The 129624-nt window shown below is 39.1% G+C and overlaps 7 protein-coding genes across 9 annotated transcripts; 3 read left to right on the plus strand and 4 right to left on the minus strand.

The window, feature by feature from the left end:
* Nucleotides 1-20044: 20044 nt before the first annotated feature.
* On the plus strand, nucleotides 20045-21647 carry gsx1 (GS homeobox 1). The gene is made up of 2 exons (XM_020633391.2): nucleotides 20045-20693; nucleotides 20803-21647. The coding sequence occupies exons 1-2, from the start codon at nucleotides 20318-20320 to the stop codon at nucleotides 21153-21155; spliced, it is 729 nt and encodes a 242-aa protein (XP_020489047.1). The 5' UTR covers nucleotides 20045-20317; the 3' UTR covers nucleotides 21156-21647.
* Nucleotides 21648-26927: 5280 nt separating this feature from the next.
* On the minus strand, nucleotides 26928-42289 carry arhgap31 (Rho GTPase activating protein 31). The gene is made up of 12 exons (XM_020633421.3): nucleotides 41738-42289; nucleotides 38490-38592; nucleotides 37289-37439; nucleotides 34708-34790; nucleotides 34474-34581; nucleotides 33616-33758; nucleotides 33319-33520; nucleotides 33039-33160; nucleotides 32158-32214; nucleotides 31386-32027; nucleotides 31132-31280; nucleotides 26928-30799 (listed from the first exon to the last, which is right to left on the minus strand). Exons 1-12 carry the CDS (start codon nucleotides 41835-41837, stop codon nucleotides 28790-28792), a joined length of 3870 nt encoding a protein of 1289 aa, XP_020489077.2. The 5' UTR covers nucleotides 41838-42289; the 3' UTR covers nucleotides 26928-28789.
* A 5024-nt stretch (nucleotides 42290-47313) lies between these two features.
* Nucleotides 47314-55542, minus strand: b4galt4 (UDP-Gal:betaGlcNAc beta 1,4- galactosyltransferase, polypeptide 4). 2 transcript variants are annotated; one of them, XM_065962769.1, is made up of 8 exons: nucleotides 55419-55472; nucleotides 55016-55087; nucleotides 53684-54221; nucleotides 53074-53306; nucleotides 51656-51843; nucleotides 51016-51138; nucleotides 50793-50897; nucleotides 47314-50680 (listed from the first exon to the last, which is right to left on the minus strand). In XM_065962769.1, exons 3-8 carry the CDS (start codon nucleotides 53943-53945, stop codon nucleotides 50545-50547), a joined length of 1047 nt encoding a protein of 348 aa, XP_065818841.1. In that variant the 5' UTR covers nucleotides 53946-54221; nucleotides 55016-55087; nucleotides 55419-55472; the 3' UTR covers nucleotides 47314-50544. The 2 variants fall into 2 exon arrangements, with proteins under 2 accessions (XP_065818841.1, XP_029133064.1); XM_029277231.2 differs by lacking the exon at nucleotides 55016-55087 and having other exon boundaries at nucleotides 55419-55542.
* Nucleotides 55543-58432: 2890 nt separating this feature from the next.
* casr (calcium-sensing receptor) lies at nucleotides 58433-64900 on the minus strand. Its single transcript, XM_020633247.3, has 7 exons — nucleotides 64776-64900; nucleotides 62674-62997; nucleotides 62278-62584; nucleotides 60973-61812; nucleotides 60656-60886; nucleotides 59912-60035; nucleotides 58433-59825 (listed from the first exon to the last, which is right to left on the minus strand). The coding sequence occupies exons 2-7, from the start codon at nucleotides 62856-62858 to the stop codon at nucleotides 58696-58698; spliced, it is 2817 nt and encodes a 938-aa protein (XP_020488903.1). The 5' UTR covers nucleotides 62859-62997; nucleotides 64776-64900; the 3' UTR covers nucleotides 58433-58695.
* Nucleotides 64901-67241: 2341 nt separating this feature from the next.
* On the plus strand, nucleotides 67242-71913 carry zgc:175280 (cationic amino acid transporter 2 family protein). Its single transcript, XM_020633414.3, has 12 exons — nucleotides 67242-67351; nucleotides 68094-68464; nucleotides 68637-68792; nucleotides 68956-69112; nucleotides 69255-69388; nucleotides 69484-69706; nucleotides 69846-69982; nucleotides 70070-70172; nucleotides 70413-70546; nucleotides 70643-70809; nucleotides 71057-71165; nucleotides 71273-71913. The coding sequence occupies exons 2-12, from the start codon at nucleotides 68095-68097 to the stop codon at nucleotides 71410-71412; spliced, it is 1830 nt and encodes a 609-aa protein (XP_020489070.3). The 5' UTR covers nucleotides 67242-67351; nucleotide 68094; the 3' UTR covers nucleotides 71413-71913.
* A 650-nt stretch (nucleotides 71914-72563) lies between these two features.
* On the plus strand, nucleotides 72564-81623 carry kif20a (kinesin family member 20A). Of its 2 annotated transcripts, none has more exons than XM_065963103.1 (19): nucleotides 72564-72747; nucleotides 74433-74606; nucleotides 74889-75014; nucleotides 75141-75260; nucleotides 75471-75609; nucleotides 75744-75919; nucleotides 76393-76492; nucleotides 76619-76831; nucleotides 77360-77471; nucleotides 77570-77644; nucleotides 77745-77888; nucleotides 78012-78180; nucleotides 78272-78424; nucleotides 79133-79272; nucleotides 79412-79514; nucleotides 79701-79896; nucleotides 79992-80083; nucleotides 80176-80313; nucleotides 80712-80738. In XM_065963103.1, exons 2-19 carry the CDS (start codon nucleotides 74439-74441, stop codon nucleotides 80721-80723), a joined length of 2376 nt encoding a protein of 791 aa, XP_065819175.1. In that variant the 5' UTR covers nucleotides 72564-72747; nucleotides 74433-74438; the 3' UTR covers nucleotides 80724-80738. The 2 variants fall into 2 exon arrangements, with proteins under 2 accessions (XP_065819175.1, XP_020489003.2); XM_020633347.3 differs by lacking the exon at nucleotides 80712-80738 and adding an exon at nucleotides 80903-81623 and having other exon boundaries at nucleotides 72565-72747.
* A 126-nt stretch (nucleotides 81624-81749) lies between these two features.
* Nucleotides 81750-90500, minus strand: cdc23 (CDC23 (cell division cycle 23, yeast, homolog)). The gene is made up of 16 exons (XM_020633348.3): nucleotides 90349-90500; nucleotides 89755-89827; nucleotides 88058-88195; nucleotides 87930-87972; nucleotides 87709-87814; nucleotides 87479-87611; nucleotides 85846-86023; nucleotides 85666-85763; nucleotides 85068-85149; nucleotides 84727-84880; nucleotides 84439-84558; nucleotides 84231-84306; nucleotides 84071-84132; nucleotides 83804-83882; nucleotides 82487-82606; nucleotides 81750-82403 (listed from the first exon to the last, which is right to left on the minus strand). Exons 1-16 carry the CDS (start codon nucleotides 90459-90461, stop codon nucleotides 82251-82253), a joined length of 1728 nt encoding a protein of 575 aa, XP_020489004.1. The 5' UTR covers nucleotides 90462-90500; the 3' UTR covers nucleotides 81750-82250.
* Nucleotides 90501-129624: the final 39124 nt, after the last annotated feature.

Here is a 129624-nt window from a genome sequence, read left to right on the forward strand (position 1 = left end):
ACACAAGCTACATGATCCAGGGAGCGCGTGACAGAATGTTAAAGTGAGGGGGAGAGCACGCAGCGCAGGGATAATATGAAAATTAGTGAGGAGGAGGGTAAGGTGGGGAGAGAAGAGGGGGAGGGGGGGGGGGGGTGCCAACTTTTGTTTCATAGGTTTAAAGTCGAGAATTAGCTCCTGTGTTTTTGTTTTTTTTTGCACATTACAACAGCGTGTGTCACAAACATGATCCGCATCTGTATCAACAGATCTGAAACAAGTCCACAGTACGAGGCCAGAAAGAGCCAGTAGTTACATTTGTTACACCACATGTTCATCCTTCATACAGTATCTGAGTTTTTTTATGTATTTTGAATACCAGACAAAAGGTTATGAATGCATTTGCACAAAATGTGATTACCTGTTAATGAGACGTGACAAGTTTTCTGTTTCACTTCATCTTTCAGTCAGACAGACAGACAGGCAGTGTCACTGTTTTAATCCTGATTTAACTTAAAATGAGAGTTTTTACTTATGCAAGTTCAATAATAACAACTTGCACAGTAGCAGCTGCTTTTGGATATTAATATGTCCCTTATTTTGTTGTAGCTCAGGAAGAAACCATAGACTGTGAATACAAAGCAGAATCCTTTACTTTGTTTAAGATCTGTAAAGACTGCAACATATTATCCACATCAATTATTCACTAAATGATGAATGGATGAATAAATTAAAGATTAAGAACAACATCAAGTAAACAAGAACCACATCCAACAAATAACACTCCAGGAGGTAAGATACAACAAATGTACTGCCAAAAAAGCGAACACATACCAACACAGCCCCCTAAACACACGGCCATTCAGTGACTCCACGTACTCTTGGATAGAGGATCCTACATTTTCTATTTTGTGTTAATTCTGCTTTTTCCTTTAATTTGCCCCCGTCTGTATTTCTTGAGGTGTCAGTAAAGTGTAGGACGGCATGGTGACAGAAGAATCCATCACAAACTTCCTCCACTTTATGTCTACAGTTGAAATGACTTCAAAATGCAAACGCATTGCTGCAACCTGACTGTTGAGCCCTGAAATGAAGCCTGTAGTTTTCCAGCTTTCTGACGATGCACAACACTTTTAAGTGGTACCTACTGTTGACCCTGCAGTCTCTATAACTGCAACCCCGCTACCTAAGCCCCCCCCCTCCCAAAATGCAGGGGGGTTATACAGTAAGCACTCTCAGCTTTTTATAGCTGCTGGTGGCTCAGATGAGTAAAGAGTGTTGTTTAAAGGGAAACATTGAGGAATGCATATGTACATGAGAAAGCGTACCCGACAGTGTGACATAATCACATGTTTGAAAAGTTGCAGATAATTCAGTGTTGCACCTGCATTATGTGTCCCTGAAAGGATCCCGTCCTTTTTTTTTTTTTTCATTTTTTTTTTTCATGTGTTTAGTGTTTGTTGCACGAGCTGCACTAAAGCTGCAGCGTATACATCTGTGTGTTATGTGTATAGAGGACGTGAGGTTTTTGTTTTTGTTTAAACAGTGTATATGTGTGGTTTTGTGCATGTAAGGTCCTCATGGTTTTACACACCGCGGTCTCCCTCCACTCTCCACTGGAGCTAAAAGCCCCGAAACAGAACGGTAATTGCCCAATTAGGGCCCTCGCTCTGTGGGCCGCAGAGCACTATGCGCCTCCACATGCTCACAGAGTCAGATAATTGAGCTGAAAGCAAATGAACGGATGGCAGACAAACAAGCTACTAGAAAATAATTACTTGGAGTGTTTCTTTTCAGTACCTGTACAGCGAATTTCATTATTGTCAATAGCCTCTAAAGCTGCTCGAAACGGTGGTATTTGTCATTTTCATAGAGACTTGATAATGACATTAATTTGTCTTAATGGGTTGGTTCTATTGTTAAAAATAGTAAAATGAGCTGAAATTGTCTTTCCTCAGCAGGTAGAGAGGACTTCACCACACTCCCGTCAGGCATGAGGAGATAATTTGGTGTGCTTGTCAAATTTCCAATAATTTGTTATATGGAACATGAGTAATGCTAATACCATTAATGTCCATTTTCCTCTAAATTCATTACTGCCCTTTTTCCCTTTTATGTTTTTAATGCCGCTGCCGTTTTTCTGTGTGCTTTAAGAGGTTATACCAGGACTGATTAAAAACATGCACATTTAGACTCACACACACATCAACACGTGCACATCAGTTAAAACATCTGTAAGGTACGACGGCCATCAGTCATCTGTTTCTAAACAGCTGCTGAAATATTATCAGTTTGTGGGCCAGAGAGGTGACATTAAACAATATTCTGATTAAAATTCTCTGATAATATCAGAATTAATGACAAAATCATAAATCATCTGAAAATCTAATTCTCTGTTTATTTGATATCTGATCACCTGTGGATCACTTTCACACCATCACTTGTTTTAATTCATTCATGAATTTAAATGAGTGAGTAAGGTGACACTATACTGTACACCTGACTTATTAAATAGTATTTTTTTTTTTTTTTTTGCATTTCAATATTTCTCTTTCTTCTGTGGTATAATTGTGAATCATTAGACTATTACTTTTGAAACTCCTCACTGTGACATCTTAAAATGAAACATTTAACTAAAAACTGTCAATAACCACACTGAGTAGAATTTATTTGAACTTTTAAAAAATAATTTTGTGATTATTCTGTGAGTTAAAATATTGCAATAAATCAAAATATTTAATCTTAGACTAAAGATTATTTATTCACAAATTAAAATGACATACACTACCAGTCCAAAGTGTGGACACAAAACATTAACACTATTATCAATAATACAGTGAACTATATTATTATATATACACTGTATAAATGATAATACAGTATACTATATTATTATATATACACTGTATTAATGATAATACAGTATACTATATTATTATATATACACTGTATTAATGATAATACTGTATACTTTATTATAATGATATAGTATACTGTATTAATGATAATGCTATCTATTATTATAATATAACTACTGTAAGCTGTATCGAGGGCACACCTACTTATAGTTAATAATCATTTTTATTTATTTTGACTATTTTCTAAATTTTAGAATAATATCAGATATTAAAACAATAAAAATAAAACATTTAATTTCATTTTTGTTTTGGAAAGAAATGCATACATACGTAGGCATCAACTTCACTATTTATATTTATATAAGAAAAACATGTCGAACGTTTAAGCCTTTAGATGAAAATGTCTTTAATTCAATCAGCTATGTCCAAACATTTGACCAGTAATGTAAATTAAATAACTTTAGAATAACAATGTAATAATGTTCTCCTTAGGCTTGCATTTAGACGGGTTAAGTCCATCGATCTATTTAAGGTCAGTCCATTTTTATAAAAACTCTGATCCAGTTCATGATTTATTTTCACTTTTTATTTTTTCATTTTTGATAGTTTCAGGGGAGAATTTTTTAAACATTGGTGAGAACAGGGGGGAAATAATGCTGAAAGTGGGGGTAAAAAAATCAGAATTATAATTAGAAGTGCATGTTGTTTGTAAAATAAGACAAATATGATGTACTGCAAAAATGTCCTTATTTAAAAAAAATAAAAATTTTAACTGAGAATTATTTTGACATTCTGCCAAACATGAATTCAAATGTCAAAGAAGAGACGTGTAACAGGGGAGAAGCCGTTACAGCTGCAGGCAGCAGACACAGCTGCAGGGAGTCGATACTAAATCTGCCTCTGTTGGCGGCTCCCTGCCTCCATGTGACCCTCCATCATCATGCTGACAAAACAACAAGTAATGTAGTGAACTCGTGCACAGTTAATGTCTTCTGCGCCTGCAGCAGTGGCGTTGCTCTTAATGTTCCTCCATGGTACCGTCAGCAGTCAGCAAACTGGTGTGACGTGGAAGGAAGAGGAGAATGATAATGGACAATCAAAGCAGAACTAACAAGAGTCCGGCATGCAGGTGTTATCCTATTGAATGTTTATAACTACCATAAAAGAAAAGATGTAGAGAAGCAGGTACAATGCTGACATTGTAATGAAGTTCCTGTTATCACAAAGACGTAATGCTGCATGTAGAAATCTTTAAGAATGAGATCATTCTCTTTAGTCTGACATTTTATTTTAACAGTATTTCTTCTATTGGAGGTTGTTTAAAAAATTCTCCTCTATAACTGAAGATTTAAGATAATCGTCAGAGTTCGCCCAATAATGCTCGTCTTGATTGTCGGATAAATAATCCTTCCTTCAAATTGATTTAATGAATTTTCATCCTTTATATTTCTGGACAAAATCAAAAACTCTTGATATTGAATTTGATCTCTTAAGTAAATTTTTGTTACAAAAGTTTAGCAAAGAGTCACATTTGCTTGGATTGATCTTACAGGTTTTGTTGAGTGCATTAAGTATACTGTACAATGTAATTTAAAAAAAGTAGGAGCAGGAATTTATCCATTTTCTTGTTATAATTTTTTTATCAGCAGCGAATACATAAAATACATAAAATACATATTTTATACCAATAAAATTTTGATTGATTAATTAATTAATAAATAGATAAAGAACTATGCAAGGCAAGGCCGCTTTATTTGTTTAGTAAATTCCTCCGACTGAGAAAATACATAGAATAAAATAAATTCAATTAAAGCGTCAACGAGTCAAAGATTTCAAATGAATAAAATAATCATTTAAATTCATTTGAATAGCTAACGTGCAGACAAGGTGCTTAACTTATATTAAAAAATATATTTTTTTATAAATAAATAAAAGAAGCAAATATCCCGTCACATGTATCTGCACACACATTCACTTACAGTTATAACAATACAGAAATGTCTTATTGGAGTTTGTGTTGTAAGCTAACACCGGAACAGACAACATTAAACTTCACTCTCCTTCCTGTAAACTCTGTGATGTTAAATCTTTTGTTGTTGATTTCTGTGTTTGCAGCATCAGCACCTTGATCACACATGGTCGTGGTTTTTGAACCCATTCATGATTTCCTCCTGACTTTTCAGGTTATCTCTCTATTCACAATCTACCCCGGAACACATTACCTCTCACATTAAATGACGTTCTTCTTATTTTGTCTCCAACAACACTTCTTAGTTTTCTTACTGCTGTTGCTTTTTCAGTAACTCCGTGGTTATATTTAATCTGTCAACACTGACTTATTTAAGGGCAGGGATTGGATCAATTTACTTTGTGCTCTGTCACCAGGACAACTTTTATTAAGGTAAAATGTGTGATTGATCTCCATCCCAACTTACCAACAAACACAAATAAACAACAAACAACAGAGTATAAAGTCGGCACTGAAGCAGGCAGATACATCGTTAACACTGTAGCTTAAGAAATGGCCAAAGTTTGTATTTTCCCAAAGGCTTTTAGACTCTTAAGTTTCTTTTTATGATGGTGTTGTGCTCTAAGAGACATCCAACATCCTGACTCATATAGCCTGAGTCAAGACGGCCCTGCTGCTGTCCTGATCAAATGACAGACGGTTCAGGTTTAAAGGACAGTGGCAGGTGCTTTTAATACAGGATTTTCTTGGTCAATTTTAAAAGATGATAAAAAGTTCAGTAATCCAAAGTTGAAACTGCTGTGCAGCGTTTTACAGATAGATGTATTGGATGGAAACAGTCAGCAGGCTGGATGCAAAGTTTCCAGTCATGAACAGTTTTCCGAAAAAAGTCAAGCTCTGTCACCATTTATTAAAGTGCTTAAATCCCTGCTCATGATCAACGTACCCTGACTGAATCTAAACCTGATGGACTTTTCCTACAGCAGCGGAGCACTGCATGTCACTGCTGTGCGTATTGACATCTCTGTGTTGGTACATAAAGCAGAAAGTAAAATGTGTTCCTCTTCCTTTAAGTGATACTCCTGCCTGTATTTATGTGTGTTTGAGTCTTTTTAGATTGTGTAAAATGTCATGAAGTGCTGCGAGTGCCACAGGATCATTGTTCGACATGATGACTGAGCTGATGAGTCATTTGCGAGGCCTGACTCCTGTTTGGAGCTTCTTATGTAACGCTGGGTTGAATAATACTTTTTAAATAGAGACACTTTTGCTTTCCATGAGGGAAATTATGTCTGAGTGTGAGGAATCTTGGGACTGCCAAAGGGAGAAAAAGAGACAAATAATGGATGTGAAAACTTGAACTTACACACCGTAGAATGAAGTTATATAATGTTCATGTTTATTACAAAACCTTTGCACCTCTGACTTTAAGGTGTTTGACAGAAAATAGAACATAGACTCTGAAGCAGATAAGCATGGCTTCTATTTTTGCTGGATGCCTGAGCAGGGTGCATCAATTTGCCACAGAGCAGCTCGAGCGGGACAGGAAGTCAGACGCTGAAACAACATTAAAACATCCAGTTTATTTTCAGAATAAAACACTACATTTGATGCTTGATAACAATGACCTTGTGTGGGTTCGTTGAATAGCTTTTCTCTCTAAAATATATCAGAGCTATTTCATCGTTTGGTCCATCAAAGGCAGGATAGTCCATGTTATGAGGCATTGATTATTATTTATAATGTATGGCCTTGAGGTCTGATAAGTTAATTTACAGGTATGTTCAAACAAACAGGACCAACAGGATGTCCAGTTATCTCCAGCACTGTAACTTCATTTCATTCCTGTAAAGTAGTACTGCAGTTATTGGGTCTTTGTTTTAAAGAAAGTGGGGTATCAAATATTGATAAAGGTAATGTTTTCAACTAGTGGATATGTTAGTGCTCCTTTGCTTGTTTTAACAGACTCTAAAAATGAGTGTGAAGAATTTTCACTTTGACATCTTTAACATTTCTAGCTCTGTAAAAATAAACAGTCTGGTGAACGTTCAGCGTCTTTGAAATCAAGAAGGAAAGCTTCTTTTTTTTAGGTATATTTAAAAATGTAAGATGAGGAATTACAAAATATCCCCGCAGGAATAAAACCAGGGATGTTATTCCTCGTCAGCACCTTTCATAAAGACCTCTGCATTTAATTTATATTCATTATTTAAGATGTTACACTCAAATTAGTAAAAAAAAGGGTGGCACAGTGGTTTCTAATCTTGAAATTATAAAATGCAACAACAACGATTGATACCTTAATTTAATCTATTTAGCTGTTATGTTTAAAATGGTGTTATTTTATTGTGTGTGATTTATTATTTCAATTAGTAGTAGTAGTAGAAGTATTTGCATTTTCTTTTACCCGTTCTACTATTACAACGTGTTGGAGCTAAAACAGTATATCACCCTTGCGCATTGGCAATAGAGACCCAGCAAACAACATTAACCCAGAATTTAAATTAAATTTAAAGGATATGCCAGTGTCTCATTTGCCTAATTCATTGATGGTGTATCTCCACCTGCTTCTGCCTCTGTGCCAGTGTCTGAATTTGTGTGACGGAGGGGCTGAATGGTGATGTGTGACACACTCCTGATGAAAAATAACAGCGGCCCTCAGATCTGCACAACGGCTGATGAAGAATCACTGACTTTTATTGGTGCCGAATAAAAGGATGTGATGAAAGAGTCAAAGGCTGAGGGAGAGAAAGAGGGATTCAGAGGGAGGGGCGGAGGAGTGCAAAACAAGGCCCCATCCATCACAAGGGTTGAGAAGACACATTCCAGTGCCCTTAGCAAGAGGATACATTCACTCAAAGCCACAATAGAGGGGGAATCTGGGAGAATCTGGGAGGGGCACCCATCAATACACAACCTCACCCTTGGGCTCTCTCTGCGCACAAACTCAAAGCTCATTGCAGCCCACTTCAGTTCCCTCTATAAGCATGACAAATGTAAATTTCGCTGCCCATGAATGTGTTCATACTCAAAACAACAGATACAAAAAAAAATAAAAAATCTCTGCATGGGTGCTAATAGTCAAAATTCCTTATTCCCCTTCTCTTAATTTCTCAGTCTGTCTCTTTTGCTCTCTCGCTAATCAGAGGTGGAGAAGTCTGAGCCGGAGTTGGAGGGTATCTCTGTCTGGCAGAGTTAGTGGGGACTTTAGGGTGGAGGGAGCAGGTGATGGCTTTCTGGAGAGCACTCATTTACACTCCTCCCTTTCTCTCGCTGAGCAGCGTGAAGAGGTGGGAGAGATGAGGGGCCGCCTCCTCTCCCTCCTGTGAGCTGCACCTGCCATGGGTGAGAGGATGGTGAACTCTGACCTTGTACCTTCAATGATGCACAATTATTATGTATACCATGTAATATATACGTCATACATCAGGGCTGAGGGACAAACACATAGTTGTGCGACTTCACAGATGAGTTTCACAAGCGAAGAGGACAAAAGGAGAGATGACAAACTGTCAAACATCTAAAACAAGGTTCACAAGAATACTGTTGTTTATGTCTTGATCCTCGTATTTGACAACATTAAACCTAAACTTCTGTAGACTTACCTACTGATTATCTCCGCATCAGTTTTTGATTTTTTTTTTTCAGGGCACTTTTAAATTGTAGCTTTCACAATGCACAGTTATTATGAATCAATCAATTAATCTTTTTTTTTTTCTGCCAATTCATACCAAATGTTATCTCAAGACATCTACAACATGAATTCAAAATGCAATATTTTCTTTTCGGGCATCAAACACACGTACTTGTGTCCATTTATTTTACACAGGAAGAAAGAAGAGATGTAAACCATAACTCTGATTTGCATGGAAAGAAACTAAGCTGACTACAACTACATGTTTTGGTGAAATTGACAAAAACACATCAATATAGATATTGTCTTCATGGTACAAAAGAAGCTCTTGTCAGCAGTGAGTAGCTTACCTGGAGACCTTTGGAAACATTTAGAACAATAGCCAACTCTGCCATGTATGTAGTATAACAAACAAAACAAAATGAAGCACTTACTAAATAAAAAACTGAATACCTGAATGGAACACAGAGTTCTTTTGTCCAGATTTGCTAAAAGACATGTACCTTTATTTTTTTAAACTTTAGATCGAGTAAGGCAAGCTATCCAATCCCTTATGCTAAGATAAACTTACTAGCTGTTTGCTGCATCTGAATATTTATCATACACATGTGAGAGCATTATACATGTTCATCTATTTCAAAGACAGGTGCATATGAAAGGAATGAGTCTATCCAAAAGTTGTAAGCAAACTTCCGAACATAGCTTAACTTGCAAAAGACGATATTGGCAGTGTTTCAGTACCGTTTTTTTGTTTTCTTTGTTAGTTTTTGGTGCCAAAATGTCAAACCATTCCTCTCAGGCTGGACACAAAGTTATTTCTGGAATAATGAGAGAAGCTATATAAATAGCCATCACAGATAGATCTATAAAACCCTATCATTTCTCATTAAAAGAAAATAATTAATCTGACCTGTTGCTTGCATTTTGAGATGTAAACTAAACTTGATGGCTTCACAGCTCACCAGTGTTTTCCCATCTTGTGTTCATTATGAAAGTATCAAAAAAGGAGGCCTCTTTATTTTTTTGGTGTCTTAGCATACAAATGGGTATTATTCAGTGTGCTGAGATTCATTTGGGGGTTTTGTTAGGACTTAGAGTAGTCTGAATGTTGGTGTCAGTGGACCCCTAGCCCAGACCAGCTGAAAGCCAGTGTGTAAGTTTCTATGGTAATGGAGAAATAGTAACTACCTCCCAGCAGCGTCCCGCCGCGTGTCGCCTCCTGAATAGAGCGCATCTGCAGAAAACTGAAGACCCTGTGAGATGGGCAGTGACCCGTCATCACACTGACTCTCACATATATGGTCATATGGACATTGAATTAGCCTAAACCTCTTTTTCACACTGCTTACGTCATAACTCTTGAGAGAAAGTTGAAACCGAGCCATATATTCCCAGTTTGGTCAAAAGCAGCGCGTGAGACGAAGTAAAAAGCCGTCACAGAGGTCATCAGACTGAGGGGGGGGGGGGGGGGAGAGAAGTAAAAAGCAACAAGCACAAAGTGGGGGGGAAAAAATCAAACAAAAGCAGACTCCAAATCACAATGCTTGCAATAGAAATTTGAGAAGAAAAGAGGATATTGGGTTATGAAAATCATACAGAGGGTCCACTCTTGCTTATGCAAATTAGCCTAAATTTCACATTCATTGCCCTAAAAGTGGTGCTCTCACCCAGGAAACAGACTCAACTCCATCCTTTCCCAGAATTGTTTAATGTTTTGAAACGTCTCCCACACTAACATTTAAACTTACCAATATTTCTTTTTTATTTTGAATAATTTTTTCATCAAAATTAATTTGTAGATTTTTCTACATCTTGTGATGAAAAAGTCAACACAATGACCCATCATCAGTTTAGGTTTAAAAGCAAATATGTTAGGAAGTTTGAGTTGACACATTTGTATACCCTAAGAAAATGAAAACAATCCTGAAACAATGGGGACTTCTGAATGGAGGCTAATGTGACATGAATGGAGAGGAAATGGGCCAAACTGCAGGAGGTCATTAATGAGAAAACCATAAACCTAAAGGAATCACAGTGCTTTCAGAGTCTGCTTCCTTCAAGACTTTTTCCCTGGAGCTCATCCTCATCCTGTTGTTTAGACAAACACGCTGAGAGTGATGTTTTAATGAAGTGCTGAACTGAAGAGTCGTAAGTAAAGATTAAATTAGTAGTTTTGGGAGTGCCCCCCTCCCCTCTCTCACTCTCCAGTTCCAGCTCTAACTCTCTGACCTCCCTCCTCCCTAACCCTTACCCCCCTTGGTGGTTTCCCATGGGCCTCCAATTGATTCAATTAAGTGAACACACAAATACCATATGCTCAAAGATGTTTTTTTTCTCATCCAAGCACAAAACAACTTGGCAGCTGAGTGGAGAAACTATACTTTTATGATGATCATTTAGGAAAACAATTAAAAATCACAACTCTCCTTCATTTTCTGCTCCGTTATAGTTTCATTTTCAATTCGCCGTTTCGAGAAAACCTACTGGAAACATCAGCGCTTTGAAAATGAAACCTCAAAGAGAAGAAAGTGACAATCAACGAATGGTAAAGTGAATGAGGGGAGTGAAAGAGGGGAGGATCTGAAAAGTAAAGCGGTGAAAAGGAGGGAGGAGTAGCGATTCACCATCAGAAGTTGTTCTTCGCCTTAATTCGGCTTTGTTTTCTCTACAATAAAGTCTCCTTCTTGTTGGCCTGCAGCGCAACATTCGGCAAGAGAGAAATGAGGCAAACAGAACATCGCAAAAAGACGCTTTGCATTCTTTCGCTTTTGTACTTGTGGGACTGTTCATGAAAGAGCAACAGACACAAAATGGAGAACAAAGAGGGCAGTGTGGACGAAGGCACTATCGCTGACATCCCCAGCACTTTGAACAACTTGTCAGCGCGGACACTGAAGCATCTGCATTCTGTCACATTTGTGTACAAACCCCTTGAAAGGGCTTGCTGACCTGCCCATATCCCTTTATTGGGGTTCAAATGGCAAGAGGCATTCATTGTGTCTGGGAGAGTTCATTAAATTCATTGGTTTGACCTGTTATTTCTAGGCCAAAAGTCTGCTGATTTGGAAAAATGTGAGTCAGCCATACTTAATAGCCTACTGACCTCCGCAGGGTAACAAACCCTTTTGAAGAGCATTTCAAGGCTTTTATATGAATAGGGTCAAAGGGGAAGTTTGAGACATATCTATGGCAGAACCAATGGATTTACATCAAAAGGGAATTTGAAATCATCCAAAGATATTTAGACTCTAATGGCTCTTTGGAGTTTTTCCTACCGATATTTTTTGAGCAAAAAACATTTTCCTTTATTTTCATTTGTGAGGATTAATGAAACTTGTTTGTTAGAAGACAGAGTTGTGAAATTCATCCGTTCAAAGCTTTGTGTGTTAGTATGAAGGACATTGGACAGCAAATGGTATTGCTTTGTCTTATTTGTCCTATTCTGAAGTTGAAAAAGTTCAAAGAAGACAAACTTGACCATTTTAGTTCCCATAACATCATCACATTTAGATGTAAATGAGCTCATTAGGAAGGCCAGACTGTCAGGTTAGCATCTTTTTCTCATTCATTCTTGTCAAGCACAAGCCACGTCCACAGCAACCATTGCTCTGCTGATGTCTGATTATCAAATGAAGACTTTCTATTAGTTCAATTGCATTCACCCTGTGAGTATGTAAATTAAATAACTAATGGTGAGATTCCAATATGGCATGACCAGCGATGTCTACTGTGTTTTTGAATTCACAACTTATCAGAGATGTTAGTTGGTGACTCAAGAGGTTAAAAAAAAAGTGTGCTCAAGGTGAAGAGGCTTTTAGTAGAAAAAATTGCAAGCGATCTTACACAAAATGTACAATTAGAGTTTTCAAGGGCTCTTTGAAAGCAGCTGCTTGTATTTAAAACCACATTTTGCAACATCAAAAAACAAGTTGTAGACACAGACAAGACTTGAAAGGCACTTGGACGGCACAGACCTCCACCAAGGTGAATAATTTAGTATTTAATGATGTTGAAATTTGCTAATGTCTGGATATTAAAGTCCAAGCTGCTGCAATCCCTTTTTCTTTTGAATGATCTGTTCCAAATGGCTCATATATAAATTGGATTCCGATCAGTTCAAAACAATTGAAGATTCTTCATTTGATTATGCAACACCTTCCCGTAAAGTTCATGAAGCTATGGAGAAGGTTATGTCTGTGTTTGGTTCTAAGTGGTGGGGATAGGTTGGCATTCAACAGGGGCTACGAGAGGGAGTGTGACGATGGAGGAGGTCATTAGGGTAGGAGGGGGGCCTGTTTATTGAGGGCTTTATGAGGGACGAGAAGGGTATGGGACAGGGAGCCAGTGGAGATTTTGAAGGACAGGGTTGCATGTGGTCAAAAAGGTGGGTGTGGGTGAGCAGGCGTGCAAAAGAGTTCTGGGTGCATTGAAGTTTATTTAGGACTTTCGATGATGTGCCAAAAAAGGTGCTATTGCAGTAGTCGTGTCTTGATGTAATAAAGCCATGGAGAGTAAAGGGGAGAGAGGGGCTATGTTTTTAAGGTGGAAGAAGGCGTTTCTTGTCAACTGGGTGACGTGTTGATGAAGGAAACAAAATAGCCAAGACTTAATATATTACCAATAGAAATACATACATGTATTGGCAACAGCTGATTCTGCAGCCACACTGTCAAAAAATGAATCCAAGGTTGGAGTTTTGGAGTTTAGTTTGACGAAATTGGCATGCATTCATTATTTAATATCAATGAGGCAGTTGGTTAGAATTGAGTGAATTTGGTTGGTGGTAGATTTGGTATAGATGTAAAGCTGGAAGTTATCGGTATAACTGTGGAAAAACAGGCTATGATGATGTACGATGTTACTGTAGGGGAGCAAGTATGTGATGAACAAGGGAGGACCAAGCACTTAACCTTGGGGGACGCCTCCACAGGAGCTATGGAGAAGGTGCAGTTGTTGATGTTGATGAACTGTTGTCTGTCAGTGAAGTAGGATTTGAACCAGGAGAGAGCTGTGCCGGTGATGTTAAGGAAGTGTTCCAGGTAGGAGAGAAGAAATGTAGGCTGATTGCGTCTAAGGCTGCAGTGAGGTCAGGGAGAATGAAATTGCAGAGGTGGCCAGAATCTGAGGAGAGGAGGTCATTGGTGACTTTGAGGACAGCTGTTTCTGGGCTGTGCTGAGAATGGAAGCCAGACCAAACTGGTCCAAACAGGATATTATCTGTAGAAGTATTTCTCATGCTGTAAAAATTCAGTCCAGGTTATTGTTTTTTGTTTCACACAGATATCAATCTCTGGTATTCTTGCTGTTATTCCTTTTTTTTTTTTTTTAAACAGCCCCGACTGCAACCCTGAAAAGCCTTTTAAAGTGTAGCCAGTTATCATCTGAAAGAAACTATAATCTTTTGGACAGGCGATTTATGTAGTACAACACAAAATAAACATGTTTCATTTGCTTTGGGTAGCTCATTCAGTTCGGAGCAGCTTTCATGGATGTGGGACGAGGAGACAGGCAGTTAAAGCACAGACCAGACAAACAACTGTGGCTCAGGGTGGTTCTTCTTCTATTCAGAAGGTTTATTCCATCACAGCTACTGATGGCCACATGCTAAAGTGTCCTTCGGGCAGACACAGCGCTTAATTGCCTTCAAATGCATTGCTATAGGCGTGTAACTGTATGTGAATGTGTTTTAGTTTGTTCTGATGGGCAGCCTGGTATTTTGCATAGCAGCCTCTGACATTAGAGGAATGAGTTAATTTGACACGTTGAGTTAAAGTACTTTAAGTGGTTGGAAGACCAGAAAAGAGTGACATTAGTCCAGTGTGTTTTAAACATCCTTCTTTCTGAACATCCTTATATCCATGTCAAACCACCTAACTGCATGAAGTTTCAGATCACTACAATTGCTCCAAACATTTTCTATTTCTGAAAAACAAGCCTTCTTTGTAACTTTTCATGACTGTATGAGATGTTGCAGAGTAACAACCAGCACCAAAAAGCTTTTCACTTTTATGAACACAAAATTAATATTCCCTTTAAGGGGATTCACACCTAACAATACTCAGTGGACCTTAATCCTCTGCATATTTTTATAATTAGTAATTTATTTACTGTTTGGATAGCAGTCGTTTTCAGCAGCCTCACTGAGACTCACAGTGTTGAGACTGTTACTGTTTGCGGCTGTGTAGAGGCAGCCATATCTGACAGGAAGCACCTAGCAACCGCACTTGACCTCGACTCAACCACATCAGAGAGACACTACATGGCCAACTGTGGCATAAATGTAGCCATCAGAGGAGAAATCATGAGAAGACAAAGTAAAAAGCAAATCCAAAGGGTGAAGAATCTGAATGAGCCGCGTTTTAGCTAAATAATAAATCAGTTTTATGTCTTTTTAGTCATGAAATAAATCTACTTTCTTTTAAAGAATACATTTAATAATGTGCAGACTTTAATTAAGGCCTTAATATGATGCCGTCTGTATGTGCCAACCTTCTTTTCAAGCAGTTTAAGTCTAAAGGCTTTTTTTTTTCAATTTGCATGAAAATCTGAAAACAGAACAATGTTTGAAATATTTTTAATTGAACTATTCACAATTTAAGCCTTTGAACTGAGAGTGTTTACGATTCATTTAAAACAACTGGCTGCAAAGGAAACTTCATTAACAACATATATGATGACAATATGATCCTTCCACACTGTGACACTTTCTCTCCAGTGGACCCCTACCATTGGGGGTTGCTAGGAGACTCTTACAACACGCCTCAATAGACTGCAGCTCAGACTTGTGTCAGCATGACGTATGATCCATCATTTGTCATATATTATCACGCAGAGATTTTTTGGTGTGTGGTATGGCCTTTGGCCTTTCAGATGCAGTGCCTATGTGCTGAGTGAGAATCAAATCTTAGTTAACAATCACGGCAAGATTAATCCTTCAAATTAAGTTAACTGAAGTTTATGTGGGAATAAATAAATAAGACACAACGCAGCAGAGAACAACTCACTGGTTCAGTGTTTAGCTTTCAATCATATTTTTGACCATTTTTCATATATTTATCTATAATGTTTACAATGATAGTTCAAGGGTTTTCTATGCTTTGAATTACTTTAACACTTGTTGAAGACACAGTGTGGGGTGTGTGTTTAAGATGTGCTGTCTGAAATATGAAAACGCCCTCAGTTATAGTTCATATCAAATGTCTGCTCTTTGCTAAATCATCACAAATCATGAACTAGACTGAATAAAACGTTTAGTCAAAGATATACATGTCAAAGGGTTTTAGAAATGACATCTCTAGTCACTATTGGACACTTGTGTCTTCTGTGCAATTATTGTCACAAATGAAATAACATTTAAAAAAAGTGTTCCCAGTTGTTTTCCCCAGGCTTATTGGTGGGAAAGAGACAGGAAACTAATCTTTCCTTTTTGTAGATTTGAAAGAAAGTCACTCCTATTATTTGTCACATTTTTCACAGGTCAGATTAAATCTATAAGGCATTTAAAAAAAAAAAATCATAACGACACAAAAAAAGAGAAAACTTTCGGCTTTTCACTATTGGTTACAGTATCAAGTAATAAACAAACTAAATAAGTTAACTGAGTTATTGCACTTCATTATACATTTTGGATTCTTGTACTATTTGCTTAAGTTTTTTTATTTTCCTGTTTTTTTATAATCCTACTTCAAACATCTACATTCATACATCTCAGACCTTTTTGCTGCACCTCATTTATTCAATACATTTACTCACTCCTACTTTGCAAATTCAGATTAGTGACATGAATAAAAAATGAACGAATAAATTGTGGCGTGATACGATTGGTTAAGATGTGACTTATTGTTTTATTGGCGAGGTTTTTATGCTTTTACAGGTGACACAAGAAAAACCCTCCACCTTTTACCTTAGGAAGCATTCTGAACATATGCATTCATAATTATTATACAGTTGTGTAGACTAGTTTATATCAATCCTGAACAGGTTCTGTCTGCAGAATGAGTACATTCAATTTAATTTGATTCATGAATATCAAGTTTGCAATTTGGTAAACATTGTAACGTTAAAGCTTTTATTGATAGTGTCCCTTACCTTAAAGATCAAGGTACTTTTTCCCCTACACATTACAGTTAAATAAATAAGTACCTGATAAGGCTGCAAAGTTTCAGTGAAAACAAGTCAATAGCCCCACAGTGATGAGGCTTTGTGCTTCACCAACCATCTGTTTATTAAAGTACAATGAGAATCAACCACTGATGAACCAGCTCATGAACTAATCCCTCTACAGGCCTGCATACACATATTAAGTCTAACACCTAATCTCTGAAGAAAGGAAGCATGATTGCAAACATTCTGATTTTCATTTCTGAACAAACGTTCATCTATACAGTACTTGAAATAACATTGTGCAAATCTTTAAATTTGTTCTTGTAAGTTGTAAATTGCTCCTATAGCTTTCTTCTATCTGTATGTAATGTGAAAAGGCTTTTTAATCTCTTTAATTGTAGGGCCATGCCGAGTGCAAGCAGCACTTCATGTAATTATCTTGAAATGGTCTCTTAAATGTCTCCTCATCCCAAAATAAACACTGGAAATCCTCCATTTTGTAGATATTATCAGCTTCTATACACCATTTCAGCATTAAGATTCCTCTGGTTCAGTCTAGTCCACATTCACCTGTGGAGCCTTATATCTGTCACATCATGGCACCTCAAGCGACTGCATCTCTTTGTCAGTCCGCCTCGCTCTTAAGGATTCATTAGACTCCAGCAGCCTCAACATATTGCACCATTCAGCCGGTACTTATATGTCATCTGTTATCTATTGGACTGGTGTTTGTGCTGAGCATATGAATGATAATCAGGCCTTTGTGTGTCCATAGAGGTGCAGCAGGATCTGCGGTCTGTGATGTTGCCTCAGGGGGAGATTAGGAGGGGCAGCCGGCCCTCTGTGTCACGTCGACAGTCACAGCGCCCATCCGCGGCCGGGCCAAACCCCACTGGGACCTTAAATCCTGTTACACTGTCAGCTAAAACCATCATTTGTATTAGAGATGTGTGGGTGTTTAAGTGTGTGTACATATTAAGTGCGGGGGGATAGTGTCTTAAACTATGAATTATTCATACCAAAAAGAAAAGGAGATATTGACTACATCTCCATAAACAGACTGCTCTCTTTATGTCATCAGGCACGAGATCTTTGGGTATAATTGCGTAAAAGCCCCTGAAAATGTGCTTCTGCGGCAGCACAGCAGGCACTGGTCAGCGTTATCATCAGGGATGAACTTTGAGTGATGGCAATTGTTCCAACTTAATATCTTATAAATAATTTACTTTTTCAGGGGTATTGCTTCCCCCCTATCAAACATTAACGTTAAGAAGCTTTGCTAACTCCCAGCTGTATGCTGAACAAAAACTGAATGTGTCTGTGAGGGGAACAAAAAAAACACAGATATGGATGTGATGATGCATGAACCTTATCACAAGAGGCTATAAATGTATATTTTTTTTAGCTTGAGAGTAGTCCAAAAACTGTAATAGAGCTGTTGTAATGTGAGTGGGCTATTTCCCTCCATTATTTATCTCAGTAACAAGTGATTATGGAGAATGAGATTCTTTGCACTTCTGGCCCGCGCCTCCAGAGGGAGGTCAAAACTATTTGTCAGTCTCCAGTTGGGATTGCAAATTAGGATGAGCCTCCCTGCGTGACGACCCATGAAACCTCTATTCCTATCCACGGGGTGACTGCTGTACATAATTCGAAAATTAGGGCCTTTGATAACATCTTTATGTTAAGCAATACGTCAATCTGCCAACAGCATGCAGTCTATCTGCCGCTGTAAAAAAAAATACAAAAAAAAACAACAGAAAACCATACGTTAGAGACACAAGTCAGACATGCAGTGTTCAGAACCAGGGCTGAAAAAAGATTTATTTTTATTAAAGACTTCATTGCACGAGCTGATGAGAACAAAACGTCAAACATGCCATTAAATTATTACCTTATTACGAATGGAAAGAACAGATTTGTATATACAGAAATTCATTTAATCCTAACAAGATTGACAGACTAGTTAATTGCAAATTCCCGACAGGAAATGAAAGGACATACTAATGCAACAAATGAAAATTACCCTCTTGGATACTGCAGTCATTCAGGTGGATATATATTTTTTTTTTTTTTGTGTGTGGTTAAACTGCTCCTAATTTCTGTCGACTTTAATGGTGCAGGCTAATTACAGGTCAGGCCTTTTATGGAAGATTAGCGGTGTGAAGCTGAGCACATTAGGGCCTCTTTTATGAGGAGAAAAACAGATAACATCAGAACCAACTTGTGGAGCCAAAGAGCTCAGTTAAGGCGTGATTATTACGGGAAATAATGCATAAAAGCTAATGATATGAAAGCTATGAATAAAAAACAGACGACAAGAGAGCAGTAGCCAGAACATGACAAAAGGCAGAACCACACACTGCGCAGTTAACTTAGTTGAGACTGTTAGCATTGGCTTCTTGAGTGTTTATGAGATATTGATCCCCAATTTGAAGATTTAAACTGACTTGTGTTTTTACGTTTCCTTCTCACAGAGGGTGTAATAAAAACTGGGAGAAGGTGAAATCAAGCTCCACTATCAACTCACACTTTACGGCTCCGTCTCTTTGAAGGTCTTGTTCAGAGAGCCTTAAAGTGAAAGAAAATGTTTTCCTATTACTTAATTCAATCAGAGAGTGAGGCGGGGGCTTCGTGCGCCGCGCATTGGGCTCCTCTATGACAGAGTCGCCTTTGTTGCGTCTATCCGCCGCTGTCACACACTTTAATTCGACTCTCTTTCTCTCTCATTGAAATCCCTCCACAATGACATTCAATAAGGGCCGCAGAGTGAAAACCTGGTTATTTTTACATATTCTTTCCCTCGACTCGGCAGGGGCCCGAGCAAAGGAATTAATCACTGCTCTTTAACAGCACTGCCTCGAGGCGATGACTTGTCCCTTTTTTTCTTGTGTGCCCAGAAATGACACATTAACCTTAAAATGGATATGCATAAACTTTACATTCAGCTGGTGCGTTTGTGTGCGCACTCGACAGTCAGTAAAGTAGCCACACAAGTGCAGCAGACCTGTCACACTAATAATGCCACCTCAATATCATAGAAAAAAAAAAATGTTAAAGCATTTAGAGGTTTGTTTATTCGGAGAGATTCAATTCGTGGGCACATGCAGATGAAAATACATTTGACTGATGCAAACTTTTCAAAACAGACAAAGTCATAGCCTAATTACATTTTAATTTTTTAAAGAACTTCTATGAATTATTATCTAATTAACACGTAGTTGTTAATAATGGATGCACATTAATGGCTAGAAATGCAAGTGTTTACGCCTGTGCCGCAACTCGCCTTGGGTAAAAAGTCATATTTCAGACTAGCTCTCACTGATACACACCTGATGGCTATTTAGTATCTAAGACAAAACTTGAATAGTTGCTGTCTGAATGTGACAGAAACGTTTTCTCGCGCACATTGAAGCTCAGCTCTATGATAAAATGAGAGTGATGATAAAAGGGAGAATGGGCAGTGCCGCCTCTTGCGGCGTGGGTGGGGCTGACAAGAATAGACTACATTATGCAGTTCATTTAGTTAACAAGTGAAATAATGGGGAAGCGTGCAGTGGGAATGCCGAGAGAAAGGCACAAAACCCTATTGAGAGCTCTTGGCCGCTTACAGCGTAACCGTCACATGGCCGAACCGAGTCCACGGCGGCTATTTAAGGAGCGGCGCTGCGCCTTCAGCACCACTTCGCTGTCCACAGTCTCGAGGAGAGCACGCTGACACCACCACGCGCCGGATTCAACTTCAGCCACACTGAGCAACAAGTTTTTGCAAACATGCCGAGGTCTTTTCTGGTGGATTCCTTGATTTTAAGGGAGGCCAACGACAAGGGGAACGAGAACAACCCACCTTTATTCCCGTATGCCGTTCACTCACCGCATCACCCGCACGGGCTGACGGGCTCGTGCCACTCCAGGAAAGCGGGGCTGCTGTGCTTCTGTCCGCTGTGCATGACCGCGTCCCAGCTCCACCCGTCTCCACCGACTCTGCCGCTTCTCAAGGCTTCGTTTCCTCCCTTCAGCGCGCAGTACTGTCACTCAGCTCTGTCCAGGCAACACACCTCCAACAGCGTCAACCTCAGCCACGGTCCCGGGATATACCAGGCTGCGTACTCAGTCCCGGACCCAAGACAGTTCCACTGCATCTCTATCGGTAAGAACGGGCTTATTTTACCTGTGGGCGAGGGCGCATGAAACAATATTTCACTTTTTTGTTTGTAATATCACAGTTGCTGACAGTCTCTCTTTTTTTTTTCCTACAGAAAACAGTAACAGCAAACTTCAGAGCAGCAAGCGCATGCGCACGGCCTTCACCAGCACACAACTTTTGGAGCTGGAGCGCGAGTTCACCTCCAACATGTACCTCTCCAGACTGAGGCGCATCGAGATCGCCACGTACCTGAACTTGTCCGAAAAGCAGGTTAAAATCTGGTTCCAGAACCGCAGAGTGAAGCACAAGAAAGAGGGCAAGAGCAGCGGCCAAAGGACTGGATCACATAACTGCAAATGCTCGTCCCTGTCCACCGCGAGATGCTCGGAGGAAGACGAGGATGACATGCCCATCTCTCCATCCTCGTCCGAAAAGGAGGACGTGGACCTGTCTGTCTCCCCCTGAACTCTCTCCCCTGCCCTCCCAATGAAAGATTTTGGTCCTCATGATTTTGAAAACTGCCAAAAAAAAGACTGAACCACTTGTGTTCAGTCGTCTGTACATAGAAAGAGAATATTTAATCAGGGATTTGCCCTGAATTATTGTATAGCTGTATACATGTTGTACGTTTTGTATGTAGTTTTTTTCTGAAAACGGTATAATTGTTTTTGCCAATCCCATGAGTATGGTAGGCATATTTGTAAAGACAAACCCGAATGACAAAAAGGAGAAACAACAATAACAACATCGTTTATTAGTGTTTTGGGGAAGACAGTATTTTGTATACATGGTTACCATACTGGTTAGACCCATTCTATGTGAATGGAGCTGTCAATTCAATTGTGGAAAGCTGGAGGGGCATTGCTGAGATCACTCTGAAATTATATCTTCAGTGTAATTGAAAAATATTTATTTATTTAAAAATGTTGATAAATAAAAATATTTCTGAGCGACAAACTTTGTTTTCGTGTGACTTGAACATTCTGGTTGTTGCGCGCCACTTTGTGCGCACTGTGGCGCGCGTCACTCCGGGTAAATCTTTTAGGTTAGGGCATTGAAAGTCTTCATACAGACGGGTGAGAAGAGAGGAGAATAAAGACTAACATCATGTGATATTATTTGGTCAAAATGTTAGCGTGAAATACGTTTTTTAATTCATGCATTTACATTTTCTCTGGCTCTATTTGTGGCATCATTTTGCTGCGCGTAATTCCAGACGTTAGACTATGAATTGTATTCTGTATGTTAAAAAAATATGTTTTAATATTCTACAGAGACGTAGAACATCTTGGATGTGTTCATATTCAGTGAAAAATACTTTGAAAAAGTATTGACAAGGTTCATAATCTTTGCTTAAAGAGTCCATAAGAAATGTAGTAAGAAAGAAAAACTCCCAGCCGGCACTCCACTCCACACACACACACATCAAATATGAGCTCGTATCTTGAAGGACATCAGGCTTTATGAAGTGAACTCAATCCTGGACGAGTAAATGAAATGCTCGATAATCTTTATCACTCAGAGGTGTTAAAAGACGTTGTTATGGGGGTTCTTTTATGTGCCTTCCCAGGGGGACACTAACAACAGATATCAGTGAGTAGCCCTTTGGAGCTCTTTTCAAGGTTCACCCCAGCTGCAATGATCCGTCTCGTGTGACTGAGTTAATAACCACTGAGGGTGTATAATGGTGCACCAGGAGTGTGCATATCTTAAGATATCGATCTAACATGAAAATAAACGAGGAAAAGACTCAGTTTGGTGTCCATGACCTATATTGTTGTTATTGTTCAAGCACCAGGGTGATCAAGTTTATTGTCGTTTTTATGAGCTGCAGGTGGGTTTCAGAATTCATACTAGCCACTTGACCTGGACAATATTAATCTTATTTTTAAATAAAGAATATAATAAATTAGCATAGATTTAAAATGTGTAGCAAATAAATACAAACTGAATCCACAAAGTAAAATAATATGCTGAGCCAGAAAATACCCAACAAGCTCAAACATATATTTGTTATTTTAGAGAGGGGAAAAACTCCAGTAGAAAATATCAAATTATATTTAAAAAACAAAATGTGATATATTTTTCCTGAAGATGTTAGTAAGTCTCCTGGTCTCTTCAATATCTTCAAAAAGACACACAAAGAGTTCAGCGTCTATCGTTCCAGATATTCGCCTACTTTACGCACCGCTACAGCTGCTTTTGAGTGAAGCCCTGATTTTTTAAAACTACATATATGAAGTTGAATAGGCTTTAAATGATATCTGCTTCTATACAAATGTGCCATAAAGCATTTTAAAAGGAGGAAAAACTTCTCAAATGCGTACAGCACGTTATCTACATCAGTGTGCCTTTTTTGGATGTGGAGTTTTACTCGTAAACGTTCCTTTAATTGTTCACTTAACCATTTTAACACAACTCTAATATTTGCATTTGTTAAGATATGGGATTAGACTATTTTGTTAATTGCACCATAGAGCTCCATTTTGCTCACAACGTCCTCTGCAAAGCACCCTTTATCCATTCAATAGCCCGAGGGTATGCGCCCTGGGGGAGCTTATGCTCGCTGCTCCAAATGCTCGATTTATTTATTCTTAATTTTGTGCCGATCAATTCATTGAAGCAAAAAGGACTACGGTGTCTTTTTAAAAAGAAGAAAAGGGAATTGTGGACGTAACCTTGACGGAGCTGAGTAGAGGGCTCCCCTGACGCTGGAGAGCCGCTTGAGTCAACAGGCGCCCATCTAGCAGACTCGCCCTTGTCTTTATTCCGGCTAATTTTTTATTTACGGCTTTTCTTTGACATGTCTCTTATCTATCAGATTAAAAGAACAGCTTGTAACAAATCAGTCTGCACGATTTACAACAGCATTAAAAGGGGACAAAGGGAGCAGGCAGTCAGTACCTGAGAGTCTGGTAGACGGCGCGGCGCTGCAGCTGATTCGATGGTTTGAAAATACGCACGAAACAAAATACTTGAATCCTGAAAAAGAGCCTTTGTACGTTTCTTTAGAAATCAAGCAATTCTGCATGACAAAGGACAATTAATAAGCCGTCTTTTCACGACCAGCAGCTGGTTTCCCCGTCAAGGAAAGTTGGAAAAAATTCAGACTGAATGCGCGCAAAAGCCCTTTGCGCGCAGACAGCAACCCAAGGTGACCCATTTGGCACAGTTAAAATAACCAAGCCGAGGTAAAAGCGAGGGAACTGTCAAAAACATTTAAGCTGAAATATCTTGAAATTGCAAATCCCTTTATGTGGAGGGACGCTGCCGATGTGGGTTAGTCGTACAAAGGAGGTGGTTAAGTTGGAGAGGCTTTGGAAACGGACACGTGGCTTCTCAATGAGAACTCTTTTGGACCCGCGTGGCTTGCTGTGGCACTGCACATTCAACTACTTTAAACTTATACAGCTTAGTGAATACAAGGAGTAAACCAAATATGTTAACTTGCTAACTTTAACAACATACTTTATAAACTTTTAAACACTTTAGCTCATTTTTAACAAGTTTATTTACTCGGTTTTTTAAGCCTCTCCTGGCTCCCAGCCTCGCCTGTGAATGCAAAGTACTGAGTTATTGTTGGAACAGATTGGAAAACGAGAATTCTTTAAACACGAGTTTAATGGTTTAATGCAGTGTTATCTTCACATTTCTTTACTTTATGATGTTTAATGCTTTCTATATTGCAAGATATTTTTCACCAACAAGTAGTTTACTGAAATATAACAGACGTAAATATGGAAATGTTTTGATTTTAAAATTGGAAATAGTTTTGCAGTTACGTAGGAAAAATCTGGTTCAATGTATTCTTTATTGTCTGTGTAAAGTGTTTCCTCCCATGTTTTGTGGACTGCATCCCACCGGGTAAACTTTCACTTACTGTATGCCTTTAAAATATTTGGACAAGTAACATTTTGGCATTAGCGGAGCTGTTACTGTTGACAAAATGTGTTCAGCCTGCTGAAGTGGCTCCGAATGAAACAGCTCAGCATCGCCTTGAACTCTGAGTGTTGAGTGGTGCAACATTTGAAGCCATTCAGCTGTGTATAATCTGTTTAACAGCTAATCAGTAATGTAAGATGAAGGACTGGCACGCAGCTTCACTCTTCCTCTCTTCTCTCCCCCCCCCCCTCTAATTGAATATTCAGCGCGCGCACCGTGCCCTGCATGCCTTTTTCAGCGTGCTGCAGGGAATAGCCTTTTTAATTCTCGGCCCAAACACACACAAGCAGTGTCAAAGGTCGGCAAATAATGAACTGCACAGACATGGAAGTGACCTCTGCAAGCGCGAGCGCAGCTCCGAAAATAAATGCTTCTGAAAGGGTTTTTTGTTCCATATAGTACATGTTAAATTTGGATGAAATGACAATAACATTTTCTATCGTCGTTTGATTGGTGTCACTTTCACACAGCTCACGTGTGGACGTAAACATAGACCGGAAAACCTGGACTGACAGGTCTACAGCTACCTGGTCAACAAGGTAAAAAATAAAACCTTAGATTTTCTTGCAAATAAACCTTTTTAGAAAACTGTTATAAAAACAACAACATCATTGTATCTCCCCATAGAGTAAACCATGCACATTTTTCACGGTGTATAAACTCTGTTTTATGTTTTAAACCAACACTTATTACGCACCTCGACTTTTGTGTTGCTTAATGTTTTGAAGATTCAGCCCAAATCTGATTCATGCAGCTGAATGTCCCTGTAGTGTGCAAGTTATTGGACTTTTCACATAATGACACAAGTATAAAGTAGGCGTTTATTTGTAATTTATTTATAACGATATGAGACACATGCACATTTTTTTTTTTTTTTTGTCAAAGCAGACTGTACACTTGCAGACACATGGAGCAACAACATTTTTTTTTTTTAGAAGCATGGTTCTCATAATCATAGTGTTCTGTTTGCATATAAAAACATGGTCCAAAGCGAGTGTGGAGCACCGTGAGCACATTTTGTACCTGAGCGTCTGTTTATGTCACGAAGTGGAGCTGTAGCGACATCTGGTGGCCGAGACCAGCAATAGTTAGAAACATCAAGAAACTGCAGGTGCACACTGTAAAACTTTTAAACCATTTAAGAAAAGCAGAGGATGTTTTTCACAGTAGCCTGAAGTGTTCTTTTTTTTTTGGGGGGGGGGGGGGGGTGTCAAATATCCCAAGTCTGAACAAATAAGCAAGCTGCAGAATCACAGATGACCCCCAAAAAAAGGCCTCAACAGTCCGAGGGGGCCCCTTGAATGCCCGTCATTCACACAGCAGCAGCACAGCCTCTTTTATACCAGCCCCCTCAGAGAGCTGCTCACTGAAACAGTTTAGAGAAGTTATGAAATTCTCAGGAAACTTAGGAGGACAAAGAGTGGCATTTCCATCGAAAATAAATCCATGGATTTTTGCATATATCATGTAACACCTTCGGCAGTAGTATCATGAGGTCTGAAAACATTTGTGACAAATATATGTTAGGTAAAGTACTTAAAGGATTCAAAGCAGGGCTCAAAATCAGCCGGAATGTAGCAATCGTAAATATATGAGGAAGGTGTTCGGATTAAACGTATAAACTGAGTTCTTTCTAGTTTAACTAAAGTAAAGTGTCTGCCAAACCTCCACAAACCCTGCAGCTAAAATCAGCCCAAAACTGTAATCACTAATGTTTGCCCTGCACATCATGCTGATCTACTTTTTATACCAATGGACATTTTTAAAACAGTGTTTTATGCAGTGTTTGTTTATATTTATGTGTAATGTTACACAAATTGACTTTCTTTTTTTTTCATATTCTGTTATTTTAGATGATGTACTTCCTGCTTTATATTATTTGTTTACCTGCCCAGGGACAACAGATGCCAATTAGCTATTATCTAACGCTGGTGCTATTATATTTAGTTGTGCGCTGCCCCTGTAAAAAATTATCAATAAATAAAAAATAAAATAATAACAAATCTTCAACAATAGTGAGTGATGAATCTCTGTAGTAGTATTATATTTACTCGCTTTGTTGTAAACTACCAAATCATTTTGAGATCCCAAAGGTTTTATTTGAAATCTGAGTCCAGTTTCTCGAATAGCTTCTGGATAACATTGTTTTTGTAACATCCCTTCAGTTGATGATGTTAAACCCCTGGAAAACAAATCAATCGACAGGATACTTTAAAATGATCAAACAGCTGCAGGGAAAAGCGTCAAGTGATATAAAAAAAAAAATACAATAATAATATTTACAAGACTGTCTGATGGGATTTTCAAAACATTTTATTATCATAACTTTATGTTGTAGCAAAAGTCATCAAGTGTCTTATGTACATAACTCCAGAAGAGAAGACTCAAATTTCTCATTTCATTTATCCTTCATATTAATACACTTTACAAGTTTACAACAGTAATCAAAGCAAATAAAAAACACACTTCTCATCCTGTTTCTCATTGACTCACTCATCATTCACCCAGCCCATCCAGACTACAGTATAAAAAAAACACTGTGAGGAAATACACTGTAACTTCTTTGACATCCCAACTGTGTTATGTTCCCTGGAGCTCGCCCACAAATAGCACAACTTTACATCGTCATATCCTGTGTTTTTAAAATGTCTAGAAAAGGTCCAAAGACCTGGAGAAACCACCATCTGACTTTACCTCAACCACATTGAATACAGTCAGCGCGCACACACTCAGACTCCACTTTACTTTACTTTGTTTCAAAATCCAGACGAATAAAAAAAGATGACAAACGACACGCACAATAAAGACAGAAAACAAGATACACATGAAATAAAGTCCTTCTGTGGGTAAATACTATGTCTAATGTTTGAGATATATTTAAATCAGAAAAGGGAATTTCCTTTTTAAATATTAGTTTTAAAAATCACATTGACTTAAGTCTGTCACAGAGCCAACATATAGAATATTTATTGGTATCAAGTTTACTTCATAACATGTGTTACTAAAGGAATAAATAAAAAAACACGTCTTCTGTTCCACTGTTGCACAGTTTGTCCGTTATCAAGTTCATCTTCTGTTCACCTTCCCTGTGTGCTTTCTGTCTGTGCAGACTTCTTTAGATCAGTTCAAACTTCAATATGAATGTGATTTCATTTGTTCTCCAGGGTTTTGTTTGCCCCTGCAGACTCATCATGTACATTTCACTTTTCATAAAACCATGAACAAAATGAAGCCCCTCACTGGATATAAAACAGTATTTTGTCCATACTTCTGGTGACTCGCTGGAAACCTTTTTTCCTTTTTGCTTTAGTGAAAAGTATTTTTTTAAGAAAGGGATGATCCAAAGGGGAACTATTCAAACATGTGAGCCCGAATAAGAATTTGAATTCAACACAAAAGCCTGAGATTTTAGTTTTCTTGTTTTTGATCGAAATGTGTAACAATCAATCGATCAATCAAATATTTGTACAGCACCAATTCATAACAAATGTTATCTCAAGACACTTAACAAAAGAGCAGGCCTTACTCAATGTTATCTACAGAGACCCAACATAAATGTGTAACCAAATCAATTCTTTAGTTAGAGGCAATTTTTGGATATCAAGCAACGAGGGGGGGGGGGGGGGGGGGGGGATTAAAGAGCTGTCTTTTTACGACCAGCAGCAGCAGTTTCCTCGTCAAGGGGAAGTTGGAAAAAATTCAGACTGCGTGACTCAACGGTCTTGAGTGTTAAACTAAACGTCCATCATTCTGACAGCAAATCATCCAGGAAGTAAATGTAGCATTAAGCTCAAAATTTCAACTGTTGGTTTAGCCCGTTTGCAATGGGAAACTGATGAGACTTTTTCATCATCTTATATTTTTATAGACCAAATAATAATTTTAAAACTGATCAGGAAAATAATGCAAAAAGAGAAACACTACAAAGTGTAGCCCCTACATCAAGCTTTAATGGCACATGAATATTTACTTCACTCTTTATCTAATACTTCACTGGTTGAAATAATCCTGAATATGTCAGAAAATTCTGGAATCATAGCAAAATAAATTCTTTGATCCCCATTAGGGTTTTCATATCCTTCAGTTTCTAAAATACGTTTTTTAATACTCGTCTATTTACATACACACATTCTCAGAGTTTGTGACTCTAGCTCCAGTCACTCGTTCTGTCGGTGGCTCCTGCTGTCGAATATCATGGACCTCCTCTGTGGCTGGTAGAAGCAGCTGGTCGATGTTTCTAGTCTCTGCCCACTTTTTGGAATCGTCATTTTACTTTGAAGAGGGATCCCCTCCGGCATCTCTTTGGTGAACACATTCTCCGCTGACGCATCATTCAGACTCTTGATGGACGAGAGGAGCCTGCTGTCGTCCCCTGACGGCGGGTAGTCCATGATGGGGAAAGGAGGGCTGAACAGGATTAGACTCTGAGGTCTCTGACGGTTCCTGAAGGACGGTCTTTGTAAAACGTTCCCTCTGGCAGGTCTGGGACAATCTACAAACACCTCCAGACTGGGCGCGTGTCTCCTCCTTATGACCGGCTGATCTGCAGCGGACGGTGTCTTTACAGAGTCGGTGCTACTCCCCAAATTCGCGTGTTTTTGATGTTTGAGGAGAGGCTTTTTATTCTCCAGCTCCTCCCTCAGGTCGGACATCCCGGGAGCAGGCAGGCTGATGCTCTTCTCTGCGTTCATTTTCGGACGCTCCTTTTCTTGCTCCTTCACTGCATGAAAGTCACTCTCATGTCTGGAGTGAGGTATCTGACTGTACTGCACCTTGGGAGGGACGACGGGCACGGCTTTGGCCTGGCATGTTTTTATCATGAAGGCTGTCCTCACTGACGACACGCTGACCGGGGCTGAGTTCCGGCGCAGAGGTGCCTGACGGTCACTCAGGAACAACTCCAGCTCCGAGGGCAGCCCGTTGTTGACAGTCCCAGAAGAAGTCTGCAACCCCTTCTTGCCGTAGGAAAACTCTGATGAGTTTCGGTTCTGCTGATTAGAAATGTCCCTGATGCACCGCTGCCCAAGATCTAAATTGAGCGAGTATGGCCGGTGTTTAGAGAAGCAGTTGTCCTCCCTTCTCTCTGAAGCGGCTGCCTCGTGCGACATCTGTCTGTAAAACCTCTGAGATGATGCTGTGTTCTTCTGTTTTGTCGAGCTACATTTTCCTGCGTGAAGTTGACTTTCATTGCTGCTGTTCGCACGAACCCGTGTCGGCACCGACGGAAAATACATCCAGTGAGTCTCTGGTTTGGAGCTGGTGGTCTGAGGAGGGTTTCCTGAGACGTTCTCACTGCTCTTAATGACAGATTGTTTGTTCCCATCAGACGAAGGAGAGGAAATCTCCCCTTCCTCTGAGCTCAGAGTTTCCAGGTGAGAACTGAAGGGGGAGAGCTGGTTAAACAGCTTCTCTATGTCTGGTGAATGGAGCGGACTAGTGACCCACTGCTTGGTGGAACTAAGATCATCCCAGGGCTCCTCCAAGTCCAGCTCCTCTGAGTGTCCTCCGCTTCCATCGTCCTTGTCGAGGATCGGCAGCTCCAGGGTCTTACGTCTCTCTTCCAAACACACTGAGAGCCTCTGAATGACTTCCAGCTCTGGAATCCCACTCTTCTTTGCTCCATGACAGGAAAAGATTTTGTCTTTAGAAGTTTCATGTTTCTCAGTTTTATCTGCTGCTGAGGAGCCTTCGACCGTTGAGGTTTCCTCTATCGTCAAAGGACTTAGAAACGTTTCCAAAGAGGTTTCCTTTAAAGGAGGCTGGCTCTGTTTGGTGTCAGCTGTGTCTTCTTTGTTTGAGGGGGCAAGTTTTGGTTGCGGTTTCTCTTGCGCCGTGTGAGCAGTGCAGACATTTAACTGAATTGTTTTGGGAGAAAACGAGATGTCAGACTCCGAGGGCTGTTTCTTCGCAGGGTTTGATCCGCCTGCAGCCGCGAGATCACTCAAAGAGGTATTTGAAGACTGCTCCCTAAATAACAGAGACAGTGAAGGGGAGCTGCGACTTCGCTTTGACTTTACGTCCGCTGTTAACTTTGTTCCCTCACAGGTGCTCTTGAAGCCAAAAACAGGTTTGAAGGTCTTATCAAGCAGGTCAATCTCAGGTTCAATTATTTTCAGCTCCTTCTTGAGGTCAGGCCAAGGCTCTGTCCCAGAAGAATATCTTTTGTCCTAGAAAAAGTAAGGATGAGAAACAGGAGTGAATACATAGTGAGTTTTTTGCACATAGACAGACCTTTGACTTCTTACAGCTTAGGATAACTCAAACAATATCAGAGCAGTATTCACTCATGTAACCTCACCAGAAGTGTTGATACTGGAGGGGTAAGAAAACTATTTCACTAAAAAGTTACAGCTCGAAATAACAAACAAATACTTTCTCTATTTTTTTTAATGAATGTTTACGCGATAATAAAACCAACAGACCAGAAAACATAGGCTCTGACGAAAGATACAACTATAACTCTGCCCTATTTGAAGCATAACAAAGCAACATGCTTTACCAGTTTCCCAGATACAGGCTGGATTTGCGGTTCTGCACCAGGAGATGGCGCTGTTTCTCTTCCTTGTGATGCATTTTCAAGGGAGTGTGGTTCCAGTTCAGAAATGTTCATCCCTTCTTGGCCTTCTTGCACCACTTCTTTGCTTTTATCTGTTAAAAAAAAAAAAGAAAGTGTGTTGGGTTTATTACATCCTGTAACTGTTGCATGACTACAACAAGCCATTTTAAAAATGAGTTAAAGTGAGATATCCTCACCCTGTGGCGTGACTCCAGAGGTCTCCTCCTCTGTGTTTTTCTTCTCTGTTCCTTCCTGCTTCTTTGCTTCCAGTTGGGGGAAAGTGTTGCTCTTTCCACTGCTGCCGCTCTGCTCGGAGCTCTCTTTGGGTTTCAGAGTGGACGCTTTGTCCTTGGCCGGCCCCCTGCATGGCGTGCTGTTGGTGCTGATAACGGCTGACACTCGCAGCGGCACGGACACCGCGAAAGGCTCAGATATGTTGATGGCTCGACGCTGATGCCTGGGAGAGGACTCAAGTGGAAAGAAACTACCAGGAAAGGAGGGTCGAGAGGAGCTGTTGTGAGAGGAGCCCGAGTACAACATCCTTCTATTTTTAGGAGAGGTGGGCCGGTAGCCGCTGAGGTCGTCACCTTTGAACACCTTCAGTTGCTCTGGTAGTGTTTTCTGAGGGGCTGCAGAGGCACCTTGTGACCCCTTGTCATTCATGGAAGAGGTCCATCCCCCAGTGGCCCCGCCCGCTTTGTTCCCTTTAAACTCCCAGGTTTGGTCGTGTTCACTGAGGTCATAGAGCGAGTCAGAACCCAGAGTTCGGGATTTAACATCTGGAACAAAATTGCTGCCGGCTCCACCAGCTGGACTGTTGCTTCCTGCTCTGTCATCATCTGATTAGAAATAAAATAACACATGCATAAGAAATCATCAGTTCACAGTAATCGATCAACAACCACCATTTTATCATGGGGCCAAGACAAGCTTGCAATTTTGTAATGAATATATCTGTTGTATTCCGACCTGTTGGTAAGGAGCACAAGGACTCCATGCTTCTGGACGGACGAAGAGCTGCCTTTTCTGTAGAAAAACAAACATGATTGAATTCAGTTCTGTAGAAAAAAACAACACATCTCAAATTTGAAATACGCTGTGGATTAACTTCAAAACAATTAGAATCTTCTGTGACAAACTTCTGTCTGCTTATAATCAAATCCAGCAGCAGTGTGGAGCATTTAAAATAACTCATTGGACAAATCTTCTCCCCTTAAGGTCTTGTTTACTTTTGTCGGTCATAAAGAGGCAACAATATCTGTTTCAGTCTGTTTCTTTTTTAGTTTTTTTGGGGGGGCTTTTAATGCCTTAATTTAGAGATAGGACAGTGGATAGAGTCAGAAGGAAGAGAGAGAGAGAGGGTGGGAACGACATGCGGGAAAGGAGCCACATGTGGGATTAAAACCCAGGCCGCCCGCTCTGAGGACCACAGCCTCCTCACATGGGGCGCGTGCAATAACCACTAAGCTACTGGTGCCCCTTCAGTCTATTTCATAACCAACCAAAAACTCCTTGCAAGAGCTTTTAAAAGGAGCAGAGCCGTCAACAGCCAGGGTTAGAGTGCTGGGAAAAACCTTACAAAAACTATATCTGCAAGGCTGGATTATTTTTCCTTCTCAAGGAATCATTTTATCACCACATACGTTTAGCTTGCAACACTTTGTTGATTAGTTGCCACTCCTAATTGTTCTTAAACGATTATCTTCCATAAGATCATTCCCTTTCTTTTCCTGGGTTTGGTTTGAGAAGTGTGTTCATAGTGGACCGTCTAAGACTGCAGAAATAGCAACATGTAATACATTTAGCTATCTGTCCTGTCGTGTATTGTACTGTGCATTGATCATTGTTACCTTTCATCCCCTGGCCTCTTATGAACACACTGCCATTCCGGCTCAGTTTCCCCTTGGTGTCCACAGAGCGTCCCAGGTTGAAAATGGACTTCCACTTCTTTGATTTCCCAGAAAACTTTCTCCTAACAGATAAAAAGAGAATGTGAGGTTCAGTGCTCTCTCGCTGCTCGCTCTCACACACTGTAAATACACTCATTGTACATGCATCAAACTTTACACATACTGTTTGTGAGTGTGACTTATAATGGCACAGTAGACTGAACTCAATCTGTACTCATACTTGCTGTCAGACATGTCTATGACGGTGTGGTAGAGCATGGCGGTGCTGGTATCAGGCAGGCTGTTCTCCCGCTGGCGTTCTCTATGTACAGGATGGTTTGGACCTAAAGAACGGGCCTGAGCTTCCTCCAGGCTCATCAGTTTCATCGGCCCACCCTGAGTACTGATCGGGAGTGTGGCATACTTCTCCCCACACATCAGACCTGGAGGGACACAATTAGCCAGTTCATACAGTGAGGGGATATCACATTTGAAAAAAATATGATCTCCCGTAAAAAGCTTGCATATTTTTCAATACCTTCTTTGGGTTTGATTTGCACAGAATTGCTGCTGAAGATCTGCTCTGTGTGATTCAGAATGAACTCAACCACCGACTGTTGGATTCGCACCTCCTGGAAAGCCATGTCGCCATTCGCTGATGACGTCTCTATGTCTTTAGATCTGTGAGAACCAAGTGGAAATAAGAAGATGAGAAATCTTTTTTTAAGAACTTTCGGTTAATGTCTAATGTTGGTGCCCTAGTGTGGACGACGCAGTACGTCTCGTCTCTTTGCTGATTTAGTCGTGCACGTGTGTAAACAGTAGTGTTATTTAACCAAATATCTCACCCTGTTCTTTTCTTTAAGCAGTCAAATGTACAGTCTGTTTCATAACCAGCTACAAACTTCTCATGGTAGCTTTAGATATGAGAACTATTTAATATTTTCCAAAAAATTGCTTCAGAAATGAAAGTTTCTCCCTCTGCATTAATAGCGAAAAGCTATTGCAATTTTATTTATAAAGGCCATTTCAGAGATAAGCTCAAAATGCTTTACATTTAGGGTAAAAATTGAGAGGAATATGAGAATAAACAATTGTTTCCACAGTCATGATAAAGATATTGAAATAAAAACGTAAAAATCAGACACAACACCTAGTGATCAAACACCACAAGAGTAACTACTCATATGCTGGGAGAATAGATAGGCTTTGAGGTTATGTTTAACAGTAGAGGTTAGTTGTACAGTGATGGACCTGAGGTCAGCAGGTAGGTTGTTCCCGAGAGAAGGACCACAGAAACTAAAGGCCTCCTCTCCCGGCTTCCATCACATAACAATAATTACAGTGTATTGTTTATAGATCAAATGTTTCAAGCACATTTTTTAACATCACTCACCTTAACAGATTTGGAGCCCAAACCAGAGCCAGGTTACGTGTATGCATGTTAGTCTGGGTGCTTAAGGTGGCGAGGTGGGTCAAGTGCTTAGTGAGGTACTCCAGAGTCCTAAAGACAGTGGAAAAAAACACATTTAATACGACGGCGACATGTGTAAAATGTAGCCAACCAGACTTTATAAATTAGAGGTTTTTACTACTGAGTGTTAAAAAAGGCTCAAGGGCTTAAGTTCACCTGAAATGAGGAGTGGGCAGTTCTTTGATGACCCTCTGAATGTGTAATAGCCTCTCATGATCCCCCTTGACCGAGGCCGCGTCCTGCATGTGTAACAGAAATAATAATTCATATCCAGATGCTGGTTAACACTCATCACTGTGTTTAACCAGCATTGTGTGAATTATTTATTGTCAGGTCATGATCATGACTGTCTGGTCCTTAAGTCATTGCACTTATTTAAAGCCCCTCGTGTAAGGTTTGAGGAACCCCTTTGGACCAAGCTGTGCATCTTATCTCTTTTCTGAGCTTGTCATGCATATGCCTAGGTAGCGTTTCATGAAAAAATAAATCCGTTTAACAGTCAAATGCATCACATAGTATGAATATTTGCTGTAGAAACTGTGAAAAAAAAAAAAATGCAGTTTCTGCAGCGTGCTATAAATCGTCTGACACCTACCCCTTCACAGTTTTATAGACGTTAAAAAGGATCATACAGAAATAGTCCTTTTTGTAGATGATGGTCTCGTTTGCTTTTGTGCTTTATGTAGAGCAGTTTCAGTCTGTCTCATAAACACTTAAAAACTCCTCACAGGAACTTTAAACCCATTATATGAATTGTGTGTGGTTTCTGCAGATGTTCTGAAACACTCTCTAAAAAGGATTCCTCTGTTTGTTGATGAATTGTGCACACACCCTTACACAAACACAACTTCAAAAAAAACATAATTATTCCTCCTAATGACAATGTAAACAGGATCAATGTGTTAATGAACAGGACACTGTATGATCGAGCATGCATCCCTGCTGAACACGTGTAAGCAGACACGCTAGCCTGCGTGCAGTCAAACTCATGTGATTCAGGCCCAAACAGCTGAGCAGGTCAGCTCTATTTACTAGTCACAAAAACAGGTCTTTGTTAAAAAATGCTTGTGCCAGTTTAGGTAATGTCCAGAGCACAAAGACTAACCTTTCAAGGAGATACTCAACAACAGATGTGTAACTTTAAATTGTTCACTGTACAACACTCAAATTTCTACAACAGGGTAACTTTGCATTGTTCTTTTTTTTCCACAACATCACAGCATGAGAGTAAGTAATTGTTCCTAAAACAGTGGAGCCCTTGAGTTTTCATGCACACACAGTACGACATCTATAAATGCCAAGGTATGCAAATGACTCAGTTTGTACACAGAGAGCTCCACAGAAATCAGGAACCAGGGCCCGGATTCATGAACATTCTCTAAAGACAAAACTTAGGAAGTTCTCAAGAATGTTCTCAAGTGCAATTCTTGATTGTTTTCTTAAGAAAAGTGTCATTTCTTAAGAAATGCTGTTGGGCAGGCATATAGCCCTGTATAATGAGTCTATTCCTATTCATTGGGGGAACATAATTGACTTAAGGACTGAAATGTTATATATTAATACATTGTAATAAGCATGTTTGTCAACATTATAGCTGTAGAAAACAGATGGGGATTTTTTTTATTGACAACCATGTTTATGATTTACTTAAATAAATAACTTAAAGTAAAGGGAAATATTTTAACATTAGTTAGTTACTTTGGGTGAAGGCAAATTCGATTAGAATTATACCAGTCAAATGTGCTATCTTATTTTCAGGAGTACCAGAGACATGAGACTTAAACCAAGAACAACAGGGTCAAGCTAAAATTAACGACATATGTAAAAGACAAATTTAGTAAAACTGAAAATCAACTGAAATGTGTTCAAATTTAAGAATTTAGAGGCTTACCTTGCCTCTCTAACAGTTTTAGGACAAGTGTAGTGTGAATTTAAAGTGTAGAAGAAAATTTAGGATGAAATTAAAGAATTTGAAATCTTCTTTTGTCTTAAGACGAAAGTTAAGAAGAAATCAGACGTATTTTTTTTCTTAAGAAGGTTTTGTGAATCAGGCCCCAGGTCTCAAAGTTTGCTTCTCCTGTTTCATAACCCCTGCTATTTTCTAAAGTGACATTCAGACAGAACATGCAGCTGCAGAGTTTCTCTCTGGTCCGCATTATGAAGATGATGTCATTCATTGTAAATTGGGGGATTTTGCTTCATTCAAATCTTTGAAACTTTTCAGTGCATCAGGATACTTTTTTATTTGATAGAAGGGGCCAGGCAGTAAGACAGCCAACAAAAACCCAGAACATAAATAATACAGATCAGTCTTATACAGTAAATGCAGCGCCATATTTTTCTGCTTACGAGGCAGCAGTATTACTACTTTTAAAAACAAAGATGACAAAGATGATAGACGACTTAGATTAAATTCATGTTGTTTTGTCATACATGCTGGAAGTTGAGTTGACATCTTTTAATGGCTCTTTATTCTCCAGAGAGGAGATGAAGACATCTGATTAATAGTGAGCTAGAGCCTGAGGTCACACACATGAAAATGATAGTAAAGATGTTTTATAGACTGCTGACATAAATATACAGAGAGGCCATCTGGTATGAATGCTGCTTATTGACATCTACAGTCAGAGTTGCCATTCTGTTTATTGCATGAATTTCCAGATGATCTGCCGTCAGACCGCTGCTTTGATTCTTTTTTTTTTTTTTTTTCTAGTAAATGTAACATGAATGTACTCACAGTGAACTTGCTGTAAAGCTCGTATGTGAGCAGAGGATTGGGAAGCTCCCTGAAGTACAGCTTACATAAGGAACCCACACAGTGGATGTCCTGGAGGTACACTTCCTTTGTAAGGTCAGGGCACGCCTCGGAGCCGGAGCTGAATTCCTGCCTGCACACACACACACACACACACACACACACACACACACACACACACACACACACACACACACACACACACACACACACACACACACACACACACACACACACACACACACAGTTAGCTGAATACTTTGATTGTTTAACACACTGTTGCTTTTGACGCCATGTTTGATTGAAGTTTTTCCGGATGACTAATGATATAAAAGCAACATATAAACAGCGACAAAGATGCTCAACAAGCTAAATAAAACAAGTATTCAATATTTAAAATACACTGGCTCTTAAAAAGGATAGTTTAGCTACCACTTCCTTACTTTTTGTTTAAATTGATTCTGAATAGGGCTGCACACTTCAGTGTAATTTCATAGCTGTTGCAATATGAGCATTTGTAGTGAACACATCTCAAGAGTCTGAACTAGTTGCAATGAATGGGAAAAAATCTTAAATGTAAAACAAGCAATGCTTTTTCACTTATCACTTTCCCTCTTTGATGGAGGTCTGGCTATAATCATCATGCTTTCACATGATATAAATACTGTCAGTTAAAAGTTAAAGTAGCTGTCTGTGACCGTCTGATGAATTGGTGCCAATGCAGTGGTGATTTATCTTATTTATTTATTTATTTATTTTGGAGTTGGGAGGATCATGTTGCAGACACAGGTATTGTGTGACTCATAAAGAAATATGCACTCTGTAATATTTATCCCACTTTATCACATAGTTTTCTCAGCAGGCCTAAATCAGAGCAGCGTCAATTCTACTCTTTATATTATAGCTGTTATAAATAGAGAATATGCAAACTTAACTAAACATCACTTGACATATATTATCTTAAATACAACATCACTAATAAAAAGAAAAAAAATTGACAACATTAGCGTAAAGAACTGCCAAAGTTAAAAGTCAATGTGCTCACTCTGCTATAGATTAGGGCCGTTAAAAGAATGGATTTTAACTGGTTAAGAAGTGTTCCTTTTTAAATTCTCATGCTATATATCACGTTTCATGTTTGAGGTTTTCTATGACTGGAGGTTTTTTGGTGTTGCGTTAGTACCTGAGGCGCTGGATATTTGAGGTGACCCCCGACAGTCTGTAGATCCCGTCCACCACCCCATGCTCCTCGATGAACTCTGCACATTTAATCAGAACCTGAGGAACTGAAGTGTAGAAATCATGTTAGTCATAAAGTGTGACAAAGGAACACATTTTATGAAGTCCACATTTTCACACACTACACTTGGTGAGCACATTAAACCCTAACAGAAGAGGAAGGAAGCTGCAGTCAATGCAGTGTCTCAGCAGTAACAAAGCACATACTGTAAGGCTGGCTTCATGGTATGGGGTTTGTTCCACCATGTCTGTTTTGTATTCCTTAGGGCCGCTGATTGTAGGTGGACTGTGTCAGGAAGTTAAAAATGGTTTGTTTGTTTCAGAGGAAGGTTGACACACCCAGTCCTTGTAGCTGGTATTACTTACGACATTTCCTCTAATAGAAAACTGCTTTTGAAATGTTACCAGTCACCGACAGTACACAGCTTTGTGCATGGCAGTTCATCACCTTCTGTACACAACTGTGCTAGGCAGCACTTTAAAAAAAAAAAAACAGTTTAACCGAGGCGCTGGAGCTTCATCACATGCTCTACCTCTGTGTGTGAACACAACGACCCTTCAGATAATACTGAGAATCACTCTTGATTGCTAAAGCAAATGTACTTGGAAAAAGCGGATTATGAAACTGAATGTGTCTTTGATTTGGTTTTGGATTAAAAGGCAGACAATCCAATGTTTCTCTCATCTCAGACTAAACAAGTTCCATTCATTTGATGCAGAAGCTTTTCTTTGCATTTCACATAATCTGAGCAACATTTGGAGAAACACTCCAAGATGTGCTTTATATAAAGCAGTAATGAGTTATTACTGTATGTGTCAGTGCATGTTGAAAGAGGGACCTCGGTATTCACTCGTGAAAAAAGTCAATAATATAATGTCTGTATTGCAAAACATTACTTTTAACATGTTTTTTTGGGCTTCAAAATCTGATTATATCGGAGCTGCATTGAAGAATTGAAAATAACTTGAATGAATCCATTGATTGATTTCAGTATTTATTTTACTTCTTTATGAGGGGTGGATTTCTTGGAGTCATACATGTAGCTCTCATACTTTCTCTTACTCATACTTCGTCTTTCGTTATTTCTCTTCATCAGTTTACTAAATATAAATATTTTCTGAAGCAAGATTTGAGATGAGATCATCTTGGGCTTGTGGAAACCCACACATCGACATTTTTCTGCTTATTCTGGCATTTTACAGACCAAACAACAAACAGTTTTTTTTAAGAAGATAGTACAATAGACATACTCAAGTGTAATCTCTTAATGATTATTCTATCGTTTTTACTTCTGCAGACTTTATCACCTGGACTGAAATCCTGTTATTTTGTCTCTTGGTGTGACGTATAGAAATTCTCATCTTGCAAACAAATTGAAGAGTCATTTCAGCGATGCTTAATTTCTTTTGAACCACCCCAGACACCAAGAATCTGCTATTTACATTCTCGTCTCTTTGATTGAATTGGTTTTTAAGTGACATGCCTGTGGTCAAATGCTGGAGGGAAACGAAAAAAAACTCTGGAGCCTTCCTCTCGTGCCTCTCAGACTCTGCAGCGAGGGAAAATCCCTGCTCCTTTTTGGAAGTGACTTTATGATAACACATGAAATGATAAAAGCGTGCGACATGTTGTGAAGTCAAAGTTGGAGTCCGTGAAAAAGTCGACTGATGGAAGTTGTTACTTCAATAATCTTACATGCTCCATTAACCCGGTGATGAGCTTCATATAAACTTTTAAAAGGCCAACAATCGTTTGACTTTAGAGGTTTAGGGCCAAATCCACATTGCCTCATTTGGAAATGTAAGAAGATAAAGTTAGTGTGTTTCCCTCCTTCAGACAACTCATTTTAGCTTGTTTGCTGATTTGCAGAGTTGTCATAAACAACTTACACAATAACTTAATCATGACTCTTTTGTCTCTCTGAGGCAGGAGGTGTTAGTTTCACATCCTTCCACATCCAACCAAGGCTGTGACGCAGGATTTCTATTGCTCAATCTTAATTGCTCACTATTGTTTGACACTTTGCTTTAATCGCACTGAAGTGAAGGATCTGGAGTTTCTGCTTTTGAATGGTGGTTTGACGAGCACTGTGCGATCTTAGTGTGTTGATGTACAACTCATGGAGGGTTCAAAATAACTGAATGCGTTGTCAATATATTTTCTTTGCAACATTAATGATAAAACATGATACGTTTCCTCTCCTGACACACTAAAGTAGAGTTTAGATCTTGTGGATACATACTCACTGTTAGGATTTGGGAAAATAAAGTTTTCTTTTATTGTCACTAGATATATTTTTCATCAAGTTTTTCACTACATTCTCGTGTTGTGCAGTTGATTTCTTTTAAAGAGCAGTAACAGTGTAATGCACCTACTATTTAAAAAACACAATATGTCTGCTGGACATCCATGATGGAGGGGTACACCCTAAACCTCCTCCCTCACTTCCTGCACCAAACGCTCCGCCTTACAGAGCAGCAACTTGTAGCAGGTCTTCCTCAAAGTTATCCTCAACACAAGGATTCATATCTCTCGGCACGTGGGGGATTTATGGTCACCCTTTTTTTTTTTTTTTTTTTTACGACTTATCAGGGTACTCCCTTCCCAACGTATGAGATAAAGATGGCAAGAAAAGAACAAGGCATACAATAAGAGGAAAGAAAAAAGGGAATAGAGGCAGACAAAAAAAAAAACCCTTTCAAACCAACCTGACTACTCATCTGAATATTCAATGACACATTTTGTCTCCGGGCTTTCTATTCTTGGCTCATGAATCTTCTCACATCCATCAGCAGCAACTCCGCCCGACTCTTACTACTCATAGAAGCTAAAGTCAGTTTAGGAAATTGAAAAAAGAGCCACACCCAAAGTCACAAATGACCATTTAATGCAGCCAATGGGAGAATGAATGGCCTTTCTAAATGTAAAACACATGTGTACGTTTTACTTTATTGGGTATCAGACTTTGAATATGTCCTAAATGTATTCTTAAAGACACTGTTTGTCTTTTCTGTCTTAATTTCACATATTTATGTTTATTTAAATGTTATTATAGCATCAACAATTAGGGGAATAATTAAGTTTCAGCCTCAGTCTGAATGTTATTCAAATAAGTGTTCTTGTAAAGTCAAAGTGTGTAGCCTATTGTGAAGGAGTTTAAGGTTTCAAAGAAAGCAAAATCCAAAGTTTACCATCTTGTCCGGAGTTCTGGAGATGTTCTGTCAGGTCACAGCCGAACGCATTTTCACTCCCTTTCTTTTTGGACTTGAGCTTATTCCCTTTATTCTTCATGTGGCTCCAGTTAGTGGTCCAGATGATTAAAACAAACAGATCCCTGGAAGCTCGCCGATCGATCCATATGACCCTGAGAAAGGTTGAGTTTGTGGGTCAAAAAAGCAGCCGCATAGAAAATCCCAGCAATCAGCTCCCAAATGTCTGCATCCGCTCACATTCTGACTAACCACAGCACGGTCGGAGGCTGAGAGCAGAAGTGACGTCACATTTTCAGCTTTAAGTCCTTTAGGTTGTCATGAGTTCAAGACAACATTTTGAGGAGAACATACGTGCTGTTTTGCTTGGACGTGGCAGACTGCTGCTTTATCTGTGAAGGATTTGCAGAAACAGCATTAGAACCGGTCAGTTTCCTGTTGTTTTTTCACCCCCAGCCAGTCTCTGCTCCTTTATCTCCTCCTCTTTTCCTTCATTCCACTCACAGTCTCCCCTTTACACTGGCTTCTCTGTAGCTGAGGAAGCGTGCCTGTATGTTTGAGTGGCAAATTCCCTCAGGAATCATCTGGGTTCTGTTTGTTTTTTACACATATTTCCACTTTGAGATTTTTCAAATACTCTACGTTCAGAGATGGACTCGTGGCAGGGATTTTTTGAAATGTTGAGACTTTGTAAAGGGGAGGGGAAGTGAAGCGAGGGGAGGAGAACAGCTGACTTCTGTTCCTCTCCTGGTTTAGGAATTACTGACCTCTTTTATTCATTTATTTTCATGTGCCCAAAGTGGGAGCTGACGGGAAAGCTGCTCTCTGCCTTCCTGAATGCTCCCAATGTATACAATTTCCTGTGCAAAGAGCCCGGGCTGGAAAACAAAAACAGACGGGTTCTGAAGGAAGAGGGAAGTGGGAGGTGACTAAAGTGAGGGCCTGAAGGGCACAGATGGGAAATGGGGGGGGGGGGGGGGGGGGGGGGAGAGAGATGGACGACACACATGGTTCTTGTTACTGCCGCGCATTTTATGCATTTCTGTTTTAGGCTGGACTACAACTTCATTATAAAGAAATAATTTGCAATAAGTTACATTACTACTTTTTGTCTGGACTAAATGTAATTAATATGTAACCCTGCATTCTCAACATTTAAAAATAATATCAAATCAACTTAAAACCACAAAAAAACAAAGACAATCTAGTCTAGTCAATGCAGTGAACAAACAGAATGTTCAACTAGTTTTACATTTGGCATTTTTTAAATTTAGTGTCTGAAAAAAAAGACACAACAGTGTCTGACTTAAAAGGACCTAAACTAACCTACACTAGGTAGATATAAAGACCAAAACATTTTGTCACCACGAGAAAAGCAGGAGCTGAATGATTTTGGTGTTTCCGATCTCATACCTCCGATGCATCATAAAAGTGTTAAACAAGTTTTCAAGTACTATAAGACCTAAAGGTGTGGAATGTGATGTGGAAAACCACTAAAATCTAACAAGTCTAACAAATAACAACTAAGTTAAATGGGCGCAGCAGCTCAGTCTATACAGGGACTTGGATTGGGAACCGAAGGGTTGCTGGTGGGCCAAAGTATGGAAATTGGTCTGGTAGCTGAAGAGATGCAAGCTCGCTTTCCGAGCACTGCTGAGGGCCCCTTGAGCAAGGCAACTAGCATAGTGACAATTTCATGTGCACTTTATAATTTGCTGAGGACATAATGACGTAACAATGATCAATGAAAACTAAAATCATCAACCCACTGAGGACTGGCAAAATCACACCGAAAATCACCGTAAAAACAAATTAAAATCACAAGCTGATCCAACCTGCATGAATTTTATCACAGCATTACTTCATGAGTCATAGTAGTGTGTATGGCCCCAACAAGCCTGTATGCACTCCTAACAACGTCTGGGCATGCTTCTCATTGGATGGTTTCCTGGGGGTTCTCCTCTCAGACCTCGATCAGGGCATCAGTGAGCTCCTGGACAGTCTGTGGAAGTAACTGGCAGCGTTGGATGCACCAATAAATAAAATCCCATAGGTGTTCAATTGGACTTAGGTCAAGGGAATGAGAGGGCCAGGCAATTGCATCAATACCGTCATCATCCAGGAACTGCCTACACACTCTGGCCAGATGTCCTGCACTGAGGATTTCATCCCAGCACCTAACGGCAGTCAGGGTACCTTTGCCTATGACATGGAGGTCTGTGCAACCTTTCAAGGATATGCCTCTCCAGACCATCATTGACCCAAGGCCGAACCGGTCATGCTGGATGATGTTACAGGCAGCATCATTTTTAACCACTTCGTCTCCAGATTCTTTCACGCCTGTCACATTTGTTGAGTGGGAACCTGCTTTCATCTGTGAATGAGATCCCCCCCCCCCCCTGCGGGAGACAGCAAACCTTGTGATCGCATGTATGGATATGCTATCCTGGAGGAGCTGGACTCCCTATGCAACCTGACTGGGCTGCAGGTACCACCTCATGCTACTAGTAGTGACAAGGAAACTAGCAGAACATACAACTAGAGAAGAATCAGTCAGGAAGGATAAGGAGGCAGGAGGCAGGACATGACGTTAAAAGGACAATAGGACAACAGCAGAGGAAGCACATGTATGTATTCACAGTACCAATGAACGAGTAGTAGAGAACATACAAGCAGGAAAGAACATTAAGCAGCTTCACTTTGTACACGTTGATCGCAAAGGTCACATCATCCCAAATCAACTCTTTTCTTAGCTTGCAATTCATTTCTTGAACAATTTGTGGTGCGAGCCGTTTACCCTGACTTCATGATTCAGCTGACCCGGAAAAGGAGATATCAGGAGTTTTGTGCATCATGTGAAAAGAACAAAGTACTCACTTCTGCAATCTCTGCAGAGTTTTCAGTCTACCTGACCTGCACGACTCTGACCAGTGGAGAAAAAGTAGAGGAAACTTACTGCTGTATGGAAAGTCACCGCTGGGCTGCGGGACTGCTCTCAAATAAAAAAAAATATATATAATTTTGTTGCATTTTGCATTTTGATGATGAAAAAGCCAAGTTTATATCAAATATTTTTCAGGAAGTTCAAACTTGTAAAACTGGGGGGAAAAAGGGTTAGTATATTTACAAGCAGTAACAATATGGTAAACAACGTAGGGCATCATCACTATTATTTAACGCATCTCAATGGGCTGGTTTGTTGGGTAGATCAGAGTGTTCTGACTTGCAGAGTTCATATTTTGGTGCCCAGTGTTTTGTGAATGTCACATGCGAGCTACATGACCAGGCCAGGCCTCCACAAGACAAAGCTTTCTTTCTGCACCATAGGAAGAGGAGATGACATCATTCTGTCCATACAAAGCCTAAGGCATCCCGCTGCACTTGTTTAAAAAAAAAGAAAAAAGAAAAGGAGTCTACACTGAGAAGTCATTTCATTGTTTTGGAATAATACTTTTTGAGCATGGCCTTTTTCCCCTTGCATGATGCAATGTCTTGGTAGATATGAAGCATAATTTGGCTTCTGCTAAATGCCAGAGGGCGGAAATGATGCAATCAGGGAAACAGAAAAGATGTTCCTTTTCTACACAATGTTTTTGATTTGGTCAGGGCTTTCAATATTAACAGTAATATGCTCTCTGTCCTAAATGCTCAAACAGAAACTGGGAAAAGGGCTTTTGGGTATTCTGCACCCGCAGCCTTGAATCTGTTGCAGAATGACTTAAAACTCAAGGAGCTGGTGTCCTTAAATGTTTTTAGATCTAAAATGAAAAACCTGGACGCAGGATGTTGATGCTTTTAGCTTGACTTCTGACTCTCAGATTTGACTCATATGGTTCTCTTTCAAAGCAAATTTAAGTGTTTTTGTAAATTGTACTGTCTCTCTTTGTTTCTCTGTCTGTAACTTTGTGTTTTTGCTGCTGCTTGTCTTGGCCAGGTCTCCCTTGGAAAAAAAGGTTCTTAATCTCAATGGTACTAACCTGGTTAAACAAAGGTTAAATAAAATAAATACAAATATGCAAGACATTTCTCAGAATTAGTATTTTTCAGACTATCATTGCGGATGTACAAAGATTGTGTCATAACTTGCTAAAAATATGTCAACAAACCACTTTTGTGTTAATCTGTTTAAGAATCAAAAGCCTAAATTTGACATTTATTTGGTTAGGCTTCGTGACACCACACAACACTATGACTACAAATTAATAAAACAGAACCATGATGTGTTAAAAACATGAAGAAAATCAAACCGTCACAGAAATTATTACACATGCCTCCAGTGGAGTATTTGGTGAATTGTATCTGCCAAATGAAGCCGAGTGTAAGTTTATGCTCTGTAACACGTTCACTCTTTTTCCTTTATTCAATTTAGCCACTACCTCTCTTCCACTCTCTCCGTCTCCCTGCTCAGGTAATCAGCTGATGGGTGTTTACTCTTTAAGTAATTAACCAACCAGATTCTTCCGCAACCTCTCTCTACCAATCATCCTGCTGCTGTCAAGATTTTAGTCGGTTCTCCCTGACAGATTGAAAAGACAGTCTGTTTTATTGCGCTCTCTGTGACTTTCTTACAGAACAAAAACATACTGAAAACAGTGATTGAGATTGATTATGAAGTAATAGCCTACTTCATTTTGGTCAGCAGAACTAGTCTATCTCTTTTATTTACAGTACAACCAATTACCATTTTATGCAGTTACCTGGCTAATCAACAAAGGTCATACAAGTCAAAACCAGATCTATCTTATCCAAAGTAATCCCATACTGACCGTCATATCAGTGTGTGAATATGAATATTTCTACTCATAAACTGGGATACACGTTATAGTCTGTAGTCTAAAGAAAGCAGCATTTAGAGACTAAACTGGGACATAATGTACAGAGATTAATTTATTCAGGCCCTCTTATGATTACACCACCACTGAAACAACTTTACATGCTGCAACTGTGCATTTAAATCCACGTCCTGGTGAATAGTAAACAGTATTAATTGGCCATTTATCAAAAATGCATTTGTCTTCTTGAGGTCAAATGTGTATAATTTGCTGACATGAATGGTTTATATTTCTTTTTTTACATTTTAATTAAACTAAATCTATTCAGAGTTCTTTGATGTGTTAAAGCTTCTTTTTAGTTTTTTTTTTGTGTCGCAATAACAGCAATCTTGTGGTAATTCCAGGACATGAGACCTCACTCAAAATGTATCTCAAAAGTAGTACTTTTGCTCTTAAGGACCCCCCTGTGGTGAGTTTAATGCACTGCAATCTAAGACTATGCCTGGTGTAGACAGCCTACCATCATCATACACTGACTGTGTTGTAAAAAACATTTCTAATTTAAGACATTGGATGCTTTTTATTTGGCTAAGCCAAACAAAGAAAGTGGATAGCGCTAAACAGGAGAAAAAATGTCTGCTTTTACTATCATACATAATTGGCTATTCATTTTGCCCTCATGATTGATGTTAATAAAAAATATACTTTTATATTCAGATAAATATCTAATAAAAATTTGGTAGCCAAAAAAAAACAAAAAACAGATTCCCAAGAAAATGGAGACAATTCATAAGAAAAAATACTATTTATTATACATGTTTCTAAAGAGAATCATACTTAAACAGGTGAAATCAATAGTACCCCTCTATGTCATGAACCTGCAATCTCTCATCAACACCAACACATGTAACAAATCACCCCCAAAACAACACATAACTTTTCAATTCAATTATTCTCAATGGGTAAACATGGCATCAGTTTGGGTCGCGTGTCGCATGCCCCATGTACAGAGGCTGTGGTCCTTGTTGCAGCGGCCGGGGGTTCGAATCCCCACCTTGGCCTTTTGCTGCATGTCATTCATCCCCCCACTCTCTCCTCCCCAACATTTCCTGTCTCTCTTCAGCTGTCTCATCAAACAAAAGCATAAAAAGGCCCCCAACACACACAACTTAAAAACATGGCATCACTTTGAATTCCATACAATGATTCACATAAAGTACAAGTTCAAACAAAAAAAATGTCAGTTAATTGTTTGATGCTACAACATTAGTTGTCTCAGCTATGATCATTTGAAAAGAAATCCTTAACAGAAGTTTTATTATCATATTTAACCTTTAATTAACATGTAAAAGATTTCAACTCACAGTAGAAAAAAACCAACACTAAAACATTCAGTCAGGAGTTGAGATGCGACCATGAAATGGAAGGAAGCTCAGGTCACCCACAACTTACAAAACTGATTTAATTATCAACTCCAGACCTTCCTTATGGAAAAAGTAAGCTGCAGATTTCCTAATTCTTTTAGTTTCAGTGCCAAAATAGAGTGAGTCAACTGTCAGGATGCTCTAATAGGCATTACTTAATGAAGAGTGAAAGTAATATGATTTGATTGTTAAAGACATAAAGGAAACATACGTTGTAGTTGTAACACACTAGCAGCTACACGATCGTCAGACTATAAAGAAGTTTAAAAAAAACTTTGATATGAATGAAGCAGACGTTTGTTTCTGGAATGCATGAAAAGAGTTAAGCACAAATATCCAAAGATTTCTACTTGGAATATCTGAACAAATATGATAATAGCAAAAACTTTAAAATAGTTTGGTCTCAAAGACTACAAAAAAAATATGACAATAATAAATAAGAATCCCTTTTTTTTAATCAAGCTTGTAAGGCCTAAAAACATGCAGATTTACACAAAACTACTAAGATTGTTTATCTAAAGTTTTGTTAAAAAGAAGACTCGGCCCAAAGCAGCACAAGCGTTTCAGCTCAGAGAAGTCAGTGGTTTAAAGTGCAAACGAAATCTTAAAAATGATCTCATCTTTCTTGGAAGCTTTTCTCACAACAGACATGTTGATATATTGTAACAGGGAATCTAGAGGTGCAACTTTTAGGGCTGCCTTTCATGTTTGTGAGACAGTACAGTTTAAGGTCTCTATGAAACAATGACCCTTGGTTACACTTGGTTTTTAAATGCACTAAATACAAGAGACCGCCGAGATGCACAAGATCAAATCAGTCACGCCCACTTGCAGAGGTCGATCTGAGACGTGTTGGATGAAGAAGCATCCCCAACAACTAACCTCAAAATGAACTATCCATACAAGACACAAGAAAGCTGATATGAAGTATTTCATTTTTAGTATGCCAACTCTTGAAAAACTACGGCTATCAGTCCGAACAGTTGGAGGAAATAAAAGGGCTTTATCAGTTCATTAAACTGTGTTTTATGAACTAGCCTGTGTGAAAAAAGAAAAGTCAATGACTGTGGCCGGAAGTGACTCGGAAGTCTTAAAAAAATGTGTTGAAGCTGCCCGATCGACACAATATGACTGACTATGTGTTACAGCTGTCCTCTTGTGTTAACCCCGAGTTTAAACAGGATCGATACTGAACCAATGTCTGCTGTGAAAAGTCTTTCAGTTGAACTATATCAAGAGATTATAATAATAATATATTATAAACTCACATCACTTGGTGGGATTTGGCTTTCCATGTATTGTAATTACCTTTTGGTCATTCTTCTGTCCCACTAAAATAAAACTGTCCATTCACTCTGCATCTAGAGTAGTTCATAATAAACTTTGGATTCACTCAATTTATGAAACAGAGTAAGAAGATACAAAGGTTAGCCCTCGAATATATAGCATTAATGAGGTTACCAAGATTTAATTAATACATCAGCCATTCATTTGAGTTCAACTAAATGTTTGTGTTTTTGCTTTTGTTTCGTCAGATGATGGACAAAAGCAACTGAAGATGTAGAGAGGTTTCACCTGAACGCAGCTTCCTTTGAAATAATCATGGCTTCACATTTGTTTGGAGTTCATCTTATTGCAGACAAAGACGATTTTTGTTGTGATCTTACCCTTCAACTAGCCCCACTACATCAACTGTTTAAAATATCAAGCAGATGATTGTTTAGTTATAGGTGTTGTCACTAATCTTTTGAAGGGATAACATGACTAGAAACCAACAAGCTAATCGTTAACTAAGGTTGTGTTTGTTTTGTCTGTCACACAGTTGACGCCGCTCTAATGAGTTCTCATTGGGACTGATACTAATCAATCATCATGTCCCTGTGACGAGCCTTAAACACACCTTAACATCTTTTAAAAGCTCTGCACACATACAAACACATTTTTAGATATTGTCTGATAGAATTAGGTAAATACATTTTTATTTATAATAATAATAATAATATTAAAGGTCCTTATTCGGTAGTAGCAACAAATACAGGAGTGTGAAGACGTTAGCTATCCATCGACATAATGTTCTCATTCTGTACCTCTCCGAATGTCCTGAAGTCATGTTAGGCAAAAGAAGTCACAACACCAATGTTTGTAGTTAATGCAAACACAGAATGAAGCACACAAAATACACATTTCAGTAAGAATCAGTGTGAAAAAAGGCATATGCTTAAATAAAGTAAGGTATGACAGCTAGTTTTTTTTTTTTTTCAGTCAAGTTTAAAAATAAATATGAATAAGGGCGACTTCTTCATTTGATCCAACCATTCATTACCTTCAAAATGATTTCTTTAAGCAGGCTGATATCAATACAAAGAAATAAAGGCAACATGATATGCAAAAACAAAAGTGCAAAGATGTAGTGGCAGTTGAGCTTAATCTTAACAAACTGATTTTCTTTTTTTTTTATGTGCATTTTGTGTGCTTAACAGGGTGACTTAAACACATGTAGTCGCTTTTCTGCACTCAGTTTCCCCAAAAATTGTCTAAAAAATATATTAAAAATATTTTTGGTCACAGCTTCGGGCTTCGTGTTTTTGAAATCTCAACTCTGTGGCTTACCAATGTCCACAGTTACATTCACATAAAGAGGCAGCCTCTCTACTGACAGAGTCTCATAGGAGCAGCTGTTGAGTCCATCCTTTCTCCATACCTGTGGCGTTCGTCCCAACAACCTCATCCTGAAAAGCAAAAAAAGACAACTGAAGAGATTTGCATCACACATAAGGATGGACAATTTGAATAGACTAATAATCAGCTGAAATATCCATCATCATCTTAACACTAACCGACCTGTCTTTGTTAATTTGATTGCCACTGTCCCGCTTGTGAAACACCATAGTGTACCGAGCGACATCAGCAGGCGGACGTATGATCTTCATTTTCTGCAGCTCAACCCTGAACGAGACAGCAGACACACAGCCAATGAACAAGGAGACATATACCACACTGCTTAAGATGCAATAAAGGGAAACATATCAGGCAGTGAATACTGTTTTCACTCCTGCTGTCACACCTGATGCGCAGGTCATCATCTTCTCCACCCCAACCCCAGTAGGCGTTGGAGAATCCGTTCACTTGAAGAAACTGGTCTTTGGTCATAGCTGTGACTCCTCCAAAGTAGCCTTTGTAACGCAGCCTGAGAGCGCAAGAATGAAGATAATACATATATTTATTATTATTAATAATAATAATAATAATAATAATAATAAGCTTTATTTATATTGCACTGGGTTACAAAGTGCTTTAGAAAAAAATAAAATAGAGAAATGTGAGGAGGACAATACAGGAGTTCCACAGATTATAAAAATTAGAGGGAAACAAAACAATTTAAAACCAGCAAGAAATCACAGAAGAAAGGGGAAAAGTCAATATAAAAACACCAAAAAGATTAAAGGAATGAAAGAAGCAGATTAAAACCATAAAAGGATAAATGATCAAGGAAGATACTGCCCTGGATTCTACCATAATTAGGAATAAAGGTATTATCTAAGGAACAGAAGGAAAAAAAAAAAAAGATATACAGTATATACAAATAACATATCGGGACTCTTAGAATATGTTATCAGACCTGAAGACACCACAGTCTGTCAGCTCTGCAATGTTTATCCACAACGGTGATGTAAAGCTGATGACATACTCTTACTCGTACTTACTTGTATCCAGTTGCATTCCGCCCAACCACCAAGTGTTTGGGTTGCTTGTCACAGACGTATAAATTGTGATCATTTTCAGGAACCAGATCCACATCATGGAAGATGAAGCACTCCCAACTGTAGTCCTTCAGTGCCTCCAAATATCCAACATTCAGTAACTTGGCACGGTTAAAAGTTGCATCACCAGCCTTTAAAAAACAAAAAAACAAAAACTAGAACACAATTGTTGCTTTACTCACTGATTCATAAAAATATCTGTAATAAGTAGGAGGGTCAGAGGTCACAGGATCAACGACAGAACAGCTGCATCTATGAGGCATGACGTGTGTAGGCCGGTAATTTAATTACTTTACTTTTTTTGCAGAGGCTTCAAATCCAAGCTGTTATAGAGAATCACAAACACGTTGATTTGTAGAAGTTGAATGTGTGCTTTTAGACTGATTTCTAAAAGTATGAAGTACAAAGCCAGATAACCACACAAGTGCCAAAGCACAACATTATGAAAACATTGCATATTATTGAAACTAGTCTATAATAGATTATGTTGCTGAACACATCCTGCTTCTCTGTCTCTTCAGTAACACAGGTTAATCGAGTGGAAAACAAACACATGCCAAGGACAATATTTACCTGTCATGTGATATGACGTTTATTTACTGATTAAAACTCTAAAACTCCTTCTTCTCTAAATATTTGAATTGTATCTGGTTATGGATTATTTACCTTTCACATCAAAACATGTTTTGCCTCACTAGTATCTGCGCTTCCAGATCTTATTTCAGTGTTTTGCGCATCATTGAACATGACTTATTTTCAAAGGTGATTTCTTTTCTGATGTCTCCAGTAGCATTACACTGATATCAAACTGTTTGACGGTATTTTTGTTATTTAATTAAAAGTATTGGACATGCCTTTTTTATGTAATCTAAAAATAAGTAAGGTCTTTAACCTGCTTTTTGTAAAACGTCTCTAGATAACATTTGTTAAGAGATGGCACTATATAAATAATGATTCATTGATTAATACTGTTTGGTTTTGTCTGACTTTTTTTCCTGCCACAAAGTGAAACATTAATTTATATAAGGCAGATTATACCTCACCTATCTTCCTCCTTTTGGTTGTTATGCAATACCTAATGCCTTCAAGAGGTTCTATTTTTCATGTAGAAAGCTTTTCATGTGCAGGTGCATCATATTTGGATGTATATTACATATTTTCTGTTTGATTAACCGCACATCTTTTTCAGAGAATCAGCTGGTCCCCATGACGTCAATATTCAAGTGGTTACTGCTGATAGCTGATATTACAACTTCTTCATCTTAATTGTCTACGCATGCAACGGCATGTGTTAAAGTTCAAAATATATCTAAAACATAAAAATAAAGTTGTAAAGCATGAGACATTAAACTGTGCCGTACCTGCTGGATGACGTAGATGGCGTAGTGTAGCTGCTGCCTCTGCAGAAAGGGGTGCAGGTGATGCAGGAGGTAGAGGAGGTGTTTCTCTCTGCTGCGATGAGGGATGAGGATGGCTACGCTCTGCCTCGCCGTGCAGTCTGCTGGCTCGTACTCTCCCTCAGTCACTCTTTTGTTCTCGCCCTCCACATCGGTCAGTTTCAGAGAGGACTCAAAGGACAGCTTCACAGCTCCTTCTGCAGAAGTAACGAATTCAACAAATACAGTAAGCTGAGTCTTAGCTACAAGTCATCAATCTGTTGTCGTTTGTGATTTGTAACACTGCAGGAAAATTAAGACAAGAAGGACTTGATGAAAATATTTTCCAAATCTGACAAATCAAACTATTTGATTTGGAACTTTGTTGAAGATTGGCACGACAGAAATCATGACGCAACAAAAAGAGCAATTCATCTTTTAACTAGCACTAACACTACATATATCTGTTAGTGATAGGTATCTAGCCCATCTTGTTTTATTACCTACACTGTAAGCAGTGAAAGGTGTATTATTACCATCAACAAATCATTAACAAGGTGGCCCATAAACAAATGAAATATCTGTGAATACTTACGTAGCAACGACGACTCCTCGGGGCATTTGACTTTGGGTGTTGGAGTATTTAAGTTCTGAGGAGTGGCTGTCAAAGAGTTAAGTTTGTCCCTCAGGCTGTCCCCTTGGACAGAAGGTTGTTTTGTGGCAGAAGGGTCGTGTACAGATTTTAATGTTTCCCCTGTAAAATTTGCAATCCATGCCAGCACTGAGAGCGAGACAAAGAGCAGTACAAAGTACTTTCCCCTCCGTAAAATCTTATACACAGGCGAGCAGAAGCCCATGGCTGTGTGAATGCACTGGCTCGAAATGGAAAAAAGTTGGATCTGTAGATGCTGTGACTTAATTCTTACAATATGTCCTTTTTGTAGGGCATTTCAGCAAAAATACTGACAGCCAGAGTTTCACTTTCCAGTCATCCCATGGTGAGGAAACATTCTTCTGAAACACTCAGTGAATAAGACACGGTTTAATTTGAAAACTTATTGGTGAAAATCCATTGCTGATTCTCAAAATCCAGTTTCAGGAGGTGAGGCAAAAATCTTGAGCTTGTCCAACAGCTGTTGTTGATGTTCAGAGAGAGAGAAAAAAGATGTTACTGCAGATAATTTAAGTCCTACTGCCACGTCTCCTCCTGTGAAACTAACACCCCCGCCCATCAACAAAAAAAACACAGAAGAGATGTTATCGTAGAAAACAACCTGGGACACTAGTTAAGTTTCTTTATTTCAAGTTTCTTTTCTTTACTTAATGATTGTGTTACACTCTTTTCAAAAAAGCTTCCTGAAAGGTAATCTCACACCCAGTAACTATACACCTGTCTTTTTTAGTGCACCTTTACAAAGTGTTGTGTTTGAATACAGAAGTGTTTTACATCAGGTTTCTTTAGAAATATATAACTAATGAAGACTTTCATTCGTGTCCACATGTCAACAATTTTATCTACTGATCGATTAACCATTGGACTAAAAATGCTTGTTAGTCAAAATAAAAATATCCAGCACAAATACCTAGTATACAGTGATATATACTAGAAATGTTTCCTGTGTTTTAAACCAGAGAACTGTGAATATTTTCCTTAGTCTTTCAAATAATACAATTTAAATGTAATTAATATACTCTATTTAGCGATTGTGTTTTAATTTTAGCTAAATTAATAATAAATAAATAAATAAATGTAATTAATATACTCTATTTTGCGATTGTGTTATTATGTTAGTTAAATGAGTAATAAATAAATAAATAAATGTAATTTTTTTAAATGTTCTATTTATTGTCAAAACTTGGCTTGTTTAGAAATATATTAAAGCAAACATATAATAGAGTAAAACTTTAACTTTTTTTAATAACTTACATTTTTTTAAAACCTCTCCGTAGCTCCGATGTGACAAGCTAAAGTTAGCTCCAAGCAACACCACGTTATCTGCTGTAATTAATGCGAAGAAGAGGAGAGACATTATTCTATTTGTACATGCTGCCAGCTGTTTTTTTTTCTAGGAAGTTCTGTAAATGTGTTTGACTCCAAATTGGTCCTTAAAACAGAGAAACGAACACAGATGAAGAGTCCTAGCGGTTAGCAGTGAGCTAGCTGAAGAATGTGTATGCACCACTCTGGAGACACTTTTATGTGCCGTGAAAACTATTTGTTAGCTTTAGTAGTGGCTTAATGAAAAGTCCAGACGAGGTATAACCCTGATACAGTGAAAGGAAATGCTGTCAAAGACGGTGTAATTGCAGTATTGGCTGGTGCATCTTACCTTTAAAACGAGCCTCTGTTGTCCCAGGTTATCAACAAACGGAATCAGTCTGTCAAGGTAACATGATTACACAGCGCGTCTGCCGGATGTACTTCAAAATAAAAGCCTTAGTAATAAAAAAGGATAAATACGCAGGCTATATGGAAACGATTTTCAGCATAATCTACCCTATTTGCTCCCAATAATTGCTGGTTTAAAATTGTGTAAAGTATTTCTATAAAAAGGCAATGTATGAAGCTTTTTGTGCTACATGTTTTATTTATTTATTCATTTATTTATATTTACTTACTGACTGTAATAAGTAGGCTACGTAATGTAAAAAAAACAAAAAAAAAATGTTTTCTTTCTACAAGCTGTCATCGTGATAATGTAGTAAACAGTCATACTTTAAGTGTCAGAAACATGCACAATCATGTTTATTTCAGCATCCTTTCCACTCCTCCTCACCACTGCGATATTGCATTAGGCAAACTTGCACATATTAATTTATTATTCAAGGTTTAGTGCTTGTACATAGAGCAGAGTTAATAACAGATATAAATTCCTTGAAGGCCTATGTGTACACATAACTGACCAATAAAGCTGATGCGGGTTTTGATTCTGATAGTATTTGTTTTGAAATTGTGTAATTCGATTTGCTTAGTTGATTTATTTGTCTCTTAAGAGGTGAGGTCCCTTGTATAAGCCTGTTGGCTTCTTGACCTCTCCTGACACGCCTTTTATGTTTTTGTTAATCCTATTTTTATGTATTCTTATAAGTGTGCTAATAAATAAATAAATAATAGTCAGGAAAAGATTTTAAAAAATGTTCCCCGTATTCAGCAGATACTTATGCATGTCTGTGTGCTCATTTTTTTTATGATACTGAACCCCTGTAATTCGCACAATGCAGCGTCCTTAGTGCTTACATTTTGAAAGAAGGATCAAGGAACCGGAAACCATTGTTTCTTTGAGAGTTAGCATCTCTGACTTGATCAAAATCGAAGCACTGCCATTGAATCCTTTTCACAATAAAGGCTGTGGTATATTTTGTGTAAAAGTTCCAGTTATCTTACATTCACAAGAACTATTCTCTTTTTTTTTGTTTAATGGGTGAATGGGTTGTATGAATTTCAAACTGAGTTCTTGAAAAGTGTGTAAAACAGTGTATTCACTTGTGTCTCTTAGTTCATGTTTGTCTATTGAATATCTGCAGGAGTCAGTAAGAGACCTTGATAGATCTATCATCTAAAACAATGATGAACATTCCCATTGCTTCCTGGTAATTTAGTCCAATATCTGTCTCATCCCACTCCAGCAGATGAGACATGGACAACATGCTGGTCTCTCTGCTGGGCTATACACCGACTTTGAGGATAAAGGTCTTTTCCTCTTGCGAACACAGTTGGTGGTTGTCCAGCTGCTCCTCAGTCTGCTGCAGGTCAGCCATGATCCTGAACGTCTCAGCATGTTATCCTCTTGAGAGCGTTATGGGAGGTCCTGCACTCCCAAACCTTTTAACTTCTTTTTTTTTTTTTAAAGTTTCCTTTAACTGACAAGAGCTTCCCCTTTGGAAATGTCCCAGTAAAATAATCTATTAAATAGTTAAAAAGTAATTGCAGAAATCAAGATGTCAAGTTGTTTTACCCTATCGTATGTAACATTGAGTTAATTTGTTTGTAAGTCTCTTGCCTTGCCTCTTTTTTTGAATACTCTAATTATTACATTTTTCTGCTGGTTTGGCTGTGGGAGTAAGGCTTAAGATGTCAGTTTACCTCGACGCTTGCCTTTAATCATTCTACATTTAATTTCCAATGGTGAATGTCTTTGTTTTCTCAACTGTTTCATAATTTATTGATTGTAAAAAAAAAAAGGAGTTCAATCATCCAACACATACATTCTTTGAATTAAATGTTAGAACACTATATTGTCAGGAAAATGTACTTACCATAAGCAGGGTTGTCTCTTCTTACTGTTATCATATCGTACCATATTTTATCACTCTATCACAAGAGGCGCCTCTTCGTTATTTCAAAGTTAACACTCAGACACAGTGGATTTGAATAAACAGTGGTTTATGGTGCTCCTCCCTCCTCACCACACCTCCTCCACCCTGAGAGGACATGACTGCGTAGTGTAGCTCCATTGCGAGAATGACGTTAACATGTGAGATTGGCCTTCACTGTTTGCAGATGTCAGAGCCTTGTGATAAGCAAGCTGCAAGCATAGAAAGAGCAGGTTTTACTACTATTCTGAGCTTTAGTTCTAAGAGAATTCAGGTTATTTCTACCATCATGTTGATGTTTACCTTTTAATAAAACATGATTGTGCCTCAAGGTAGTTCAAATAATTTAACAAGCTCCAATGTGGAAAAATAGAGAATACTTTTAGTTCCCTCCATTTTCACACAAAGATCTCAAATTTAACAATGCAATGAGATGAGTACCTTAACTGGAAAAGAAAGGAAACTGTAATGATTATACTTCTCTTACACCAACATCTATCATTTATTACTGTCTAAATCTTTTTCAAATGCCACATCATCATTTAGTTGGAACGTTTGCTCGAGTGTTTCAAACTTTACTTTACTTAACAAAAAACTACTGAAAGACAACCCAAAAAAAGTGTCAATTTGGATTTGGCACTGCCATTTTGAGCAGTTATGCTTCCATTACTTTTTTTTGTCTTGTGAATGACCTTAACACCGCATAATCACTGAGTGTGGAACATTTTGTCGACATCCTGTAATTGTGTATTTACGGAGTGACTCATACATCCTCTGGTCTCGCTTGTCTGATCAAAGAGCCTGAGTTGTCCTCTTGTCAAATGTTTCCAACTTAACGGGTCAGGTCTTTGTGCTGAACCCTCTGTGTATATACAAAGTCAGTTTGTCATTGAATCAGATAGATGGGTAGGCCAGCGGCAGGTAGGACTTTAGGTAGGTATATGCAAGTTTTATAATCTAATATGTTAATGATGCAACCAAAGTTAAAAAAAACAACAACAACAACTTAAGTATCCAACATAATGTTTTAATGGTACAAAATCTTGTGTTATTATTAGCTGTGTGAGTGAACATCAGTGTTAAGATGAAAATAATAAGAGTAACAGGATTCTGCTATGGTACAGTACATTTGTTGGACTGTCATTGTATTGCTTTTAGTGAACTTTTTTTTTCTTTCTGAAAAAAAATGTTTAAAAAAACGTAAGGAAAAAAGTTAAATGCTCTTTCAAAATAAAGTCCAAAATACACCCTTTTAATGGGATCAATGAAGCTGACACATCCACACACATGCTATCACATCAAAGAACTCCTTCTTGACTCTTCAAAGCTTAAGGACAGAGTCACCGTTCCACTGCCAAAGCTTACTCTGGGCTTGTGCTTTCCTGCGTCACAGTCGTTGCCGTTGGTCTTGAGGCTGATGGATGAGGACGGAGACGAGGTTGACGACCCGCCAATGCTGCTGGACTTCTTCCTGGTGGCCGAGTTGTGTTTTAGCGTAGCTTTTGCGGCCACTTTGAAAGCGTGGGCAGCAGTGCTGCATCGGACTTCCTCTATGGTGTTCCTGCAGGGTTTGAAGAGGATGATGTAGACCTTGTTGAAAAAGATGCATGCCAGCATTCCAAAGCTTGAAGCAAGGATAGCAATGACCTCCACAGCTGAAACAAATTTGCCATAAGTACTAAAGTATGCAGGGATAAAAGAGATCCAAACAATAAAAAATATAAGCATGCTGAAAGTGATGAATTTGGCCTCTGTGAAGTTTTCTGGAAGTTTGCGGGACTTGAATGCAAAAAAGAAACACACAGCCGCCAGGAGGCACGTGTAGCCGATAAGAAACCCAAGAGCCATCACAGAGCCCTCATTGCAGGTGATGAAAATGATCTCATCGATGTCATGATTCTTGTAACTCGAAGGAGGGGCGTTGTAAAGCCAGACCACACATATCATGACTTGGACAAACGTGCACAGAAACACCAACAGGAACTGCAGGTTTAACCCCCACCACTTACGTTGAAGGCTAGTGGGGATCTTTGCTTCAAATACCAAAAGAACTCTGTTCGTTTTCACAAGGATGCAGGAGATACAGAGGACAAAACTGATCCCAAAGGCAGGTTGACGTAAGCGGCACGTCCAGTCCTGTGGTTCTCCGATGAACACGAGAGAGCTGGAGAAGCAGCAGATGAGAGAGAACAGGAGCACGTAGGACAGTTCCCGGTTTGTGGCCTTCACAATCGGGGTGTTGCGAAACTTGACAAAGACGCCCATCACAAAGGCTGTCAGGACAACCCCGACTACTGCACATATGGTCAAAGCAATCCCAAATGGTTCTGTCCATGAGAGGAACTCGATCTCCTTCAAAAAGCAGAACGTGTGATTCCCGTTGGACCACGAGTTATTTGGACACTTGTTGCAAACGCTGGCATCTGGATGAAAAACAAACACAACACATGTAATGAGAAGCATAATGAAATGAATCAACAAGACCGGGAATGTATGTGCATCTTGATACCTTTATGATTACTGTACTCTCCATCTGAGCACTCAGTGCATTCAAAGCAGCATGTGGGCATACTGTCTATGATCCCCTTTCTTGTACCAGGTTCACAATCCTCACTGCAGTTAGAGAATGGCACCTGTGGTATATAAACAGACAGAAAAGATAATATGGGTTCAAAAGTATTTAGGCCATACCTGTCCTTTTTTTTCTAGGCCTCCTATTTGGTTCATTGTAACCATGCTTTTCAACTTTTTTCCAGCTCTTGTAAAACAATTCTTTACTACCTGCCCAGACAGACAAAATAAGCGACCAACAGTCACAGATGAGCTCTTAGTAGCTAAAAAAATTAAATCATTTTTCTTTGGGGGTAGGTTAAAAAAAAAAAAAAAAAAACAATAAAAAAATATTCAATGAAGGTGTGGTGATAAAACAATGAGACAAGTATTTACAGTGGCTTCTGCTGCCCCCAAGTGGACAAAAAAATCATTAAATGCCACTTTTTGAAAAGAACAATAAGGCTGAGATCATCTTGGCAATCATACTCTCTTGGGAGTGTTCTCCTGCAGTGACTATTGTAATTAAAATAATGGTTTGAATACCACAAGTTGCCTTGGAACAGCTTTATATCAACAAGTTCTCTTTGCTTACTCATTTGCCTTATCAGTATAAGTAGATCATGCCAGGATTATCTATTATTCACCTTCTTTCACATTCATGAAAACAGAAACATCAGTGAAACATAAAAGTTTGACTGACCTCAGAACTGTATCCATTCCACAGAATCTTTGTCTTGTCAATGAGCAGTTTGGCTCCTTTCTTAGTGTGCATGTTGTAATATCCCACTTCCTCAAACACCACAGAGCCATCCTCAGCAGACCTGTGCCAGTTCACGAGGGTGTAGTTAGCTGCCAGGTCTGCGTTCTCACCAAAGTGTATCTTTACACCCATGCTGTTGGTGTAGTTCAAATGTCTGAGCTGCTTAAGGACCTGTGGGAAACAACACAAATATTGATTAAGTCATCAATGATCAGGTAATGAATTGCTTTATTTGTGGTAAACATTCAATAGTTTACCTGCCATGCTTCCATTTTCTTTATATCTGCACAAGATTTGTTGGCAAAAAGTCCATGTCCAGGTGTGCAGGTGAGAATGTCTTGCAGGGCCTGTGCGATAGAATAAACTGCAACGTACACATTGTAGGAGATACGAAGATGAGTGTGATCCATATATGGGGTCTCAACACTCGTTATGTCTTCCTCACCGGTACACAAAGGCCTGAAAGTTGTGCTTCCATTCTCACTTTCCTGCAGTCTCAGGCTGTCTTCTAGATAACAGTTGAAGGTTTCCTCCCAGAACTCTCTGACGAACTCATTATGGCTATCTTTCTTTGGTTGGACTTGTTGCAAGAAATCTCTAAAGCCAGGTATGGGCCCTGCCTTAAGAGCAAAGCCAATAGTCCCAGCCACAACATCAAGATACTCAGGTCTAGCAATCAGAGAGGAGCTTGCCCAAGCTTCACTTGCTAACCAGATCCGATCGGTGATGTTTCTTTTTACCATCTCTTTAATCAAAGGCTCAATATCTGGACCACTCGCAAATACGACAATGACTTTAGCTGAGGAGTTCTCAATCCGGTCCGCCAGAGCCTGGATATCATGGTCCTCAAAGTACTGGGAAATGAGTTCATTGAGGTGGATGCAGATATCTCGCTCTTCTATCTCCTTCTCAAACTTTTCAATGCCTGGTCGACCGTAGTCGTCGTCTGAGGCCACAGCGATGACCCAGTTCCACTGGAAGTACTCAATGATGTCTGCCATGGCTGTGGCCTGGAACTCGTCCGTGGGAATGGTTCTCATGAAGGACTTGTACTGTTTCTTGTTGCTCAGTAAGCGACTAGAAGAGGCATAGCTGATCTGAAACAGATCATTTCAGATCATTTCAATTCTCTCATTAGTCAATATTAAAGGATATATCATTTCATCATCATCATGTTGGTAATGTGCAATGTGTATTATTTGTTGTTTTCACTGGTATGGTCTTACTGGTTCACATGTTGACTGTTGTTTTCTTTTTTTATTCAGTCGTACTCATGTTAGACAGCTGAGCTTAATGTGTGTAGCAATCGAGTCCAAGACAAATTTCCGTTCCAGGACATTGAAGTGTATTGTATCGTTTCATGGCATGGCATGGCATTGTACGGTATTGAATCATATAGTATTATATCCAATCATGTCTGGGAGGCATTGCATTTCCAGTCTTAGGTATTTCCCAAATTCACTGATTGTAAAATATAGACACAAGGTTTCCATGTGACATTTGCTCAGAGTGAGGATCAGGATTACGGTGTGGTATTGATTTGATAAATGCCAATTACTCACCTGAGGAATGTAAAAAAGACCCAGCAGGTTTGCAACAGCTGTGGAGACGGCCGATCCAGCTGCTCCTACGACTGCAATGGTTGCTGGGATGTGATCTGTACAGTTACAAAATTCATCTAAATTCAGGGACTCAATCTTATTTTGGGCCACAAAACTTAGCGTAGCTTCCAGAGCTTTGGACACTGTGTTGCACGTGTCAAAGATCCTGTAGCCCAAAGTGATGTTTGGCAGGAGAGTGCTGCTGTTGTTTATCTCATCGATCGCAAAAATCATGGCCTGGAGCCAACGGAAACCACGGAAGTTGAACCTGTTAAAGCAGAATGAAGAGGCTTGGATTAAGATGAGTTGAGCTCGCGAATTTATGAATCCCTACAAGTAAACAGGCCTCAGATTTACCTGACACACTGTGTTGATTCAGGCCGGGCTGCGAGGTCCTGGTCTTTGGATGCGACGCCAAAGTGTATGGGGAAAAGACCTCCGAGCAAAATGTCGCCGGTCATCTGGGCTCTCTGGTGCGGCCCGTAGGTTGAAATCACATAACTGGACCCCAGCAGTGTCAGATAATACAGAACTAGTCTCATCTTTCTTTTCTTTCCTGTGGTTGTACTTCAAGTTCAATAACTCCCAAGAGTTACACTATTCCAAATAGTATCTCTTGCCATCAATCTGGCAACTGGGCTGTTTTGTGTCAGTCATGTTTGCAGTGATGAGAACGTCAAACTGTAGAAAAAAGGAATGAAGAACAAAACATGTCATGCATTTGTTTAAAAGTTGTAATAATAATAGACTTTATTTGGCATGGACATCACAGATACATTGGATGAACCAGATGCATTGTTTAAGTGTTTTAGCAAGCATGCTAGTTCTCAACACCTGTCCACAGGAGGCTTTTGAAAAGAAAACAATTAAGATAGGGAGAAAAGCGATAAAACAGAGAAAAACAATAAGGAGGGAATAAACAGATAGACATAAACTGTAGAGCAAAGGCAGCATGATCAAACAATAAACCAGTCAGAAGCTATTTGCGTGAGCACTGTTGTTTTGATTTTAGCCATTGTTTGAGTCCTCTGTTAAAAGCATTACTGTTGCTCTCTAATTGTATGCCAGTGGGCAGAGAGCTCCAAAGTTTTGCCCACTTTGCAGAGAAAGCAGACTGGCCAAAAGATGTCTTGTACATTGGGACAAGACAATCACCGCTGGTGGAGGCTCGTGTGACTGCGCTACGAGAGCTCTGACGCCTACTGGCTAATTCAGATAACAGTGGTGACACATGATTATTTACACATTTAAAAAACTGTTTAAGATTACTAAAATTCATAAAATTGTCAAAGGTGAAAAGGTTGTGTTTTTAAAAAAAATGCCACAGTGATGCCATCTCATAGGTTTCTGGTCCATGACTTTTGTTGTCTGCTTATATAAAGAAACAATAGGTTTTAATGTAGTTGGAGAAGTTTGGGACCATGATGTGATGCAATATGTAGGAAGGGTACTGTCACATCAGATGTTTTTTTTATTTTATTTTTTTTTTTTCTAAAAGGATTTACATATTCAAAAGCACAACTACAACATATAAACATTATTGTGCCGTAACATTGTGAGATACCATCAAACAAATCCCCATCACCAAGAACATTTTCCATATCAACAGCGAGGAAATGTGTGAGAATGGTGTTTCAGGCCAACATTACCTAAGACCATTATCACCTACTCAAGATGCACTACATGTGAAACCATATATATCAGTTTGGATTTTTAAATGGGTTTACTTCTGCAGTTCTATGTCTTAAAAGAGACGATAGTTAACTTCCCCCCCTCAGTAACATTTGGCTCAAACTGCCTGAAATCCAAATTCAAATAGATTGCATGATTTACATGAGCTGAGAGAGAAGTCACACTCTAATGACCCTCCTTCCTGCTAACGCTCGATCTCATGCTGTGGCCACTGAACCCAGTCACCATGGAGAGAAGGCTGCTGCATCTGGCTAATACTGCTGGAAAAATGCTGGAGCAGAGCTGTGATAATGAAGGAGCTAACGACTGTAGGAGCCACTGTTTGCCATCGTAACCGTAATAAAGAGAAGGTTTACACATGGACGCATAACATAGAATTACATTTTCTTTTTTTTCCTTCTTGTTTTTGGGATTGAAGAATTCTTTTACGTTATTCTATTAAAACTCAAGAAAAGCTCGGTACAAATAAGTGTCCATTATTAATCCAATATAAGTCATCCTGAACACCAGTTATATTCAAATAAAAAAAGAAAAAGGCAAAGTTAGGATTCACACAATTCCTACCACTAACAACTTAAAACATTATTTAGTATCAAAGCAAACCAACAAACTATTTAACTGTAATTATCTTCTTCTTCTTCTTTTTTTTTTTTGCCTTAAATCAAAAAGTAATCAGACGAAGACAGAATCTAACAAATAGTTCCTCTGTATTTCTGTCTCATCAATTGGCTTAAAAGTAAGAAAAAAGATGTCAGGATCAAACTTACTTTCTGAACTCCTCCATGCGTTTCAAACACTCTTCAAAATGTTTTTTTTATTCGGTCTACAAAGATGTTAAGGCCTTTTCCCAAAATATCCAGAGAGCTGAATGAATTCACTGAACAACATCAGCTTCTGAACCTCTTTCTGCAGATGAATCATTAACAGAGAGAGGGTTAGTCCATTTCCTTCAGCTAATGAAGTCCTCACACTTTGCTCCTCCTTAACTTAAGCCTAAAATGGCAGAAAGAAAGCTGGGACTTTAAATCATGGTGATCTGCTATTAACTCAGCATTAAAATGAAGTTACATTCTGTAATGCTGAGGGGACAGGAGCTAAAATATGAGATAAAGGAGACGTAAGTTATCTTTGTTTAAAATGTATATTTAAAGCTGTGCATCGGACTGTTTGTTTCTGTATTAACATTAAAATGATAAACCTGTAATCATGATTTATAAAGTTGTGCTAAAAACACACATCAGACAAGTCTCAGATTAAGTCCAAAGTCATTTCATCATCAAAAATATTCAGATTAAAAATGTTTCACAGAGCTTGCATTTACAGAAACAAGATAAAATATGATTCTGTTCCTTATAAAACCTGTGTCTGCATGTTATCAACATACAGAGATCAGCTTTAATCTCTATAAATACACTTTGTAGTGCTGCACGACCCCAGGAGCCCCTGGAAGCAGTGGATTGCACCCTGATGTTCCTCAAACAGTTAGTTGGTCATGTCATGCTCTGATGAATGTTTAATCAATTTGTTGCTGAGCAGACCTCTTTAATGACAACTATTTCACTTTACAATATGTTGACTTATCTGTGGCCCACCGAGACCGGCGGTGGGCCACAGATAAGTCAACATATTGTAAAGTCTGTGTCCACATCAGGCACATGGGAGGGTTTTGTGTTTTAAACCTTAATATACGAAACATAATTTACTGAAGATTTTCTTATTTTTTTCAATCAACTTCTATTGGAGGGGTTTGATCATTTGTAGTATATTTAGAAACCCTGAAATCATTTAGAGTCATTGACTGTACATAAAGATGAGTGATGCGTCTTCACCTCTTTTTGTTATACAGGAGTGAAGCCAAGCATCAGGCGCCGACATATCGCACTGATGACATCACTTGGAGCTAGGAGCGTTCATTAGACTCTTACGCGGTTTTGACAACCCGCCCCCTTCTGCTACACAAAACAAAATATAAACTTACAAAAAAAAAAAAGGGCAAAGATCCTTTCGATTGTCCACAGCAGAACAGATTCTTGTGTTGGTTTGAAGTGGGCAAGTGATGTTATGAAAAGTTTGATCGGTACATTTCATCTCCCCGTTCGTCCTCTACTCTGCTAATCCTTTCCATCAGCGCCTCAGAAGCCTCATTTGTCAACAGACCTGTCAATCACTTACACGTTTTTAAGCATCAAACTCGTTGAAACTAAACTCAGAAAAATGAACACGTGAGCATAAATCAGCATGACAAGAACTATAATGACAGAAACCATATTACAGAAACAAATATTTGACGTGTATTTTGATAATATAGTTTGACCATGTTTGACATTTATACAGTATTTATGAAATATCCACTTCTTTGTTAACCCAGTATGCAGCACTTTTCATCTTTAAACAATTGTTTTTGACATATTTCTACTTTTGTATCCTTTATTTCAAAAAATGTATCGCCCCTCCTGTGTTTATTATGTGTGAAATACCAAAGGGAACTTTATGTATGTGACAACCATCTTGGCAATCAATATGAAATGATTGTCTGTGACAAAAAGTAAAAACAGGCGTCATTGGACGAGGTGAAAGACGATGTTAATTTTCATCCCAGAATAGAGTTTTATAAGTTTGAAATCTTTCACCTCAGGAGTAACTTAGAGTTCAAATGAATTGAAATAATATTTTTTCTCGTATAAACAGACTGCTCAATCAAGCAACAAAAACCTTGATCCAATGAAAAGTCCTGGGGTGCAGATGGCCTAGCGATTAGGTCCTGCCCCATTTAGGGAGGCTTGAATCCTCCAAGCAGACGGCCCGGGTTCAAGTCCGACCTGTGGCTTCTTTCCTGCCTGTCATTACTCACTCTCTCATCCTGATTTCTTAGTCCATCCACTGTCTTATCAAATAAAAGAAAAAAGCTCAATAATACAAAATTAAATATCAAGAAAAATCCTGCAGAGTTCCGTTGACTTGAATTAGTTATCTATGCTTAATACAACATGACATCATCACATTTAACTCAAATGTTATTAATCACATTTTGCCCTTTTATGGATATCAGTAATGTAATAGAGTGTGTAAAGCATTCATTCTGAAATGTCCCACAAAACACGATTCTTGATGAGTTAAAGCAAAACGAGGTGCGATGGCCTCCATGACATCTTCAGCACACACATAAAAATACTCACACAAATCATCCTGTCGCTGTGTTTTTCAGAAATGGCACGTATGTTTGAAATGTAACATAACGTGTCAAAAATGCTGCACTGTGAGGTGTTCACAGTGAATGGATTTATCCTCACAGATAGTCCGGCTCAGATCAAAATCCCACACACGGCCGCGTGAAGCTGAACAGGTAAGGCTGTTTCTCTCCTATAATGATGCATGCAATCTACTGAAGGTGATCTCAATTTAATAACTTATAAGATTAATGTCTTCATAATGTTTGATAATAAATGATCATGTGACTCTGTATTTAGTCATTGAAAAGTCATTGTTGCATAATGTAAAGGTAAATCAGTGTACATTGATAAAGAGGGCTCATGTTTCTGATAGCTCGTTTAAAATGATGTTAAAGGTGTTTTTTTTAACCAGGCTACCTGCATTATATGCATTTTACTACATCAATATATTAATATTCTGATGGCAAAATGTAACTTTATTATCTCTGTATAAATGTCACACTGAGTCAATTTAAGAGTTTCTGACTTTTGCAGCATTTATATCTTTTATATCATTCATGTCATTAGCTGAACTTGCTCTCAAGAGTTCTGCTTTGCCACACTGATGAAATAATGCAAATTAGTGTAACAGTAAACTAATGAATGAGTTTCTATGACTCATACTATGATTAGGAACATCTGCCAAGGACTTACAGTTTTATTTTATTGAACAACAATATGTGTTTCATTTGTTATTTTTGGTCAATCTATAATCAGTGATTTTGTTTTTGTCAGACAAACAGTCTACCGAGTTATTTTCTCTTCTAATAGATGTCCTAAAATGTAAATGCACTGTTGTATCAGTCTTCAGTAATGCCATTTTTCTGTTTAAATTTCTTTCTCCTAATCTGTGATCACAAATGTCTTTATGGACAGGATGTCTGGTGCAAAGATCCTGCTCCTCCTGCAGAGTCTGTCCCGTAGAAAACCTCTGGAGCCTGAAGGAGAGGTGTCAAACTTTCGCCGATGCCTGACCACTCTGGACCTGGTGGCTCTTGGGGTGGGCAGCACGCTTGGGGCCGGCGTGTATGTGCTGTCGGGAGAGGTGGCCAGAACCGTAGCCGGGCCGAGTATCATCATCGCCTTCCTGATAGCGGCGGTGGCCTCGGTCTTTGCGGGACTTTGCTATGCTGAATTTGGAGCTAGGGTTCCCAAGACTGGCTCTGCTTATCTCTACAGCTATGTGACTGTGGGGGAGATATGGGCTTTTATCACCGGCTGGAACCTGCTGCTGTCCTATGTCATAGGTAAATATACGGGGTGTTTCATGACATGTTTAAGTACTCTCTTTATAACATCCATCCTCTTAAACTTCACAATGTTTCCAATGAGACTCAAATCTGACAGATTTTTAGAATGTATGGTTAGCCTTTTTGTGAATCTGTTAACATTGTACCTTCTTGTTTTTTGTGTTTTAAGGGACATCAAGTGTTGCCCGAGCATGGAGTGGGACCTTTGATGATCTCATTGGAAATGTCATTGCCAACTCTCTGGGGAAACAGGCTTCGATGGATTTACCCGGCTTAGCTCCTTACCCAGACTTCTTTGCAGCTGGCCTCATAATGCTCCTGGCAGGTAGGTTTCACAGTCTGAACCCCTCTGACGTGTTACCAAATGAATATTCAAACATTTTAAGATAACAAAAACAAATTTCCCTGTATTGAATATAATTTTACTAACGAGGAGCCATCATTTCCACTTCTGAGTCAGCTTTGCATTTTCTGTGTTTCTTCTCTAGGGATTCTTGCGTTTGGTGTCAAAGAGTCTGCTATAGTCAATAAGATTTTCACAGCGGTGAACATCTTGGTGTTGCTGTTTGTGATCCTTTCTGGAGTCATTAAAGGGGACATCAACAACTGGTACCTTAGTGAAGATTATCTCCTGGACGAATACGAGTAAGGGGTCTCATTTTTTTGTATACGGTACCAATAAGTATAGAATGAGAACACTTGAATTTATCTACTATAAATAACTAGGATATGTATAACAATGTTGTGTCTATACAAATCAATTGCTATTCCTATTTTTTGTTTTCAGAAATCACACCTCACTGAATCAGACCACCACATTTGGCATTGGAGGATTTTTCCCTTTTGGCTTTGAAGGAACATTAGCCGGAGCCGCCACTTGCTTTTATGCATTTGTAGGATTTGACTGCATTGCCACAACAGGTAAATAAATGCGCACATGTATAAACAACACACTGTGAGACTGGAGAGGATCTGGCGTTAAATACAAGTGAGTTCAATAAAATGGGTTTTTTTAGGAGAGGAGGTCCAAAACCCTCAGAAGTCGATCCCGCTCGGGATTGTGGCGTCCCTCCTCATCTGCTTCTTGGCTTACTTCGGCGTCTCTGCCGCCCTGACTCTTATGATGCCGTATTATTTGCTCAGCGTTCACAGCCCACTGCCTGTGGCTTTTACGTACATCGGCTGGGGCCCTGCAAAGTATGTGGTGTCTGTGGGATCCCTGTGTGCTCTGTCAACAAGGTAAAGGAAGCACAGTGTGCCATTTATAAACCGAACTCCACTCTGCAAATGAAAGTAACATCAGTTTCTTCTGCCGGGATTTACCAGAACTTCATTTTATGAGTGTTTATTGATGATTTATTTGAATTGTTTCTCACAGTTTACTAGGATCAATGTTCCCGATGCCGCGTGTTCTCTTCGCCATGGCCAGGGACGGCCTTCTCTTCAAACCTCTCAGTAAAATGAGTGACAGACAAAGTCCTGTCATAGCTACTTTAGCATCAGGGGTTGTTGCAGGTGAATCAGCCAATTCTAATCAGATCCACAAGATGAACTTACCCGTCAGCTGATGAAGGAATTTGAATGTTGTTCTTGTCTTTTCAGCTATCATGGCGTTGTTGTTCGACCTGAAGGCTCTGGTTGACATGATGTCAATAGGAACCCTCTTTGCCTACACACTAGTAGCTATATGTATTCTCATATTGAGGTAGGAGGATTCATCATGAATATTACCTCAAGGTAAAATGATTAAAAAAAAGACAGAATTTTAACACAGCTCAAAAGTTTGGCAGAAGGGTTTGAAAAATGATCAAATGTGCAATGATTACACAATATGCATTCAGCCCAATATCTATTTCAGCTATTTCATTCAACACCTTATATAGAGGTGAATGTGATGTTAAGCCAATTCTTTGGTCCATTTATTTATAATTCCTCCCTGTTACAGGTATCAACCAGATCTCAGTGAGGATTCAAGTTTCAGCAAAACAGAGCCCTTCACAGGAACCGGACTTTTAGATCCTCCATCTCAAGCCACCTCAAGGACATCACAAAATGTGTCTGTTTTGACTGTTTTTATGAGTAAGTGATCATTTAAAAAAAAACAGTCAAGTTATTAATACACAGCATTATTTTCTAAATGTGTAGTGATCTCTTAATTTACATTGTTCTCTTCAGTCTTTTTAGCTGTCGTTCTAAGCCTCGTCATATCGAGGGCAGTGGACTCCCTGCAGGCCCTCCAGTGGTGGAGTTTACTTTGTGTCTCTATATTTACTCTGATGTTTGCCCTCACTACCCTGATCATCTGGAGACAACCTCAGAGTATATCCAAAGCTGCTTTCATGGTATGCCTCTATGCACCTATCTATCTATCTATCTATCTATCTATCTATCTGTCTGGGAGCATAAAACAATGTGGTTTGATATTCATTTTAGCCACCATCATTACTGGCATTATACAATTTGATGTGTCAATGAAGGACATTATTCCTAACCATTAATATCAACCAGCATTTTACCACTTTGAATTTCTACACAAAAAGAGCAAAGTATTCTCTCATTATTTGTTACAACTTTTCTGCTCTTAAACAGGTTCCTTTCGTGCCGGCGCTTCCTATTTTCAGCACTTTAGTCAATGTTTATCTAATGGTTCAACTTGGATCAGACACATGGATCCGCTACGCTGTGTGGATGGCAGTAGGTATGTGAAAAAAAAAAGTCCTTTTAGAATAAATAAATAATTTTAATTTCAATCAAATAAAATGAGCATGACCATGACCATGTTTAACATAAATCTTCTTTGAACAGGTTTAATCATCTACTTCTGTTATGGTGTTCACCACAGCGTGCAGAAACAAAGGCTTCAAAATTCACACAATCAAGTCAGTATTCACAGCATGAATATCACGGAGGAAAACTTTGAGCCTGGACAAGATTTGAATGGTTAGACATTTTCAACTTCAGAGTGCTGGTTTGTGTTTTTTTATAATATTGTTTTGTCATTTACTGCATCGAGTTAAACGAGGAATAAAACAACATTCAAAAAGCAAAGTGTTCCAACTTAGTGCAGTATTTGTCAAAGTGTCAAAAATCACATTCATCTCATTAATAAATGTGTTGAAATGTATACAGGTCTTCTTACAATAACAAATAAGTGTGTTGTACATACAATGCATTTAGTCAGAGTGTAAAGTGTTAAAAAATACTTGCATTAACTCACAACAACTTTTATGCAGTTGAGCTGTTGAATATTTACAAGTATAGCACGATACGGCTAGATGCAAGGAATTATTTTTCTCTTAAGTCCCCCACATTTTCTCGACTGGACCGAGAACTTTATAATGTTATTGAACTCTGTGTTGTGTATTTGTGTATTTTTAAAAAAGAATCATTATGTATACACAGTGAAATAAACACGACAGTATCATTTTGGATAAGCATGTATCCACTTTCTGCCTCATCTCTCTATGGACAAAATATCATAACTGTGTTGGAAACCCACCTGCCATATTATTTCTTTATTTCGTTCTAAATAGAAGAGAAGAGAATTACTTTATTGATCCCAAACTGGGAAATTGTGGCGTTACAGCAGCAGGTTGTCCAAACACACAATATGAGTAAAAAACACAATGTTAGCAAATCTAAACATAATATAATATTAAATACAAAGTAAATAAGTACTAAAAATATCAAAACTAAGAATGGGAATATATACAACCAGGATTTAACTAAGCATTACTAGTCTTAAATATGAAAGATTAAATATGGAAGATTAAAAGTAAATGTGCAATGTAAATGTCGTTCTTTCTTAATTTCTTTCTAAACATATTCCTTTCTAAACTTGTTTTTTTTTATAATTATTAAGATTTATTATCACTTTTTATTTAAATCGCTTGTAATCTTTATACACAACCATATATACTGTATATACAGTATAAACAACACGAGTGGAACTTCTTGACGGCTTCGTTGTTTAAGGAGACGCAGTTTACGTGGCACGCAGACGTGAGCCAGCCAATCAGGGAGTTTACATTTGAGTGCAACGTCACTAAGCCTTAACCAATCGGCGAGTCGCTCTGCTTGTAAGCGCATCGTTCAAAAACGAAAATCAGTCGACTTTGTTAATTCAGCGATGTCAGGGCACAGTACGTCGGTGTAGGTAGTTTCAGGTCGCTCGGTTTTAAACCAACCACTTTTACTTTTTGTGAAATACTTTAGTGTTGTTGACAAACGTTGGAATTTACGGACATTGAGCAACTACAAAATCCATTTGGATATTCTAGGTAAGTCAAATGTTTAACCTCGTGGATACTTCAAGCGGGTTCATTCAATGCGTCACAACAACAACAACATCGATAACCTGCTAAATACCATTAAGATGAAGTTGAATATGTCTAAAACTTATTTTAAAGCTTTTATCCAGCTTCCCAACTTGCAACGAAGATGATAACAACAACATGTAATACAAACAAAATATCCAGAATATAACGATAATGTTCTTCAAATGTGACTCTGTTTACCTGAGCGTCAGGAGATTAATGTTACTTTTGAATAAAGAGGGCTTAATGTTACTAGTTAAGTCTTTCAAATACATTTCTGTAGCCCATATCTACATTATAATAACTCCTCATATGTTCACTTATTAAGCTCCCTCCCATGTTAAAAGATCAACGGACTGCAGGAGGTGTGGCCTGGAAAGGCAGGGAGTCAGGTTTAGTTTTGAATCTGCTTATTATTACACACCCTGGACTGGTATGTGTCAGGTATGGTCAGACTGGTATGTGTCAATAACAGTGACTTAGACATAAGCCTGATGTTGGGGTAATGTTGGATAGTTTGATGAGAACAAGTGTATTATGTTGCAATTTTTGGCAAAATGATTATGGCTCTCAGGAACACAGAATGTAAGCTGTCCCAACTCAGTTAGGTTAAATGTTGAAAGTTATTTGTAGAGAGAAATATGAATAGTAAAGTGTGTTGCTCCTCTTAAACCTGGGGCTTCATTAAGTTTATCTCAGAACTGTCACCTAAGTCTTCCCTATCTATTTTTGATAGTCTGTGTAAACCAGTCCAGTCCAATCAAAAGCATCTGTTTTTTTTTTTGTTTTTTTTTCAATGGTAAAACTATTCTGCACCAATACCCAACTTGTTAGGACATTCGACAGCCGTTAAAATAAATACCTGTTTTGAGTTTTATTGTAGTTTTAAGAGCTCATCCAGTTTCTGTGTTTTCTCACCTGGTCGTGACACACCTTCATTCAAACGAATCCTTTTGAAACGTTGAGTTTCTGCCCGAGGCCACATGATGTTAGAGATTTGCATCTTCAGTGATGGCCTTATTATATGCTAACTTTGGAAGACATACTTCATAGTTGCTCAACTATTTATATTATATACTTTTGTATATACATCCTCTTGTTGTTTCTATCTGTATTTATCTTATCTATCCTGTCCTTTTTAAACACTAACTTGTACTATGATTATAATCCCTATCCTGAGCCTACATGTGAAGGAACACTACACGGTGGCTTAGTCAGACTTTTCTAGGCAGGCTGGAAAGGTGTTGAAATCAATGCAGTCAAACATTTGTATACTTTCTGACACAATGTGTTTTGATATGATACAATCTCTGTTATTTTAGTATTGGAAAGAGCTTGAAAAAAAAGTATATATCATTGGTCATAGATTTAACCTAAATTTGTATCAAGGGAGAGAGCACTGAATAAATTGCACATAAATTGAATTTGTGCAATTTAGACAGTTTGAAGGAGTTTCTTGCATTATTTGATCATCGAAAACCAGAGCTTACCCCATATTGGGAGCCTTGGACTTATTTAGTTTTTCCTGTGGTGTCAAATCAGCTCTATTGTTTTTACTAGAATCGTATCGAAGTTTAAAATTCTAGTTTCGTGACAACCCCAGTGAAAACAACTTGATATACTCATAAAGATTTGTGTCATTGTAACAGGTCAGCATGGCGCTGTCTTTGTCCTCCCCGTGTGGATGCCCCTATGATGAAGATGATGAAATAGCCGTGTTTGAGTCCACGGCAGCAGAGCTCGGAGGCAAGACCAGACCACGTCTACCAGAGATCTCTGTGATTTCCCCCGGCCTGGACCCTCACCCATCCATTACAGAATCGGTGAGAGGCGACGTTTATGTGTTGCACTGAACCCTGTTTGGAGTCTCATTGTAAACAAATGAAGCTTTTTTTAACACTTGAACAGTTTTCACCATTAGTGTATCTTTAAAATGTTGAATGCATTTCCTATATTGAAAAAAGTACAGCAGGCTTTCTTAAATGTTTTGAAACCCACAGTCTTAACGTTGACTTGCTGCCTTCTTTAATGTGTAGAAGCTTATTGGACCTTTTTTAATGGTTCGTGTTTTGAAATCCTCCTTCTTTTTTTAAATGTTCTTCTAGAAACTAGCAGTGAAATCTGCAGCAGGGAGACAAGGAAGCTGTGATGGCGATAGCGCAGAAAGGGTGAACGTTTTTCTGCGAATCCGTCCACTTTCTGGGACCGAGCGAGACAAGGGGGAAGAGCAGGTGAGACCATGAAAGCAACATGAATTCTCCTGTGTCTGTCCCCCCCCCCCCTTTGGTTAGATATGTGCCTTTATTGCTTGCAGTGCATCTTTGCCATGTGCCCAAGATCTACTCTTCTTCTTTTAGGGTTGTGTGGCGGTCCAAGATGAAGAGACTCTGCTGCTTAAAGCCCCAAAAGAATCTCAGAACATGAGGACTGCAGAGAAGGGCATCACCCAGAGCATGCACAAGTTCAGCTTCTCAAAGGTAAGGAGGTCACACTTCTACATTGTGTTGATTTGAAGGCTTAGGTTAAAAAATATTGTTGTTTAGATCATTTTATAGCTGCTAGATGTAGGCTAATTGATGTACACAGCATGCAACGACTTAGCAATAAATGTAGGCACTGAGGTGATAAGTTTTCCACTTTGAAAAGAGGACACAAACTGATGATTGATAATCAACCATTTCCCCCAGATTTTTGGCCCAGAGACCACACAGCAGCAGTTTTATGAAAGCACGATGAAGAAGATGGTGAAAGATGTGCTTCAAGGAGAAAACAGACTCCTCTACACTTACGGTGTCACCAACTCTGGAAAGACTTACACTATTCAGGGTATGTTCCCCCTTCCCCTTATTCAGACTGTCCCTTTAAAAACAAAATAATATACAACAAAGGTTTCATTGTTATGATGGTGGTAGATGCTGACACACACAATCAAAACAAAAATGTCAAACTTTGACCTGCAGGCAGTGGTCGAGAGGCTGGCCTGCTGCCTCGGGCTTTAGCGTCGCTGTTCAGGAAACTGCAGGGTCGCCTCTACGGTGCCATGGACCTGAAGCCCGTCATGTCTCAGGATGTGAGGCAGCTTGACTCCGGCGAGGTCAGGGCGGAGGAAATCCGCAGAAACTCTCTGCTCAAAGAGGTAAAATGAAGGAGAAAAAAAACACTAAGAGTCATGAAAAATGTCATTCTGCTTTCCTTTAGTGTCCCAGTCGTCAGCAATGTACATTTGTTTATATCTGTTATAGCAGCATGTCATTTTGAATCAGTTGTTTTTCCCATGCCCATAAGAAATTCATCTAGTTAAGCGTCATTCAAATAGCAGTTAAATCCGTTCAGAGTTGTTTTTCTCCATTTATTAATCTTTGTCCAAGCAAGCTATGAACTTGCAGACAAAAACTTCCAGCTCTGTCTCATGCATACACACTTTACATCAAAAGGTTTAAAAGTTACTTTCTCAAAGCCATTTATGGGACTTTTCAAAAATAAAAGGAGTGTACATTTTTTCAAGTCTGGGTCCTTCTTATATAAATCTGTCTGATCTTACTAACCGCACTACGTATATGAATATAATCATTCAAATGTGAGCTAATGTGCTGATTGTGTTTGTTACAGGATGAGAGTCAAAACTCTCGTCGAGGTGGAACCACTACAATCTGGGACAGCGGTGTTGGAGGACTCTCCTCTACATCCAACTTTGCCACCCAGCTTGAAGGTGAGAAGGACATGATGGGTGTGATTCCATTATGAATATCCAAATGCCTTTTTATTGCCTCTTTCTTGTCTAATGCCGTTCACATCCCTCCCTGGTACATTTATCGTCAACTCTCACTCTTTGCAGACGCCGACAGTGTGTGTCTGGAGCCCGACAGCCTCTCACACAGCGGAGGTGATGATCTGGAGGACGGGGTGCAGTTTTCTATCTGGGTGTCCTTCTATGAAATCTACAATGAGTTCCTGTATGACCTTCTGGATAATTCGCCCTCCCTGCAGCTGAGAAAAAGGGTCACACTGCGCCTCAGTGACGACAAGCAGGGCAACCCCTATGTGAAAGGTGAAAAACTTCAAATACTATTATACAGTAGCTACAACGGTTGCTGCTTTTTGCTAAATGAGGGTGAGAGGTTGCCAAAATGTTCTCGACTTCAATACTTTTAGAACACACCTCGTGTTTTAAAACAATACGATCTGTATTATTTGAATGATCCATCTTATCTTAGAGTATCAAAGGGGTTTTTTTGTATACAGATCTTCATATTTTTAACCCCAAGCTGCTTCGGGAGTAAGAGAAGAGGGTACAGGTGGTCCATTCAGATTCACAGCCGAACAAATACTGAGGTTTTGCAAATCCATAAGGGATCTCTTGAAGATTCAAAAGATTAATTTATGTCTCTAACAAACAGCCAGAGAGCAGAAGAAGTGACACTGTCTAAGTTGCAGTTGTTCCTACCATTTGTGTTGCTGCTGTATCCAAACGGGTGTCAATATCGTTGGATTTTTACTAATACGCTGTAAAAGTTGGAAATTCTGGTACCACGACAACTCTACAATAGTGTCATTTTTATTCTGCTTGTTCTTTCAGACCTCACCTGGATCCAGGTACGCAGTGCAGAGGAAGCTTGGAGGATTCTGAGAGCTGGACATCGTAACCAGAGCTTCGCTAGCACTCACATCAACCACAACTCCAGCCGCAGGTAGGAGCAAATTCAGTGTCTCTCAAAACCTCATTTTCATTTAGTTTGTCCATTTTCTTTTTATGACATTGCTGATGATACATTTATCGTCTACACAGCCACAGCATTTTCTCCATTCGGGTCGTGCACGTTCGCCAAGAGGTAGATTCCGACACGGCGATGCACACCAGCGAGTAAGTTAACCCATTGATACCCAAAATACTTCTCAGGTTCTGATTTTGATGTTGACAAAGTGGTAAACCAGGGTCGTGTCTAATGCTTTGTCTTCTTCAGACTGACTGTGTGTGATCTGGCGGGGTCTGAGCGCTGTAAAGAGCAGCGGAATGGTGAGAGGATGAAGGAGGCTAACAACATCAACACGTCTCTCTTAACGCTGGGACGCTGCATCGGCGCTCTGAGGCACAACCAGAGCAACAAGTATGTGTTATGAGCCCTTTTCACATATGCGCTCCTGCTTTTCTTCTTCAAACATGTCCCTCGTACGGATTGATATTTAGAGACACTTTGTACGTTTGAACATCTGTTCTGTACTCGTCACAGGTCCCGAGCCCCTCAAGTGGTGCCCTTCAGGGACAGTAAACTGACTCGGGTCCTGCAGGGCTTCTTCTGTGGCCGAGGAACATCCAGCATGGTGGTGAACATCAATCCATGTGCCTCCATCTACGACGAGACCCTCCAAGCCCTCAAATTCTCAGCCATTGCTACTCAGGTAACCAAACACACTTGTGTGTGCTGAACTTCTGATGTGTGTGATTTTTGAGAGTGACGGATTAAAGAATAATCCCTCTTTGTTATTTCAGCTGGTCCACGGTCCATCCACAAAGACCAGAGTGGCCTACATCCTGTCCCTGCTGCGTGAGCCGTCAGCACACGGTAATGACAGCACGGTGATGGAAGAGGAAGAGGATGAGAGTGATGTTGAAGACGGAGATATCACCATGTTTAATACTGAGGTAATATCGTTGTCTCTTGTATGTGAGAATAAAATATTTACTGACGACAGAAAACAACGAAGAGATGTCTGTTTTTAAAATCCAATTTTTACACATTCACTCTTGATATTTTCTAGATAATGTCAGGACATTCAGGCCCTGATGTTTTCAAGAACTTGCCTTTTACACATGAGCCTCACAGCAGAACATTATCAGTGTAGGATTTGATCTCACAACTCAAAATACTATAATATACCGTAGGTGACGGGGGCAGCTAAGAAGTGAATGCAGAAGGAAGGATTTTTTTGGTATGGGGACTGGGTATGGCTATTATTTCTGGGTTACTTCAATCACAACATGGATAAGAACGTTTCCACTAGGACACAGCCATGGAAACATTATTATTATTATCAGAGTATAAAGCAGTGAAACAAGTGAACGACAGTATCATCCTGTCAACTTGCTTGCAGCAAAATTTTCCTGACTATTACCTGCCTACCATTCTTTACTGGGAGGCTGGCAGGAATAAGTCCGGATGATGGCAGGGTGAGAAATTTAGCTGTTTGTGTTCACACATGCAGCCCACCTGTTGTGTGGTGTCTGGAAATATTCAGGAGTTTAGTACCTGTGTGAAAAGGGTTAACAATTGATTGTTAATGTAGCGTCTTAAACAACCTGTTGTCCAGTGTTCCTCACAGCTGATTTTGTTGTTGTTTTTTTTTAATCTAGGCTCTCCTGCAGGCCATCGATGTCCTGAAGAGAGAGGTGCAGCGTCAGCGGGAGGAGAAAGAGGCTCTTGAGGCAAATGTGAGAGAGCAGGTGGTGTCTGAGATGATGGAGGTCATCACTGGGATGAAGAACGACTTCAGGTGTGTTTCTTTTAAGATCCTTTTTTTTTCTGTGAAAGAAATGTCCCTAAATGTGAAGTTGTTAATTAAACTGCAGACAAAGTGTTTGAATATATCATGGACGCAGATTTTAAGTTGTGAAGTCCTCTTTGATCTACAGTGAGACCTTGGAGACGGAGAGAGCTCTAATTGAAGAGAGATACGAAGACAAGATATCAAACATTCAAAAGCATTTGAAGAAATTCTACAGCCAGGAGCTGAAGGTGGGCGCTTCATCACTTACTTTAAATTTAAAGTACTTCAAGGCAGAGTCTGTCAGAATGTAGTATGTTTACTATCTTCTGTAATGGATACTTTACCCAAACTCATTTAAATGTCCAGAATGTGGCGGTTTTTGTTAGCACATTATTCACATTAATCTAACGTATTCTGTTTGGTTCTATCTTTAGGAGCGAGATCAGGAGATTGAAGCTTTATCTGCCGCCCTTGAAAAGAAGAAGCCGACTGAGTCAGTCCCCGTGTGGGTGCCGCAGGAAGACTCTGAGGGGCCTCGGCGTTCTCAGCGTCTCAATTGTCAGCCTGAAGTCAGCAGACTGAATGCTGAGCTCCAGCAGTGTCGTGCTGAACTGCTCTCTAAGACACAAGGTAAGTCACAACATCACAGGAACAATCAGATTATTATTTTTCAGGTGAGGTATTGTTATTGGAAGATGACTTCCTCCTTCTGCTTGTCTGGGCAGAACTGGTGAAGCTGAAGATGCAGCTGGAAGTTCCAGGTTCAACAGGCGCCCTCACCTCTTCTGCTGATCGCAAGCTGGAGGAAGGACAACGGGTCAGTTACTGCTGTATTATATCTAAGTCGTTAGCGTTTTTGTTTTTCATACCCTCAAAAAGATTGAATCCCTTCCCTTCCCCCCCCTACAGAACCTGCGCCAGCTGCGTGGGGACCTGCAGAGGCTCGGGTTGGACCTGCAGTCTGGTGAACGCGCCTGCTGTCGTAACACAGGAGGAGAGAGGCTGCGGCAGGCCTTAGCCACTGCAGATGAGACCCTAGCCAAACAGGTAGGACTACAAATGTTTATAGTATGATGTTCCTTCATTTATGTTGTCATAAGATTACTTCAGCAAAGACAAATGTTATCAAATACAGCACAAATAATAAACAGTTTGCTATTTCAAAGCTCACTAATTGGAATTTGTTTTCAAGTTGTGCTTATTTCTGTGTTCGTGGCCGATCATTACATTTGACAGACGTCAATTTAAATGTAATTGTCAGGTGTACTTGAAGTATACTACTTTCATTTTTAAAACCAAAATATCTTTTCATTTAATTAAATGTATTTAATTGCTGAAGGAAAACAACCAAAGCAGTTTTAAGTCTTTGAGTGCAACTCTCAACTTTGATCCTTTCTCTTTCTCTCCCTCTGATCTCTTCACTAACGCTCTTAATGCAAAGCCAGCTATTAAACTAAATCTGGGTTTCTAACATCTGCACCAGGTGATTGCTGAGCATTAGCATGATTATGCATTTCATTTTGCTTGACTTACTTTTCTCTCCACCTCCCTCACCTTCAACCCACCCCCCCCCCCTCCACTCCCTCCCCCCCCTCTCCGTGGTCTCGTCTAACCTTGTTAACTGACTTCTTCTCAGGACCAGATCCTGTTGGAGCTCCAGAACGGCCTGACACTCGTAAAAGCCGACTTAAGGAGGAAAGCAGAGACCCTGGCCCAGACACAGGCTGTCCGGCCCCAGCTGCCCACCTCCGGTTCTGTCCCGCCCGCTGCAGGTTCCTGTAAGAAGAGAGGCTGTGTGGCTGCTGCACCGACTGACACAGAGAACCGACCTCCACAAAAACGTCCCTTTTTCCAGTCTCTGTTCCCGACGCGTACCCCAACCCGCCAGTACAACACTCGAGCATGTCAAGGAGCAGATACCCCCTACTCACAGATCCTGCGTTCCCGCCAGCCTTCTCCCCCTCCCAGCCCTCTCCTCACCCCTCGCAATCTCAGGGGGAAGTACTGAGCTCTCTGAAGCCATATAGGGAGTGTCGTCTTTTATGTTATGCAAAAGGAAAAGTTTATATTCGCTCAAACTTTATGGTATTTTATATTTTTTGTACATATTCACGTTTTTCAGTAGTTAGCTCGGTGTTGTCAAGCCAAATACAGATATAATGTTCATGCCAGTTGCACATTTATGCTTTCATCGGGGTTGCAGTATGCTAGTGAGAAAGCTGCTTAGTGGTAAACAGTTACAGTATGTATAGTAGCAATAATATGTGTGTGTGTGTGTAATTAACCTGGTCTGCATGTCCTTTCAATCCCTTCACTGTAACTATTTTCTGTTCTCTACAATAAAATCTGAAAACGTTGGGAGTTATCTTTAGTATCACAGTCGATAAAAAAACATTTAAATTGCATTTTTACATTGTAAATATGTTTAGTTCTCTTTAATGGTGTCACGTAATATACAACATTAAACCCAAAGCTGAAAGCCCTCAAGTTATAGGCACGCCTTTATTTCAACTATTTACATATAAACAGTTTTGATGACTGCTGGTTTTGTGTTGTCTTTCTTCTACATGTGTATATATGTAAATAGTTAAAGGTGACCTTTTCAGCGCACCTGATCTTTTTTAGAAAGTTCACCTATTACAGTTATAGGTCAACAGTGTAAAAGGATTAACACTGAACTTTCATAATATAAAAGAGTAGTTGAAAATCTGTTCAAAGACATTATACATAAGGTTTACTGCAGTGTATAAATCTGACTTACAGTTGTCAGCATTTATTATGTATTTGTTTGTTTTTTTCAGTTGAAGTATCAAACAAACTGTTGGCAAATTTTACAAAAACAAAAAAGCAATTTTAATGTCATTAACAATTCTCTGTCAAACATAACTCCTGCCAACACAAACACCCACAGTGTCGTGTTTCAGGACACACACATTGTCCACTTTGAAGCCAGCGAAAGAGAAGGTCCGGGGGGGGGGGGGGTGTCAGGGTGTAAAGGAGATGAGGTTCAGTGGAGAAACCCTCCTGACGGGTGTGTTGTTGTTTGAGAGAGGAGCAAATAGATCTGCCGATGGAGTCTCGATCTGATCTCTGACCAGTGAAATCTGTCTCAGCAGAGCTTTCCCCTCTTCACGTGCCTATGAGCAAGAGTGACATGTGACACCAGTTAGTGTGTTGTTACTACTACACAAACTACACAACACTGCTCAGAGACACTTACGTCGTTGTAGTCACAGCAGCGTTGCGCGCAGAGAGACGCCTCATCGTAGAGCTTGTTCTTGAAATAATACTGACCCAGGTACCGCAGGGCTGTGCTCACCTCTGCATGCTCCAGTTGTTCCTTTGACGACAATATTTAATGAGGAATAGATTTCTTCATACAAAATGTGGCCAAAAACATTCAAACAAACAATACATCCAACTTCTTTTTTCTTTACAGGTTATTTGCATTAAAAGTTAGCTAAATCATCGCTACATGCTCTGTTAAGACTTCCTGTAAGGTTTGGGATCCAGGCTGCAGTTTGGATTTGTTCCCATTGAGCAATAAGAGCATGAGTGATGCTGGCTAATGAAGTCTTTCCCACACTCTTCTGTCCAATTCATCCATGTGTAGACAGAATGGATGCCAGGACTCTGATTTATTGTATGCTTTTGTATTCACATTTTCCTTGGTTGTTACTGAGGGGTCTGGGCCAAACACACGGGCCCAGCTGGAAAATTCACATCAATTTGTAAACAGGCATATTTAAATATGTATTTAGATCAGGGCTGCACAATTAAATGCAATTAAAAAAAATATTTAATTACAACATTTGCAATAATACATTGCAAATGTGTCAATTCATCTCAATAAATGAGAAATTATGTAATGCAATGCTTTCTGATTGAGCATCATTTGACCCATTCGGCAGAGGTTTGAGTATATAGCCAGGCTTTCACACTATTTTGATGCATTTGATGCTTTACATTTTGCGGATTCAAGAGAAACACATTGGACACACAGGTGTTGTATAAAACATGAAGAACACCAGATAGACTACCTTTTTTTTTTTTTTAAGACTGCAATTCTGTTATGAAGCTCCCCTGTAACTGTGTCATATTTGTGTCACAGTGTGTGATTTCTCATTGTGTTGGCACAGAGGCATAATGTGTAAAGAAACAGCGGGAGCTTCACAAACACAACGCTGTTTCCTCCTGCGTCTCCGACATTTTACAGTGATCCTGTCTTTACCCCTGTAGTGCCTCTATTACTACCTCTGATGCGGGCTCAGTGGTAGGTCACCTTGGTCCCACAATAACACTTCAGTTACAATTACATTGAATGCACAGTGGCGTCACAGGGGCGTAAATACCCTGCCTTGAAACGGTAATATATACAAAAAGGGATATAGCTCTGTAAGTTACAGCTAGAATACACATTCGATTGTTGTGAATTTATCACACTTTATATTGTTATTGCATTATCAAACATTGTTTTACCATATCTTATATTTTTCTCATACTGTGAGATGTGATTCAGATCATTTGATCAACTTACCCCACAAGAGAAAATGTCCTGGATGTAAAGCATGTAACACTGGGCAGCGTCATCGTACTCATTCAGCTGCTCATGGAGCCTGCCAGAGGAGTCACACATTACATTAGCTCTAACTTATGAGTGGTTTAAATAACATGTTAACATATGACAAAGAAAATAGAAAAAGAAAAAGAACAGATGTATTTATTTGAATCACAATCTTCACGATCACTCTGATGTAATGTTAGTTTTATCATGTTTTCTTGGAATAGAGAAATATACACTTACTTTGCCAGTTTGAGCAGAGCCATTTTCTCCACGTCCCCGACAGAGTATGCCCTCCAGTAACACTACATATCAATAGAATATTGTCAGATCATCACACAGACGACAAAAACGTGGATTTACAACACCAAGCAGAAATGTCTGACAGTGGAAACATGTGTACCTTCTTGGCTTCCAACTGCTGCGACAGCTTTTCGTAGCTTTCACCAAGTGCAACCAACATGCGAGAGTCATTGGGCCTACAAAAAAAAACATCACAGTTTGTCAAAACAAACAATGACCATTCAGTTTATGATCACTGACTTTTTAAAATCATATTTATTCTTTGAATTGTGTTCTAGATTAAAAGCCTCTTTTTTTGTTCTTTGTACCTGAGCTGATGAGCCTTTCGGTAATAGTACAAACAGTAAAAGGGCATCTTCAGGATCTCGTATGTCTGTCCCAGGCCGTACCAGGCTCTGTAGTCTCGCTTGTTGACTTCTATGGCATGCCTGATAGAAAAAATAAAGAAAATCAACAGGAGAAAACGCTTATTAACAACCTGAGCAGGAATGAATCTCCCATGCTGCTGTGAAATGTCTGGCGTTAAGTATCATAACACACACTGACAAACATATCCATCAAATTAACTGAAATCTCTTCTTCATGTTCAGTCTGACCTGTAGGCCTGGATGGCAGCTGACGTGTTTTTCATTTCCATGTATTCGTGGCCCATGAGGGTCCAGGCCCCGAGGCAGCGAGGGTTCAGTTTGAGGGCCCGCTGAAAGTACAAAGCTGCCTTCTCATGCTGAGAGCGTAAACTGTAGTAGTTACCTGTAGATGAGACAAAAAAAAACACAGTTAACGCTGGCTAACTACCTCACATATATTTCAGATATATAGAAAAGAGGCCATTACATCATTAAAGCTGTAAACGGAATGTTTTCATACATTTCATTTATAGAATGCAATCGATTATCATCATAATCGTCAGTATCGATCAGACTGCCGTAACACTTACCAATAACGCAGCACGTCTCTACTCTGTACTTGTCGATCTCCACCAGGTTGTGGGCCAAGTAGCTCAACTCTGGCTTCATGCTCTGTGTGACAAAACTCAAAGTATTTTAGATTACAGGATGAAAGAAAGAAAATCAATCTGATCTACACAAGGAGGTACTTCTCCCCTAAGCTCCTGAGCTGAGCTTTTTAACAAGTTCTGGCTCCTGACATGCTGGGCAAACAGACATATATAAAGCTATGCTACTGTATGTAATACCATCGCTCTTATCATTATGTGTGTTCTCTTGATGTCTCCTGTCTCTTTAATTCTTCCAGCTGTTTGTGAGATGGTGGTTGTGTGGTACTGCTGGCTGTAAACAAAAATTTGGTCCCTGTGGGATAATCAAGAAATCCTTGATCCTTGAAAACATGTGATCCTTCAACAATATTTAAAGATCCAAATAAGAACATCTGGATGTTTGAGCCCTCTGTTAGTAAGAAGAATATATCTTACTTCTTTGTTTTTTGTGCCGCACCACACATGATTTAAACCTCTTCTTTGACATGTCTTCTTCTTTGCTAATCACTGAGTTATCATCAAACAATAGTGAACTCACTTTGACATAGAGCAGGTTAGAGAATGTGTCCATGTTGTCGATGCGAAACGGATCCTGCTCCCTCAGCTCATTGAACAAAGCCAAAGCTTGGTCGATATCTGTAATAAGAGACAGTTTAATATCAAACGTGTCCCTGAGACAGGCAAAACTGTCCCCGTGCTAAACAGATGGAAGACGAACCTCTGATGTTGTGATAGGCGACAGCGATCTGCGAGATGATGTAGGTGCTCTTAGAAAAGCCGGCCTCCATGAGGTTCTGATATTTCTGTAACGCTTCTTTGATCATCTGCAGCTCTGTGTACATGTGGGCCATGAAGAAGTCTTTAATCCAGCAGTCAGGCAGAGACAACGACTTGAGCTGAGGAGAAGACGGATGGGATTATTTAAGATTGCAATATAACCTGAGATTTACCTTTTCTCACTGTTTGTTCAGAAACATTAAGTGTAATCTGCCATCCTAAGTGTGCATTGTGAGAGTGGCTTTTAGGTATAAAGGTAACAGCGGACCTGAGAAAGGAAAGTGGTAAAAGTTGTTTTTAGGATCAGCATTTATATTCATACTCACTGAAAACAGAGAGAAGTTATATTCTAATTACAAACAAAACAAACTGAGGTACTGAGCCGAGGCAAAAGGGGGAGGTTAAAACTTCAGCTCATCATACCAACATGTTCACATATCACATATACAGCAACACAACCCTTTAACTACAAAGCAGAACAAAAGATTTTTAATCAAGTTTCCAAATAAGAAGGGACAACCAAACAAGACAACAATGTGTTTCAATCTTCTCACAAATACTGTTCATCATAGCTCATCTTCATATTTGTTTAATGAAGAAGGTGAAGTGCACATTTTTAATTTCTTGGATACCACTGTTCTACAAGTTTACACCTTTGGAAGATACAAAGTTCTGTTTTATATTTCTCCTTTTCATTGTTTGGCTTTTTAAATGAGCTGTCCCCTTAAGTTTGAGACCTGCGTGCTCTTATCTCAGCGTGGAAGAAAGTGATATTGTGCAGTTTTAAGTTCAGCTAAGTCATTGAATATTAGAGCGTGTAAATTAATAATGAGTGTGCTGGTTCCTTCATAGTCGTTTGATCGATTTACAAATCTTAACTTTGAAGAATGGCGTTAGTATGTATTTTCATGGATTCATTCATCTTGATAATTTTGTGGACATATCTTTAAATTGTGTCAACCATCTCACAGTAATTCTACTTTTGGGTCTGTGATGCTGTAACCTTATATGGTGAAACATCTAAATTGTAGCAGATCTATGTTTGGATAGGAGCCAACCATATGTTGTCAACAACTGTTTGCTAGACAAAGAGTCTACATCCGTTACGTATACAAATCAGTGTCATGTCATCTTTATTGTTTTATAGTGATGTACCCAAATGGAAAGGAATTTGTGGGCTGTACCTTCTAGCAGAATATAAGCCACACTGTGTGATGAAGACTTTGCCATTCTGCCACTTTGCCAATGATTGTCAATGATTGCAAGCGATTGTGAGATCTTGGTCAGCATGGGTCAGCGATGGTCTGCACTTTGTCAGTCATGTGTGTTGTGTTTCTGTGTTGTCTGACCATGGCTGAATAAATCTAAGATGATCCACAGTCTGTTTCCGTTTTCATCATTGTCCATCTACTACAGAAATAACCCCCACCTAACAAATGGCCATGTTTTTTTTATGTGTTACCCCGATCTCCACACAATAGGTCACATACAGAATGAGAACAATATATGAGTTCTGATGCACAATAGTTAATTTCACAGTTGAGTGTATATGGGTAAAACACAAAGGAGGTTACCATTTCAATGTTGGTGACGAGGTTACTCAGCTCCAGCCAGGCTCCCCAGTGAAGTGGGAGTGCATGAATTGCCTCAACAAACACCTCCACCGCCTCCTTCAGTAGATCCAGCTTTCGTAGCACCACCCCATACCTTTTTAAACACACACACACACACACGTAAATAGTTTATGAGTACAGCTCTGCAAAACCTCCGGACAGTGTGTACATTTAGGAGGAAAGAATCTTACAGGTACAAGGTGAACCCGTCCAACTCTCCTGCAATATGCTTCTTACTGAGCTCAACCCTCAGTTCTCGCAATGCTTCATTTCGAACCTGACCCTTCTCAAGGGGACCTGCATACACACAGAGAAAAACACACACACACACACACAATAAAAAACAGTGTTATTGGACAGATCATTACTTTCAGTTTTTACATAAATAAACATGAAACAGACAATTCCTCACCGAGGCTGTCCACAGTTTCATCGTCCTTCTTCTTCTCCCCTGACTGAGGACAAAAACAGAATCTCTCAAAAAGCCTATTTGTGGAAGCAAAAGGAGTCTGTACAAGTTGGATATGTAAAGAAACTTACCAGATAGCGAGAGTACATATAGAGGAAATAAGCCTTCTGACTGCAGCAGCCTTTCAGAAAGTACGCGGCACGGTCATACTCTTTCAGGTCAAAGTACGATTTAGCCAGAGTGAGTGCATCCAGGTCTTGTGCATCTTCCTGTATTAAAAACACACAGACCAACCATGACAAAGAACAGTCATCAATATCATCGTTTTATATGGTAAATTAATCAATGAATATCTAGTTAAAAATCACCAACGCACTTTATGATGTATTAACAGTATTATTAACTCCCACTTAAATTTCAACATACAAAATCACCTGCAGGGGGCAGTATAACCTTTCTCGTCCTGAGAGAGGGACACTATTGATTAAAACTGTTGACAAAGCAAAGACTTGAGGATGCAATGCTGCTATTTTTTGCACATCATATTGTTTACCTCTTACTTATGTAAACCTTCTTTTTTATTATACAATTCTCAAAGGACAGATTTTACTTTTGTTTTTTTCTGTTATTGCCAAAAAACCCAACGATGAGAGAAAAACTGACAAAAGAATGTACCAAGAAACAAATATATGGACTGTGTAGCGAGATCCTCATTTAACATATCTTTGTGTCACAGACCACAACTGTTTTTTTTTCATAAACTACATAAAAACACATTACCAGTATATTTGCTGGGCTCCTTTGTTTCGTTGAACATGGGTACTGTAGTATTCTTTAAGAGTAGGGCTGGGCGATATGGACCAAAACTCATATCTCAATATTGTTTAGGTGAAAGGCGATACTCGATATATATCGATATGTATTTTATTAACAGTGAAAACACATGGAAAATAAACTACACGTTTGTGAATTTAAAAAGTAATATTATAAAATAAAAATGTTCCTTAAATACAATAAAAGAGAGAGAGAGGAGTAGCAGGGTTAAGAGGGACAGACAGTAATCATCAGTGAGATGAGAAAAAGGTGACCTGGCACCTCTGTAATGTTAATTTAATACAACTTAAACTATATCGCTATTAACGATATTGTCTAACCATATATCTTGTTTGAAAATATATCAATATATCTTAAAAATTCGATATATTGCCCAGCCCTACTACACATTAACCTCTTTTATATACATTCTTGCAAGTTAATATAATTGCTGAAATAATTCCCAACAATTTAACATCAAAATGTTGCTTGAGTTAACTTTTCTCAAAACTGAACAGCAATCATCATCTGTTTCAGGTGATAAACTCAGATTGAACATTTTACTCAGTGTACATCTCCATTCAACTTCATTTTAACAAAGAGACTAGCAAAGAATTGTTTGTACACATACACTACTAAACAGTATGATATCTTATTAATTGAACTCTAAAGCTAAACTTATTAAATTGAACTGGACGAAAATATAGACAACAATAAGACACAGGAGAGCCTCGGGCCTGGCAGCATACAAGTCTACAATTCTACAATTCACTTAGCAGACGCTTTTATCCAAAGCGACGTACATCAGAGAGTAAGAACAACACAAGCAAGGATCTAGAAAAAGGGAACAATGTCAGTAAGAGCAAACGATCAGCTTTGAGTCTGATTGGACACACAGGTGCTGACAGGAAGTGACCAGAGGCAAAGCACAACATTGACGGCAGTTCTTGAGAGCTCTAATCAATATAGAAACCATCTTATAAGTCGTCATTTATCAAACAAAAAGCATACAAACCTCTGTAAAAGGAGGTGAGGCAGGTAACTTGTCCTTGGGAAGAGGGTCCAGCGAGAAAGCCAATTCAGAAGCCCTGAAAGAGAAACACAAGAGAGCATCTGTCACACCTGTGCACACCTTTCAGTCAGGGTCACTGTGAGGGGGCATCTGAGCCACCACTTCAGGTTTCACCAGTGGGGTAAGGAGAAAAACAAATAATGTTTTCATTCCAATAGGCCTACTAATAAACAATTAATGTGGATTAAGCCTAGTAAGTATGCATGTAACCTTAAAAACACCGTCTGTAACTTCACTATTCATCTCATTTCACAAAGTAGCTACATAAATACCAACATTACATATCGTAGCAGCACACAGAGACTTAGTCCTGTGTTGCAGTTGACTTTCTGTGTGAAAAACGAGGTAGTTATCACACATCTAATGTTTACAGTAACTCGTTTTAATTATCTGTTGTCACATAATGAGACTTGTCAACAGCTAACGCACCTTGTTGCTAACAGACCGGTAACTAACGTCAACCACCCTCTGGTTACTATGGCAACAGAACAAAAAAGCCGGTCAGCTTATGGAAAAGCGCACTCGAGTAAATCTCACCACTTTGCGCTGTGTAAAAGTCCTCTTTCTTTACAGAGCGATATCACAGATATTAGCTGTTTCTTGATTTGTGCCAGGTCCCCAAACTCAGCACAGAGAGCCGCCATTTTCATATTTTATCAAGCAGGTCTGCTATTGGCTGAATACACGCGTTACAAGGCGGTAGTCCCGCCCCCTATGAATTGCGTCACTTCTTTTTCCCTCTGAGCTTTCGAAATAGTAGAAACAAAAGCTGGAGAATCAGTTCTCACTGTGGAGGACTGTGGAATAGTTTGTCTTTTCGGACACAGCCGTGTTATTATTACAAAAATAATACAGTGTAAATATTTTCGGAAAAAAACATGCATTTGCAGTCATACCTATTAAAATAGATAACATTAAAATAAAGGGCAGGACAAAGAGCTCTAAAAAATATTGAAATTTCACGGAAAAAAAAAATTAAATTAAAGGACAGGAAAAAGAGCTCTAAACAACATTGCATTTTTTTTTCAGTAAGCAATTGCCTAATTTGCAGTCTATGGTAAGCAATGACAGAAATAATCTCTTCCAGCTTACATCTCTTCCAGCCAATTTCATACAATAGAATTAATAACATTTCTCAATGTTTGCAAAAGAATAATTAGTGGTTCATCCTCAAAGAGTTATCAGCTTTGTCAGCGTAGCCCCCAGGAGTTGTAGTTGTTTTGTTGCACATGATCTAACTGAAACAAACACTGGAATAACAGAAGAACAATGAAGGGATGCATTTGAAATATTATGGACCTAAAAGGTGTATTTGTTTGTTAAAATACAATTACTTTGTATGCACACTGCAATATAAGGCTATGTTTTTGATCCGTTCTCCAATTTGAATATCAAACAGCAGTACTGCTTTGTATTCATCACATGTAAGCATACACTGAATAAAGACATCACAACATCATCTGTACTGTGTGCTCTATATTATGCCTTTGGCTGAGATCTCTGTTCACTTGGGGTTTATTGCTCTGACAGCTCAGAGCTTACAGTTTCTTTATACTCAAAACTTCAAATATGAGATATCCTCACCACTAGTCCAGAGCTTAACCCTGCACTGGAGCAAGATTTTCAGGTTACACCCAAAAATGTCTGAGTTAAAATGACTAACTAAAGAACAAAGCAATGTGTGATTCACTGCTGAATCAAATCTTTATATTGCATCTTCTAGTCCAGTTCATGCATTTTCTTGTATTGTGGACCTTTGACTTCTTCTGTGTAACTAGCCTATAGGCTCACTCAGCTCTTGGTTTTCTGTGCACATAGTTTCCCATTGGTGTGAAAAGTTTTTTTAGAGCTGCACACAGTGGTGTAGTGGTGACTGAAAAAGTGGGTATACTCCTAATTTTTCCCCACAATGTTTTTTTAAGTGTCCCATCCAGCAGAGGAAAAACAACCTCTTGTATATTTAGTTAGTGTGTACTTGCAAATGAGAAACAGAGTAGGGAGGGTCGTCCCTTCACCATCCTTTAAGAAAAAAAATGCAGCATCCTACTGAATATACTCAATCAATCCATGGTTTGAATTAGAGGAGATTTAGAAGTGGGTATACCCTCTGAAGACAGAACATTAAGTGGGTATACTCCATATACCTGCGTATGCCCTTCACTACACCACTGGCTGCACAGTAATAACATGACTCCTGAGTTTCCAAATTCTTGCTAGTGACCTCTTTAATGTCCCTGCTACTATTTACAGTTGCAAAAAAATCCTACCGGGTGGTCTATTTTTAGACCTCTCTTTGTTGAGCTCAGCTGTTGAGTAAGACCCCAAACCTGTCTACATGGCTCTGTAAGGGACTGGGTGGAGTTGCCCTTGCTTGGCTTTGATCTACTGTACAGAGAAACACTTTGTGCAACCTTTCAGGAGGGAAAACCTAGATGAAAATAAAATGACAACATATCTGGCCTCACATAACTAATTTAGACATCCCCTGCTCTTCTGCTAGATTTCTTAGTGTTTCACCTTGTTTTAAAAGCATTGCCAAAAAATTGCATCAGTTCCTGTAATCACAGCACATTTTTGTAGGTAATGCAGTTGAATACACAATGTTCGTTCGAGCATTTCCAGACGTTAGGTTCTTTAGAAAGGTTCATTCGCTGCGTGTCCTGCCAAACCCCTATTCTGTCAATATTATTTGCATTTGCTTTCATAGAAACAAAAGTTCCTTTTTTGAATCAATATCGAGCTCAGGAGTGAGATTTAAAAGAGCAATAGCATTTTGTCCTTTTCTTGTGCCAGAAATGTGTCTTTTTTTGATTGCCTGCCCTACTCCTGTCACTGTCGCCGTGTGCTCGGTCCTGCTTCACTGGTGCAGAGCTAACATTGCTCATCATGCATCTGACCGTCAAAATCAGACGCATCCGCTTTTACACCACAATGCACAGAAACAAAGCTTCTTTATGTGTTATATTCTCAGATTCTTACATTTTCCCTTAATGGGTATTTAATACATTTGAGATAGCAGGTGCATAAATTAACATCGCATTTATTGAGATTAAGACATGTCAGACTATGATTATCTTAAATTCAAAAGTTGTGAGTGAGAGAAAGTTCAAAGGCACGACTTCCAAAGGCTCAATGGGAACGTGTGTAAGTAATGGAAACAATAAATCTTTGAGTAGCACGTGTCCTTGAAACAGTAGTCAAACAGGTGTTCATCCCCCGAGCTGAAACCAAAGCCTCAATAACAACTGCTTAATGCACTTTGGTCAAAGAGAAAGCTTGAAAAGGACCAGTAGTGCCTCAGCTTTTTTTCCACACAGGGGTCAAAGACACCAAAAAGCATTTTTCACTTGCAAACTTTATGCAGAAGAGTGTTGCCGTATCCCTTAGTTGCTCATATATTAATAGGAGTAAAATAAATCCAACTGGGTCAAGCAGGATCAATAAGCTAATGTTCAATCTAGCCTGGGTTCTGTATTTGTATTTATTAATGGTTATTCAGCTAAAGTAATGTGTAAGACCTTGACATTGTTTCAGGAAAACAATCAGTCACAGCATATAACGCTGGTGTTAGATCTGTTCTTGTATGATGGAGAAAAGAAATCCTCCAGGAAACATTAAGAACCTTTGAAAACAAGAACATTTTCCCAAGGTTATACCACAAGAAAAAGGAAAGTCAGTACCTTCCTATGTTCTTCATTGAATGTAGTGCTTTGTTTAAGCATACACATCTTCATAGAACAAATGTATCAGGGTAATAAGACCTCAAATAAATGCTAGGATCAATCTCTATTAAACAAATGAATAAATTAAGTTCTGTGCTCTAAAAATGTTCTCCAAATTCCTATACGTGTTTTGTTCAGTTTTAACTATTTAAAATCTCCCACAAAAGGTTTTACAGAGGTTATTCAAAGTGACTCATTTCATTTTAACCTTGACATTTTGAAGTACGCAGTTAGAAGAGGTTTTAGCCAGTGGGGATGAGTTGTATGAAGTAGTACCAAAGCTTACCAAAGGGTGCCACTGTCTAGCTGAATTCACTTAGGGCAGCAGGAAGATAATACAAACTGAAGTGTATGACTGTAAACAGACTGTTCATAAAAACTTTTAAAACTTGATAAGATCAAATCATTGAGATCAATTCATTACAGGAAAAGAAAGCTTCATTCCAATAATCTGTTTTCCGTGAAGAGATCTACGATCATTTTTTTCCCTAATATCTTTGAAAGCAAACTTGCAAGTAATTTATTTTAAATTGAATTCTTTATCACTTGAATTCCATCCAAAGAACTGATGTGGGAGTTTGTTATAAGAAATGAACTGGCTCTGGTCCCTTAGCTCTTCTTAAGGAGAAGTTCTCAGCAGAGGGAGATCAGGTCCCCTCCATAGACGTGTTACATGACGCCAAAAGGTTCTGTTTGTTTGATTTGATACAGCACATAAAATCCAGCTCTTCAGAAAGCCTGACGTGTCTGATGATGCTCCATTATTCACTCCCTCGACAGCAGAATATAATGTCCCTTCATTTGGATGCAGCGTCTCCTCTCACTCCCCCTGCTCTTCCTCCTCTGTGCTGGACATCCTCTGTCGTACATGTCTCCTTTTTTTTCTCCGCGGAGCAAAAGCCACTTAAGAAGACTGACAAAGTAATCAAGTAGCACTGTGGTGTACAAGGCCAAACACATGGCTCACTGAGCAGGTAGAAAGAGGTGCAGGGACCGGACATACTGTAAAGTCCATCCCTTTCACTCAGAGTTTTTTTCCCCATTTCATTTCTGTGTCTTCCTCAGCCCCCTGCACATCCACAGTTGGACATTTCTGATCTCTGTTTCTCTCCTCGCCTCCAGTTCTTCACTTAAATATCCCCCACATACACACATATCCCGCAGGTCCATACCTGGCAGAGCTGCTGAGACAGAATTTTTTATGACAGCTGTGTAATTGAAAGGGAAAATATGCCAACAATGTGGTTGATTATTATTTATTTTTTTTAGTGGGTCTGTACAAGCTTTCACCTTGGGATTCATTCAACAAGCTGCTCTGAAAAGGGGAAAATGTTGTGCATGTGAAGCATGGCAATGAGTTTAGATTCTCTATGTGTGTAAATAATAAAAGTGAATATGGCTGGATTTATCTCTTCAAAAGGTAGAGATCAAAGGTTCAATTGAGCTTAGTGTGAACAGCTTTTTATATGTTCTGAACTCCAAAATACATGCTCATCCTGAGACAGACACTAGCTCAGAAGCTGTTACTTTTCCACTCTATTACAATTACTTATTTTTGCCGCAAATGAAAATATCAGTCAAAATGTCTGAAGCAATTTAAGTCATATTTCAGGGGGAAAGAAGAAGATATAAAGCAATATTTCCCCCTCAAAGCAAACATTTCTGTGCATCTGTTTGTGTAAGTAAGCGTGAAAAAGCGGCTTTGCAGGCATGCCCAGTCCCTGTGGTTTTGATCTTCAGGGCCGGGCTCCGGACCCTGTGATTGGCTGCTGATGATGTTGTTTAGTTGGACTGAGAACAGCCGAGAGCCATGTCTCATCAGGGCAGCCACCACCTGAGCACTGGGCTCTGCACCACACAGCCTACACAGAGACATGACGCACACACTGGTCTGGAGTGTGTTTATGGCTTTACAGTGGGAATTCATTTGTGTTATTATAAAAATCGTAGTGTAGTAGGTGACTCAGTCAGAACTATTCACGAAACTCAGCGTTCCGATGATACAATGTTGAGATTCAGAACAAAAAGTATATCAGCTGATCATACCTAAAGCCTATGAATCTGTCTTTAAATAATTGAAGGTCCTGTGAGGAGTTGCGAGATGGTTATGAAACACACTGAAGTTAATACTGATTCCTCTGTGAGCTTAAAAAAAGCAAAGTTGTCGAGGCTAATCATTCCTATGAGGGAAAGATGTCAAATGAAGTGATTCACTGCACACTGACAAAACAGCCCTGTGTTTACATTTTCCACCGCAAAGAATGAGTGATACATTTGACAATGAAAACCAGTAGAATGAGATCTTTAGGTAAAAAAATACTCCTTACACATGTACAAGACAAAACCATCAAAGAAATAAGGCGTCATGATTTGTCCACATGGGGAGATCGCCAAACTTTTGTCGACACAAACCCAAAAGTTCCTGACAGGAGCTTTTGTTCTGTTAAAGTTAAAAGTCTGCACAAGCATCCACAAAAATCGGAGTAAATATAAATATTCATAATATGTGACATGCCAGCTAGCAGTGAAGACCAGTTCTCCACACTGGGTTGGCAGACACAATCACATTTCGATTGTTTGTAACCATGCTCAAGTAATTTCTTCTACTTATTATTTGTTTACATTTATGCACAGAACCATTGATAACATGGATGTGGAAGTGGGTTTTAAAAGGCTTTAAATTAAAAACATGTGGATGATTTACTTTAACATGCATTTTTAAACTATTCATGCTGAAGCATCAGTGTGTAGGCTGTATTTGAATGTTACAGCTGTTTGGTCATTTGTATACAGTTTGGTAGATTAGTAAAGCTAGAGCTTTTTCCCTTTCCAATAAGCATGTTCAACTGTAAAGTAAGCAGAACCGATAGCTTTCAGGAAATGTAGTGCAAGAAAAAGTTCATTTATTTCTTTTGAAATATAGAGGGTTATAGCACTACAGTGAAGCAGAATATGAGTACATGATAGTGAGGCAAACAGAATGTCTTAAGACTCTTTCCTTTCCAACTTAAATTGACTTTTAGTGAGGTTGCTTCCTGCAGGGAAAGCTGACATTTTTCTGCTCATCTTTTTTTACCATGAAAACATGTTTTGATTGAGGTTATATGAGGAGAGAGGAGAAGAAGAGAGGGACAGAAAAAAAACAACTTCTTTTCTAAGTCGTTCTGTCAGTCAGACACAGTGCTGCATTAACCTCATCCCCCATGTAAAGGTGTCGTGTGATGTGTCCCAGGAACACGTCAGACCGTGGATAATTGCTGGGACAGATGTGTCATGTCCCTGCACAGTGGGGGAGGGAGAGAAATGTTTTAGTTGTGGGATTAATTTGCCTTTTGGGACAGGTGCTGTGAGGAGTGAGAGCAGACACAATAAATCTTGTGTTACATCCAAACCCCCCAACCCTCCAACTCCAACTCAAAATCCAACTTCATAGGACACTGGGAACATGTAACAAACTAATTCATATGGAAAATCTCTGTCAGCGATATGCTCTCACACTTCGCTTACTATTTATTGTAATGTGATACCTCTCTAACTCCTGGTCTTTGAGCAATATGGATTGTGGCTGCACTGATGCAGCCAGCTGGTGACAACAAATTAGTCTGAGTCAGTCTGAGTTACTCTTGATTTAAACCAAATATAACATCATTTCTTATATTTATAAGAGAGAAAAAAATAAGAATTTGGCTCTTTAATGACTTCATATGTTCCCTTGTCGACAATGATACACAGATGAAATGAGAAGTGTCTAAACCAGTACTACATCATTATAAAAAGATGTAAGTCAGGTCAGAAAAGGCAGCACAGAGTGGGGAAGATGATGATGGGGTGCTACACCAGAGGCTATGTAAATACACGGTTAAATATTTCATGATTCACAACTTTATACATGAATTCTGGTATCAATTCTCTTTCCTGCACCAAACCCAGGAGAGACATTACTAATTTATAGCAGGACTACATGTTCTCTGTTCCCACGACTAAAAACGCTCTCAGGTAATTAATGAAAGAGATCAGCACCTTTTTCATCTCGTCTGCTATTGTGACTCAGCAATTACATTTTTCATGGGCTGGACACCAAAAATTAATTAACAGGAACGTTTGATCAATATTTAAAATAGTCTCTTGGCAACAGCTTGGACAGAGATGATAATGATGATGGCATCTAGATCAATACAAACATCAACATGTCACAATAGGTTGAAAAAAACAAAACAATCTTATACAGCTCTGACAAGGTGCACACAGTTTTCAGACCAATTACCTGAAGCCCAGAAAATAAACAGTGAGGTAAAAGATTTGGACTTCATCAAATTGGCACCCGTTCAACTCTTAAACCTCACTGACCTCCCAGTGGGTCAATATCAAAGTTGTCCACATTGTCCACTTACGCTCAGTCCAAACACATCAATGAGTTATGATCCACATGAGGCCTGTAACATATCTCAGCCATCTGTTGGACACAAGGTTTTTATTTTTATTTTTATTTTTTTTTTATAGTTTTTGGTCATTAGTTTGCTTTATTTCATTTACACTTTTTAAAATTTCCATTTCCTCTGAAGCACATTTTAATGTTGTTTGTTAGTCAGTTCATACCCCTATAACCCTTTCGCTAACAAAAACACACATTTAATCTACTGATGAAACAGCAAATATCCCACAGGTAGGCAAAGTCCTTAAAAGAACAGATTCTTGTGAAAGTTACAGAGAGTATATTGATTTTTGAGCTAGTGTTTGTAAGTTTTCTATCACTTTCCTACTCCACTCTGCTAATCCGGTGCACGCAGCACAGCAGGAGCCGTGTCTGTCAACATAGCTGTTAATCATGGCATGCCCTTTTTTAGCATCAAATGGCACATTAAATCTTAACTCATTTGAAAGGAGGACACTTGGACATAAATCAGCACATTAACAACTAACTATAAAGATAGAAACCGTGCTTTAGAAAATGTATTTGATGTGATTTTCCAGTTTGACCCATCTGTTAACAATGGAGGAGGCGGAGCTTATGACCTATACTGCAGCTAGTCATTAGGGGGCGCTCCAAATGTTTTGACTTCAGTTTTCAATCTTTTTTAGATTGTCTGAGGTACTCGCACACTCCATACTAGTTGATTTCTATAGTTGAAAGCAATGTCCACATCCTGCTAGAAGCCACTGCCTCCTTTTGTGAACTGCCTCTTCAATGGAAGGTTCCCACGCTGAGCGCCATTATGGTGTTTGGTAACATTAACCACACTAATCTGCCTTTTGAGCTCCTGAATGACAGGCCACAGATGACATGCCTCAATGGACAAAACATAACACAGGAGCAGAGGCTCATGTCGACCAGTGATGCTTCCCGTCTGCTCCTTTAAAGGAGTGGAACAGTGTACATGCTGGCTTTTTTCTGGATCCGGACGCTTTTTGATGAACCCTCTGACATACAGACATCACACATCTCAATGTGTGAAAGTATACTGAACTGCACACAGTGAATAGCTCGTTTTTGAGATCAAGGCCCAGAAGAAGCAACATGCTGAAGGCCTCTTCGAGGTTTGAAGAGAGGCGAGCGGCTGAGTCCCCATTATGCTTCTCCCTTTGATTCTCACTGCTCCCTATACGTTATCCTCCGAAACACTTTGAGCTTTCACGAGCAGAGGAAGCTACATCATATTAGAAAGCAAAACATATCTCTTCCTCTCTTTTCTCTTTGTATTATAGTCTTTGTTTCCTGCTCCTACATACAGTCAGAGTCCTTGGAACTCAACTAATTAAAAACTAAGCAGAATAATTAAAACTTGATGTGAATAAGCACAAAAGATTCATTCAGATGACTCAAAAACAGATTTCAAAACGCTGGATACTCTTCTGATTTTCACTAACAGTTTTGATGGAATACATTATTTTCATTGACATTTTTTATATATTTTTACATAGACACAAAAAATTGCGGCTGCTTTCCTCGTCATTACTGGGCTTACACATTTTAGGGGTTATATCCTTCCTGTATGTACTTTCTGAGGTTGTGATGTGTTTTCCTATTGTATCGCACTCAACTGACAGGATGTGACAAAGCTTTTGTTTTCAGTTTAATTCAAGTCATTTTCACTACTGACTGTTCATGTGGGCAGAGAATGGCGATATATTTAACAGTGATATAATTTGAATAGCACCCGTCATTCAAATAAGCAATCCCAGCAGAAAGGATGACAAAAGAGAGAAGACGCAGAAACAATTATTTTCTCGCTGTCTTTTCAAGGTTTGTACATTTGTACATTTTAGGGGTGGGAAAAAATATCAATACAGCAATATACCATCGTCCTGACTCACCCGATACCATTATCCAGTTGCTGGAGCAAATATTATTTGAATAACAAATTGCCTCTAGACAGTTTTCCCTGGCAAATTGACAGCGGGATTAAAGTTGAAGAGGAAGACAGCATATATGCAATATACATGTGTTTGTGTGTGTTTGTGTGTGTGCGCATGTGTGTGAAGCCTAGGCTATAGCCTATTATTCATACTCGCTGTACATCAGCATGAGGATTTCTAGATCGAGAAGGGTATGACCTCATTTTGTCACCTGTTGCCATGGTGAATCGTAGCATCTGGGCTCCATTAATGTGGACTTGTCATGGTGCACGAGCTGAACTCTGAGTGAACCTGCTCAGAGTGGATTGACAGAATTGTTGAGCCTGCTTTCTGAAATAGGGTCCTGTTAGCTGAGTGCCAACTGCGATAAAACGTAAAAGGTATATTAATAAAACAAACAGTTAAATACAGATCATGGCTCCAAAAATTAGGATACATTATGCTACAATCTGCGTTTGGAAAAGCCAAAGGTTTAGTTTACACCAAACCTAAGCTGTGCAGCATACTGTTGAGTCACGACAAAAGCAAATGCTACTTCAGCCACTCAGAGAAGTTCGACATATAAAAACATCTCAGTTTAAGTTTAAGCTTTGAATATTTTCATCCCTATGACGGAGGATTAGGACCACGTAAAAAAAAAAAAATACATTTTGAGATTAAAGTCGTAAATTTACAAGATTAAAGTCGTAAATTTAAGAGAAAAAACTCGTAAATTTACGAGTTTAATCTTGTAAATTAACGAGTTTGAGACCAGTTCATCAAATGATGAATGATGAGTCTTTATTATTTTATTATTATTATTTGTTATTTTAGTCAATATCAGAAGAGCAGCAGCATCCTGTTCTCAAATGACAAACATGGAGCATCTTGTCCTAAAGGTTTCACTAATGAGGAAATAGGCTACTTCCTTGTGTAGTCGGTAAAAACAGTTCGCTCAAGAGAAGTTTTCACTTCAACTTGCAAGACCTTGTTTATCTGTAAAATGACATGACACAAACTGGCTCTGCACATGAGACACTTTAACAAGGCAGACCGATAACAGACACAAATAATTGTGTTGGGGCTTTACTTATGCAGATATGAAACTACACATGCTTTTGGCACATCATCTTCACATTGTCATAAAATATCAGCACCCTGAAAAGATACTGCAAGAAACTGAAGAAAGAACCACACTGACTTGGAGGAAGTTGTCTGCAGAGGAAAATACTTTAAGAGTTCTACTTTCATCATTTTGCAAAGGCTTGTCTCAAATTTCTCGTAAATTTATGACTTTAATCTCGTAAATTTACGACTTTAATCTCAAAATAAAAAAAAACGTGGCCCTAATCCTCCGTCGACCCTGAATTCTGCCGCGTGCAGCGCATGGTGTCAAATCAGCTGTTCAGTCAGATACTTGTTCGGATCAGCGGTAAATAAAAGAGATAATCAGAAAAGGAAATACAAAGAAGGCAAGATGGGACCTCTTTTGAACCAGAAAACACAGCTGACCAAGAGAGAAGGGAAAACTTATGCGCTTGTTAGGTAAGTTGTGTCATTCCTTTTAGCGCTAGCTTTCATGCTGGTTTGATGAAGTAGTGCTCTTAAGAAAGAGTACAGCTGGACTAAATTTCTCATTATTTCAGACTAGGAGTTGCATTGCTGGGGGTGTTGTGATAATGTTAAGGCTAAGCGAAGCTAGCCATTACTCTCTGAGTTCATTATCTTTCAACAGAATTCGTTGTAATCCATACGGTGAACAGCACACTTTAGCTTGAACTGTCTGAAAAACAGAAGCAAGAATCACCCGTGACCTCCTCAGTGAAGTTTAAATGCAGTGTGTGCTGGCCAAGACACTTCCTATGTTAGAAGCTAACATTAATTCAGATATCACTGTGTGTCTTCTAAACAGCATATGGCTGATCTTTCCCCAGAGACATAGGACTCCCACACTGCCGACATTACGTTCTACCATTCAAACAAACTAAAGTTAGTCCAACAGGTGATATCCTCTGCCCATTGAAAAACATCTTCACTGAATCAGTAGGTATACTTGCCAACTTTAAATCAATGTCACACACAACATATTATGCACATCAGTAGGCCTATAGTCATCGTTGCATGCTACATTTGTTGAAGTTGGGCCGATGCCTGTCAGCAGCCCTGATATCGGTTGTTCATGTTGATGTTCAAACGATACATTTCAACTTAAAAAAAGTTAAAAAAAACTATTCCTTTAAACTTCAGGATGGCATCAGCCTTTTAGTGTGACATCACCAATAATTCAAGGAGATTCTAACTGAAATCTTAACCTTAAAATAGGGCAGAAAAAATAGGAAATCCCAGACGGGTCTTAAATGGTTTTCAGACAATGTGTTTGGTCTCTTCAAGACACAATGAAGCTGAGTTCTTAGAAACCTGCTGCACCTCTGATACCTACCATCATTGAGTCACGTTTCTGACTGTCAAAGATGTAAGAGCTAAAACATAGTGTCCCATTTTTTTCAAGTATTTTTCCTGGTCAAAGGTTATCTCAGGGACAGCTCAGATCTCCAGTCAGATCTTGAGTTTATAGATCTATGGATCAATTTTTTATCCTCAAAAACCCTTTTTAAACAACTCGTGGCAATTACTGCAGAGTTTGCCAAAGTTCTGCTCTGTCTCCTCTCTCTTTCTGTCTTCCCCTCTTTTTGCTTTCCCGTCGCTTGCATCACTCACATCTGCCTTTGTAGAGTAAATTAGTAAAAGAGTGCACTAATAAAAGAGCAGCCAGCCGGAGCTGACTGATTGAATTAATAAGTAACATAATCATGGCTGATGTGTAAAGTTATCTACCAGTCGGTGCATTAGGAGCACTGGGTGTAGCTCTCTGGAGAGCATCTGGCTGCCTGTCACATCTCTGCATCTACTCTGTGCTGCTGTCAATCCCATCTTACCTAATTACTTGAGATAGAGGGTTGCAAATTGTCCTAAAGAGCTCCCCCTCGATTTAATTTAGCTTCCATAAAAACTTTGAGATGCTTGGTTTGTTTATGGCTGCCTCCTCTGAATGTTTACTGCAGAGATTTCTACAAATTGTGCTTACACACTAAATACACTCAGGAAGGATTTTGATATAATAGCATGACATATTACAGCATTTTGTCAAATGTTACCTAGATGGACAGAACTGACTGTTCCTACATAAGGATCCATTCTGGATTCACAAATCAAATATTTTTCATGTGTTTGTTGTGTTGTGTCTGAAGTGTTGAAGCCAAAAAAAAGGTGCAATTAATGTATTCAAGCGGGATGGCTACGACTCGAGTATTCGACTAGTCGTTGTTGGCGTCATCACTGTAGTAAGGATTCTCTCCTCATGCATCGGAGAACGTTTTAATTTAGGCTAAAATAGTTCCACTCAGTTAGCGTTACAAGTGCAATTGAGATTTCTAGGTTCGCCCATCAGAGTCTTACCTTCAAAGCTTTGGGGGTAAAACTGAGGACAGACGATCACTCTGTTGATTGTCACGTGAATGAAACAATAGCCAATTGGGAAGCACACAGAGCAAATCAATTTTTACTCCCCTCCATCTTGCGCTGTAATATGCACAGCCCATTTCGTCTGCTCGGCTTGATCCATAGTTTTTCATTTTTCTTCATACATTTTCAGTAAAATATTGCCTATCGCAAATTCTTCCTGCTCATTGTCCGCCATGTTGGATTTGACCAAAGACATTTTGTTAGATTTACAGTTTTTTGGTTGTTGGTCAGTCGAATCCATGTGTTGTGTTGTGTTGTGTTTTGTTCAAATCGTTGCTCTCAACACACTATAAGAACAACCTTATTTAATCTATTATTAATTTTGTCATATGTTTGGTCTCTTACATTTTCAGCATCTGTTACGATTTTACTATATATACTGTCACTATTTATATTTTAGTGTGGGCCTGGCTTTGGCAGCAATTGACTGTAAATGGAGCAACTAGAATGCTGTTTTGGTTTACAAGATGTTTTAGTCGAGGAAGAAGGAGACCTGCAAGTCCTGCAGCATTATTATGGTTGGATTTTTAAAGGTCATATTACTCAGTGAGATCCCACATAGATTTTCAAAGGTTACTTTGTAAATACAGGACTTAGCAACGTTATAATGCCAAGGGAGAGAAGTTAGCCAGTGTTCCTGTGTAGTGTTGACTACTCTGCATGTGTTTGATTTTTGTCACCTTCTTTCAATTAATGGCACTGTGAAATGTTTATGCAATCATTTTGAACATAATTCTGGCGTGTTAAAAATGATATCATGCTAATCTTTCATACCGGCCGTCACAATGTGGCTACGACTGACTAATCATTTGTCCATTTGTTAAATCTTCTGTCAAGTTTTTTTTTTACAGACAAAGCTTCTGAATTTACAGTTGATGCGTCTCTGCCTTTGTCTTCTGACTGCACAATAAACCATTACATAGTGTCTTCATACCAGCACAGTCCCACCCTCCATATGCCAATCAACTATCTACACCCATTAAAGCTCACATGAAGCAGTACCTCAGGCTGCAGTGGTTATTATTTCCCATGAAGAGGTATACATGTTATTATATCCACAGAACTCCTGTAAATAATGTGTGTTTGTGGTGGAGAGCAGCAGTGTGAAAGAGTCACTGATACCCAGTCTATTAACTTGTTGACACTTTGGGGTCGGCCTGACTCTGGGCTAATGTGGAGTGTGACCGAGCAGAACCATCTTCATTATCCCGTCGTAATGTTTCATCGCTTCAGGCTCGTGCGCTGATGGCCACCCACCCATCCACCCGACCCACTCCGCTTCCTCCACCTCTCTTCCCCTATTGCTCCATGTCTCTGTCTTCTGTAAATGCATGGATATGAACAGCTGCAGCTGCTTTTTTAAAAACAGTTTTTCCACTCATTTCCAGTTTATTTCACCCTCCGTCCATCCATCTTCTTCTTTTCCCTCCTTCCATCTCTCTCTGTGGTGTCGGAGCTTTATTGCATCATTTTTCTTTGGCGTACTTGCTCTCATATTTCCTCTTCTCATTTTTGCTTTGCCTTGAGATGTTGCCATATGTCTGTATTCGCTGGCCTGGTTGCTGCTGTATTATTTGTACGTCTTCTTCACAATTTTTTTTTTGGGCCAAGTCACAGCTGCTCTCTGTAATTTTCTCTTTCCTCAGACTTATTTCATCTCTATGGTGGATTGAGGTTTCTCCGCTGTTTGCAAGGTAACAGAGCCGGGCCAGCAGGGCGTCTCCTGAAACCTTGAGAATGTTTGATTGACTCCTGCTTGAAAATATTGTATTTCCCATGTCTACAGAGACAGTCATACATTACTGCTGCGTGAGAAAGTCAATGTTTATAACACTCAAAAATTTGCACACTTGGCTTTTAACTGTAATGAATTTTCAGCGTTGTAATCTGTGACGAGGAGTCAGGGGAACTCTGCGGCTTTTGAAACATGTCCCCATTTTACCCTATTTGCATTCTTGATCCTTATTGTAAATCATTGCACATCTACATGAGCGGTGGTGCCAATTAAAGAGCAGGAGAGTAAACAGCTTCAGAATCATTATGCATTAGAGGAATAACAAGTCATATGAAGCTGTCCAGAAGAATCTCTCACTGCCTTTCCACTCCTTTCCACAAAACTGTCATCCTGTCACTTGCTCTGTCAGGAGCTCTTAAATCACACTTGCACGGATGCAGAGAACAAAATAAATGGCTTTTTCTGTAGTTAGATGAATTGACACTAATGTAAAGAAGAGGAAAGGGAATAAGTCAAAGGAGCAGTCAACCAGGTGCAAACTAATGAAGTTAATCCAGAATGTGAACCTCAAAACACATACCACTTAAATTCTCTCTTTTACTCACTTTCTCCTCGCTGTCTAATAAAGTATACATGTTGTATCCTGATCTTGGGGACTACAACTTCTTTTGCTGTGTAATCCAATGATAGTAATCACGGGAGAAAATTAAATCAATGTTTAATACCTTCCTTAAGAAGTGTGCAGACTTATAGAAGGTTTTTTAAATTTAGAAGAGAGAGGTGTATCTTTCAACTGAGCATAAAATGAACCAATAAAATATAAATGTGAATCATGTGACTGGCTAGCTACAGACCCTGATCTCCATTTTTAATTTCAGCATTAGAACTACATTAATAATGTGTACCACTGTCACTGTGGGAGGCAGAGGAGTAGGAAAACACGTGACACAATGAGCAGGAGAGCAAAGATGCTAAATGCTGAGCTACAGTAAAGCTAACAGAACTGAGTTATTTCAGATAAGGGAGGAAAGAGAGAGTTGTGAGAACCTGATCAGAGTTACTTCAGGTTTAATTAAGCAGCAGATAAATGAGGCAAAAATATCCCAAATAATAAAAGTTAAAGGAGCAATATGTAAGATATCTACTGAAGTAAATCATAAAATGACCTTACTATATCGTAAGACATTAAGAAAATGTGATGCTACATCGAAGTGCTGGCTTCTCTGATAATAATACAGCAGCAAGTATGTCCTCCTAGGTTTTGATTCTGGTGCAGATTGGAAACAAGATCATAAACAACACTGTTCTAACTAAGGAAAAATAAGAAAGGACGCCTTTGCATATATAGAGCCCAATTTTCGAATTGCCTCGAAAATCACATTTTATGGTGTTCAGTCACCTGCTGCCCTCAAGGAGGAATCCGTGGTCCTGAAAACAGCTGGAGTGGCTGTGTCAATGCATCCCCCCCCCCCCCCCCTCTGTGCTGCACATTCCCTGAGCTCCCAGTCAGAGAGTGTGAAACGATGAAGACCATCCTACTCCTGTCTGCTGAGGGGAGGGCCAGTCCAGTCTCCCCTGGGGTCAATCATGTTGAACCTGCCAAAGATGAAGTTCAGCTGGATGACAGAAGAGACCAGGGGCCTAGTGACCTCTATTCTGCATGAACTCACTATTTAATCATAAAATAGTGTAATGGTTTACCTTTGAAATTTTGGAAAAAAATCTGCTCTCATCAGATTATAGTTAACAGGTGTCATTGTCAGGACATAAAGGGTCAAATTTAAATGAGAAATACAATATGAATGTGCTAATTAACTGATTATAGGCCATGTTGCTTTTGCTATTGATGAGAGAAGGTGGTGGCGATCACAGACTTCCAACTCCAGCAATGATTATTCAAACGCGGAGGATAATGGGAATAAAGTGGCAGACAGTGAAGAAGAAGTCATGCAGACCAAGCTGCAATCAGCATCATGAGCTAAGAGTAAGCTACATTTATGTGCAATGTGCCTCAGGCTAGTGTTAGCTACAGCCAGCAGGCAGTTGTTAGCCAGCAGCAGATTCAGTTAATCTGCATTTTCATTGTTACTCCTGTAGGTGTTGTAGTCATTTTTGACAATAAAAGAGGGACAAATATATGACTTACAGTAAGATAGACTAGAGTAAAATGAAAAGCAATATGTTTTCCATCTCAGGATAACAAAAAAGATAAGTGAATTTGTTCAATTAAAAACTGCTGACATGGTTATTCTATGGGTGGGTTAATCCATTCAACCTTTATTTTCACTAGATATCTTTGTCACACCGTTAAATACGAGTCACAGAAGTTAAAAGACATCACAAATATTCATTGTGTGCTATCAGTATCAAATGGATTACAGACTATGTGTAAGCACTTCTACAATGAAGACAGAATTTCATCACCAATAAGTATGGAGGTGACAGGGTACTAGCGGTGACTTTCATGAGACAAATACTGTGTTTATCAATTGACTTTCTAAAAGTGTCAGTGCTGCACTGCATTGCTGATATAAGGATTAATTCCAGCCCTGAATTGCTGTTATTGCTGCTGTTTTCACATTAAATCTGTTTGATTTCCCATAGTGGTCACGGTGTAATTTTTTCAACCCTCAATCAAAATAAATCACAACATCTTAATGAATTTGTCTTAGTGTGAAATAGACAGAAAATAACACCCAGCGGGCAAGACAGGGGCTTCCATGGAAGAAAAAAAAAAATCATTTTCTGTCACATTTCATGGTTTGATGATGATGTTGTATAAAAAAAGAAGACTTGCTTCTTTGTGTAGTTTAAGCTTGTTTACAGGTACAAGCTGATTTTACGACACCCCCAACAGATAATCAATTGCACTTCGCTCTGCTCAGTGCAGTTTGGGACAATCGCACCATGTGAAACCACTTGTGTCAAATGTGCATTAAATGACATTATTACAGAGATAGATTTCCAACAGCTGCAACAGACAAGTTAGCAATACATCATTCAAGAACCCGTCAGCTATCCTTGAACACATTATAGCTTTGGGGAGCAAAGGTAAACATTGCAAGGCTTCCTGTAAATCCAGAGGTCGGCAATAATGGACTTTCCGTTAAGACATTTGAGTCGCCATTCTGACAAACAGCTTGAGAAGCAAGAAGAGAGTTAGAGTTAAGAAACATACAGTGGATTGTTAGCTGACATTTAATGCAGATTTCTGTTCATTGACATGAATTACAACTTACTCTTGATAATGTGAGTGCAGCTGCAGAACAACGAGAATCCCTAATAGAGGCCATATTAAAATGATAATTTTTACAGCAAGAATAAAGATGTTAAGAGACTGGTGCCAAAAAAAGACGAGCTAACTGATTTATTTTAAAAACTGAAGCCTGGCCAGGGCGCTGGTGGTGCACTCTCTCTCTCCCTGATTTCCAACTCTATCTACTGTCCTATCTCTCCAATAAAGGCACAAAATGCCCAAAAACAAATCTTAAAAAAAATAACTACTATTTTAAGGTGAAAAAGTTACATACTGTTGCTTTAAATACTCTAAATATAGTCTGGATTCCTTAAAGTGTCCTCCACCTCTGCAGTATTTGACCCATGTTACCCCATTTGGTCCCGGTTTATGACAGTGGCTGTGACCCCTTATCTAATCAAAGCCTCCCTTTCTGCGTAGCTGTCATATGTACAAATTCTCAACACCACATCTTTTTTAGCCCGGAGTTTAAAGCGCACAAAAGTCTCCTGACAGACCCTTCAGGCTCTGCAAGAGCAGTTCTTAAGAAGTGTTTCATTTAGTCTGTCAGACACATGTGGGTCTGAGCGGATGACTTTGCATCTTGTGTCTGAGGCGTCTCCTCCCACCTCAGCGTCTGTGTTCAGGGTGAAGTGATATCATTTGAAGTCAGGCAGCTGCTATGATTTGATCTGAACCTAGGATCAGGCTAACATTTGATGGCATCAAATCATCAGTAAGTGACCTGCTTTCCCCAGAAAACCAGAACCAGGTGAAATGCAGGGTATGGGAGCAGAGTGATAAACCACTCAGGTGTAGGAATTTTTTTTTTTCACGCGTCAGAGTTTAGTGAACTGATGTCGCTGTCAATGGATAAACTTGTGAAGAAGGCGCACTCTTAAGAGCTGAAAGCTGTAACTTAAAACCTCCTGCATGTTGTTGACATCTTAGCTGTGAGAGCAGACTGAATGAACTGATGAACTGCAGGAAATACCTGCAGGTATTGTGGGAGATTTTTCATGAGCCTGCTTGTTAAACTTCAAGATAAGCTCTTTGAGATGCAGCATGATGTTTTGAAGGAGGTCTCCGGAAAATGAAGAACTTACAAATCAAAATAATGGCAACTGCAATGATGTACCGGGGAAAACATATACAAACATGTAAATAAACTGTAAATGGATATGATGGGCATTTATTGTTGTTGTCAGTAACTTGCTTGTTTTGCACTGACTTTATACTTTCAGCGATGGCAGTTTTGTCGAACAACCTAAAAAATGTGATGAGACTATGTTTCATCTTGGTAATGTTGTAGAAAAAAAATTAGGCCAGCAAAGTTATTTAACGTGTCTGAGTAATGTAAGAAACACAACTAACATCTTTTCTAAGGCCAATGTTGACATGCAGCTTATAGAAACCTGAGAGACATCCACTTTTGACTTGATTCCGACTCGTCCCAGACTCCTGTGGAGACATTAATATTTTCTAAAACTCATCTGAATCTTCTGTGTAATCAAAGGGAATATAAAGCTCTCTGTAGGCCTACCTACCGCTGTGAGTGCCTGCAGATGTGCTCACGCAGGAGCTTATTCTGCGGCTGTGACAGAGCCGATGGATTATTCAATGGTGTAATGAATGAGGTGTCAGAAACATTCAGCTCCGCTGTTAGGCAGAATGATTTCTCTCTGACTACCTCTGCCTAGCCATACGTTGCTCTTATTGATTACGATGAGGCTTTCTCCTCTCTAGTTATTACAATATTGATCTCAGACAGATGCAGAAGAACAGAGTGAATAGGGGAGTGAAGTTTGGAGGCTGAAGAGCAGAGGCAGGGAGAGGAATCGATGGCTCGGGACCACAAACAAGCTGAGTTTGGTTGTGCTGTTTAAGAAGTAGACAGTTTAAGTACCCTGTGATGATTTCTTGTCTGTTGTGTGGTCTCTATTATAGGATGTGACAACTTTCCCACAGTAGAGAAATATGTTTTTTTGTATTTGCAGCTTCTTGGTCTCAGACTTTCTCATCAAGAGCACTAACAGCCATGTACTGAATGTTTTCAGGAGCTGTCTTTGAATGTTTGTGTTTGAAGATGAGGGTCAATGTCAGACACAGACTCTGACTGAAATTCTTCTGACCTTCGGTGCAAGGACTGCTGTGGGGAGGCATCTTTTTGCATTTTGTAAGGAAGGGAAAATCTACCTTAAAAAAAACAAAAAAAAAAAACGTTTTGAAACAACATCTGAGCTTCAGCCCACTGTAAAAAAAACAAAAAACATCACCACAGTTTGTGAAATAGTCACACAATGTTCTATATTGAGTTTATGATCATGACTTTTTGTTGCTAAGTGGCTTAACATTTTAAACTGACAATATCAGTTGTAAGCAAGTTTGGATGACAACATGCCTTGAGAGGTCAAGTGACTGATTACTTTTTAAAACTGAGGGGTGTACAAAACAGCTGTGTGGGGGTTGCCTTTAAACTGCCTCCTTTCTCTTGTCAAAACAAACAAACACAGAGCATTCAGGACCAGAATCGAAACTTAGAAAGAGGACATACTGCTGTGTTGTTGTCAGAGAAGCCAGCACTTCAACATAGCATGTTATTTTAAAGTGATGATATGATATAGTAAGGTCATTTTATGATCTAATTCAGTAGATATCTTACATATTACTCCTTTAAAAGAGGTCCAGCTAGTGTTAACTATCTCTATTGGATTGGTCCAGTTATTCTGTCAGATAACTAAACTGTCAGATCTCACATCAATGTCCTGCAACCTCAGCCCTCTGGACATTTTTATAAATGAGTCAAAGGTGATATAAGATGTGTCTAGAATCTGATTAGTGGTTCCCAACCTTTTCCTTGGAGCCCCATCCACTTCTATTTAAAAAAAAAGAAAAAAAGAAAAGCTGAGCCTGCCCAGGAGCCAAAAGCAAAAGTGATACATTGCTGTCAAATATTAAATATACATTTTAATTTGAGGATCAATGGGTGCCCTGTGCACAACCGTGCTACTCATCCGAGTGTGGCTAGAGCAGGAGCAGACGGCTTTCAAGATCAGAGTAATACAGTGAACGCCAGGATTGTTCAGATAGACTTTGAAGTTTAATGCATTTAAAACACTGCGAACAACACGTTTCAAATAGTGGCTTCTCCAGGTTCCAACCTGAGATCACAGAGCAATAATTAAAACTATGGCTGCACAAAAATATTGATATCTTTGTCCATTGTAATAAAAAGTATGCAGATTTTCATCTCAAATACCAAACGGTTAAGAACCTGTACTCTGATCCCCTTCTTTTTCGTTCTGTGTTAAATGTAAGTAGACTTTCTGTCTGTAGGACTACAGTGAGGTGGTTGTCCTCACTGTGTCCCTGACTGTCCCCATTACTTTGTCTCCAAACACAAACTCTACTGTCAGAAGGTCTGTGGAGGATTGTGTCCCATCAGTTCCTTTCCATGTCTGTTTGCTCCCTCCTCAGAGCTTAGCAAGGCAGAGAGGCAGTCTCTCTCCAAACTCAGCGTCCCCTGGTGTGCGACCTCAATTACAGAAGCAGAGAGATTATGGGTCAGAATTAATACCACTCTTAATCTGTACACACTGCTCTCAAACTCCCTCTATCTGCTCTCACCCACCGTCTTCACTGTCCTGATTCAGTGCCAGTTTCATTTAATAAACAGGAGATAGTTTGACCACTGGTTCTTCCATCTCTTCCCTGCTCTTCTGTAGCTTTTCTCTTTCTATCACAAGTGCACAGACATCTACTTTCTTCATCCCAGTTGTACTCTTTAGGATCTTTATATTCACTAAATATCATTATATGATGATTGGTTGACATAATCAATCAATCAAACTTTATTTATAGCGATTCATAACAAATGTTGTGTCATGACGCTTAACAAAAGAGCAGGTAGAAGACCTCTTTGTTATATTCTCTAATATTAATCCATCTTGAGCACAAGAAACATTTAGCAAAGTTACAGTGGCAAGAAAAAACATATTTTAAGAGGGAGAAACCTTGAGCAAAACAAGGCGCATGTTGAACAGCCATCTGCGGAAACTGTGTATCTGAATGTCCTGCATGTGTTTTCTTTTCATCAAACACATGACCCAGACAGGTGTATCAACTTTTCTCTCTTTAACACTGCAGGGAGATTGTGTTCGATTTTTGGCTTCTAAAAAATGTGAGTTCATTTCGTGGAACGTTAATTGAAATTCTACTTTTGTTGTGACGTTATTTATTCAATTAAAAGGGGAAATAATAGGTTACCTGTAACCTTAATAAATATAATCAAGGTTCATCGTTATAGTTATTTTGAAGGCCACAAGCCAAAACACGTCGGTCTAATAAAGTTCATAAAGTTGATCTTCATACTACAAGTGTTACTGGAGCTTGTCGACTTCTTCAAACCTTTAACTCTTCATACACCTTGGCAGTTGGTGAAGTTGTGCCAGAAAACTCTGCTCTGCTTCTACAGTACAGGATTGTACAGAAGTATTTAAATGTTACCATGGAAATCACCAAAATTCAGATATTTTTTAACTAAAAAACAAAACAGTAATGCCGGCAATAAAAGTACTAAATAACAGAAGATGGAGGAAAAACATGGAAAATAGAAATAATAGAAGAAAAAAAGAAGAAAAAGAAGGAAAGCTCGCTAGTTTTGTGTTGATGCAAATTTAAAATGGAGGTGATGAATGTGGGTTTCCTTGAGCTTCCAGTAAGTTAACAGTTTGACAATGAGAGAAAAAGAAAGTGGAAGGATAAATGACACAGAAGCTGAAAGACATTAGCTCAGGGCTAATTCAAGTGATAATCTCCTGGTGTTAAAGGAATTTGTAAAGTTCCCTTCTCATCAACACCAGCACATATTTACCTCTTTTATTGGTATTGGAGCAGAAAGTCTGCATTTGTGTGTTCATGTTAGTTTCTGTGTTAAAGATCGAGGAGTGCAGAAAGGAAGGCGAGGGAGAAAAGAGATAAAAACACACATCTCTTCAAGAAAGGAGGATTTACAGCTCTGAAGCCCTTGGCTGTATCTTTCCCTCTGAGATATCCCATCTCCCCTTCTCCTTCCTCTCTTTTACTCCCACTCTTATATCCCTTCATCCCCCCCTGTAATTCTCTACTTTCCCAGACACTCCGTTGTGTTCTCTCCAGTCTATCTTCCTCAGCAGAGGACCAAAGATGAATCCATTAAGTTGTATAATTTACCCGCAAAGCAAAAGTCTAAAAGGGGCCTATGCTATTGTGTGTGCGTTTCAAAAGAGAGAAAGTGCTTTTGTGTACACCTCAACCTACTGGAGTGTAGGCTTTTAATGGCAAACCACCGGCCCCTGTGTACTCAAAGGGGTAAAAAGCCAGACAAGACCCAGCTGACATGTGCCCTTACATGACTTTTAAAAATATACTGTGTATAAAAAATACACTCAAGTACAGCTCAGAACGCAGTCAGGCTCCAGATCTTAGGGGCATGGTGACTAGTGACACTATAATATACTGGATCTTTTAGTACATGTACTATGAGGGTGAACAAAGGGCTGTAATGTCCGTCTGAGAGGAATAAGTGCAGTGACATCATCAGAGACTCGCTCAAGCTGGCATTTATATCATCATAACACTCTCATTGTTATCTAGGGTATCTATGGATAGCTAGTGTTTGTTCATTCCATGATGGATAAAAGTGTGTTTGTTAAATGTTTGATGTTGGATGAACATAGCACTTTAAGTGTCAAGGTTGATTTTAAACCTCAAGGGGAATTAAAGTGGAAATAATGATTGCATAAATTCAAGCAGGAAGACTGTTTTATTCTCTTCTATTCAGTCACTCATTCATCTATCTCTCTCCCTCTCTCTCTCTCTCTCCCCCTGCATCTCTGATCAGCTGATTATGGGCATTTACTCTTAAGTATTAAACCATCAAGATTTCATCACTGCCTTCATCAACCAATCATCTTGTGGCTTTCAAACTTTAAAGCCTTTCTCCTCTGTGCTGCTGTCAGTTTGTCATCTCAGCGTGGATCATTGTAACTCTCCTCCCCCCCCAAGTCACCTCCAACCCATCTCTGCCGTGTCCAGATTCAGCTCCTCAGAAGTCCACCATTCAGTCCTATCTTGCATCCTTCCTTCACCACAACCACACTTCACTTGGGGGGATCCTGATGCTCCGCCCCATTTTGAATTCAAGAAGATGTCACAATGTTGTCTAATCGTTTAAAGGGTTGCACACTTTTCAATTTAAGCTCCAGTATCTCTTCAGTTAGACGGGCCCGTTTTTACTCCTCACTCCAACATGACCCCTGTTGAATTTTCATAGTTTTTCCTCGCTTGTACCACTTTTGGTAAGTACTGACTGGTGTACTAACCAGTAACTAAGAGCTGCATTTGTGGAGATGCGCTGACCCAGTTGTCAAGTCATCACATTTTGGCCTTTGTCAATTCCCTCACATCCTGAGCCTTGCCCAAAATGTTCACTTTTTTCCTAACATGTCTCATCCACCATTGAAAAGACATAATCAGTGTTCACTTCACATGTTGGTGGTCATGACGTTGTGACTGTTCAGTGTGAATTAACATAATCTACAACAGTCACATTATTAATGTTATTCAAACATTTTGTGTTGGAGGACATGAATGTCTCATGTCTGACTTATTGTGGAACTAGAAGAAAAAAATTAAAGGAATCACCTAAGACATTAGGAATTCTTCAGTAGTCATAAGTATGTATTCTATCTTTACAGACTTCATAAACTTTTTTAATTTTGTAAATACATTTCCCTGGATTAGTAAAATGTATGACATACTGATGGTGCTTGGTAAAATTTCAGGGGCTCAACACACCAATATAATAATCAAAAATGTATACAGAGACCGCCACCATGTTGTTAAAAAGCTGCTGTTATTCTGATCTCTTATCTTACTTTTGATCAAAAAAGCACTGTCGTAATTATGTTCTTAGCCGTTTGCACATATGCACTCCTAAAACATTTCTAGAGGATTTCAGGAGGACTGCCCCTGAAATCCTCCTGATCTGGTCGTTCACACCTGCACCTCACAGCAAGAAACTATCACGGTCTTGCCTTTCAAACAAGTTTTTATGCTTTTATTTAGAAATTGTGTACTGACTTTAGATCAGGTTTTACTTCACCTTCTGTTTGGATACAAACCTGCTTTGCAGTTTATTGTTTTTAATCTATATGAAAGCACTGTTGTCATACATAAGTATTAACTGAAGTGTTCATCAGTTTGACTTAACAAAATGTAAGCACTTTTTACACAAATGAATGGGACAATACGTTAAATTTCTTTACAAAAAATTTAAAAAAAATAATTTATTCAAACTTTTATTTGAGATTTGATTTCATTGCACTTTTTGAGCTTTTTATCCAACAGGTTTTTTTTTTTTTTTTAAAGGTAGTGAAAATTAATTCAACACCAAATGCAAAACAAGATATCTACAGACTTGTAAAACAGACTTCATCATGCATGGTAATCTATTCAAAGCAGGTTTTCATCTATCTGATGAAAATGGCTGTCGGCTAAACTCAGAACTTGTTTTGATAAGTCGCAGATATTTCATCGTGCTGCAGAATCAAAAATCATCTGTGTGTGAAACTCTGCTGGTTATAACTGGCCGAAGCTTCTCGTTCATCTTCACTAGTTTAGTTCTACTTTTAAGTATTCATGACATCGTGGCGTCAAGGGATATACATATTGGCTAATGTTGATAAGAGACTCTAAACTGGAACATGGAACTTGAGTAACTTACACTATGTAGCCAATTTATCATCAGATTCTGAATTACACATTATCGCCACCAGATTCAGTGTCAGACTCTAGTGGCTCTTTCTTTCAGATAATATGAAAACTGAATCAGGAGAAGAGATCATGTATTCATTCTATTTACCTTCGTGCAACTGCACCATTCTAGTCAAGAAATGTATCCTTCAGACACAAGCATCAAGCAGAGATGAGGAATGTGTTACAGAAGTCTGGTGGGCTCTCCTTCTTTTTAACTGCACACATCCAGACTCTCTAAATTTCAATATTTCAGTCTTCTACTCTTAGTTAACACACTGTTCTTGAGCTGAATTTGGGGGGATTTATGTCTAAATTATATTGACTTGTTGATATTTTCACTCGCACGATACTCCTCTTCTCAAACTCAAATCAGTAGGGTCAGCTAAAATCAATTGCTCAGACAAGGAGCAAAGAGTATGTGGGTCAAAGACACGATCCGTATGGCGGCAAAAATATGGCAAATATCACACATTTGGAAAAGAGCACTGGTGACGTCAACAGAGCCTTTTTGAAAAGTGCGTTCTGAGCAATAAAAGGCGGAGCGCTCAGAAAAAAACATGCAGGTGCTTTTTCTCTGGATGGACGGACGCCTGCTGCTGCAAACGCTCTCTTCTCATTGAAAACAACTGAAAAAAAACCCAGCTGGCACTCAGAGGGAACACGAGGTGGAAACGGGGCCCTACATCTTAGTTGTATCTGCTGGAGTTTTATTTGCTGAAATTGTAAGCAGGAGTTAAGTCTGGTCAAATTCTGCATGCTGAGAAATAATTTACTGATATTGAAGTTTCTGATTCAGAAGCAAATCAAGTTCTTTTTTTTTTTCCCAAAGTGTGTGCTGCCACTTTAAAGCCAGCACTTAATTACGGCCATGTTTCATATTCACAGACCTCGGCGGTGTCTTCAACACTGTGCGTCTTGGAGCATGAAGGTTTAACAGCGCAAAGCTCTCACTCATCACCTTTTATGCTTACGCTGACAGGCCTGCCCCTGTCCACTGGCAGACTTATTCATTGGCAGTGTTTTATCATTAAGGCCACTCTTGTTCCTGAGACATACATCAAACACTTCATCTTAATTTCCCTCCGCCGCCTCCCCGCTCGCTCTCACTATCTTCCCTCTGTATAAGCGAACACATTATGCTTGTTCATTGTCTCTGACTGTGCAATTTGGCTGGTGATAATGACATACACTTATGCAATCAGAGGAAAATAATCACCGTGATTGTTCAAATGTTAAATTAAAATTTGGTATTCTTTTTGTTTAAACCCCACATATACAACCGCTATCTAAAGCTTAGCATATCATTTTGTACTTAGGGCTGATTTAAAGACACATTATGTTCACATTATGTTCTGATAGTTTTTCAGTGGACTCAGGGCTTTCACCCTCAACGCCTTCTCTCTCTGGAGTATCTCTGTTTTCAGCCACTCTGGGCCTCCTCTCTCCATCTGTTGCCTCGTGTCTCTCACTATGCTCTCTCACAGAAACAACCCTCCACCCCATCCAACAACACCCCCTCTAAAAGCCTCCACTCTCTGCATCCTCTAAACCCTCAGTATTCCTTTTTTTTTTTTTACAGGATCTGAAAAAATGTTGCCCGAGTTGGCCGCTCAGTATTGCTTAAAAGGTTTTGCAGTTCCCCCACACACCGATTGTGAGAACTTCTCCTTTATCCTGCTCCTCTTCCTCATCTATTCCTCCTCTATAGGTGGCTTTACTTATTCAGCCAGCAGCAGTGTTTTCGATGAGGCTCAGCTCCTCCTCGCTGCCTTTCTCTCCCTGCCTGTTTGATATCCCCAGCTTTCCCATAATCATGTTTGATAATTTCTGCTTCATAAGTTCTCCATGTGGAAAGTACAGTAGGTCAACAAAGATTAGATGTCTTTTTCAGAGTGTTAAACTAACTTTGGACAAGTGTTTGAAAGTTGATCTAAGAATCTGTTAAGCACATGCTTCTTTCATGTTTTTAATAAGTTCATTACAAATCTTTTTGGGGAAAATAAACATTATAGTGAAGAAGTCACTGTCAATGAAATAGTACAGAAGGAGCAGTATAGAAGGAAAATTGATTATTTATAAACTAAAATGTATTTTTCTGTAAAATAAAGATAATCTGTGATAAAATACTTAGCCTACCTGGTGACACAGCAAACAGTAAACAGTTTGGACCTGCCCTCAAAGCAACCACCTTGTTTTGCATTACTTCTGTCCTTAACAGAGGTGTCAAGTAACAAAGTACAAATACTTTGTTACCTTACTTAAGTAGAAATTTTGGGTATCTATACTTTACTGGAGTAATTATTTTTCAGCCGACTTTTTACTTCTACTCCTTACATTTTAAAAATAGCCTCGTTACTACTATTTCATTTCGGCTTGTTTTCATTCCGGTTTGTCATCGTTCAAAAAAACACACACAAAAAAAAACCTATCCAGATAAATCACACCATCCAGATAGAGTGAATTTGATTGTGGTTGGATGAGAAGTATAAACAAATACTATTCTGACACCCTGTTGGTTTGTACGCGATCCATCGCACCTGCACATGACACAAATCACGTCACACTCCAGCAAGGAAATAGCAGACGTATGTAGCCTAGTACTAAGATGTCCGTGGCAGAGACTCAGGAGAACTCAAGCTAATTGTCCCATAGGCAACTAGTCATCATATCTTCTGATCAAATAATATATGTAGTTCACATATATGGTTCTTTAATGTATTTGCATTATACTAAAATGCGTTAATTTTCAATGGGCATAAATGCGGCTGAAACAGGTGCATCCCACATTTTTCAACATTAACATTTTAATATAACATTTTAGTCATTATGGCCTTTAGAACAATGTTTTTTTGAGGAGGTGGACTAGTGCACTATAGGCCGCTGTGGTAAGGCCTAAGCTTTTGTCCTTAATGGCATTTTTTTCTCCCTTACATTACTTTTACTTTTATACTTTAAGTAGTTTTGAAACCAGTACTTTTACACTTTTACTTGAGTAAAAAGCTTGAGTTGATACTTCAACTTCTACAGAAGTCTTTTTAAACCCTGAGTAATGAATGTGAATACTTTTGACACCTCTGGTCCATAATATAATTTTGACATGTGAAGTCAGTTATTTTTATTTTGGCCTTAATGGGGAGTTCACTCACTTTTTGAGCTGCCCCATGTGGCCACTTGAGGAACTGCAGTTTTAGATAAATAACAGCTTAATAACAGAGGGGAAAAACTTTGAAGCGTGCAGAAAGCTAATAATAAAAAGCTTAATATTCATGTGTGATAGTTTGGTCTCTTGTGATGAAGATAAGCACACTCAGCGCTGAGGGAACTAAATGTAAATTCAACGTCAACCAATACCATCAAATGTAAGTTTTAATGCAGGCTCACTCAGTATATAAATGACGTTTTCTCACTTAGGAAACCTTAATAGGTTAAGATTGCTGCCATCTGGCATTCACATTTCTTCACAGCAGAGGCTCAGAAAGAGTTTAGGGGGATTATAAAGTGCAACCTTAAATGCTAAACAGCAGATTCAGAAGTTAAAGCCTTCTTAGTGTGCCTTTGTTTGTGGTAGGGAAGATAAAACTATCCAAACTAATGGAAAAGTTTAAGTAAGCAAAATGTGAAATAAAACCAACAACCTTGGAGTCCAAAAATTTAATAGCCAGCGCTGCAGGACTGTTGCAAATAAAACCAAAGAGTCACAGCCTACAGGCACAGCCAGAGCTCAGAGGATGATGGGATATTGTAGGGCAGGTGCAACATGGGCAACAGAGCCAACAGGGAAAAGAAATGATTTTGGGAACAAATGCAGTGCGAGGCCTGGGAAAGAAAACTTAAGCAGAGCAGGGTCAGAGAGTTTTGAGGACATGAAGACACTCTGCTGCATGGAGACAAATCTATTCTCAGTTTAGTTTCTCTATAATTGAATTTCAAAGCACTGGAAGGTTTGTTTTGCCAAATTTTATGTTGACAATTGCTCAGTGTTCATGGTTTCAGTTGTCAATTGAGAAATACAACCATAGCTCAGGGTTTTTGTCCATATCAGCCTTTGCACTCATATTCTGGGGTGCCAGGTGTTTGAAGCAAAGTTTCATTGCCAGTCTAGAGCACAAGTTATGGTGAGATTAGAACCAAGCTACAAATAGCCTTTAGTATTAAATACATTCTGCAGCTGCCCCTCTGAGAAACAAAGAACAATGGCACCAACGAGGGTTGAAATGTTGTCTCTATTTTCATGTCATCCAATCATGGTTATTTGTTAGCATCATCTGCAGACTGATGATTGGCTTCACCCAGACTTTTTCCAGCCCCTTAGTAAAATACCCATCATAAGTTGTGTGAAGCCGATGAGTGAACACAGCAGGTAATATTCAGGATAATTTACAGAGAGCAAGTGTGTAATGATGTTTATCTGACCAGTGCAATTGTCATGAACAAAATGAAGCTGCTTCAGACTCCTTCCTGTTTGCCAGTATATTCTTTTCACCTTGTTTGATACGTTCAATAACACTCTGCCTTAAACTGTCATAATAATGTTGGACTCTATTGCTTCGTCCAGCATCTTATGCTGCATCTTTTTTACGTCATGTCTTGCCTCCAGAGACCCCCTCCTTGTCAGACAGGGAGAACTTTAGAGGCAGGCTGTCTCTAGAAATGTTCAGGGGGTAGCAGCATTAAATTGGTTTGGAATTAATCATTGAAAACTTTCTCGAACTGATAAACAAGACTCAGAGGGCTCTACCAGAAACATCTCTATATGCACAGCAGGGCAAAGGCATAAAATATTGTTTTGATAAAAGCTTGCTTCTGAAAGAAAGCATAATAAAAACTCCTGGGATTTTGTCTTAGGGAATTACCAATCATTAATATAACAGCACAAGTCTAAAAACAAACCACAGGTGTTTTTTATATTGCAATTTTTAGCCAGGTCTGATGGAGGGAGGTAAAACGGAAAATTGGTGAAGAATCTTCTTTATTCAAACTGATTTGTTTATGATAAAAAAGACCTTAAACTGCTCTGTTCTTCACTGCATAGAGATATCAACACCTCTTTAATCCTGGATGCCAAACTTTTCCATCCAGAGCAGCCAACTTCAAGCTGATATCTCTGAAAGCGTTCAACGCACCACAGATTCAATGACCCGTGTCATTGCTGCTATACTGTATATGGTCAATAAAATCAGATTGGCCCTTAGCCTATAAATGTGCTATCATCACAGAGGCTAATTTATGGCTTTGTCACATAATCCCTCCATGGGGGAGACAATGTTCACAGGAATTTGTTTCCACAAAACAAAACCTGCATTTCAGAGTTCTCAGGTAAACTGTAGCCTCTGCACATGGGACGCAGGATTTAACCACTATAGGCCTAACCATCAAACTTAGAGTTTTGATCATTGACTATATAAAAATGGACAACGTGTCGCCGACTCCTCTGTTGTACAAAATAGAGAAGTGAAAATACCCTCCACAGAGGGGGCTGGCATATTGCACTGGCACTGCCATTTAGAGACACAGTTACACATCAGAGACCCTGCTGAGGTTTTAACATAAGAGCAAGGTTCCTTCAGGTTGGCTCAGTCAACAGCAGAACAGATTCTCATGACGTTTTGAAGCAGACACTCAAGGTTATGGAAAGTTCAGTGACTCATGTTCCAGTGTTTGTTATGTTTTCTGTAAGTGTTCCTCCTCCATTCTGCTAATCCAGTGCAGAGCACCACATGCAGGAGCGGCATTTGTCAACAGAGCTGTCAATCATGATGTTCAACACCCTTTTTTTTAGCCTAGATGGAATAACAATTTAAAACTAAAAATCTCAGAAAATTGATGACTCTGGCATAAATAGACACATTAAGAGAAATGTTTGAGAAAAGTGTATTGGATGTTTTTTTTTTACAATTGGCCAGTATCCCATCCTTTGATGTAAAGAAGACTGTGATTGTTTTCAACACTGTGAGTTAGTAGTGGGAGCTCCCTATGTTTGATTTTATGCAGTGGGTCAGAATTAAGGAGAAATTGTACATACAGTATAAGACGATGAATTGTACCATATTTCTTCTACATTTATTCCTGGAAGAAGTGTTTTTCAGACTCCTTAAAGTGGACTATGCCATTTTATTTAAATGGAAAAACGTCGATTTCTCATCATACAACTATCTCACTACCATCATTGCAGTGGCTCACATCATTATTTACTCTAAGTTTTTGCTTGTACTCATCTTTCATCAGACCGCCATGCAAGGAAAATGTTGTCTTTGCTTTTCAGCCATTTACCACATACATCTTTCTTTTTCTTTTCTCTACCTGTTCTTTTATGCTAAAATATTACTGGGTTATGTATGGTGAGAAACAGAAACAAAGGGGAGTGGGCCCAATAAGCTCAGTGCAAATGACAGATACACCATTCTTTTATTCCCATTGTTATCTAAAAAGCTTGATGTGCCTATGGCCTGGCGTTTAATTAGTCTAACAGAATGATATGCTGTACATTTTGTAACACTTTGTGCTTGTAAAAGTTTTAAGATTTCAGCTAAATACTTTTTTTTATCACCAGATTTAATCATACTGAGACATACTTATAAATAAAGGATTGATGCATAGAGATAAAAACATCTAGTGTCAAACAGTTTTGCGCTGAGCTCATAGATTCATGATTTGGACATTAGATGGGTGTCATAAAAAGTCCTGCTGAAGCGCTGCCTCAGAGGCTTCATTCACTGGTGTAATAAGATAAAGTGCTGTGTAACAACTCCCACAGACTTGAGGGCTGCGTGGATAATGAAAAGGAGAGGTTGAGATGAACACATCTTGTTGGCAGCAGAGATGAACGCGAGCTAATGAAAGAGACTGAACCTTGTGAGAATTAAATATGGGATTGGTAAAACTCTGACAACATAGTTAACAATGATCTTAAAGTTGATCTGAACCTGCCTTTTTCTTTCTTTTTCCTTTTTTTGTTGCAACTCTTTAAATGCCTTACTGATCTTGTCTTGACTATACAACACTGTTACTCAATATGGAGTTTAAACTCGATGTACAGTTTATAGTATGATTAAATGAGAGCTATAAAGGCCTACAGATTCATAACATAAAATGAAAATTTAAGATAATAAAAATGATTCTTTCGCAGCCACAGAGGACTGTTCTCCTCGATTATGGTCCAAAAAAAAAGGGTTCATCTTCCTTTCAACTTGGCTCACAATAAACATATTGAAAGTCTTACTTATTCCGCTCACTAAATTTCCTTGAATAAAAGCCAGGAATAAAAAAAAATTATCTATTGATTCTTACAAGTATAATTTCTATTTTTTAAGGTACTATCAATTTAGAACTCCAGGACCATCAGAGTTAGGGATAAATGACCTGATACATAAAACACACTCACTAATAATCAGAGAGAGAATACACACCCTGCTCTGAATCTGCTGTAAATTACAGATGGTATAATTGACAGAAAAGCACATTATTCAAGCAGAAGTTTGAAAGGGGTAAAAGCACTCTCATGTTTAAAGAAAGCTTTGAAAGCGCCTCCAGATTCATCTCAACACTTGACTCCACACCCTGTGTCAGCTGATTATGTGTGATGGTTATTTCTCACCCCTCATAGATTTACCCCACCCCCTTTCAGTCACACATCAGGAGAATCTGCTGTGTTACTCACATGCAATCACTAAACTGTAAGTGGGCTTATTTTCTTTACGAAATGTCAGAGAAAATTACAATCAGAGTCTCTCACATGTGGATGAATATAATTGTGCGCTATCATTTTTTTGTCTGACGAAAATCTCCTCCGAAGATTATGTATGTGCAGGTGTGATGAATTCCTGCAAAACGATTAGCCAAAAATGTGACTGCAATCTTTTGCTCTAAGCTTTGTCTTTATTTTTTTTTAAAGTAAGGATAATGTATCTGATGATGCAAACACACATCATTTACCAAATCAAACATCATAATGTATCTGAAGACAATGTTGCATTTGTATTTGTCATTGAGGGAAGTGAGCAGATTGAACTGTTTTTGATCTCAAACAGCTTTCTTTGTGTTTTTCATCAGCCAGCCAATCAACTGAAAACTACTGTGTGCTCCTCTATTGTACTCGACCTGTTTGCTCCATGATCTGTCAATGAGCTCCGCTCAGACCAACAGGTGAAGGGACGGCAGCTGAATAGAGATGAAAACAGCTGAATGACAGAGGTGGTGGGAGGGCTCCAGGGGAAAGGTAAGTGTGCTAACAGCAGACACAAAGGAAGTCAGCACATATAATGGAAAAATTAAAGCCAGGGGAGGTCCAGTGTGTTGAACTGGTTGACTTTTGCCTGTGGTTCCTACCTGGTACAAAAGTTTATTCTAACCAAGCGGCAATGCTGGTGTTTAAATATAAGCCAATGCAGAAGTGCACAAAAGCTACATCTCCTTGAGTGTTTACCTGAAGCTGCCTCCAAAAGACAAGGAATCCCCTTCAGAGCCCATATTTAAATGCCCATTTTTACAGCCGAAATAAACACGCTTACAACCCAGTACAAAAAGTGCTGTTGGTCTTTATAGCTCATTGTTTTTTGGATTGATCGAAAGTTTGTTGGAGTGAGCATTTTCAATATCCTACTGCCCTCAATGGGCTTCATAACGCCACCTCAGAAAGCCACGGCTTAAGACCATTCTAATGAGCAAGACAATGAATAAACTTAATGACGATGCCATCATCTACCTGCTGCAGCGTGCTCACTCACATCTGGAGGGAAACGGCTGCACTGTGAGAATCACCTTTTTTGATTTCTCCAGTGCATTCAACACCATCCAGCCACAACTGCTGGAAGAGAAGCTGCAGTTGATGGGTGTGGACTCGTCCGTCATCTCCTGGATTACTGACTACCTGACAGACAAGACCACAGTTTCTCCGACTTGGCAGTGTTCAGTCTGGAATGGTGGAGAGCAGTACAGGAGCTCCACAGGGGACTGTGCTGTCTCTTTTCCTTTTCACCTTGTACACCTCTGACTTTCAGTACAACTCCAGGTCATGCCACTTGCAAAAGTTTTCTGATGACTCTGCGGTGGTGGGGTGTATAAGTGATGGGCAAGAGGGGGAGTACAGAGAGCTGGTGGATAACTTTGTGGAGTGGACAGGAAGAAATCACCTGATTCTGAACGTGGATAAGACCAGGGAGATGGTGATCGACTTCAGAAGGAAGAGGACAGAGCCACCACCATCCTGGGAGAGGATGTGTTTATGGTGGAGGAGTACAAGTACCTGGGTGTCAACATAGACAACAAACTGAACTGGAAGGCCAACACTCAGGCTGTGTACAAGAAGGGTATGAGCCGACTCTACTTTAAGAGGAAGCTGAGATCCTTCAACGTGTGCAGCAAGATGTTGGAGATCTTCTATCAGTCTGTTGTGGCCAGTGCACTGTTCTCTGCTGTGGTCTGCTGGGGGAGCAGCATTGGAGCTGGTGACACTAAGAGACTGGACAAACTCATTAAGAAGGCCTGCTCTGTGATAGGCTGCAAGCTGGACTCTTTTGTAGTGGTGCCAGAGAGGAGGACTCTGAACAAACTGTTATCCATTATGGATCATCCTGATCACCCTCTGCACACCCTACTGGACAAACAGCAGAGCAGCTTCTCCAACAGACTGATACAACTTTGCTGTCACAAGGACCGATACAAGAAATCTTTCTTACCGAAGGCCATAACTCTGTACAACAGCTCACCTCATGCAAGCAGAGAACTGTCATCATGATAATATCTGTCTCTCCATACTGTAATCTGTTCTGAACATGTTAAATTTACAAATTATCCCTGCACTCATGTTCACTTCATTTGTCTGTCTACTCGCCGTTATAGTGTATAGTTTCTGCTTATAATACCTGACTTAACTTATATCAATACTATCCATTTACAACTCTGTTTTTGAACATTTACATTTAATCTTCCTATTTAAATCCTGGTTGTATATATTCACATTCTTAGTTTTGATATATTTTAGTGCTTATTTACTTTGTATTTAATATTATATTATGTTTAGATTTGCTAACATTGTGTTTTTTTACTAATATTGTGTGTTGGATAACCTGCTGCTGCAACGCCACAATTTCCCAGTTTGGGATCAATAAAGTAATTCTATTCTATTCTAATGAAAGTTATCATAGTTATCTCGGAGTTAAGCCAAAATTTTTCTCCTCTAAAACAACATTTTTAGTGCCAGTTTGAGGAAGAGTTGAAGAATATTTTATATATTGTGTTGGAAAAAAGATTTCGATCACTCAGCGATCACTAATAGTCCTAACAGTGGGTTATGAACACAACACAGACTGACCTTTGGAGTTCTGATGAAAAAGTGATGAGGGAGAAGCAGGTGGGTGAAGGTGGGTTGGTGAAATAACAGCTGTGGCGAGGGATTGATCCAAATGACACTGAACTTAGTGTTCTGTGCTTACATGATGAGTTCATGCAGTACGTATGAAATAAACAGAAATCTCAGTTTTCTCATTTCCTCAATGTTTTTCATTGACTGTGAGTATTAATGGACAAAGCCTGAGTGACGTCAGCCATCTGTTAGGCAGGAGGCTCATCGGCAGCAGCCGCCATATTGGAAATGCTGTCTCAACCTAACTTTCAGTCAACCTAATGACAGGCTTAGAGCTGGAGCTGAGGCGGGTTTTACGCCTCTTCATTAACCATTACATTGCACCAAACTGTCAATCATGTCAGCTAGGCGCCTAACTATGGATAACACATATTGTGTTCAAAATCAAAACAGAGCTCCTTTTAAAAAAAAATTGTACCAGGCTGTAAACATGTTTATTTATGCTGTATAAACTTATTTTTTGCAATTCATGTGTATGTGACTTTCGTTGTTCCTGGAGCCAGTCTCAAGCAGACACTCGATAAACTGCACTTGGCTTCATTTTTCAAGACCGGAGGTTGCTGCTTGGGTCAACCACAAACTTAAGCTAAGTTAGCAGGCTGTGGGCGGGAACTCCTTGTTAAGCATATATAGACATAAAAGTTTCATTTTCTTTTCCAATTCTTAGCTGGAAGCAAGTCACAAAATGCCAATCTATGTCAAGACTTCACCTAAGGAGGCACAGTGTCGAATACTAGCAAAGAACAGAACAACATTTAGCTGTTGCATTCAGACTACTATCACATCATACATCTCAAAGTGAAAAAAAAAAATGCAGCTACCCTGCAGCAAACATCAAACTGAAAAGAAACAGTCAGAAGTTCATTTTCAGTTCATCATGGTAACAAAGAATGAGCAACATGCTCACAAAGAAGAACCCAAACTTTAAAATAGTCTGCTTAAAGATCTCCCAAAATATGAGCGTGACTGCTGGCATGAAAAACAAAACAGAAAGGAGGTTCTTTATACGACTAATCTGCATTGTACTTGTTTTCACTCATGGGGGGGATGGGATAATCAGGGACATTTTACAGGTTGTGTTTTATGATGATTAAAGATTGCTGACACTTGACCAACCAGAGTTTATCATTTGAAATGTGTCCGCATGAAAGTTGATGAAAAGTTTTCTTTTTTAAACAGTGACATTTGTGAATGCTTATAGTTTCATGCAAACAGCATTCGGTCAACATCCAAGACATTACAAGTCAGGGAGAGATGGACTACATTTCGCTCGAGCACAAACAGTTTAGTCTTTCACTTTAAATGTCATATCAACATGGCAGGAACCCAGCTTGCTTTCTTTATTTCTGAATGCTTAAACACCTATCGAAGTAAGATAGTGAAACCCCCTGCCCTCAGACTCTTCACAGCAATGTAGCTGGAAGGTTAAAATGTTTTCTTTAAAATGGTTATCAGATCTACCAGATGATGTACTTAAGAACTGTGTTCTTCTGCTTTTTCTAAGTGACTCTTGTTTTACTCTTGTGAATGTGAATCTGGAAGGGGAAAAAAATGTAACATACATTAATACACAAATATGCAGAGAAACTAAGGGGCTGATCTTCTACTACTGAGGAGTTTCTTGCTGCACAAATTATCATATTAATAAGAAAAGCTAATTTTCCTTCGCGCTTTAAGATCCCGAGTTCATGCCTGAGTTCATATTAATACATTACATGCAATAGGTGAAACAATTACTATGTTGACATAGGATTATCTGCAAATGAATGCACTGATTAACTTAATTATTAACCACATTAACATAAGTGCTTATCTTTTATATTACGAGGAAGGGGTTTTATTAGGCAGCTGGAGAGCCTCCTGGGGCTCACAGTGGCTCGGTTGTGATTACTGTCGCCTCCCAGAACGACGGTCCTGAGTTTGAACCCAAATGGGGCTGTGCTGTGCAGACGCAGGTATTTCTACTGTCCTGCAAGAAAGTTATTCGTGTTTGCAAGTTATAACCACAAAGCATGCGCTCTGTCGATCAATTTCAAATGCATGCAAAACAGTTCTTGGATTTTTGTTTATTTTCTTTTCTAAGCTGTGGCTTCATTTCAATAGAGTTTACAATATAATTGGCACATGGAGAATCTGCATAAATAGCCTCGTAATGATAATTTTTCTTCTCCACCAAAATAAGCAGTCATATTTAATGACTGTCACTTGATGAAAATATTTTTTACTCAAGTGTGAAAATGTTTCTGCCCTAAACACGGATTATCCTAAAGTTAGGCTATACATTGAGAACTACTTGGCTTATGGTTTCATACAGTTTTGGTTCATTTTTAAAATACAAATAAAATAGTGCTGTTTTGGGGTAAAACACCATGACTGACAGCTCTGTTCACAAATGCTCCTCCTGCCGCATTGTTTGGACCAGATTAGCAGAGAAGAGGACGAACGGGGAGAGAAGACGTAACAACACCAACACAAGAGTCCATAACTGGAGTGTCTGCATCAAACCAACAAAAGAATCTGTTCTGCTGTGGACTGGATTGACCTGAGGGGTCCTTACCATTCTATCAGAGAGCAGGTTTAGGCTACTGTGCAACTCTGGCTCCAAATAACGTCACCAGCATGATATGTCAGCACCCATCATGGAGATATTTTAACTATTTCACTTAACGTCCATCTCAATGGTGAGTATCTGTAGCAAAAATATCAATAGGTAAACTCTTGAAACTTGCTAATCCTGCAGAACTTGGCAGTGTTTACAATTAATTTTTAACACATCAGTTAATGCATGAAAAGGATGCAAAGACTTAATGACATATCAAAGTAAAAAAATCAAAATAAATCACAGGTGTACTTCAGGGTCCTGGTTTTGTGCATGCTGGTTCACTAACACAATGCCATGGCCTACTGGGAGACCAGAGTAGAACATTGTTAAAGTTATTAGTAAATCCTGTGCAGTTCTCACGATGACATGTCTGCCTCATTTGTCAATTCAATTTCCATAGTATCGCAACATCGCCTGTAGCAGTGAAAAGTCTCCCCTCCATAACGATATACAAATCAGCAAAATGGGCGTTAGGGTCAGCACAGCTTCAACCTGTTTCAAGAGTTT

The sequence above is a fragment of the Labrus bergylta genome, chromosome 14, assembly GCF_963930695.1.
Source record: "Labrus bergylta chromosome 14, fLabBer1.1, whole genome shotgun sequence".
Classification (NCBI taxonomy): domain Eukaryota; kingdom Metazoa; phylum Chordata; class Actinopteri; order Labriformes; family Labridae; genus Labrus; species Labrus bergylta.

Coding starts and splice junctions, on each gene's coding strand:
- b4galt4 (XM_029277231.2), bottom strand. CDS start 53,945: ATGGGCTTCTGCTCGCCTGTGTATAAGATTTTACGGAGGGGAAAGTAC. Junction 51,139..51,655: donor CGGAATGCAACTGGATACAA/GTAAGTACGAGT, acceptor TTGCGCTCTCAG/GCTGCGTTACAAAGGCTACT. Junction 50,681..50,792: donor AATCAAATTAACAAAGACAG/GTCGGTTAGTGT, acceptor TTTGCTTTTCAG/GATGAGGTTGTTGGGACGAA.
- gsx1 (XM_020633391.2), top strand. CDS start 20,318: ATGCCGAGGTCTTTTCTGGTGGATTCCTTGATTTTAAGGGAGGCCAAC. Junction 20,694..20,802: donor GTTCCACTGCATCTCTATCG/GTAAGAACGGGC, acceptor TTTTTCCTACAG/AAAACAGTAACAGCAAACTT.
- kif20a (XM_020633347.3), top strand. CDS start 74,439: ATGGCGCTGTCTTTGTCCTCCCCGTGTGGATGCCCCTATGATGAAGAT. Junction 75,015..75,140: donor GAGACAAGGGGGAAGAGCAG/GTGAGACCATGA, acceptor TTCTTCTTTTAG/GGTTGTGTGGCGGTCCAAGA. Junction 79,273..79,411: donor GGGATGAAGAACGACTTCAG/GTGTGTTTCTTT, acceptor TTTGATCTACAG/TGAGACCTTGGAGACGGAGA.
- casr (XM_020633247.3), bottom strand. CDS start 62,858: ATGAGACTAGTTCTGTATTATCTGACACTGCTGGGGTCCAGTTATGTG. Junction 60,036..60,655: donor GGAATGGATACAGTTCTGAG/GTCAGTCAAACT, acceptor TATATACCACAG/GTGCCATTCTCTAACTGCAG. Junction 59,826..59,911: donor AGAGTACAGTAATCATAAAG/GTATCAAGATGC, acceptor TTTTTCATCCAG/ATGCCAGCGTTTGCAACAAG.
- arhgap31 (XM_020633421.3), bottom strand. CDS start 41,837: ATGAAGAATAAAGGGAATAAGCTCAAGTCCAAAAAGAAAGGGAGTGAA. Junction 34,582..34,707: donor CTGCCCACTCCTCATTTCAG/GTGAACTTAAGC, acceptor CACTGTCTTTAG/GACTCTGGAGTACCTCACTA. Junction 33,521..33,615: donor GCAAATCAAACCCAAAGAAG/GTATTGAAAAAT, acceptor GTGTCCCTCCAG/GTCTGATGTGTGGGGAGAAG.
- cdc23 (XM_020633348.3), bottom strand. CDS start 90,461: ATGAAAATGGCGGCTCTCTGTGCTGAGTTTGGGGACCTGGCACAAATC. Junction 87,612..87,708: donor GACGGGTTCACCTTGTACCT/GTAAGATTCTTT, acceptor GTGTTTAAAAAG/GTATGGGGTGGTGCTACGAA. Junction 84,133..84,230: donor AGCAGTTGGAAGCCAAGAAG/GTACACATGTTT, acceptor ATTGATATGTAG/TGTTACTGGAGGGCATACTC.
- zgc:175280 (XM_020633414.3), top strand. CDS start 68,095: ATGTCTGGTGCAAAGATCCTGCTCCTCCTGCAGAGTCTGTCCCGTAGA. Junction 69,113..69,254: donor TATCTCCTGGACGAATACGA/GTAAGGGGTCTC, acceptor TTTTGTTTTCAG/AAATCACACCTCACTGAATC. Junction 70,547..70,642: donor TGTTTTGACTGTTTTTATGA/GTAAGTGATCAT, acceptor TGTTCTCTTCAG/TCTTTTTAGCTGTCGTTCTA.